Source organism: Artemia franciscana, chromosome 19 (genome assembly GCF_032884065.1).
Source record: "Artemia franciscana chromosome 19, ASM3288406v1, whole genome shotgun sequence".
NCBI classification, from domain to species: Eukaryota; Metazoa; Arthropoda; class Branchiopoda; order Anostraca; family Artemiidae; genus Artemia; species Artemia franciscana.
This window is the reverse complement of record NC_088881.1, coordinates 15822230-15943303: the sequence shown is the minus strand read 5'-3', so window position 1 is coordinate 15943303 and position 121074 is coordinate 15822230. Positions and strand designations below refer to the sequence as shown.

General features: G+C 35.3%; 3 protein-coding genes and 1 non-coding gene across 5 annotated transcripts; 2 read left to right on the top strand and 2 right to left on the bottom strand.

Annotated features, from left to right (window-relative positions):
- Window positions 1-1425: 1425 nt before the first annotated feature.
- On the bottom strand, window positions 1426-52616 carry LOC136039339 (ATP-dependent RNA helicase me31b-like). Of its 2 annotated transcripts, none has more exons than XM_065722966.1 (8): window positions 52439-52616; window positions 36532-36641; window positions 26081-26394; window positions 23724-23962; window positions 19519-19770; window positions 14856-15036; window positions 10854-11065; window positions 1426-5505 (listed from the first exon to the last, which is right to left on the bottom strand). In XM_065722966.1, exons 2-8 carry the CDS (start codon window positions 36585-36587, stop codon window positions 5425-5427), a joined length of 1335 nt encoding a protein of 444 aa, XP_065579038.1. In that variant the 5' UTR covers window positions 36588-36641; window positions 52439-52616; the 3' UTR covers window positions 1426-5424. The 2 variants fall into 2 exon arrangements, with proteins under 2 accessions (XP_065579038.1, XP_065579039.1); XM_065722967.1 differs by having other exon boundaries at window positions 3098-5505; window positions 36532-36651; window positions 52439-52556.
- On the bottom strand, window positions 24028-24101 carry LOC136039678 (small nucleolar RNA R38). The gene has a single exon (XR_010620509.1). It is a non-coding gene; the product is annotated as a small nucleolar RNA R38 (small nucleolar RNA).
- Window positions 52617-57538: 4922 nt separating the features above from the next.
- On the top strand, window positions 57539-81615 carry LOC136039336 (dr1-associated corepressor-like). Its single transcript, XM_065722962.1, has 6 exons — window positions 57539-57693; window positions 60678-60750; window positions 65803-65896; window positions 69272-69472; window positions 71803-71955; window positions 80765-81615. The coding sequence occupies exons 1-6, from the start codon at window positions 57643-57645 to the stop codon at window positions 81183-81185; spliced, it is 993 nt and encodes a 330-aa protein (XP_065579034.1). The 5' UTR covers window positions 57539-57642; the 3' UTR covers window positions 81186-81615.
- Window positions 81616-89161: 7546 nt separating this feature from the next.
- Window positions 89162-114392, top strand: LOC136039335 (heme-binding protein 1-like). The gene is made up of 5 exons (XM_065722961.1): window positions 89162-89370; window positions 89945-90071; window positions 95455-95632; window positions 97076-97136; window positions 114195-114392. Exons 1-5 carry the CDS (start codon window positions 89236-89238, stop codon window positions 114309-114311), a joined length of 618 nt encoding a protein of 205 aa, XP_065579033.1. The 5' UTR covers window positions 89162-89235; the 3' UTR covers window positions 114312-114392.
- The last annotated feature ends 6682 nt before the right edge of the window (window positions 114393-121074 follow it).

Genomic DNA, 121074 nt, shown 5'->3' with positions numbered 1-121074 from the left:
TTATTGTTGTTATGTGTTCTCTTTTCTTTTTGAATAAATTGAATTGAAAACTTTAGCGTACAGAGCAAGGCGTCAAGAGGAACAACAGCCCCCTTCATATAGAGGGTAACGACTGTTCGTCTCAAGTTCTGACGTTGCTGTTTATTGTGATAAAAAGAAGGAAAATACCGATAATGAGGCTGGACACGCAGTTTTGAGTCTCTTGAAATAAAATACAGCATATAAATTAAACGTTTCCCAATAAACTTCTATTTTTCCCTAGTTTGTAGTGAAGCATCTTTGAGCCAATTGAATATAAAACAGAGGCTAAAACCGAAATATAAATGTCAAAAGCCAACATTGAGTATTTATAATATTTTAAAATTTTGACTGCTGGGGAGTCGTATGGTCGTCCGTTAAATTATGAAAATTGCGATGTATCCTTTGGCCTTGCACGACAATATACAAACCTAAGAGCTTAAGTTTAAATGATAACGTTAGTAGGTCATGTAGATTGATGCATGAACAGGACTAGTTTCTTCCTCAATCTCCTTTCAAACTAGTACCTTGTTCCCATTTGCAGCCTTAGCTACTGAAAGCTTTCAGCCATTATTCGCATTATTAACGATGCATAGTTGCAACGCTTTGTCAGAGTATAATATATATATATATATATATATATATATATATATATATATATATATATATATATATATATATGTATATATATGTAGTTTATTAATAAACATAACGAAATGAAAATGAACTGATTGAATGAGAAACAATTTTAGATGTAAGGGTTTTTTTTGTCAAGTTGATTATATTCAAGTGTATAGGGCCATATATCATACTTTTGACAATGAGGAAAGTCTGTCCCCCAGCAGCCCAGATTGTGAATGGGAAACAGACGTCCATGTAGCGGTCCAATCCCCACCACAGGAAGGATTACCAATTTAAAAAATGTGCCTAAAATTTTCAGCCATAATTTCTTAAAATTACTTGACTAAGAGTTAAGAAAACCTCGCTGAAATCAAAACCATCTTCCCCATTTTAGAGTATTTTTCAATCATCTAAAAACTGCCCTTAAAATCAGATAAGATACAAAAAAAAACTCCATATTTTATCCTTTCTAAGATAAAACAGGATTTCATATTAAAAAAAAAAATGTTTAAGATATATATCGTTGCCATTTACCTAAGGGACGTATAGCATACTTTTTTTTAAGGTTCTTGGCACAATTCTACTCCTTCAGTTACTAAGAGTAGGCATTTTTTTGCCTCCAAAACTTCCAGTTTTTCTAAATATTTTTTTTTCTTCTGCACAAAACGAAAAAACTTTTCACTATCTATTTTTATCTTTTGCATAGCTCTTACTTTTCTGCTTAAAGAAAAAAAAACTTCAGCTAAGCGAAAACAACCTAAGAAGTTTCAAATAAGAGAGAAATGGTTTGAGCTGCCAAATTGGTACTTTATTTCGTTCAGTTGCACTAGAATACATACGAAAAAGAAAAAGATTACGATAGTACAATCTAGACGTTGAGTCAACAGCTCAAAAAAAAAAAAAAAAATGAATTTCATTATAAAATATCAAATAGCCATAATTTGTGCTCAATTATGCTCACACCCAAAAGAGCAGGATATTTGAAAGCTGCCAGACCCTCTCTCCTCGTAATAATTTTCCACATTTTAGCCCTTGATCCTATGTGGCCAAGAGTAAAGAAAAACTTGTTTTCTCACTTGACTGACTGAAGGCGCTGTAACATACTTACGGAATGGTTTTCTAGGTTTGAATCACATCAGAAATTATACACTTTCACAAAGTACGAGGGGAGAACACCATCATCTTTCTTTGTGTTCTTGAACAATGGTATTTAGCCCAATCTAAAAATACTTGAATTTCCAGCTTGAAAAAATAGAAACGATCAGCCACCCTTCCAACCTCCTTGGGTAGACACATTAATGCGAGCACAAGATATGGCTATAAATGTCGAGCCAACTTTTAATCCCTAAAAGTGAAGACATCCGCTTTGGAATCGTCACGGGACATTAAAATAATATTAATAATAATAAAATAAAACACTCGACATCCACTACAAAATCAAGATAGCCATGTTAGTGCTGAACTAATGCATAAGGAAAGATACACTAGTAAATCAAGATCAAACGATAAGTTGAAAAACTTCCAATTGAATGAATCATATCGACGAAGCTTGGCGTAGCCGCCCCCTTCCCCCCTCACCCCGATAGGGTACGTCTGAAATCTTACCAAAACCTTTAATAGGCTGAAGGCTAGTGATCTAAAAAGGTTTCAAGGGTCTATGGGAAGAAAATAGATTATGACAAAATCTCCTCAATTAGGAATAAGAGAACTCATGAGGAATGACATAAACTAAGCACATGTCTTAAGATCTTTACCAAAGGCTACCAAAAAAGATGACTAGAAATTTAGGTTGCTCTCCAAGAGAAAAACCGTTAACGCCATCTAATGTCTCAGAAAAAGGTTACAATGCGGTCACAAGCTTTTTAAAAGCACCACTACAAAGCTGGTGGTTTTAACACTACAGAGCTATGTTAAAGCACCAGAGATTTTATTAACTTCGGTTTGCTATGTCCTTGGATTTACATACCAAAAACGAATCCTTAGATGTAAATTTAGTTTTCGAGGGGGGGGGGTAAGAAGAATGGATAAGAGAAATTAAAAAATTAAGAGAAGTAAATAATTAAGAGAAAGAAATGAAAATAAGGTAATTTCCAGACCCCATCTGCTTCAGATCCCCCTAGACATCTTAATTAAGTTATGAGAACATGATTTACATTTAGGTCAAACATAATGTAATGAGAAAAATATTATGAGAATCAGCTTAACATGTCATATTACGGTCACCTAGCTGCTTCCACCCCCTCCTCCTCCCACAGGAAAAAATAAAGCTCATGTGAATGGGGAAGACATTAAAGATAAACCGACAAATTGAAATCACAGGGTATCCCAATAAATGATGTCATGTTGTCAAAGACTGCTATTGGTGAGAAAGGGAATTAGAGAAAAGCGTGTAGAAGGGGGAGGTACACCAAGTGGATAAAATACAAAATGCTCTAAATTTCCAACTGATTTAAAAAAAAAAAAACCATTATCTCGTTCTTTTAATAGCAAGTTTATATTTCAATTTTTTCTTTTTTTTTGGGGGGGGGGGGTTCCAATCAACATATCGAAAAAAAGGAAATAGAATTAACGAAGACGAATTTGCTAATTTTACCCATTCAGTTAATCATTAATCAATCAAATGAAGAGTCGAATGATAAACAAAATCAAAGCACAAAATAGATAAACTCGCATTAGAAAAGATTAACTCCTAAATAGTCAATCACGTCTACTGTTGGCATTATGATTGAATTTAAAATAAAAATTCAAACTTGCAATCAATATTTACGAAGAGCCAATTTCTACATAGACAGTATTGTCAAGAGTCTTCCACCAAGCACAAGACAAACGGGTATGTATCGCTTTTTGGGTAAGAAAATTTGGGCTCCCTATCTTCCTACAATGTGTCTCTCAATAAAAACACCTGTAATAGAAGAAACACACTACAAGTAGTTTTTCTTTCAGTTATCAAACAAACAAATTATCTCTCTTAGATACTTTCTGTTAGCAAAAAAAACTATTAAATGCCCTCAGCCAAACACCATTAAAACTGAACTATTACAAAAGAAATTTTGAGACAACATTCAAATCCAAATCTGTAACATTAGTCTGTATCCTCAAATTAAAGATATCCAATTTAAGTGTCGCTTGTTCCCCCTAAAAACATCCATGATCCCCTTTTTTTACTAGAGCAATAGACTCAAAATCAAAGGTTCATCAAATAACAGAAAAGCTCAACGTCCAGTCCTAAATTGACTGTCACCTTTTGTTCAAAATACAAGGTAAGACTCTTTCTACTATTAGTAATCAATCTTTTTAAGTAAACAGAGAAGCCCAAATTGGAATGTTTTGGAAATTATGTTAAGCCGCTTTTTACAGCCAAACAAATACCTATAGAAATAGAAAGATCACAGAAAGCAAGATCACAAACAACTAAAAATTAGTTTGAAATTTTTACACTCTAAGAGGAGACTGAATTATGGTTCTGAAAATCTGGTTAAAATCCCTATGTCATTAATTATTACCTTAGAATGCAATGTTTCATCAAAATAGATATATATTTTTCCAAAGTCTTTAGGTAAACTGGATTCAAAAGTCTTTCAGCTTCCTAGCAAAAAAAGGCAATGAAAACTGCACTCCAAACGAGAAGCCAATACTATATTCGGGCATCAGATGGAGGGACTCTGCTTTCAGATTTGATAAATTCGGCTCTATGATCTTTCTTTTTAGTTTAGCCACCTCACCTTCTTTAAAAAAAACTCTTTGACACCAGTCACCTCCCCCAGGAGTGCCAAGAATCAGTGTAGCTATGGCCGTGATCATTCTGAAAAGGATATTGCAAAACAGAAAAAAATCGACTATTTCAATAAAGAAACTCAACATTTTAAAGAATTAGTAATGGCTATCTTGATTTTCATATTTAAGTCTCGCTTCAATAAATTCAATCATAATCAGGCTGGATCTGTAAGCTCACTCCAGGAGAGACTTACCAAAAATGTGACCATGTCGGTTACTTCATAGGGAAGTGTGGACTTATTAAGTCCAGAATAAAGCTTTGACTAGGCTTAATCCTATCTATCACAAATCACACTGCTTTTGAAAAGGCAGCATTAAAGTCTTGTCAATATCAATGGGAGAGGCCTTCCCATCTCACTATGTAGCTCGTTCTGAGACCAGCTCCTTAACATCTTCATTCACAGGACAGAATAGCATACTGCGAGACTTAACAGAAGTTGCTACTCTGTCATCAGCAATCAGCAAGCACTTTATTTCATTCCAATACCAACTCACTACTTAACCATACCAACCTCTCCTTTGTACCACTAGAAAAAAAAACAACGAAATAACGTCATTGTCGCCACTAAAACGTGGACGAGTTTCCAAGAATGGGCGTAATCTTTATTCCTGTTTCACTCGCAATACGCATTGCTTTTTTTATAATGACGTCCGTGTTGCGACAGTTTCACGAAAATTAGAAGACGAAAAATAGCACTAAATGGATATACTTGTAGACCAGGTCCAATCTCCAAAACGTCTAAAAATCCATGCCACAAGAAAGCGTTTCTGTCATTATTTTCAAAAGAATGATTCAGGCGAAAAGCGCATTTCCAAAAAAAAGAATTTCTTTTTATCCACATCATATTTATCCCTTATTCCAAGTACGCGAAAGCAATATTTTTCTAGTCGACGACGTAGTAGAATCAATTCCTAGTGGATGGTAAAGAAAACGTTTTGTAGAGTATGTCCTTTCTTGTTTTTTCCCGTTAAACACTAAACTAATAAATGGCAGGAAATGTAGGCAATCCCTTATTTGGTCCTTTTCTCTCCTTCCCCCTCCTCTGCATTCTCCATGCACGCCTCGGGTACATACAGGCTTGGATCAATGGTCTGAAAAGAAACAATGATTTATTAGCCAAAGGAAATGTCTAGACAGTTCAGGGGAAAATTTACGCGTTTTTTAGCGACGTTACTTAGAGTATTGTCAAGCCATATTTTACCATTTTGAAAGAAGGGCCACTATCTATTCTGAATCTAATTTTAGCAAAGAAAAAACAATCATCTCAAAAATGATTTTTCGATACAAATACAATTTTTATTAAGACTCAACTAAGTACATAAAACTATTAAATAGCAGTATTGACAACTCGGTTTTTCAGGAAAAAATTGGTCAAACCTACAACGTCATGACATGTCATGACAGAAGGATAATCCCCAACAAAAATGTATCATATATATTTTTACTATCAAAATAGTGAAATTTCTTTCGAAAAAAAAAGTTTTGCCTTTGTGACGGAAGACTACGCGGGGACGAGTTTTTTTTTAACCTTTTGACATTTTAAGGGTTGTTGTATGAAAATCAATTTGGCTAAAATTCATTTCGAGGAATCCAGAACTTAAAGCCTCCTCTTGCCTTGATTCCTCCCAACTTAGCCTTAGACCATGGCTTAGCTGAACTGCAAATTACGACTCGCCCAATATCCACCGAAATATGTATGCTTAAAAGCATGTCCATTATTAAATATTAGCTATTTTTCATCTTTGTTATACCATTCAGTCCTTTTTTACCTGAATACAGGCTTTGTTCTGAAAAGTTTGCCTATCTGCGTCTTATATTTCATGTATTCCGCTTCAAATATCTGTTGTAAAAAAATAGGTTAATTATCTATGCGAGTTCAAAAATAAAAAAGTAACCTTTTTTTTCTATAATTAATTTAAAACGATTCCAAAATCAAATTTGGCAGATATTTCTTAGAACCTTTTTCACAATGGTTCGATATTTTAAAACCTAATGTTTCCCATTAAAAAATACCGTTTTTGGCACAAGGAGAGGGCCGTCAAATACCCCCCCCCCCCTCTTAGCACCCATAGCTAAAACCTACTATTTCAGATGTGGCAAGATCAGCCAGTCATACCAGATTTGGCGTTTCGTCTTTCCTCTTCTCCTTTTTTTTTGGGGGGGGGGGGGTCAGGTTGTTAAACTAACTAATTTTCGAATTCAAAATACAACGCATTATGTTTTTGACCGATTTCAACACAATGAGAAAACAAGCTATAAGATGATGAGTGCAACAGATACCTGGGTTGATCTTAAACAAAGACGCCAATGTTAAGACGATGCATAAAGTACTTGCAGAGTGGGGGATACAATCAACCCTGTGATCCTTCTCCCTGCATCCGCTTGCAAGGCCAAGCGGGTTAAATCCCCCTCAATACTTATCTGAAAGACATCCCATGGAAAATTTAGAGCTTTGGGCCTAAAAGTACTCTTCTTGAGGCTTCGGGTAACCCCTCCCTAGTAAAAAGATCCAATAAGTCTAACTTAATAGCTCGTGTGCAATAATATATAACCACTGATATTACTGATTATGTTATAATCATACATTTTATATGGAATACATGAAACACTAAACATGTCAACTATGATCATCGATATTTTTATAGTACTTAGTCTTTCATAAAAAAAAAAAAAAAAAAAAAAAAAAAAAAAAAAAAAAAAAAAAAAAAAAAAACTCTCTGAAAAGTAAGCTACAATATCAGTGGGTACTAAATTAATCTAGATCACGAGAGTCTTTTTCAGGCTATAAAGGATTTCTGGGAGTATGTTAAAGAGTGAATGTAGATTAATGTTTAAGTAAATTCAAGTAAATTATAATAAGTTTTTCAATAAGTGTTAATAGATAATAATTGGTGTTTAAATAAACTCCATATTCTCCAGACACACAATACGGTGGCCCGGTTCCTATTTTGAAGGAAATCAAGTAAGCCTGTCTTTGATAATCAAGGGTATATATATGAATGAGGGACGGGAGAGCATTCCTTTCAAAGGCCCACGTTCCCTTCAAATTAACCACTCTCCTAAAATATGTTCCAATTTTTTCCAATTTGATAGAAAGAATATAATATTTAAAAAACAAATAGCTTTATTTGTTTGTTTTCTCATTCATCTTTTATCTCCGATTCCTTTAAAAAAAAAGTAATCTGAAAAATACAAAAAAAAATCTGAAGGAGTATCGATTATCATCTTTTCGATGCTAGAAAACTAAAGGTATTGAATGGCTTTACAGACAAACTCTCTATTATATCTTAAATAAAGTAGCAGAGGTACATAAGAGCAAATATCGGGTATTATTGTAACTATCAAGAATCGATATTTGATTAAAAAAAAAGAAAGAAAAAGTAATTGCTGCCCCGAAGCAATAAAAAAAAAAAAAAATGGAATAGTTGTGAGAAAAGTCAAAATCATGGCCAATTGTAGAAAAAAGCCAAGACAGATTATCCAATTCAGTGGGCATCCCAGTCAAGGTTAATTTGACCCCTTTGATTGCTGTTGTTACCACCACAATGGTATGCATACCTTAACTAGCGACCAAATAATAAACTTCGCTTAATTCAATACTTACGGCTTTTGAATCAAATTGTGTCTGCGATGTATTGAACGATGTATGGATATTATAATTAATCAAATTAATTACCGGTTAGTTGAATTAGGTTAATTAATTTAAAATTAATTAACTATCGTTTAAAGCATTTAATAAAGCAAAACGGTTAATTATCATTTAAATTAGATACCGTGGGAACTCTCAGTGCTTTCTTAAAAGAGCTTTCTTAAATTTGGTTGTAACTGTTCCACTTTTTAATTAGCAGATAATTTTTCTAGTGTAACACATGAGTTTTGTTGGTTGTATGCTATCCGAGGCACTATCACAATGTAGGGGTCTTTAGGCCTGCACCTCTTAAAGTCGAGACATTTTTACAGTATTTTCAATGGTTTCTAATCATTCCCACGGAATTAGATGATTTTAACCGTTCTAATGAAATGCAATAAACAATTCTAATGCTCCCCCCTGAAATTACTTCATAAGCACACCCATATATTGAACCCTTCGTTCACGGACTTGTTTTTCCTCTCGCATGGGTTTCTAATGCGTTGGTTTGGTATACTTTTTTTTCGCATGCTACTGATTTTTCTATTAAATTTTAATTCTATCAATTCACAATCATTTGGAAAACATCAGATGTTTTTGAAAAAAAATGGTCTTTTTCATAGGTCTGTAAATTCTAACGGTCAATCTCTCTCCCCCTAATGGTCTAACAGTTAGTCTTCCACACATCTGGTCCCAATTTATATATAGCATATTGGCATATATATAAATATGGCATATTTGGATAATTTTGCTTGGCTAGAAATTTTAAGATTGTGATACGAAAATTGAATTCAAAATTTATCCGTGAAAGTACCTTAGTCTTGTGTATTTCATTAACATAACTAAAGCCATGACCCCGGTTACTCGTCAAAGACGGTTATATCAAATACCGTCCGATTTCACACTCATTTACATCGGTAGAGCTAATCAAAAGGGATTGAAATTTTTTTAAGCTTAAGCTTAGAAAAATGCATAATACTGGTCACCCATTGATGCAATAGATCAAATCTAATAAGAATGTATCACAAACTTCTGGTATAATCCGCCAAGGTTATGCAAGAACTCAGTTATATTTTCGGGGAAATTTCCTACATATTTTCCTGAAATACAGCTGCAACTCGTGTTTAAAAATTAGCCACAATTTTGCCACAAAATTGAAAAGCCATGTTTGAAACTGAGAACGTCACTTTCAAACAATTTCTAGAAAGTGCAATCGTATTCGATTCCATCACACCACACGTAACACTGGACTCCATGTCATTTAAATTACATTAAAAAATAAACAAATAAATACCTTTTTTAAAGGTACTTAAGACGGAAAGACTTCTGATGTACGCCTACTGGACACGTTCCTGATCGCAAGGGGTAAGCTGGCATCATATACTATAGTTGTCTGTGCCAGACAAAGTTCACAGCAAGTGTTTACTTGTACTTCTTAGTGTACTCTGTATACATTAATCATAGGGCAACCGATCTACAGTTGCCCCTAATTTTACATTTTCAAATTATTTTCCTTAACCTTTATCTTACCCTGCTATGTTAATTCAGCCATAAAAAAAAAAAAAAAAAATTAAAAGAGACAAAATATAGAAATATACACTATAAGATATTCTACACCATACGTTTCGCCTATATTTTAGAATATTGGTAGGATATTCAAAACTTCTTCTTTTCTTCATTATTTTTGTTTGTCATACTTTCCCTTAGGCTGTTCAATTTGCATGTCGGGGAAATTTCCCAAGGGGGGAGGGATTTTCCGGGTGGTATACCCCTAGCACTATTACTTAGACGGTCTTTAGTAAAAACTACTCATGTTTAATTTTTTAGTTTGATACCCCTTAGTACCAAAAATTGTACAACTGCGTATGGAGGTCTTCCTCATTAAAAATTAAGTTTTCGATTTTTACTGATTTTTTAAATACACATATGATTATATAAATCACCGCTTGACCTATTCTAACAATCAGATTACATTTTCACTGCTCTTGGTACTCCAAGGCGGTGAAGTCTTCTCCACAATTTCCTAATAGATGTAATTTATGATACAAACTAAAAAGTCAAAAAATAGTTCTTCGACAATTGAATCAAATAAATGTTTGATTGTTTTTCTATTAATGTCACTTGTTTCCTTGTAAAACAACAGAAAACAACAAATAAATGCTGATGCTAACATAGAAAACTAATTCATTTTTTTGGTGACAGTCATTCTTATTATCCGATATTGTATTTACATAAATTCCTAATACAAATGTTAGACGAAAGTATCACTTCAAACAGGAAATAAAATATCTCACTGTTTTTCAAAGAAAAAAAAAAGAAAAGTCAATGAAACTGAACTGGATTAAAAAAACACAATTGAAAACACAAATTAAAAATTAAAATGATAAAAATATATTCAAATTTAGTTCAAATATAAAACATTTATGGTACCAAATAAGATACTCTTATTGTTTATAGTAAAAAACATTAAATTCCCGAAATTTTAAATTTTATTCCTGAAATCATTTCAAATTTTAAATTCCTGAAATTTATCTTTTTAGCATCTTGAGCAATAAAAAAAAAAATTCACGGACTTAAAAATATATATTATAGTGATGAATAGGATTAAGATCAAAAGATATTATGACACGAATAGCATATGAAACAACCTGTTTTTACCCCTTTCAATAAGAAATGACGGGCCTTACAAAATGACTATTTCTTATTCAAATAATTACGACATTACCCAAATTGCACCACGAAACCGAATAGTATTAGGTAGAAGCGATGATAGAAAGAAAAACAACTAATTCAATAGAAATATAAATATACCTTAGGGATGGGCTTAATTTCTGTCCCAAGTTCTTGTTCAATTCTATGCAAGTTGAACCGATCTTCGTAGGTGATAAGATTGATTGCAATACCAAGGTGGCCAAAACGACCAGACCGACCAATGCGATGAAGATATGTTTCCGCCATTTTCGGAAAGTCAAAATTAATGACAACATTGACAGCTTGAATGTCAATACCACGAGTGAATAAATCTTTAAAGAAAAGGATCGGTTAAATGAAGCCATACACTTGGCAAGGATTATAGATAAAATGACAATTCCTGATTCAGTTTACAATTTTTTAATCATAGAAAAGATATGACAGGGATAACTAGTGCTCATCATGACTATTGTCATTAATTCAAATATTATTCATCTTTTTCGCCAAATATATATTACATTATTTACATATATATAGCAATTAAAAAAATCTCCCAAAACAAAAGCTTTTCAAAGAAATGTAAAGAGCTATATTTAACTTCAGATCAGCAGAAATTAATTTCTATAATAATTAAACATAAAACGACCAGAAATTACTATCAAAGAATAAATGAAACTCACAAAAAACAGGCATAAAATAAACAATTATATCAAATATAGATAAAAGGTACTAAATAAATGAATAAAAATTCAAAATAAATAAAAACTAATTCGAATATTCAAGTCAAATTCAAACGAACAAAAATCACTACAAACAGAAGTTTGGCTACTACCCCTTGCCCTAAGCCTATTGCGTTTTTCTGAAAACTTTATGCATCTTTGAACAGCCCTTAGAAAGAAGTAAAATATATAAACTGAATATTCGCTATATAATGATTTTAATAGCTAAAAACTCAGTAACTCAAGAGTTTAATCCATTGTAATTATTATTTTTCAATGTTGTAAACACAAAAGAAAACATTTGTAATATAATTCGTTTTCAATAAAACACAAATGACGCAATAGTCTCAAAATTGTTATACAAATTTTGAAACTTTATGAACGAAAACCCCCTTGCTAATTGAAGCAAGTCAATTTCTCTTTACCTTTTCCCAACAAATGAGTATTTACGAAGAAATTTTATTTTTGGTTCTTATAAACAAATATGTTTCCCTTTACAAGTATATAACATATTTACAAGGATTAATTTGAACGTTTTTCTTTTTTTCTAATTTAGCTCGGAGTTTTCATTTTTTGAGTTTCCATGTTCAATAAAATAGTTAAATAGGAGTAGCGCAAAGCACACCGAGGGATAGTGAAAGCACGTTATAGGGATGTTCTGTTGCAAAATTTCGATTTTTATACTCAATTTTTTGATTCTTTTACAATGATAAAATACAATAATAAACCAAATCCAGCCCGAAATACTGAAATTGAAAAGGCTTTGCCACTTTGTGTCAACTCAGACTTTTTTTCCTCTCTCTTTTTAAATTGAAAGTTAGAAAAACGGTTCCGTTTCGTAAAAACAACATATCTAATTCATTGTTAAGTGTTTCTTGTCCTATTTTAAACTTTTAACATTACATATACTAGCCAAAATTCCTATACAGGATACTGAAAGCGATATTAAAAACACATTGCATGATAGGTTTTCCAGTTAACCTTTAAAATAGAAGGACATAGGTCACTTCTATTTAACCTCCTTGAAATCAACTGACTTGAAAAAAGAAGATGAGTGACAATTATAATGGTAGATTCTTGCTGCCCCAACAATATTTCCTTTGGACGAAAATAGTAAAAAAAAAAAAAACAACTTCTAAATGATATCTTTGGGGGGGGGGGTAAATTCTATTTCCAGAGAAAGCCTTTTAAAATTTGGCAAAATCACAACTTCGGATGGTTCATCATTTTTGTTTTTGAGTTAAAATCAAGTTACCATCAAGCCAAGAGTAATTGGAGAAAAAGCTAACACAGATAGACTGAGTGGGCAAAGCTGGCATAAGCCTTTTTCAGAATTGTAAAAAATGATGTCAGGTCGCTTGTTGATAGATAGTCTATCATCAATTCATCTTAGGGCAGAACTAGGGAGGAATTTCTATGAGCCATCTAAAGGCAATTGAAGACCCCAAATACAAACTTTTAAAGGATTTATGACTGACTATGTCAACAGGACTATGAAGACAGTTGGGCAACTGAGATTCTTCTCATTATATGAGCTTTGTCGACTGGAATAGCAATGGGGATGATCAATATTTTTGGATTGACTCGTGACGGACGATGACCACTGGACTTGTATGCAAAACGGGGAACTGAATTTGCTTGAATTCACAGGCTAACAAGTGACCTAAACCTAATAGGCTCGCCCGCTTAGAGTCTCAGGTGGACTACCGTGTTTCAGGATTGACAGTCTCCTTGAACTGTCTCAGTTGGGAGCTGGCAAGTCCCCTGGACTCGCAGGCGAACGGGGAGACCTATAGTTTTCCAAGTGTTTGGGTAAAAGGCACTGGTAAACGACGGGATTAATTACAAGTCTCTTATTTGACAAATCCCTGTGCGTTAGCTTTAGGAGAGAAACGCCCGCCTAGAGTCTCAGGCAGGTCGACCAAGTTTTAGCATTGACACACGACCGTTAAGTCCCCTGGGATATACGGCCCAATATTAGGCCAAAGCCTAATACGGCCCGCACGCCTAGAGTGTCAGGCGAGTGACCAAATTCGTAAGCTCAGACAGTTACACTAACAAAAATTAATTAAATATTGGTTCACCGACAAGTCGCCCAAATTCGTAAGCAAACAAGTGATTTAAGTCTAATAGGGCAGCCCGCCCGCCTAGAGTCTCAGATGGGCGACTCAATTTATAAGATAAGACACTTGCGGTAACAACAAATTAAATAAATTCGTAGGTTTGTTTGGAAGAGGAAAAAGGGATTGTAATGTTTGAGTATTGGCAATATTTCAGTACCTCTGACTTGAATACGAAATCAAATTGGTTCGAAAAAATATATTCTCTATTATTCAATGGCCTTAATAACTTCTTCAGTTTTCGCAATATTGAAGCAACGATCCTTATAAGTCCTTATAATACATCTTTATCATGAATATAAACGAGTAAGAGACAATCAAGTATTTTAATACTTAAATAGAAACCAAAGAATAGATTAAACCAACTTGCCTCATGAACAGCTCAAACGCTCAGATACAATCTGGCAAATTTTAAGTCAGTTCGTAGGTGCCCGGCACCCAAAGAGGACTGACAAAGAATTTAACCTGATGTGGGGGAGGGGGCTTTGAAATCCGAACAAATAGATTTTGTGGCCATAATATTTCAAATCTGAATTATTCTGTCTCCCTGAGAACAATCTTAACATCAACCACTCCATGTATTCAGGGAGTAGACCAGTTCGTATTCTGAACTAAATATTATGCTTTGAAATGCAGTGGACAAGAGAGAGAGAAAAAAACAGTAATTGTTGTGTAAACTCTAGAATCAATAGAGGCAAACTTCTTCTTTGACAGAAAGTGATTTCCACTGATCGATAAGCTAGAATAGTATCGATAGCCAAAATCTTCAAGCGTCGGAAATGACAATATTAATAGTCACCAAACCTTTTCGACTGGCTTCGAGTCTCGTTTGTCACCAAATTATATTCTACCCATCTGTTGAAGTTACAAAAGATATGTGGTAAAATAATTCTTGTCTGCAATTTCAAACAATGATATTTTTTTTCCAAAAACTTAACAACAGTTTTTCAACAATCTTCAATTAGAGGTGTGGAAATGATAAATCATGAATACATTTTAACTTTGACTCTCCTAAAATCCAACAAAATAGACTAAAATTTTGGGCATCAAATTTGGCTACGTTTTTTTATTAGGCTATAATACTTTGAAGCACTACCAAGTAACAAATCGAAAACAAAAAATACCAAACAATTGATAACCCCAAAGAACTAAATAAAAAGGCTTGAGATGTTACTGGAGTATGATTAAGAGTTCGTTCAACCTCGACTTAATTTTGAAGAACACCGGTCCTGGTTACTCCGTCCCAATCAAATTTCACACAAAGACAACATTGGTAAAAATACCTGAGCAGACAAGGTTTCTGCAATTTCCATTTCTGAAATCATGGAAGACACGATTGCGATGGGCTTGTTGCATACGAGCATGAATATAGTAGCAGGAATATCCCAATTCAGTTATTTTCTTGGCAAGCAGCTCCACACGTTGAGTCGAATTGCAAAAAATAATTGACTGATTTATTTGAAGCTAAAAAAAAAGAAGAAAGAAAATTGAAAGACATGACAATTAACGCACTTTTTCAAAATAAGTTGGAAAGCTAGATATCCATCTACTGAAGTTTTGGTCCACTAATCGCGTTTGTAGCGACTAATCGGCTTGCCCTAATCAGGACAGGAAATATTTCGGTACCTCAAGCTTAAAGACTAGCCAACCAATTTTTCAGTAGATTATGCTAAATTAAAGCCAAATTACACATTTTCATACTTCAATCTTTTTAGGTACTCGAATAAAAATGATTTCCAAAAAAAAAAAATCTCGCTTTCTCACTTTTTTGTAAAATAATGACTAAGTGAAATGTATACATCTAATTAAGCACAGTGACATAGTTCATTCTATATTCAAGCCATTTTTCACAAAAAAAAGTAATAATGCAGAATTACTGTAGTCATTATATTATAAACGGCAACAGACCCAGAAACGACCCTGAGAAAGTTCCCAGCAGTACCTTAACAGCAAAAATTGATTATTGGCACATTAAACATAGGTCAAAACAATCAGTAATGTTGTTTGATAACATAACAAAAATGCAAATGACAATGAAGCTGAAATTTCATATATTTTAAACAAAATTCAATATTCCCAGCGCCCTCAATAGTGTCAATACATAAACAAACCAGACAAAAAGGCACAGACCTCTTTCAATAACAAGTCTAGTCTATTCCAATAACAAGCTTTAATTGCGTTAACATTCTTTTATCATCCATGGAAAATCTGAATTATTTAAGTAAGTGATCATACAAGGTGTGTATATTAAATAAAGAGACTAATTGTATAGGATTCTATCTGGAAACAACAATTTGGAATGGTTACTTTAAAATCATCTAATATGCCTTCAGCCTGACTTTGTACTCACTAACACCGTGTTAATCCTCAAAAAAGCTTACGCCAGCTTTGCCTCTCACCAAAACTATCTGTATTGGCTTTTTTCTATAATTTCCAGTGGCTTGATAGCAACATGATTTTAATTCAACCTAATTTTTCTCAAATTAGCCATGGCAACCTGACTTTAATTCAAAATAAATGACAACATTCCCAAGTAATGATTAAAAACATTATTCAATTTTTCTTCAGACAGGCATTGTTGGTTTTATAACATAAAAGATGAAAAGGTCGTCAGATTTCAAGATCTCGTCCTATCAGATCGTTGTTTACCGGCCAGAATTATCAGAATATACTTTGGATTAACTCAGCACCGTTCACCAAAATTTCAAGATTCGAATAGGAGGAACTCCTTTGCTATGATGATCCCAAAAAATACCGTTGAAAGATTCAACAGATTTTAATAAATGACTTGAACAGTAAGAATTTCTTCGCTAGGATGATTCCAAAAATTCTGCCGGAATATCAAAAGGACATAATGAAGTTCAGGCGCCTCAATTTTTCGCAGTGCTGGAAAATAGCCTTCTTTCTTGGAACGAGTCATTACTGGTAAAATCTTTGATTATCGAATACGACACAAGACCTCCTTTTCTGAGCGACAAAGGACGCTCCGGGATAATGATGCTTGGGCGTTCCGGGCGACCTAGCAACGGCAATATTACGTCAGGTTTACTTAGTCAGGTTTACTTAATTAATTAGTCAGGTTTAATTTATTAATATTAAGTCAGGTTTACTTGCCCGACTTGAACCCTAATGTTTTATCTCTTTCCATAATTAAAAATCATCTTAAAAGAACAAAGAGATATGCTATAAACAGACTCGCTATTATGTAGCCAGGGTATACATATTGTCTTTTAATTTACCTTGCTAATTCATTGTGAAAATAATGCCAGCAGAAACTCGTAGCACAAAAACTTAAATCAATTAGCGACGACATTTTGCCTCCCCCTCCCCCATCTCTTCCATAAGCACAAAATTTCACGTCCTCTTATCCAAGCCTAGGAGTCCATGAAAGTTTTATTTCAGTCCCCAAGTAATACCCGAGACGTTGCATATACAAACTGAGTTCACATATTATCTTTCTATTTACCAGGTGCCTATCTTACATATATCTGAAGTTCCACAGGGGATCATGGCGCAAAACACTTTTGAGTATCGATAACGAAAAAATTTAGCCCCGTCCCTTCCCTCCAAACCAAAGATTTAAGGTCCTTTGGCCTAATTATGAAAGAAAAAGTTTTTGTAAACAAGGATGCGCATAACATATTTTGATCTATTCAATAACGCGTGCCATTTCTAGAGTAAACCCTTGGGAAATTCTGGCCTAGCGAACGATTTCTAAGAGTTACAAGCTGATCCGACAGCCAAGACGAAAAATGTACGTCTTTTTTCTACTAAAACCTACCTATGAACAATGGGTAACTTACAAAACTAAATACCTTCGTCCCTGATACTGTGGGAGTCATGTCGAACCTCGGGGTATACTTAATAAACCTTTCGACACTACTGAACAAAATGCCTTTCTCAGAATCTTTACCCGATACCATTGTGGTTTACGGTGTTGCCCAGAAACAAAAAGGACATAGGAAAGGGACTGGTTCCCATCAAATACCCTCGATCTTTACCAACAGCACTAAAACATTTAATTTTAAGATGAATGAGCTCCTTTCTAAGATTCTACGAGACGAAGCGGTCGAGAGAAAATAATAATAATACATTTAAGGCTGAGGGCTGCTTACTATAACATCACTAATCCAGCGCCACAAATCGATCTAGAATAAGGGCTCCTTTTTCTAAATTTAGCTCTTTGTTTGGGGTTCCTCCTTCTTACCACCTATTGATTTATCAACCAAACATTCAAAAATGACTTGAAAATGAGAAACGAGGATTCCGTAGAGCTCTTGGCTTTTAGGTTGGATAGTTAGCTTTGTTTAATTAAAATATATCTTAAACGTCTAACCCTACTATCTTTTTCGTCCAGATTGCTTCCTCAACTTTAGAGCATTTAGCATTTGAACAACTAGTTTAACAAGTTAACAATTCCCCTTTTTTATATTCAACCCTACATTATACTCAACCCCTTTGGGAGCCATGCCTCAACAACGTCAAAAGACGTAAACCCTTGGAGTTAAAAACTTTTAAAACTCCTATTGAATACAATCCAATTTTTTGCAGAGAAAAACTCTAAACTCTCACATGTAAATCTACCTTCCCTGAAATTCCACTAGAAGCAGATAGCTTTCAAAAAATTTCTTTTTTCCTTCATATTTCCCAGATGGGACCGCTACTGTACGCTACTGGCTTAAGTTATAAATTATGAAAGCACGTGTTTCAACAGCATTTTGAAGAATAAGGCAGTATTCATTCATAAAAATAAAACAGAAAATTCCTCATGGAGTGGAATTTCAAGTGGGAATTTCAAGTGGGAATTTCAGGGAAGACAACGTCAAAAGAGTGTCAAAAGAGCTTTGACAAAAAAAAAGGTTTTCTGCCCTAGGATGCCATTATAAGACTATTTATCAACAACTGACATGACATCATTTTTATACAATTCTGAAAAAGGGTTATGCCAGCTTTATCTCTCATTGAGACTATCTGTCTTGACTCCAATTAGTCATGGCTCTCGGGACTTTCATCACTTCCAAAAAGTTAGTTCTAATTCAAAAGATATCACGTCATATATCTGAAATTGAGTGTCAAAAAGGTATTTGCCAATTATTCTTCCTTCTTCCTCTACTATTTACACCGATGGCCTAAAATTATCTTGTTGCATTCCTCCCTACCAGTAACATCTCAATTAGGAGAATCCAAAAAAGGGCTTTAAACATTAATCCAGTACTTATAAGGATGGTATAAAATACCAGCTTAATCCTAATCAGATATCTGAAATTGAAAGTCAAACTAATTCTCTTGGAATTGGGACAACATAAAACTGACAGAGGACTTTTGACTGAAACGAAATCAACGCAACTTACACTATCATTATTTCCCATCAATTCAAGAAAACTTAAAAACTAAATCAAATTCTAAATGACGAAGCGAGCCAAATTGAAAAAAAAACGTGGGGGGAAATTCGTACAAAAGCTAAAAACATACGACGCCTTACAGCTTAAGAAGGCGTAGCTTTCCTTTTAAGGTGCAGTTGTCCTTGGGAATCACAACATTGCCAAATTTCAAAATTTTACGGGCGAAAAGTATTGTCAAATTTAAATAGCAAGTTTTTTTTATCTATTTTTACGGTTGAACTTGGCAACACTGACAAAAATGTGGCACCGCCCTAAAAACTTCATAACTGTAAAACAACGTAAAGAAAAATCCGAGGAAATTGCCGTTTTAGATACGATCAGATCTAAGTGCGTCAAAGCAGCAAAAACTATTTTGAAGTTCTTTGTGCTTGAACATCTTCACAATTCTGGGGGTGATGTACTATAGCCTCCTTACCCTCAATATACTTAAGCACAACTATTATTTTTAAGCGCTCCAGTAGGTACCTCTCCCCACCCCCCAAGAGGATCAATCTTAACTGCTCAGTAAAGTGACGAAGATTACGATTTAGTAAACATTTCTTACCTTGGAAAAGAGGGTGTTTAAGCAATGAACTTTTTGTCTTTCTTGAACAAAGGCATAATATTGTGTCACACCTTTCAGTGTTAGTTCATCCATCAGATTGATTTCATAGGGATTTTTCAAGTGTTTTTTCATAAAGCTTTCAACAGTCAACGGAAACGTGGCTGAGTATAAAAGTATCTGTCTGTCCTCCGGCAGAAATGATATCAGACGATCAAGCATTCCTTTGAAGTCTTGCGATAACAATTTGTCAGCCTAAAAAGAGTTGGATAAATTTGCTTAACCTCTGACAAACATTGCTAAACTTACAAATGCAATGTTTACACCTCATGTATTCTTCAGCGTTCTATTTTATTAGATAATAACAAATAAGGAGTATCCATGTACATTTTTCTTCAGCTTTGTAAATAATCTTTCCGAATCCGTTAATTCTGAAAAAGGCACATTACCAAAAATATGGGATATCTGACATAACTTCGAAAATTAGTCACCAATAAATTTCTGAGATGATCAACAGATAATAGAGTAGATCTTCCTCCTAAGTGTTTCGTTTGATGCATAAATAGTGCTATCGCCATGGATTAGTGAAACGTATAGATGAGTAACACCAAGGCCGTATCCTGGGAGAGATTAGGGGGGTTGACCCCCCCCCCCCGAAATGTTTGTCCAACTCGTAAAAACGTAACAAAAATGAATACAAATTGTCAGGCATTTTTTGTAAGCCCCTCCCAGAAAAAATACTTGTGAACACCAGCCTTCCCCTAAAAAAAAAAAAAAAAAAAAAAAAAAAAAAAAAAAAAAAAAAAAAAAAAAAAAAAATCCCGGATACGGTCCTGAGTATTGTGACCATCGTTCTCCATAAAAGTGTTGTTTTGTTAGTTTTGAATACTTATGTAAATAGATTCATATATGCATACATATATGTATGAATACACATAAATTTATAAATATATATATATATATATATATATATATATATATATATATATATATATATATATATATATATATATATATATATATATATATGAATAATTGTACACATATGAACTCTTTATATATGAATAAATTCATATATATATATATATATATATATATATATATATATATATATATATATATATATATATATATATATATATATATATATATATATATATATATATATATATGTATATATATATATATGAATTTATTCATATATAAAGAGTTCATATGTGTACAATTAGATAATATTTTTATTCAGTTTTGCGGCGATATTTTTTTTTTGCTGAATTGATTTTTCTGATATATCTTGATCGCACTTTGGGATTGTCTTGATAAAAGTAACTGAGAGAGTTTCATCTAATCTGTTTTAAAAAAGAATACTAATAGACTCCAGCACCTTATCTTATCCTCAAACAATATTCTAACTGTTTTTTCGTATCAAGATAAACAACAAATGATGTGGTTTTCCACACTTCGTCATTCTCAGAAAATAAAACTCTTATCATAAGTAGTTTGTTTTTCTGCATTCTCAAAAACGGGAAGACAAAAAAACAAAAACAAAAATATTTACCGCTTAATACCATATAGATCTAACGTTTAGGAAAAAGGAAGAAGAAAATTTCGTTCATTGGGTTTTAATCGTGGGGGCACATGATTTAACCAACATTTTTTGAAGAGTATAATTAGTTTTTTAGGAGTGTAGTTAGCTCTTTCCTTTTAAAGCTCTATGTCAAGCTCAAAGAAATTATTATCAAATAACATCTTTCAATACTGGGTGTAAACAAAAACGAAAAAAAAAACTTTGTGTGTGTGTATGCCTCAACCTTACCATTTTTTAAATTTTTACTAGTACTTTTGTATATAATGCTCATATGATTAGACTGTTTTCTTTGTTGAAACGAATATACCCACCCCTCCAGTTCCACTAAAACATGCTTATGCCAAGCTGATATAAATTGCTCAGTATTTCTTTGTCATAAGTAATAAGGAAGGTACAAGAGAGGTTGAAGAACCAAGAATCCAGATAGGGTGGGAATTCTGGATCGTTCAGGGTCGTTAAAATTGTATAGACAGATAAAGGGTAGTTGGAAGGAGGAGGTATTTTGGAAGGTTGGTTTAAGTAGAGAGGATTTGAAGGCTTATTTGGATTGGAGGGGAAATTGATTTTTGATTGGTGAGAAAAGAAAGTATCAAGGGAGAAAAGGGGAGAAGGTAGAATCTATTGCTTGTCCTGTGTGGATCTCAGGATGAAAGTTTAAGACATTTTTTGTGTGAATGAGTCGAATTGAATGAATGGAGGCGAGAGATGTATGGTAAAGAAAAATTGAATGAGATATGGATGGTAGATAGAATGAAAGAGACAAATTTCCCGAGTATTAAAAGGATAGCAAGATTTGCCAGGATTGCAGCGGCACATCGGGAGCATTTTCTTTAAATAGTATTAATTTATTTTAGCTAATTTGTTGTTTGTTTTTTGTTATGTAAATTTCCTATGGCCCACGGGCTTTTTCTGGAATAAATTATTATTATTATTATTATTATGAAGGTAAACACTAACTTTCGCCAGTGGCGATTCGTCTACCTCAAAATTTTCGGCCCAAAATTTAACAAAATTTTCATTTATTAACACAACTATTTTGAATAATTAATCAATAATATATATTTACTTTCATCCCTTTGTCCACACACTTTTTAAGGCTACTAAATTTAGGAGATCGGGCCTGCATTTGCTTTGCTGAAAATCTCTCTTAAAAAAGTACTAAGTATATAAAACTATGTTAATATTCTTCTTACTGATCAGTATAATTGTTTTTAAAGTTCCTTTTGTTTTAAAAGATTTTTAGAAAGTCTAAGTTATACCTTCATTTATTAACTGCACACTCTACTTCATTTTAATAAAAAATGAAAATTCAAACATGTAAAATGATTATAACCGTTAGATTATTTATTTGAAATTCTGCGCCGGTGGCAAGTGCCCCTTTGTCCCTACCCTAACCACATCTAACTTTTGCTACACTAAAATTTATATCCCAGACTCTCTTTGAATTTCATGTCTGTGAACCTAGGTTATATATTTAGCACTTATATAAAACTCAACAGAAGACTCAACTTGTCGTACCGAAAATGAAGAATTTCTGTACTAGATCTTCTGATCTAGTATTTTCCAATATATGATCATTTGGTAGCGCTTTCAGCAGCGCAATTGATTCACAAAAATAAAACTGAACAGTTGTGATTAAGACTGCTCGAAGAATACCAAACATAATTTTATCCAATCACTCAATGATGATAAGTTTATCTGATAAATACATTTATTTTTTTTTAGTGATTTTTTTTTTTTACTGATTTTCGTCATGATTTTAGTAATGAACGATGAGGCAACCTAGCATAAATTGACCAACCATCGAGGAACGCGATCAGTAAGCTCACGGCTGTTGTGAATTTACCTGAGATCAAGAATTAAAAAAAATGATGAATCTTTACAAATTTCAAATATATAGCAATGGTTCTAATCATATTACATAATTTCTGTAACATAGTGGTCAACTCCTTTCAAATTAATGTCAATTCTTGTTTTTGTACGGAAATAAGCAATAACCTGTCAGGCATTAACAGCATGTTGAAAAAAAAGTGACTATAATTGTGTTATATATATATATATATATATATATATATATATATATATATATGGAGAGAGAGAGGGAGAGTCGATAGTAGATATTCTACTATCTGAGCAAGCCGGCTTTTTATTTGGTTCAACAAACTGTCTGTTCTAATACTTACAAACAAACCAACTTCCTTTAACCTGTTTTCTCTAGGGTTACTGGCAGTCGTCAATGGTATTAAGCAATACTAAGACCTCTGCAAGAGCCATGTCTCGCGACGTAATTATTAAAAATTTCTTTTGGCGATATTCTATTGAACAAGTATAATACGGCTATAAATAACTGGTTAACGGCCAAAACACGGTGGTGAAAATGACCCTTAGAGAAGGTAGAAAACTTTTTCAGTCAAATTTATAGCTAAAACTAAGGGAGATTAAAAGGGAATAAAATTCATCTTCCCAACAGAGTTTGAACAAGAAGAAGAAGAAGAGAAAACGACTTATTTCAAAAAATTTGAAGCTCCATTTCATTCCATTTTTTCGCTTGATGAGCTATGGCTATTGCAGATACACAAATGTAGAAGCCAAACTCCTGTCAGATAAAATGAAAAATTACCTCATCAAGGACCAAAATTTTGCATTTGTCAACATTGGCCACTCTCTTTTCCATTAGGTCTAAGATACGACCAGGTGTGGCAATAACCATATGGACATTTTCATAAATTCTCATAATATCATCCTTGAGATTCGTACCTCCGGTAGTAACCATCACCTTAATGCCTCTGTATTTTGATAGTTCAATACAAATACCACTTGTTTGTAAAGCAAGTTCTCGAGTAGGTACGATAACCATGGCTGGAAAATTAAAAATTATACTTTACTTTTTGTTTCCCTGACAACATCCATGTAAATATTTGATTTTTCTGTTCAGATTTTATTTCTCATCAGTAGTTTTTTTATGACAGGGATAACTAAATAATCATCATGACAATCAAAAGGGAATCCTCCAGTCTATAAATAATCAAGTCAACCCATTCATATTATAAAGCAAAAATTAACTGAAATTTAGTAGTATTTTTACCCATTCATTAAATAAGTTATAACTCGTACATTTTGATCAGGATATTCTGGAAAGTTCTTGAAGGAATTCATGATAGCTAGGTGTCATATCAGATTCGTTACACGTGTCGTAGCAAATTTGTCTTACTGGTTAGAGCTAGATTTTTGCACAATTACGACCGAAAGCAAGTAAATCAAATCAAGTTACTCAGCTTAAACCGAATTGGAAAATCACGTCCTATAAGAAAAACCCGAAATTTTAAAATATGGACAATTTAGAAAAACAGATGGCAAATACTTCAGGCCGATAGGTGCAATAGCATATTGCTGTTAAAAGTTTTTAACAATTTTAACTAAACGTCAGCAATTAATTTTGGCAAATATTTCGAGCGGGTAATCAGTCCCGTCTCCAGTGAAGAAAATTGAAACTTCGCCTTCAACCGAAAAAAAAAATAAACAAGGGTAAAAACCGAGAAAATATACCATTAATTAACTTCATACTTCAGGCTATGTATAACTAAACGTGAGCAATTCATTTTTAGTCACTTAACTTGGATCGAATCGAACGGGTATTCAGTGCCATCTAAAACCGAGAAAAAAACGCTAAAAAAAGAGCAATTGTCGAATATTTTGACTATAATACCAATCTGTCGGTCTAATATCAAGAGATGATGAAAGGAAACCTAACAAGAGCTAAGAGCTCATATGGCACTTGTGACGAGGCGAGAAGAGCTAAGAGCCAAGAGATCATATGGTATGAGCTCTAACAAAATTCTATGAATCAAAAGATTGATTTAAAAAGGAAAAGAAGAGGCTTAATGCCGGTCAGGATTTAAAATAAGAGCTCTGAGTCACAAAGTCCTTCTAAATATCAAAATTCATTAAGATCCGATCACCCACTCGTAAGTTATAAATCCCTAATTTTTTCTAATTTTTCCTCTCCCTTTTGCCCCCCAGATGGTCGAATCTGGGAAAACGACTTTATCAAGTCAAATTGTGCAGCTCCCTGACACGCCTACCAATTTTCATCGCCCTAGCACGTCCAGAAGCACCGAACTCGCCAAATCACTGAACCCCTCCCCCCAACTCCCCCAAAGAGAGTGAATCCAGTACGATTCTGTCAATCACGTATCAAGGACATTTTTTTATTTATTCTATCCACCAAACTTCATCCCGATTCCTCCACTCCAAGTGTTTTTCCAAAAATTTCCCCTCCAACACCCCCCCCCCCCCCAATGTCAAAAGATCTGGTCGGGATTTGAAATAAGAGCTCTGAGACATGAATTCCTTCTAAAATCAAATTTCATTACGATTGGATCATCTATTCGTAAGATAAAAATACCCTAATGTTCATGTTTTCCGAGAATTCCGGTTTCCCCCTCCAACTCCCCGAATGTCACAGGATATGGTCGGAATTTGAAATTACAACTTTAAAGCACAAGATCCTTCTAAATATTAAATTTCATTAAGATCTGGTCACCCTTTCGTAAGTTACAAATACCTCAATTTTCAAAATAACCCCCCCCCCCCGAATTCCATAAAAATTAAAGTTCGAAACCGATGACAGAGCAAAAAAGTAAAACGGAAAACGAAAGATTAAAAGACAGTAAATAAAGGACACTCACAAAACAACGAATACTTAATTAGCACTATAGACTAAATAAAAAGTAGAAGAGAATAAGAGAAAAACGTTTCTCCAATGAAAAAAAGAAAGTGCTAAAAAACAAAGAAAAAGTAAAAGAGAATGAAGAACTTTACCCCCGTGAAAAAAGAAAGAAAACGAGAAAAGTTTACTAATTTTCTTTTTTGAAGCAGCTGAAATTGCTACAATAGATTGTTTTAAATAACCTAAATTTACAAACAATGCCAACAACCAGTAATTTTAGTTAAAAGAATTGAAAGTAGCTTTTATACCTTGAATATAATGCTTTGAAGGGTCAATCATCTCCAATACTGGGATTGAATATGCACCAGTTTTACCAGTCCCATTCTTTGCACGAGCTAAAATATCCCTTCCTGTCAAGGCAGTTGGAATACTTGCCTCCTGAATTGGTGAAGGATATTCCCAACCTTTTTCGAAGATCCCCATAAGTAGCTCTCGCTTAAGGCAAAAATCTTCAAATTCGTTTCCTTTTCGGTCAGTGACGTCAGTTGTTTTCTTCCGGCAATCTTTAGGCGGGACTTTTAATTGCGCTTTCCAACCGTTATCAGTTATTATTCTCCTGTCCCTGATAAAAGGAAAAAAATAAATTTGTATTTGATCTAAATTAAATTTCAGGTCAGCTAATTCCCACAAAACGCCAGATTGTAGGAGGACAAGGACACAGTGCAGTAAAATAAGGTTATAATAAAAGTTATAGATAAAAATGTCCAGTGAAAAACGTTTTAACAACAGATTTAACTTAACAGCAATGCGTGAAAGCTTCGATCTAAAAGAGTTTGGAACTAATTAAATAGACAAAATTGGACTCCGCTGAATCCACACTATCAAAAACCACACTATCAAAAACCACACCGGAGGTTAACAAACCCCCTCCAACTTGAGCAACACGGCCAATGCTTGCATGGGTAGCAATGACGCATCGTCATTTCTCCTAATTTTTTTCTGACCCACTGGGAATTTGACCACCCCTCTTTCGGAAAGGAATGACGCACAAGAGAGTTTAAGTGTTTGCTTCTTCTTTTTTGCATAGGAAATGACATCAGTTCCATTTTAGAACCCACTAGGACAAACAGACTCGAAATAAATTACAAACAATTGTAGACTTCTGTTCCATCCATTGAATGACGTGAGCTTGTACAACGGGTACCTACAGTCAATATTTATCAGAGATACTTTACATTTAGAGAGTGAGGCATAAAAATAGAGACTGATCATCCGAATCAGCTGATCACCCTTTTTAAAAGGATCTTAAGAAAAAAAGAAGCCACGAAAAAAACTGAAATGTTTTCTTTATTATTATAAATTGTCTCTCTATATTTTAAATTTAGATAATTTACTAGATTTAAGGGTTTAATTGCCTTGATAAGTACAATGAGCTAGTGCGAAATTACACAAGAGAGTTTATTAAGCCTCGTAAAGATCAGATTTTATTTTTCATTTCATTAAAATTTGAGAGGATAAAGGGACTGACGACTTTACTATCAAGCAATGCCATCATCCTGAAGGGCGGTATGCTTGTCCCCTTTGTAAAGAGGATGATGGAGATTTGGACCAGTTTCTCTGGAAGTCTCTGGTGCTCTTTGATTTAAAGGGGAAATATTTACATGGGGTATATTTCCTGTTTCCTGGTTTTCTACAAACCAGGAACCCAACCACAGTAATTCGAGTTGTTGTGTTATAGATAAATGTTAAAAAAAAGTTAAATGATTGTTTCTGGTCTGCAAAAGTTTGAAGATATTTGGTTTGCAGGTTAAATATTTTTCATTTCGTAGTTTGTTAGGGGTCTCCCTCCTTGTTTTGTATGAATTTTTTTGTTGTGTACAAGACCCTTGAGCTTTTGAAATACAACTGAGCAGAAATTAAGTTCTAGTGTCCTTTTTAAGTGACCAAAAGTGGAGAACAAGTAGCTTCCTACTCCCTTTTTCCCCAGTCATCGGATCAAAATTTTGAGATAGCCATTTTATTCAACAGAGCTAAAAAGTCCAATAGCTATGCCGTTGGAGATGACTTGACTCCCCCAGCACCCTGAAAAAAGAGCAATTGAACCTGAATTGAAGCAAAAAGAATTGATTATGTAAAAGAAGAGGGCTGCCCCCTACTCAATACCCACACTTTACGCTAAAGTTTCATCTTTTGTTCCAATTCTATAAGAACCACTCATGAAACACAAGGGCCGTTTAATTAGAATTATGTTTTTTTTAAGCGCTAGAACACGTTTGCGTGCGGCAGTGAGATCGAGACAGTCGCACTCTTATATGAAATAATTTCTGTTCGTTTTAAGTTTTAATGTTGCACCTTAGTTGTCTAAACTTTCTAAAGCAAAATATACCAAGATGGTGATAAAAATAAGACATACGAACTTAAATATTCAACAGACAGCACAGCTACAGGCCTTTTTGACCAGCCTACAAAGAAATGTAACAGTCACGTTCCGTCAATCACGTATCAAGGACATTTGCTTATTCTATCCACCAAGCTTCATCCCGATTCCTCCACTCCAAGCGTTTTCCAATATTTCCCCTCCAACCCCCCCCCAATGTCAAAAGATCTGGTCGGGATTTGAAATAAGAGCTCTGAAACATGAATTCCTTATAAATATCAAATTTCATTCAGATCCGATCACCTATTCGTAAAATAAAACACCCCAATTTTCACGTTTTCCAAGAATTCCGGTTTCCCCCTCTAACTCCCCCCAATATCAAAGGGTCTGGTCGGAATTTAAAATTAGAGCTTTAAAGCGCAAGACCCTTCTAAATATCAAATTTCATTTAGATCTGGTCACCCTTTCGTAAGTTAAAAATACCTTAATTTTCAAAATTACCCCCCCAACTCCACCAAAGAGAGCAGATACGGTCCGATTATGTCAGCCACGTGTCTTAGAGAGGTTCTTATTCTTCCCATCCAGTTTCATCCTGATCTCACCGCTTTAAGTATTTTCTAAGATTTCCGGTTCCCCTCAACTGCCCCCCCCCCCCCAATTCCGATGGATTCGCTTGAAATTTAAAATAAGAGATCTGAGTCACGAGGTCCTTCTAAATATGAAGTTTCACGAAGATCCGATCACTCCTTCGTAAGTTAAAAATACGTCATTTTTTCTAATTTTTCAGAATTACCCCCCCCCCCCAATAGAGCGGATCCGTTCCAATTATGTAAATCACGTATCTAAGACTTCTGCTTATTTTTCCCACCAAGGTTCATCCCGATCCCTCCAATCTAAGCGTTTTCCATGATTTTAGGTTCCCCCACCCCAAACTCCCCCCAATGTCACCAGATCCGGTCGGGACTTGAAATAAGAGCTTTGAGACACGATATCCTTCTAAATATCAAATTTCATTGAGATCCGATCACCCGTTCGTAAGTTAAAATACCTCATTTTTTCTAATTTTTCAGAATTAGCCCCCCCTCCAAATCCCCCACATAGAGCGGATCCGTTCCAATTATGTCAATCACGTATCTGAGACTTCTGCTTATTTTCCCACCAAGTTTCATCCCGAGCCCTCCACTCTAAGTGTTTTCCATTATTTTAGGTCCCCCTCCAAACTCCCCCCAATGTCACCAGATCCGATCAGGATTTAAAATAAGAGCTTTGAGACACGATATCCTTCTAAATATCAAATTTCATTGAGATTCAATCACCCGCTAAAAATACCTCATTTTTTCTAATTTTTCATAATTAACCCTCCTCCCCCCCCCCCCAACTACACCAAAGAGAGCAGATCCGTTCCGGTTATTTCAATCACGTATTTAAGAATTAAGCTTATTTTCCCACCAAGTTTCATCCCGATCCCTCCACTCTAAGTGTTTTCCAAGATTTTATGTTTCCCCCTCCCAACTCCTCGCCCCAATGTCTCCAGATCCGGTCAGGATTTAAAATAAGAGCTCTGAGGCACGATATCCTTCCAAACATCAAATTTCATTAAGATCTGATCAACCGTTCTATTTTTTCCGAATTAGCCGGCCCCCACTCCCCCGATGGTCAAATCGAGAAAACAACTATTTTTTATTTAATCTGGTTCGGTCTCTGATACGCCTGCCAAATTTCATTGTCCTAGCTTACCTGGAAGTGACTAAAGTAGCAAAACCGGGACCGACAGAATTTGCGATATGTCACTTGGTTAATACCAAGTGCCATAAAAACACGAATTGTTGCGTGTTTGAAATTTGACTGGTCAAAATTTTGAAATTTCCCATTTTTTCAGATGGGAGCTCAAACCAGTAAAGTAGGCTTCTTTGATACGCTGAATCTGATGTTATGATTTTCATTTAGATCCCGTGATCTTTAAAGGTGCCCACTTTTCTGAAAATCAGGCAAATTTTCTCAGGCTCGTTGCTTTTGATGGGTAACATGAAAGGTTATTAATTTTATATACTTAAAGAGTCATAATAAAAGACCATTTTTTTGGAATTTCGATAAAAATTTCCCCATCAGTCATGAAGCTTGCTCTGGGACGCTTGTTAATATTAAATATAATAAAAACGAGTTTTTCGACTAAAAGTAAGGAGCAAAATAAAAAATTTAAAACGTAAAGAAATCATTACGTATATGAGAGGGATTGCCCACTCTTCAACACCTCGCTCTTCACGTTATAGTTGTTCAGTACTTCTAAATAAGCTTCTTAGTGTCCTAAGTAAACGACCCTGGTGTTTCACGAGTCGTTCTTAAAAAATTGGGACAAAATTCAACCTTTATTGTAAAGAGCGAGGTGTCGAAGAGGGGACAACTCTCTCATATACGTAATAATTTCTTCGTTTTAATATTCGTTTAACGTTAATGTTAATTTTTAATGTTGCTTCTTATTTTCACTGGAAATTACCTTTTATTTCTGCTCAATTTTAAATAATGCCAGGAAATCTGGCTCCAACTTCATGGAAAACCCCCCTTCCCCAAGGAAAGATCGTCTAGACAGTTCAATCTCAGTGAAAATCTACCCCGGACAATTAACCTCAACATTTCCACACGTAGAATTGAGTCGGCAAAGAGAAAGTGAGACAAATAAAAATATTTACGCACAAATAAAGGAATTCTGGCAACTTTTCCCAGGTAGAAGTTCCCCTGAAATGTTCACCCCCATAAACTTCCCTCCCCATGGCAAATTCTCATCGCGGAAACTTCACCCCCTTCCCCACCAAGAAAATGTATGCATACTTCCCAATAACAATTAATATACTTAAACAATGGGCACATTTTATTTCGTTAAGACCCCTCCCCAGAGGCTCTGGGGAGGGGGGTATGTTATTTCAAAAGGCATAGTTATTGGGCCTTTCAACTATGCTGAACAAGATACTTAACTCATAATCTTTATCGAAAGCTTTTGAAAAAAGGGCATGGGCGGGGCCTTGCTGCCCTCCAATATTTTAGGTCACTCAAAAAGGGAACTAGCACTTTCAATTTCAGTTAGAATGGGACCTCTCCCGATGTTCTAGCACCATTGCTTCGGTACGATAACCCCTGGAAAAAAACAAATAAACACGCGTTTGTGATATTTATTCTGGCAAAATATACATAAAATCCTACATTTTCCTGGATAGGAGCTTTAAACTTGTACATAAGGTTTCTCGGATCCTTTGAATCTGAGGGTGTGATTTCCATTAACATTCCTTGACATTTAGGGGAGGTTTTTACATTTTCTGAATGTTTTCCCCATTCTTTGACTTTTAAGGTGGGTTTCCCTTTTCGAAAATCAGAAAAAATTTCTCGGACTCGTAGTCTTTGATGGGTACACTAAACTTGATGTTTCTTATATATTTGGAATCAGCGCAATTAGATAATTTTTTTGACATGCCTATTGGTACCAAAATATTGTTTTTTTTTATAATTTCGGTTACTATTGAGCCCCATCGCTCCTTACTTACAAATCGTTTCCACGAACTGATTGATTCAAAGCACCCACAGACCTCTTGCTCCTCAAACTCATTGGTACCGCTGGTACAAGTCTTGTACTTCAGCTTGATTTAGCCATCACACTTAACATTTCGAGTAGTGATGAATCGTGTAAGCACTTCGAACCGAGAAACAATTTCACTCCGCACTTTTGGGCTTCCACGAGATAGATAAAACCATAAAATCCAGATTTTAGTCAAACAGGGTATCTCAACATCACATTCTAGATTCAAGGGAAAACAACTTAGTCGATAAGAACAGCAAACCTTAAAAATGAAATTGCTCAACACAAAGGCAGGCTTGATTCAGATCTGCATAAAGTGACCAGAGTTGCCACTTGTAGCACAAAGGTGCTGTTTTAGCACTATTTGATCATGTGTAGCACTATAGCACCTGGTATATTGAATGACCTAATAGCAGCTCTTTCGTGCTACGTTTTTTTGTCTTGCACGAAATAATGTGGATTATGAAATAAGGCAGAGGAATTAACAAAAAGCACGGACCGCCTTCCTCCCGTATTTGTTTTGAAATACTGGCGCAAAGTTTGATATAGCCAGGACAGGCTTTTTTGCCATGTTCGTTACAAAAGAAGGGCGCTATGTTTGAAATGGCCAGACATGAGAAGATTTAAAGAAATTACCTAAAACTAATCCGCAACACGCGCACTTTTTTTTTAGTGTAGCACCGAAAATCACTATGTACACGCCAATTAGGGCAATTTCAGCACTTTAAGAACTGAAAGTGGTGGCAACCTTGACAATAACAGGTATTGATAGTTAGTCCACCCTTCAGACGGACATTCAATTTAAACTGACTTACAGATAACAGATAATTCTTAGATAAAAAATTATTAGCAAAATTCAGTTCAACAAAGTATAACTGAAAACCACAAGTCAAAGGTTGGCACCTAAACTACCAAGATTTGGAGTCGTAAGTTGCCGACCCCACAGCCCCGTCCAAGACCCAGAAATTTTTGACAAACATTAGGCGAAAACTGCAACTTTAGGGATTTTTAAATCTTAAGTGATTTTGAGGAGAAATCTATGAAAAACATCTTCTAAATAGTAAACTATATACGCAATTGACTCTTCAAGAAGGCTTCGTTAAGTCTTACTTTAGTATAGATACAGGTACTTGTCGGTTATTGGTAAAACAACAAAACAGTGAAGTTAGGTTATTCCTAATGAGAAATGACAAACATGATCATAAAACAATACTTTAGAAACAAAATTATGGAACCCTACCCTATCCCAACCCAAAAAAAAACTATCCAAACGCAACTCAACGTAATCTAACCTCCACCTTCTCCTAATGTGCAAATATATATACCAAATTATATAAGTCCAATGCATAGTATCATCCATCACTTGTTTTTTTAGCTATGAAATCGGTTTTCTGAGATGTAACTTAGGCGTGATTCCTGAATGTGTTTCCAATAACCGAAAAATACATCGATACATCTCAGATACTTTAGGCTCAAACTTAATACACCCCCCCTCCCTCAAATTCGTCATGTACCATTTATAACACAACTGCAACTGAAAAGTTCCTAATTAAATTGAAGACAAAAATGATTGTTGAAATGGCTGACTAGGCCTGGAGTCTAATAACCAAAGCTGAACTTAAAAAAAAGCCGTCTTTTTTAATTTCAAGTTTGCTTGAAATCAAGTAATAAAAACTAAGACGACTTAGAAGCGGATCTTAATCTAAGAAATCCCATTATTCTGACTTACTCATAGAACGTATCCATAAGTGCACAGAAGAAAGACAAAAAGGAAAATTCCTTACAGGATTGTCCAAAGATCTATCTCTCTCAACCCCCCCCCCCTGCGGGTCAAAATGCACTTATTTCGCATTTGTACCTTACTAAGACAAATCTTGGTAACCCCCCCCAGCAAATCAGACATGGGTACATTTACAAGATAACCTTTTTTAACAGAGAAGTAGTAGGAGGGGAGAGTTCCCGAAAATTCTCAGAAAAAAAAACACCAAGGAAAGAAATTACTTCACAAATATTATCAAGCTCCAGTAAAATACTAAATAAATGGGAAACACTAAAAAAACGTTCTAATGGATTGCCATATGAATGAGTAATTGGAAAAAGGAAAAGAACAGAAAACGACGCCTCCCAAAGACAAAAATAAATAATTTTGCCATTGTGCTATTGGATGAATGAATCATCTTTTTCTGCTCTACGATATGGAGTCAGTCGAACCATCAAAAATAAAATCAGTCAGAGTTAGGGTCGAATATTGAAATTCCGTTTTCAGGCTGCATTTATTCAAATATTTCCGTTGGGGGGGATACTTATGACCGGTCTGAGAGGGACCCCAACCCGTGTGCAGGTATGGTTAAATATATGTGTCAACTTCATATTAATATATAACATTTAAGTAAATAAAAAACATGGAGGAATAAAAAAATAAAGTTTTAAAGAATTATTACTTTCCTTTAACTCAGCTTATTTAATCACAAACTAAACAAGTTTGAATTTGCTTTCGGATAAATCGTTATAAACAATATTAATTTGGTAAAACTCGAACTTACCCAATCCTTTTCCAATACATTTATATTAAATTATATACTTGCCAATCCAGGGGTAACATTGGTCAAACATACTTATCCTACCTAGGGAAAATTGAAAAATGCTTGGTATTATACTTCTTTCTGATTTCGAACACCACCCCCGGGAAGATTTTTTACACCTCATCTGAAAAAGTATCCCTTGTCCACCTAAGCTAATATAATTATCATTGATTGCCATAAAATAAACAAAGACACTATATAAGCAAGCAATATCGTGCATAAAGGTCAAATACGGTGACGGGGCCAAAACCACGAAAACAGTATTTTAGAGCTAAGCAATCAAATCTACAAAATTGGATTTCTTTTCAAAGTTAACCATCAAAAATGTAATTCATTCGACATAGATGGTTCTTAACATATATTTTTCCCAGATGTACTTCATATGGAAGGGTTGATTCTATAACGCTCACAGGGGCCTCATTTAATTGCAAATTAAAAGTTCTAGTATCCTTTTTAAGAGTCTAAAGAGACTGAAAGGCACCTAGTCATCACCCAAACCTTTTTTCCCCAAATGCATCTGATCAAAAATTTCGAGATAGCCATTTTGTTCAAAAATAGTCCAAAGGTCAAATAACCATACCTTCGGATTTGACAACCCCCCTTCCAGCCCCGAGGACAAGGGCTGTAAGCCATTCAAGTTGCTTTATTAAGATATAAGGTTTTTATGGGAAGGGTGGTCGTGGGCCCATTCGAGTTTAAATCAAAATTTATAGTCCCTTTTTTTAAGTTTAAAAGTAATCGGAGGACAACCACCTACCTCTCAAACCCCTTTTCACTGTTGTTAGGGAGGGGGCAAATGCCTCAAAGGGTGAATTTCAATGCCAAAACATCCTAGCTCTCATTGAGCCTTCAGTTAAATAAAGAATTGGTTCTAGGGAAGGAGGTGAGATTAGAAATTGATATTTAAGCCCTCTTGATTTCTAGGGATATTTATGGTCTACACTGTTATTATGAATGTAAAGAGCAATGTTAAACCCCAAAATTAACATAATCTATTCCATATAGGAGGGGGGCTACACCTTCCCCATCCCTGATCATTTCCTTGTGATCGTAGAAACTTCGGAGGATGCTTTTTCGATCATAAATGGAGACTTCTAGTCCTTTTTTACAGTAAAAAGCGATTGGAGACCAACCAGCCCCTGTCCCTAAAACCAGCCCTTGTCCTAAAGCTGTTTTTGATATCTGGTACTTTTGTTAGCCCTTAGGACATCTGATCAATATTTTGAGGTATCTATTTTGTACTTTCTCTGTGGCTGCTGAATTTTGCACGTGGGAAATTTTCCGAGGAGGGAGGGGGGACACTGGCTCCCGCACCAGGGTACGTATGTTACGATTTATATCAGAGGGGTTGGGGTGAAAACTCGAAATAATTTAACAAAAATAAGGGTAAAATATGACAAAGAAAGTACATATCTATTTAGGAGAGGGCAAAACATCCCTCCATACAAATCTACCTGGTGTGCTACTATAGCCATCAATAAAAATACTCAAGGACAGCACAACGCACCCGACATGGGACATGTCGCCCCGATTAGGCAGGGAACCTCAATGTCGAGTAACTACAACGCTGAGGAAATTTGCCTTAAAACTTGGGTAGTTTTCAAATACAATCATTTTAAACAACAATCCTCTTCCTTTTCTGAAATATAACTTTTTTTTACTTTCAGGCTATTTCCACTCTCGGTACTTGTATGATATACGCCTTACCTAATATTCTTCAAATGTTTCTCTGACACTCAATCCTAATGAAATATACCAAAGTAAGATAAAAATATAATATTTTAGAAACAAATTTTGGCTATATGTTTGCATATTAGGGGGGTGAGGGAAAAGTATAGCGAGTCTGCATGTCCAATGTGATAGCTACAATTATTCTGAATATTATGTAGTAAGAATTATTTTCTAATTGCACACTGTCCAAATACTTTACCCCCCCCCCCCCAATGTGTAATTGTACAGCACAAATTATATAGTTTCCATCTATTCTGTCAGTTCTCTCTTTCTTGTCTCACGCTAAGCTGAAAGAAACAAGCGAAAAAAAAAACAGTCCTATAATGCATCAATAAATGAACAACTTGAGCGGTAGGGCGTTTATCAAACAAGTACCCCCCTCTTCATATATATATATATATATATATATATATATATATATATATATATATATATATATATATATATATACTAGAACATATTTAAGCACAGAGTAAACGATATTAATCATAGGATAAAACTCACATTGTTAGAGGCGAATCATCTTTAGTTGATATAACCGCAGTTCCGTTTTCTCCCATTTCTGAATGGAGTTTCGCTTAATAATCCTGAACAGATCCGTTCACTTGGATGCTCTGAAAAGAACTAAATCCATTCATTCAAAGTAGAAAAATAATCCCAGCGAATGCCATTGCACATATAAAGTCATTTGAGACTAAAAAAAAGGCATGACTTTTGTATTGCACAATAGATTAAACAGACAAAAATTCGATATCTATTATGAATTAAGAAATAGCTTTATAAATTAATTTTTGCAATTGAGATTGAATAGAATGAGATGTAGATAAGGTAAAATTAAAACACCCTGGGTGAAAACATCCAACAAAGCTCCTTAAAAAAGCTTGAAAAATAAATTTGGGAAAAGTGACCCCTATTGAAAACCAACTTATTAGAAGGTAAGTTCACGATCATTGCTTTACTTAGTTGAATTAAGGATTTTTTTTTTTATCCTGGAATTCACGCATGCCATTTTTCTTTCTTGGTTATAACAAAAAAAAAAGTAAACCCACAAATTTCGAAACTATTGATACTCATTAATTTCAACAGGAGGCTCCCGAGCTGAATCAATTTTTGACTGAAAATAGATACAACCCTCCTTGTTATACGTACTTTTTCTGTTACGTGAAATTTTTTATCAACTTCACCTTTATAGCCTGAAAACCTGTACCAGAAAATGGAGGATAAAGGAGAAGTCCCACCCCACTGTCTAGAAAATTTAGAAAATAATGAAAAAAATGTACTTTTTCCGATTTTGATCTCAACCTCTCTGGGGGAGGGGAGTGTTCTGATACTCCCGCTTCCCCACCTTAAGATTTACATATGTGCACATATGTGGTCAAAAATCTTTGGAGCTTTGGTGCAGAGGCTGGACATGTAAAAAGGAGGGGCTATATCTCCTTAAGTCAAGAAGCTGAACGTCTGTTTAAAAGATTTTTGAGGTACAACATTATGATCGAATCTTTGCTGCAAATTTATTGTGGCGAAAAATTTTAAGACTCACTATTTATATTTGAAGGAGCATTTTTTCTTTCATTTTTTTTTAAATTTAATTTACAGCCAAATAAACAGACAAGTTTACAAATAGAATTATAAATAAAATATGGCACCTCGCCATAATTCAAGGGCTAAATAGTGGCACATAAAATTGTCTTACACATAACAAATATAAAAATCGAGCGTTAATTATTAGATAATTAAAAATTGCCACGTGAATGCCATCAATTACCGCAATCATTTTCTTTCTCAAAAAAGTTTGTGGAACATGGGTATTTTTAATAAATGACTCATTGCACAATTTTCAAACAGTTCGTGGTAACGAACTGTAGTAAGGAGCGACCCGGCTCAATAGTAACCAAAACTCTAAAAAATGGAATTTCGATACCAATACCTAAATCAAAAGAATCGCATTTTAATGCTGATTTTAAATATATAAGTTTCATCAAGTTTAGTCTTACCCATCAAAAGTTACGAGCCTGAGAAAATTTGCGTTATTTTAGAAAATAGGGGGAAACGCCCTCTAAAAGTCATAGAATCTTGACGAAAATCACACCATCAGATTCAGCGTATCAGAGAACCCTACTGTAGAAGTTTCAAGCTCCTATCTACAAAAATGTGGAATTTTGTATTTTTTGCCAGAAGGCAGATCACGGATGCGTGTTTATTTGTTTTTTTGTTGTTTTTTTTTTTTCTTTTTCCCAGGGGTGATCGTATCGACCCAGTTGTCCTAGAATGTTGCAAGAGGGCTCATTTTAACAGAAATGAAAAGTTCTAGTGCCCTTTCTAAGTGACCAAAAAAATTGGAGGGCGCCTAGGCCCCCTCCCACGCTAATTATTTTACCAAAGTCAACGGATCAAAATTCTGAGATAGCCATTTTATTCAGCGTAGTCGAAAAACCTTATAACTATGTCTTTGGGGACGACTTACTCCCCCACAGTCCCCGTGGGAGGGGCAACAAGTTACAAACTTTGACCAGTGCTTACACATAGTAATGGTTATTGGGAAGTGTACAGGCGTTTTCAGGAGGATTTTTTTTTGGTTGGGGGAGGGGTTGAGAAGAGGGGGATATTCTGGGGGAACTTTCCATCGATAATTTGTCATGGGGGAAGAAAATCTCCATGAAGGGAGCGCAGGATTTACTAGCATTATTAAAAAAAAAACAATGAAAAAATAAATATGAAAAAGTTCTTTCAGCTGGAAGTAAGGAGCAGCATTAAAACTTAAAACAAACAGAAATTATTACCCATTTGAGGGGCTCACCTCCTCCTAATACCTCGCTCTTTATGCTAAAGTATTTTTAGTAATTTCAACTATTTATTCTACGGCTTTTGTGATTCTGGGGTCATTCTTAATGAATTGGGACAAATTTAAGCTTTAGTGTAAAGAGCGAGGATCTGACAAGGGGGCGAACCCCCTCATATATGTAATAAAAATATGAGAATACAAAAGTTCTTTACGTAAGCTAATTTATAAGTTACGTAGATCTTTTAATAATAAAAATATTCGTAAAAAATTAAAAATTCTAGTTGCCTTTTTAATTAACCAAAAAATTGGAGGGCAACTAGGCTTCCTCCCCCGCTCTTTTTTTCTCAAAATCATTCGATCAAAATTATGAGAAAGCCATTTAGCCAAAAAAAAAATGCAAATTTTGTTTTAATTATTCCTCTGCGGAGAGCCAAAATCAAAACATGCATTGATTCAAAAACGTTCAGAAATTAAATAAAAAAAAAACAAGTTTTTTTAACTGAAAGTAAGGAGCGACATTAAAACTTAAAACGACCAGAAATTACTTCGTATATGAAAGAGGCTGCTTCTTCATCAACGCCCCGCTCTTTACGCTAAAGTGTTTTACTGTTTTAAAAAGAAGAATTGAGAGACAGAGTCAAACTTTAGCGTAAAGAGCGGGGCGTTGATGAAGAAGCAGCCCCTTTCATATACGAAGTAATTTCTGTTCGTTTTAAGTTTTAATGTCGCTCCTTACTTTCAGTTAAAAAAACTTGTTTTTTTTTTATTTTCTAGAACAAACTCTTCCATACAATGTCCCCTTGGTGAAAAATAAGAGGACAGTCAGTCATAACTTGTGTTAAAATACAATTTATTGACAACTGTTTCAGGTGAGGTCTGTTTTCCAAGACACTTTCCACTCCAGACATGTTTTCACGACGAAAAATACAAAGTGAAAGTTTTTATACAGACTTTACTCCCCCTCTTTGGAGTTTCTTCTTCCCCTTCTCAAATATGAAAATTGTGTTTCTACAATAAAAAAAAATTAACATTATACTGCCTATAACCTATTTTTCTTATTTTTTCACTATTAGAAACGCACAGATAATTTTGCTCCCTACACACTTTGTTCCAAATCAGAATAATATTCCATATAATAGACCTCACATGCCCTCTTGCTAGGCTAAATCTACTACTACACCAGAAAAGGGCTCACATATCCTATTCTAGTACATTCCTGGTCATTAATAAATCTTCACAAACCTCATAGCTAAAAAGGTAATAAAAACAACTTGCCCTACACGTAACCAGTGGAAGATGCCTCCTGTTTCAAATACTCTCCATCTCTCAACAGCCCACCTAGATGGACCGCCTCCCAAGCTGTCTAAGATAATGCAGATATGCTCCGTGTCTTTAAATCCGCTTCTACCCCTTCCCCGAGTCAAAATTTGAGGACAATTCGACCCCATAATACCTTCAGAAAGTTTAACTTTACATTCTAAGCCATTCTTTGGATATTCTAAATATCCCATTGTCTTAGCCTGGGTAAATATTGTGCCTTTTGGTTTACAATATTACCTCAATTTGAGGCAGATTTAAAAGAAATATGCTTAGCACTTCTCAGCACTCTCCACCAAGTTAAAATTCAGAGTTCACATGGTTCGCCACCAAAAAATTACTGGAAGTTTTAACTTGATACCCCAAGCTATACCCCAGGACATTGCAGATATGCTATTTTGATACCCTGTCAACAAATCTGATAATCTTGCTACTTGACCGTGAATACGTTCAAAATTTCATAGCATCTTATACCAATTTTTTTTTCCTTTTAAGCTTGATTTTCATAATCAATTTAAGTTTTACTTGTCAAGATTTATTTATTCATTTATATTACTAACTTGTATGTTTGTTTGCTACGATTATTTATCTAATTTCTGTTCGTTTCGGGCTTTATTTATTCTTTAATAATGATTTCATTATTATTTCTTTAATAGAAGTATCAAAACTAGTATCTGAATAACAATGTCAAAGTGAAGAAAGTATCGATTATAAAGTAAAAAAAAAAAGCATCAAAGCAGACAAAGTAATCAAGTAACATTAAGCAACTTGCATAACTCATAGCCCTTGCCCCAAGGACTCGGGAGATTCAACCCTGGAAGGAAAATGATTTGGTTTTTGGACTATTCTGAACAAAAAGATATCAAAATTTTGACCAGATGCCATTGGGGAAAGGGGTGGGGCGGGCGATGACTGGTTGCCCTTTGATCACTTTTGAATCTTAAACAGAGAACTAGACGTTTCAATTTCCATCGAAATTTCTTGTGCCCTTTTAAGAGTCAAAAATGATCAAAGGATAACCAGCCCCCTGCCCTCACACCTTTTTTTCTCTAAATACATACGATCAAAATTTTGAAATGGTCATATTATTCAAAATAATCTAAAATTTAAACTAAATATAATTTAGAAACTGAAAGATCTCCCAAAGCATCCCAGGCAAGGGCTGTAACTTTTACAAGTTGCCCATTGTTAACATGTAAGATTTTTAAGGAATAGGTGGTCGTATTAACTTTAGAGGGGGTTCATTCGACAATCGAATGAGCCTGTTATAAGATATCTACGACCACCCCTTCCACAAAAATATACTTGGTAGACCTTTGGAGGCTTCTGAATAAACTCAGAAATTTAATTCAACATCATGAAGGTTATAGGGGGCAGAAAGCAGTGAAGGGCATAGGAGGAAGGCTGGTGGCCCCCAAGTCCTATTGGAATGCAAGAGAGCACTAAAACTTTCTGATTTCACATTGAACCCCCTCACAGTTTTCTACAGCCAGCCCTTCCATACAAATTGGTTAGGGAATTTTTTTCCACTGTTTTGGAGGAACCAATATTTTTTTTTTCTATTTTGCCTTTTGCACAGGGTTTCCTTTAGCCCAAGGACTGAAGGATATCAGTTTCAAACTGACTTGAAAAAAAAGCTGCTGGCCCTTTCCTTGATCCCTTTTTTGGGAGGGGGGTCAAGGGACCATACCACACGACAATTTTTTGTACATAAGTTCCTTTTGACCCAAGAGCTTGTAGCTGTATATTTCAAACTGATCGTTGACATATGTCCCAGATAATGTCCATTTTCGACCCAGAAAACAATTCCAACAAGTTTTGGGCCGATTTTACACCAATTAAAAGTCCTTTTTCATTTAAAATATTGGGTAAACAATTGGTATTTGCTTCATTTATGGCCCTCGTCCCAAGGGCTATGAGGGTCATGGCATCCCTTAAGGAATATTTTTTATTATTATTTTAAACAAAATAGCAATATCAATATTCTGATAGGATGTCTTGGGGGGGCAAGTGACAAAAGGGTGAGAAACAAGGCTAGTTCCCCTTTAATCATTTTTTTATTCTTAAAATTTCACTTGAAATTTTAATTTCCAGTCAAACCAGACCACTCAAAAGTAAAAAAGAAGAAGAACAAAACAAAAAAGATCAAAGAATTACACACATTGCGTAAACGATTCATATACTAAGCCACAAATGTATGACTGCTTCTATGTACAATACTATGCTGACTTCTTCCTTTTTTCATTTTTCTAAATATTTCTTTTAACCAGCTCCAAAAATAGAATTAACATAAATGTGCCAAGAATTATGACTAAAATTAGTTGAATTTCACACAACACCAGCACTACTTCTAGGATACTTATCTCTGCATCAGCATGCTTTACGAAATTTCTGCTGGGAATAGAATAAAGTGAACTTTATTGAAACTAAATATGTATATTTTTCTCACAATTTAGAAATTTTGTAAGCACATATAAGTGGTATCAACCTATTTTCTTTTTCTATTATAATCAGTTTTATCATGCAACACTAGGAGACTTAGCTTTGCTTGTGAAGAGAATTATAGACAAAAAAAACGATATTCAGTGTAACCCCTCCAGAGACGTGCACCCATCATACCCCGATTTACAAAAGAAAAACTATTGCGTAATTTTTATAGAATCTTTTTTAAGCAATGGAATGAGGGGTGAGGTAATTTTCTAACTCTAGAAGTCAATGTCCCCTTCCAATTGGAATTCCTGGCAATTTTTAACCATTTAAATTTTCTCCTGCAATGATGACAAGGGTTGTTCAGATTTTCTGGATATTCTTTGTCAAACAATGCCCAGCGGATAAGTTAATAATCCTAGTTTTGAATTTGGCTTTTTCAAATGCTATCAAATTTGAAATACAGTTGCTACTTAAGGGTGGGAAATATGTCACTAAATAATGTTACACAATCAGTGGTAATACTTCGAATTATCCTGTATCTTCACTTGGACAGCCCTATTGTGCAGTGTTGAATAGGGAATCAAATGTTAATACTTTTTGTTTTTATAACTTTTAGACCTGAAGAGGGCTTTAAACTTTTACCATTAGTCCTTTTTTCATGAACTGGAGAGCAGAGCTAGCTTAGCTTTTACATGGTTTATTTCCATTATTTGTGACTAGTGGACAGCTGCCAGGTAATATTCACAAGAATTGGCTAGACTTGAAAAACAAATCCAGCATGCTAGTGGAAAGCGTTTCTGGCTGGTAGTATTTGATGCTAAATTAGAATTATTAAAAATAATATCACTTAAAAACAATTTAGATGATTAAAAATTGCCAGGAATGCTAATTGGAAGGGGAAATTGACTTCTAGAGTATGAAAATTACCTTACCCTTCATATCTTTGTTCAAAACACAGATTCCATAAAAATTACACAAGAGTTTTTCAAGTGTAAATTGGGGTATGGGAGGTGTATATCTCTAGAAGGGGTTATACTGAATATCGTTTTTATGTCCATAATTCTCTTCACAAGCAAAGCTAAGTCTCCTAGTGATGCATGATAAAGCTGATTACAATAGAAAAAGAAAATGGGTTGGTACCACTTATATGTGCTTACAAAATTTCTAAATTGTGAGAAAAATATACATATTTTGTTTAAGTTCACTTTATTCTATTCTCAGCAGACATTTCGTAAAGCATGCTGATGCAGAGATAAGTATCCTAGAAGTAGTGCTGGTGTTGTGTGAAATGGAACTAATTTTAGTCATAATTTTTGGCACACTTATGTCATGTCTATTTTTGGAGCTGGTTAAAAGAAATATTTAGAAAAACAAAAATAGCAAGAAGTCAGCATAGTATTGTACATAGAGGCAGTCCTACATTTGTGGGTTAGTATATGAATCATAAACGTAAGGAATAAGAAGTTATCAGCATTTTTTTTTCTTATTTTTCAATGACAAATAAGAGAATTGGAGTTCTAATCAAATACAGGATTTTACCTGATGATAAGGTTTCAAAGGCAATATATTTGGAAAAATATTAATGCAGAACATATTATGAAGTGTAATGGATGCCTATTTTTCTTGTTTTGCTTATGTTAAAAACAAGCATTGACTAATAAAAAAAATATCTGCTCAAAGTAAAGAACAAATTTTACACTTGAAAAAATTAACAGTTTTAAAGCTACTTAATAAATTATAGTTTTTTCTAAACTATTGGCGAGCAACTCCCCCCCCCCTCAATGACGCCACTAAACATTACAAATCAATTGTTTATTTTAGAAAATGTATTCACAAGTATTTTGACCCTCTTTAGACAAAAAATTGAGTTTTGTGGCAGAAAACACTACTTTAATATGGCATAATCTCTTTTGCTAAATTAAGAGTCATCTGGAGACGATTGTCAACAGCTTTGGAAATCACTGCACCCTTAGTGTCCTTATCAGCTGACAACTAATGAACAAAGAACCTGCAGTAGCATTCACATCATACAGTATGGCTTTATCCAAATACTGAAGAGCTTTTTTTCAAGATAAAGCTGGGGGCTCAATACCTCAAGATTAGAGTTTTAGACCATACTAAATCAATTACCCTACCCATCTTATAATTTCTACTTCATAGAGTTTTGACCATCCTTGACCAAAAATCCAAATTGAAAGAAAAAACCACTTTGCTGTGGCAAAATGTCTTTTATTGCTTAATAATAGCAGTATATATTCTGATTTGCCTATAAATGGACCCTCTCCCAATATTTTACAACCACTGTAGAAAAACGGGGACATCAGTGCTTCCCATGCAAAGAAGTGGTTTTCCATGTTGTTCAACAATGAGGAAAGTAATCCACCTGTTGAGTTTTTTTACCAAAACAATTTCAGGGTTTCTATACTCATTTTCAAAATTTCTATAATTTTTCTTTGCTACAAACTTTTACTATTAAGATTAATCAAAATATCAGAGACCATGCCTGAATCAGCTTCAAAGGGAATTTTTTTCCTCACTAGTCAGTCCCTTCAAAATATATTTTTGGGACTTTTGTTTGATATGTATTGCTGCTTACTCTTTACTAGGTGTGATATAATATTCAAAATAGGCTTTAACATCAAATATTGACATAATACTTGCTCCAGCAATTAAAATTGCATCCTGGTTCTCACCCTTCAAAGCACAGACATAATTCTAGCCTATGTATAAAAGTTATGCATAAAAGTGTGTAGTTATGTATATTTTTTTTTTTAGTTGGAATCATTTTAAACTATAAATTCAATTATCATGTGTGATGAGAAATAAGTACAAATAATATGTAATTTTGCACCTAGATTTATTTCTTAAGGAAACATTTTTTATAACAAAAATACAAGGCTATTATATTCTCTATTCAATAATCTTTCTAAATGTAATGATTGAGGCCCAACTGATATATTGACTGATAAGGGGGTCACTGCCATTATCAGCTATCACAAAAAAAAGTTGGCTGATTTTTTTTATACACAAATTATCTAGAAGACGGTGTCAGGTTTCCTCAGGTAATTTTGCTTGTCTAGTCCTTTTGGGTGCAGCCACCAGCTCAGTCTGACCATTTGGGCAGGGCAGCAGAGGTTAGTCAGATAATGTCAAAGTATATTTCTCCTCAAAACTAGGCCTAACTGTGAACCAATGACAGAGGATACCCTCATATCCTTAAAAGAGGTAGCTTTTGGACTGAGCAAAGCAGACTCCCTTGCCTCCAGCATTCTTCCCTCAATAGGAATTTTAAAGTATTTTGCAAGCAGAGGAACCACATACAGATGGCATTCAGACAGCCAGAAATGCTATGCTCCATAGCCTTGAAGATTGGTTTTGCAAGTTAAATTAGACCCAAGAAGCTATTCATGCTTGTCTCCTGGATCCTGAACAAAAGCAACAACCCCTAAATTAAGAACCACACAGTGATGCTAAAAGGTAGCTACAAGAAGAAACACCAAGTCAGACATTTGAAGAAACAGAACTTGCCCCTGCAACCAAAGAGGGGGAGAATAAAAGTTGCAGAGTCTGAGGAGAATAGGCACAGCAAATTTTGATTTGACTCCCCTGTTTGATAACATGCTTGCAACTTCAACAAGTGGAGAAGATGAATCAGCACACAATATTCATCAGGAATTGGAAAGGTACATGACGGAGGCTGTCATTAACAGAAAAAAGGCTGTCCATTAGAGTGGTGGTGAAATAAAAGCAGTTGTTTTGACTCATACAACTTGCTTGGAAGTATCTCTGTTGTCTTTTCTCTCCTGTCCCTAGCAAGAAGGATTCAGCAAAATTGGGAGCATTTATGACAACAAATAAAGGTCACTAAGACCTTTAGGAGAAAATAATGAAAAGTTGTGCTTTCTGCATTACAACGTGCCTTGCCCCAGTTGGACTGGTGTTACTAAGCACTGTGCAGACTAAAAGTTTGTTGGGCTAAATTTTGCTTTTGTAAAAGTAATTACGAAACCCTCTACAAGTGGGTGTATGATGAAACATACTTAAGGGCTCTGGTTAATGTGTGTTTTAATTCAGATTGTTCTAATAAACTTTTTTGTTCTTATGAATGTTTCCTATGTGCAATTATTTTCAGTCTTGGATGAGTGTGTTTACTAAGTGAACTTAAACAAAATGTTATTGTAACAAAGCACAAGTACTACAATGTTTTAAATACAATATTTGATTTATTTTTTTGTGTTCTTCTCAAGTTGTAATTTACAAACATTTGTGAAAACCATAGTTTGCAAGAAAAAAATCAGTACTCATGTGTTATACAATCCACACTCAAGAGCTTGTATTATGAACATGTGACAATACCTGGGTTTCACAGTGTCTATGCCAGACAATTAGCTTTGACTTTGTGGGAAACTACATTTTAGCTATATTTTAATTAAATATTTAGTTGGTATTTTGGTTAGATTATGTATTCAATGTAATGTGCTCAGAATGGCCCCCTTTCCATAATTTTTGTTGTAGTTTTCATAATTTTGTTACTAGAGTATTGTATTTATCACATTTTGTTTTATTTCATTAGCAATCTCCAAACTTAACTTCTTGAATGTGTATTATATAATACATAAGCACCAAAAAATCTAATGTTAGATTGATGCTCAGGTGGTTTCAGTGGTCTCTGTTTTTCCAAACCATTGTTGCATTATTTAGAATCAACAGTTAATATTGAAGCTGTTCTTTAGTGTGTAATAGATTAGGGAGAAGCATGTCAGTATGAATATGGGCAGAGAAGGCAGGGTTTAAACTTCAGGTAAAGTCAATTTTTCTAGAGGGGAATTTATTGGCAATTATATTGGCTATCAAGCTTTGCTATTGTTTTACATTGATATTGGCATCAGGCCCAAAAAATTCATATTAGTCATGTCCTATTAATGATAGCTATCTTGAAAATTGTTTTCCTGACCCATCCCACTACTCCTCTCTTGCTCCAACAGACAGATATAGTCTTAAGACTACATATTATACTTTAGAAATTATGTTGGTTTTTAGGGGGTAAGTGGTATATGCAGGGATGGGGTATAATGGGGTCATCTATCATTCTTTAAAAAATCCAATAAAACCACCTAGTCTGGTCCATTCATTGGCAGACATGATAGTTCTATCATTTTGGTAAGTTGTTATTTTTGTTTTTCTTAAATTGACTTCAAAGTTTTGGCTATACACCAAAAAAACATTTAGGCAATAGTTTTTGTGTTTTAATTTGTATGGTTTGCAGGAATTGTGTGTGTAAGATAGCAAATGAAAGCTAAAGCATCAGGCCATGTGCAACCAATTGGTGGAAAAATATGCAGCAGTAAAAAAAAAAAATCAGGCACAATTTGCAAGTAGAGGTCACATGGTACATACTGGGACAAGGACAAGTGGTATGTAGTGGGACATGTCCCAGTATATACCACATGAAGTTTTACAGTTCAGTCCATACATGCGTCTTTTCTTTTCTGTTCTTACTTGTATCCTAATGATAAAAATAGCTTATACATCTTTTTTTCATATTTGACATCAGAATAGAACAAAATGCCACAATTTCCAAGTGCTAAGTGGGAAAAATATTTTAAATTGGTTGCTGAAAAGAAATTTGACCAGCATTTCATGATTAAAGGAGCTATTGTAGACCTGTAGACCTAGAGGCTAGCTTACCAATTAGGGCAGTGGCAGAGAAACTCAGCCCTTCAAAGACACTACCAAAAGTATTCAAAACTCAGTGATGACAAAAAAAGTGAGTTACAGTGTTGCCTTGAAGTTTGGATTTGCTTCTATTTTTATGCATGAAGAAGAAAATTGTTCTCTCAATACCTGCTGCAAGTAAGCAGAATGTATCATGGTTTGACCAGTTCAGACACCTGAACCCTTGCTTACAACAATGCCATTGTAAACAACAAGACTGTCCTAGACAGATGGACAGACTCCAAAGAAGCCAGCATAGACTGGTCAGCTGGATTTTAGGCTCAAAACCCAGAGATTTTGCTTCGAAAACCAGAAGTAAGAAGTTTGGAGCATACCACAAGCTTTAACAAGCACAACATACAGGGGTTATTCTCCAGCTTGCAGTCTTTGAAGAAAACTCTATTTACAGCAAACAACATATATTCAACTGTAATGAAATCTCAGTCACCACCGTTCATGTTCCTCCAAAGGTTTTTGCTGAGAAGGGTAAGAAAATAGTGGGCAAAGTAACCTTAGCTGAGTATGATGTGCTTTTGACTATGGTTGGAAACATCTCTGCCTATGGGCAGTACCTTCCCCCCTACCTTAGATTTCCATACAAGAAATTTCAATTCACATGCTGACTGGTGCTCCTGCTAACTCTACTGGAGGAGCTTTGCCTTCCAGATGGTAAACCAAGAACTGTTTCTGGAATATCTCAAACAAACACTGACTGACTGAAGCTAATGACAAAGGACAGGGATATGGCCCTACAACCAGACATCTTTACAGAAAATGATTTTCTAGCCTTTGCTGTAACTGACAGACCTGCACCTGATGCTTTGGATCCAGTTGAACCTGGAAACACCCTGGCTGAAACCTCAAGTACAAGTGGGCCTGAACAATCATCTATACCCATTTCAGTTTCTGTGATGTCAGAACAAGTTCAGCCATACCCTAAGCCAAGCCGCATGTATTGAGCAACAGAGGCAGGAAGAAAGGCTCAGCAAAGATTCTTACTGTCACTCCTGTGAAGACAGATTGAAGAACAAGAAGCCAAAAGAAAAGATAAGAAAGCAAAGGGTGGCAGGGCTGGAGGAAAAGTTGGGACTGTTGGAAGAGCTGGAATAGCAAAAAAAAAGACCAGACAACAAAAAAGCTATTTGTGGATTCAGAAGGAAGAGATGAGGAAAAAATGATTCTTCATGATGACTCAATGAAACTAGGTGAATTGGACAACAAAAGAGGGAAAGAAAAACAGATCTTTAACAGTGTCTCTACAGGAGATTTTTTTAAAGTTGTTTACAAAGGAGAGTATTTTCCTGGATATGTCCAAGAGAAAAAAAAAAATCAATGTCCCACTGTTTACCTGTGCCATTTAACCAAACACTTGGAAAACTATAGGTTCTATGACTATCTTAGCTCTATGACTATCTATCTTAGTTCTACTGCCCTAGGAATGACACATGGATGGATAATAGATAGACCTATCTATTTACAAATGAACTAACATCATTTTTAAACAATCCTAATAAGGGGGGGGGGGTAATGCTAGAATTGCCTCTCACTCAATTGGACTATCTCTCTTGGCTTTTTCTACAATTAGCCATGATTTGATGTCCATTTGCAATGTTGCTATGTGCATGGCCAGTCTATGAAAGTGCAATATTTGAATGTGTGTGAAAGTGCAATATTTGCAATGTGCATGGCCAGTCTATCAAAGTGGGGTAAATATATGACTATTCATATTATTGACTTACCAACAAAGTGAATATACCACTTGATGCCTTTTTTATGCTCTTTATGAATATAACAATCCCTTCTAATACCTTCTATAGCAAGTACTTAAATTTAAGCACTTTTTAACCTAACTTTGCTTAACCTTATTATAAATAATTTTGGTACTGAAAAAGTGTAGTATTATTTTGTTGAAAACAACCAAGAAAACAGCACTAAGAAACTGTATCATTATTTTGTCAGAAAACAAATGATAACTTATACTTTAATTGAAAATTTGTCATTTTTAAGAGCTCAAAAGTGCTTAAATTTGTGATAGAAGGAATTATTATATTCATAAGGAGCATAAAAAAGGCCTCAAGTGGTATGTTCACTTTATTGGTAAGTCATTAATATGAACAGTCATATATTTACCAACAGTGGAGGTGGCTGGACCAAGAAAATTCAATTGGAAGACATTTATCCAAGGGAAGATGTTTTGAAAAAGTTGTCAACTCCCATTCCAGTATCCAGTACAGCATCATACTTTGTGTTTGCTGACTGGTAGCCAAGTCTTGTGTCTAAGATTTTTTACTTTTGAAGTTGAATTTTTAATGTTGTTTTCAAAAGCCTAGTCAAAGTTTTCTACCAATACATGAATCTTTTTGCTATATCCCAGAATATACCACCTTGTGTGCCAAGATATACCACACCCAGTACTTAGTGGGACAAATGGTATAAGCAGGGGCACTTCTCTTTCCTTTTCTACCTATACAAGAAAAATTGGAAGAATTGCAGTTTATGCAGCAATTCTGGGTCTTTTATTTGAGTCATAAACCATTTTACTACTTTAATGAAAACCAAGCATTTTGAAGGTTTTCCAAAAGCTGTCTCACCATATACCAGGCTACTCTCCCCTATTATTTGTAGTGCTCAGATGTTTATTATCAAGTGAGTCTCATTTGGATACTTTGTTTAAAGTTAGTCTAAGCTTGGGCAGTACTTCCCAAGATTAGACTCAAGATAAAGCCATAAATTTGTGTTTCAGCTTTATTATTAACCATTGAATGTTTAAAATAGTTGTGCAAATTGCTAAAACAGCCTACTAAAATTAATGGCATAGCAAATTCTTGATAATGAATGATAATCTTAGTTAATAACTGAAATCATGAGAAACAAAATTGGTAAAATTCTAGTTAATTGACTTCTTGCTATCTCAGAAAGGATTTAGGTTAGGAAAATGAAACTTTCAGGGATAAACCTACAGACTAAAGTATGTCCCTGGAAGGTATTTTGAAGCAACTACATCCACTCCTTCTCCCTCTAGAGGGCCCTGACCTTTGATGACCTTTGATGACCTTTGAAAATATGTGTTATAAAAGTGAAACCTTGCAAAATAGGTCTTCTGTTTAATTGAAGTACAACAAAATTGTTTTCAGTTTCATAACTTTGCTCAATTCCATTTTATAAGGTTTTAAAGATATGCAAATACATTTCCTAAATTCTGAAAAAAAAACATTGATATGGCTCAAATTTTCTACTCAAATAACAGGAATTGCATTTTCAGAACTAAAGGCAGAGAAAAAGCAACTGGTAACTGAAAATTAAGGCAAAATGTTGTTTTGTCAAAATTTCAATAGGTATAGGGACCTGTCATTTAGGCAAATTTCAGGGCCCTCTAGAGGGAGAAGGAGTGGAAGTGGGTACTTTAAAATACCTTCCTGGGACATACTTTAGCCTGTAGACCCATCCCTGAAAATTTCATTTTCCTAACTTAAACCCTTTCTGAGATAGCAAGAAGTCAATTAACTAGAATTTTACCACGAAATCTACTACCTAAATAAGGCACAAGGGAAGTGCTTGGAGCCCTATAGCTTTTCTTGATTGTGATATATAAGGTTTCAATTAGGCTAGGTCTATTCCTTCAAATTAGGATAAAGTCTTGGTATAGGTTCAATCTAGCTAAAATAGCAGGGATTGCAATAACACAGAAATACAATGAAGGAGACCTAAAACCTATGATTATGGTAAAAAAAAATTGTCAAATTTCAGATAGGATAGTCTATGTATACTTAGTCTGGACCTAGCCTGTCATTAATGCAATTTTCAGAAACTCAAGGGATAAGGAATAGGTAGATATAGAAGTTTAACAATGCCTTCAAATGATATAGTTTATACCCTAGATTCATTCCTGGAATTTCCCATTTCAGGTGAGTTTCATTTTTCTACTTTTTTAAGTTTCAAATGTTGAAGAAACAAAAAATTAGGATGGGTTGTGGAACAAAGGCTGATATGCAAAGCAATATGACTCGAAACTTTTACTCAATACAAGGATTGAAAAGGATAAACACGATCCTTTTACAACTGTTTATTAGTAAGACTAGGCCTAGCCAACCATTGATACTACATATGTAAACAATTAGTTGATAAATCATAGGTAGTCACTGCACGAAGTAATTTGTGTAAGTTTACCTCGTATACAGATTATCAAATGACAAATAACAGTTCGTTCTTATTTTCTTAATGGATTTCTTTGTAAACCAACGTATAAGTTTTTCTTCTGCTGTATTTCAGATTGAATGAAATATTCTGCGTAAGTAATTTCAAAGATAGCGCTGATAAATAAAAAAGAATTCCCACGGAAAATCGCTGATTACTATTTAAAATAAATGTCCACAACCAATAAACTTTTAGAGAAAGGTTAGTAATCTTGTTTTTAGAAGAAGAAGCATAAATACCGCTAAATTTCAAATAAAGATCAAATCCTCTCAGAAACCACAGTGCTGTAAATTATTAGTCTGATGTGTGAATGTCTAGAGACAAAAGGGCCGTTCCAATATATTCCAAATAAAATAAAACATTTTCGACTGTAAGCAAGGAGCAACATTAAAACTTAAAAACGAACAGAATTTATTCAATATATGATAGAGGCCCCCTCCTCAGTGCCTCGTTCTTTACACTTAAGTTTTTTGAAACTTTTAAAAAAGCTTCTTATTCTAATTAAATGGTTCTTGTACTTCAAATGTTACCTTGAAGAATTGGGACAAAAGTCAAACTTTAGCTTAAAGAGTGATATGTTGAGAAGGGAGCAATTTCCCTCATGCAAGAAATAGTGTCTGTTTGTCTGTTTGTTTTAAGCTTTAATATTGCCCCTTACTTATACTTGAAAAAAAATATTTAATTTCCGATCATTTTTCAAATAAAACCAAAAAGTATGGTTACTCTCCATGGTAGATTCCTCCGCGCAAGTTTCCTCTCATATAAAATTCTCAATTAAGGCTGTTTGAATAAATTTTTCCGTAGTATGTTTTTCCAACATATTTGTTGCTTTGCCTACTATTTTCAAAGCAAGTTCTTTCCGAAAAATTGAAACTTTCCTTTCCGCTCCTAAATATGAATGTAGCAATAACACCTTTGTTTCTGATAGGATAGAGATGATAGAGCAGTAAAATTTGCCAAATTTCATCTTAACTTTTTACATACTTTGCTTAGTAGGTTATTTGAAGGAAACTCCCTTTTTTGACCTTGGCGATCAGGCACCAAATTTGAAAATTTTTATAAGGTCTACTCCCTCCCTTTCAATAAAACAGGCTTGAAATACCGCTGATCATGGTTGCGTTTGCCTTTTTTCAAATATTAGATTATATTATTAAAGTGAAATCCATTTCTTTATGCTATGTAAGTAATATAAGTTAAAGGAAGAGGTGCATTTCACCACATTTGTCCAAGGCACCCGAAAGGCTGGTTTAATAATGAAACAATTTTTGACATTGAATAAGCTCAAATTCATTACTGTTGAAGCAGGTCAATTGCTATAAGGCCAGGCCGTGGTATTCCCTCACAGACCTGAATTACCCCAATTCCATCCTAACACTTGTAAGCATTAAACAAGAGTATGAAAGGAAGAAAAGTATATTGAGTATAAAGAAGAAAAATTACAAGAGAATTTTCATGCTATAATAGAAAACTTTCTTTACCACCAGCAGCAAGTGCCAAACATAACTATGAGGCTTCTGATGTGACATTTTTTGCTATAGCTTCCAGCTGAGGTTAATTGAAGAGTTACTTTTATTCTCTAGCAATTTTAGTCCTTGTCTTGCAGCATTTAGAAGTATTGTTATCGAAATTCTATCTGGCTGAGGAATACTTATAAGCCGTCTTTGCAGTTGTTGTTGGTGTAATTGAATGGAGCTTCCAGAGTTTCTTCTCTATGCTCCGGGATCTTTTTTCTGTTTTATGATCAACATAGAAAAAAAAAATCTTCACAGTCATGCTTTGTCGTACTGATTAATCTACTACAAACAAACTAACAATTAGTCTAATACCCTGTCAAAAATCATAAAATATCAAGTAGTTCAATTATAAATACAATAATTAGTCAAAAATTCAGAAAGTGCACAAATCCAAAAATTTTACAACTAACAAAATCATTGCACTTCCTACATAAAAAGGGATGTCCTACCGTCCTTAGGAAATCCCTCATTGTAGTGGCGTCAAAAATTACCAACAAATAATTTAAAAAAAACAACTACCATTACACTTTCATCATATATATAACAAAACAAAAATTTACCAAATTTGAAATATAATTTGATTCAACAGACTGACAACTTGCTTTCATTAACAAACATATATAAAAACAAGTGGTAAATCCAATACCAACAAAGAAATAAAAATAAAACTTAAATATATACCCCCCAGCAAATAAAAAGTAAACTAGATTATATATATTTTGACTATTCAACCATAAAAAAATAAAATAATACAAAAGCCAGTAAATCATTCATACTTACACATTTTATATTTACAATTTTAATTTACAATTATTTAACAGGGGAGGAAGAACCGGACATTTTTTACAATACAATTCACGCGTTGCCATACACCCACATATACTACACTATTCATCATTTTACAAAACATCAATTAGGCCAGTATCCTTTACATGTTGTCCTAAATACTTAACTGTCTCCCTTTGTTTATTCTTTGCAACCTTTCCTAACAGTTCTTTTATTCTGAACTGAATACCACTCTTTACTACTTGTTCCTTTAGTCGTGACCTAGCAGTCTCATACTTTTTGCATTCCATAATTATATGTTGTAAATTTTCCTCCACTCCACAGACATTGCAGTCAGATGAGCCTGTCATATTCCATCTTTTCAGCATCTTTTTCGTCTTTGCATGCCCAGTCCTCATTCTGAATATTATGTCTGCAACTCTTTTTTCTGGATGCTTCATTTCATGATTAATGTATCTGTATTCAGTGATTTCTAGGTACATGTTCAGTGATCTTTTCCTGAATTCTTCCAGTTCAACTTTTTTTAGCTTCTCAGCAATCTTTATTGCGGTTTGGATATGAGGTAAAGGTGGATTTTCCATTGTTTCTTTCTTAGTAGCATCCTTGGCCATTTGGTCTGCTCTTTCATTTCCTGATACACCTACATGGGCTGGGATCCATATCAATGAGACACAGCTTCCTGTCTCCTCAATCATTCTTATATTTTGGACAATATCCCTTGCCATTGTTGGGGCTTACTCGTGGGCTACTTTGAGGTACTTTAGGCAAGATAAGGAGTCTGTACATACTAGGTATTTTCCTTCTTTTCCCTCTCTGACTATTTCTTTTTTGGCTGTATCAATAGCAAATAGCTGGGCCATATAAATACTTGTGTGGTCTGACAGCCTATGCTGGGTTCCTAGTTTTTTATAATCATCCCATATACCACAGCCAGTGCGACTTCCTATTTTGGACCCATCTGTAAAAAATTTCCTGTAGTCTCTGTAGTTTTCCAGTTCACTCAGTGCAAATTGCAGAGGGGCTGCTCAGACATTCCTGATTTTTGTCTTATTTCTTCGTGGATTTTCCATGAGAAATTTCTTTCTAGTCCTTCATTTTTTTTTTGTCTTGTCAGTTGGAATTGTGAGAGGTGACATGTTTGTTGGAAAGTCCTTCAGAAGTTTGACTAGAGATGGTGTGTTGTGAATTTCAAATCTGTAATCCATGAGGTATGGGTCCATTATGATCTCATTTTTGATAATGTCTTCTTGTTCAGTTCCCCTCTTCTTTAATAAATATTTTGCCATAAGTATTTTTCTTCTTGTGGGTAGTGAAGTCGTTGATGTTTCAATATGTAAAGCTGGGATTGGTGTTGATTTTAATGCATTTATTGTCCTTCTTAGTGTCTCATTCCATTTTGCATTTAATTTTGCAAGGATTGTTTTCTTAGCAGATGCATATACCAGAGATGCATAATCAATTTTTCCAAGGATTATTGCTTTAGAAAACTGCATTAGAACATCCCTTGGGACTTCATACTTTTTGTTACATATTGCATTAATAAGCATTTGTCGTCTGTCTACAGCTGTCATGAGTTCTTCTATATGTTTTTCCCAGGTCAACTGACTATCAAGGAGAACTCCAAGGTAGCGGACACTCTCTGTGCATCTATTTTTCAATCCATTCAGGAATATATCTGGGTCTGGTGCTTGTCTTTTTTCACTGGTGAACATCATCATTGTTGTTTTCTCTTCTGAAAGGATAATTTCTTTCTCAGCTGCCCACTGTTCTATGAAATTTGCTGCTTTTTGAGCATATGTCTGAATTTCTTCTCTTTGTTGGCCTTCAACTGTAACAGCTAAGTCATCTGCATATAGGTATATTTTGGATCACTTATTTATATTGCAAATAACAAGGCACTGAGGACTCCTCCTTGGGGGACCCCACTTTCCAGATTACTTATAGCTGACAATGTCCATTTTATCCTTACTGATAAGTTCTACTGGTTATCCATTCCTGAAGCCACATACTGTACCTTCTATCTACTTTTAGTTCTTGAATTTTTTCCTTAAGTTTTTCAATATTTACTTTATCAAATGCTGCTGTAGCATCAACAAAATTCCACAAGAAGTCTTTTCTTCAAGAAGCCTTTTTTTTACATGATGCTCAAGCCTTATTAGGGTGTCAGTGATACTCCGGCCTTCATAGAATCCACACTGTTCAATTTGAATATTGCCTTTCAGAGCCTTTATAATCTTTGCTTTTATTGGCCTTTCAAGTAATTTAGCAAGGCATGATAGTAAAGAGACTGGACTGTAAGAAGCAGGGTCTTTAGGATCTTTTCCAGGTTTTAGGATTGGATGGATAATAGCATGTTTCCATATTTGTGGCACAGCTCCTTCATTTAAGGATTTGTTAAATAGTTCTAAGATTATTTGCATGGTCTCAATGGGAAGAGCTTTTAACATATTATTGTGGAGTCTGTCATTTCCTGTTGCACCTGACCTTAGCTCATACTGCTCTTTGGATATCCCTTAATTTAAGCAAAGGTTATTTTTCATTGTTATTCCAGTGCTTGTAATTGTCTGGAGTAGCTTTATTGAGGTCCATCTTTGCAGTGTAGAATGACCTTTGTATAACAGCAAAGTAAAACAAAATATAAGAGTAACCGAGTAAAACCGAGAAAATCTTAGTCAAAATAAAAATGACGGATGGCGAAAACGAGCTCAGCTAATGTGTAAAAAATTGTCTTCTGTCATAGCATGAGGTCTTAAAACTCGTTTGCAGATGGCATGCATTTGCCGTCAGCTTCACAGAAAAGAAAGGAAGAAACCTGATATGTTCTGTTGGATGCTTAGGGAGACAGTTTCAAGAGTGTATAGTCAAAATTAACGAAATATGAGTCTTCAAGCTGCTAAAAAGAAGCGGCATAATGCCAGATTTCCTCCGGTAAGTTTTTAAAATTTCCTTCCAAGCAGGTATATTTACCCTTGGCCTGCTTTAAAATATAGGCTACAGTAATGTATCTGATAGTGGTTTTGAACTTCGAAGTAAAAATGATTTGATTTTTCTGCAAATTGAAAATATCCTATGACTTCAATTAAAAAATGCACAAGCTACAGATTCTGAAATTTTACAATATGCCTAGCCTAAGTAATGGACCTTTTGCAAAGCAGTTAATAGGCTACCATACTGGGCACTCTAATCAGTATTCCACATGAAGCTTTGTTGGTAAATTTATAGTAAACCATATAACTGGCTTTTGTATAAAATGAATAGGCCTATACCACTTGATGCTTTTTTTATGCTGTTTATGAATAGGCCTATAATAATTGCTTCTACCTTAAATTCAGATTTAAGCACTTTTTTAGCTCTTAGAAATGAAGAATTTTCAAAAAATTATGACAGTTCATATAACTGACTATATATATATATATATATATATATGTACATGTACATATACATATATTCAGGAAAAGCTGAGGGGGTGTAAAACTAAACCAACTGTATTGTGTTTGTCTAGAATGTCAAAAGGGCATATTTGCAATATCCCAGTAACAGACAGGGATGCTACAATGGAATTTTCAGTTCATGCTATTGAAATTGTGGAACTAAATCAAAGGACACTATGCCCATCTAATTTTGTCAGAAGGATGTATTTGCAATATGTTTGAAAATGATAAAAGTATTAAATTGAAGCTTTCAGGGAATCTTGAGAGTGATGTTTGATTAAAAATGGGGTTAAAAGGGCTCATCTGCAATATATCTGGAATGATTAAGGGCATTAATTTGACGCTTTCAAAGGATGTTGGCATGTACGTTGAACAAAATCAAAACACCATTTGCATACAGGTTGTCAAAGGGGTGTATCAGCAATATCTTAGGAATAGCAGAGGGTCATTAAATTGGACCCTTCAGGGCAAGTATAACTACTGCTTATGCTACAACAAATACTTCTACTACTGCTACTGTGATGGCTTGCATTTTTGACTACTTACAACTGTGAAAACTTGTGTAAATTGTTTGAATTTTGTCCAACTTATAAATAGCAAGCCACAATCTGCATTCTTGTAGAAAAAAATATTTAAAATATTATCTTTATAACTAATGAAAAAGGCTATGTCAATTAAAAACAAGCATAAATAAATTTCTCTGAACTTTTTACAAAAAGTAAGTTTTTCAAAGAAAAGTAAAAAGCTACATTAAACTAAATGTGAACAGAAATAATGCCAAATAATTTCTCCAGGGTAAAACTACCACAGATCACCATCAATGAATAAATGGAACCTAAAATAGACAGAAATTAGAATAAATAGCCAAGTCAGACTCAAAACGAGTAGAAACTACCACGAAGAAAGTGCTTTCCAAAGACAAGTAGGTTATTGGCATTTTAGTGAAAACAAAATACATTTTAAACGTTTTCTCTTTTTAACTTAAATAAATCCAAAATTATTGAGATGTTCAGGAATGAACGTTAGTATATATACTAAACTGTTAGTTTAGTATATATACTAAACTGTTAAGTAATCTTAGTTATGATAGTGATTATCTTTTTTTTTATGTTATGAGAAATGAAAAAACATAGTTTGAAATAAAGGTTGTTTTCAGTTTTGTGCAAATTATGCTCTTTTCTTTCAAAATCACAATGGGCGTTAGTCCTACTCCTCTTTGTGGTAATTTCTGCTTGTTTTCAGTTTGACTTAATTATTTATTGTAGTTTTACATTATTTGACTTTATTTCTATTCGTCTTTGGTCTAATCTAGCTTTTTACTTGCTTTTACTTTTTACCATCCAGTGATGGATCCAAAAAATAAATTGTCTCTCCTTTCCACTAACACCTTGATAAGACAATTTTTATTGGTGTGTCATTTGAGCAACATGATGAAGCTTGTCAAGTACAATTGAAACTATTGTAGAGGTCAGTTTAGTTAAAGTTTTTTTTCATTTACTCATGTGTTGACTTTGAAACAGAGATCTTAGGGCATGATGCTGTTTGTACCCATGCACTTATGCAGGATGTATTTTTTTTTTTTGGGGGGGGGGTAATAAAAATTTCTTAATTATTTGAATAAATAGTGAACAAAAATTGAAGAGATTCTGTTGGGCCAAAGGCCCTTCTCCCCTGCATATGTTCGTGCCTGTACCTACACATGGGGCAAACACTTAGAACCGCCTTGTTAATTCAATTTTGAAATGATCATTTGATTCAAATCAGTTACAACTTTTCACTTAGCTTGGGTGCTGACCCTTTCCTTGGGATTCTCATCGTGTTGGGCCTTAGCACCTTTTGGAAGAGCTTGTGTTCAATGTAATGCTATTAATTTTTCTCTTATGAGCAATGTTGTCCATTATTGCTATTATGCTGCATTAGTTTGCTTTTTGTTTATAATATATTTGTTTCTTTTTAAATGTGTACTTATCTTCATATCCTCTAATGTTTTTTTTTTATTTTATTGTTTAACAGAATCAAAGGTGTTAAACTTTCTGACCTCCTTGGCCGTATTCCTGCTTGTTTGGTCCGGACACAATTTGGTAAACAGGACAGATGATGGGAAACAGAGACTTAAAGCATTCAACAATGTAGCAATACCCAGGGTGGAATTGAAGGGTTTGAACCTCCTCCCACCCAAATGTGAAAGACCCTAGAAAGTACACATTTTTAACTTTTCTAATGGAAATAATTAGTATTTTTCGCAGGTATCCCCCCCCCCCTCCATCCTTGAGTCAGCATCTTATGTATAGTGTTTAAGGATGTGTTAAGAATTGAGTTGAGCATTGAGTAAGGAATTGAGTTGAGCTTTGTATTTGCTTTGACTATTACAGAATATGGGAACAATCAGTCTTTAAAAATTAGCTTATATTATATAGTTTTAACTTTCAGCAAAAAATTATTTTGAATGAGAGCAATTTTATAACTTGGCTTTTATTTCAGGCAAGGATAAAGAAAATCATGCAGTTAGATGAAGATGTTGGAAAAGTTGCTGCTGCTGTTCCTGTTTTAGTCTATATCCTTTTTTACCTTTGAACACTTTACTCAGAATTATGCATTCTGTTGGATTGAAGTCAAAGTTCTGCATTTTGTGGCTGTAAAAAAAGAACTTATTTGAATATTCTCGGTATTACCATTTGAGAGGGATTCTAATTTAAAACTAAAACTTGAAGGGTGCTTTAAGTATTACATTAGCAAAGTGGCCAGGGTTTATATTGGCAGAAAAAATCTATTAACTACTAAACAAGAGAAAATATTACTAAAGAACGTGAAATGGCAAAGTTCCATCATTGTTTGGCTCTTCTTCAAGATTATCAAACTAATCTCCACCTTCCTGAAATTGTTACCATGGATTTTTTTTCTTAATTGATTTAAACGTAATTTTCTTTTACTTCAGTGTCTGAAATGTTTGTGTAATGACTGACAATTCAAAAATAAGTTCGACTAAAATGTACGATTTTTTCTTAAACAGGTTGATTATTTTATCTTGCTAATTGTCTAAAAAGCAAAATATTTCGTTGGAGATTTTTTGGGGCAGATGGAACCCTTGGGACAATCAAAGAACATACCCTAGGGATGGATTCTTTATGGGCATGCATAGAATGCCTTCTAAATTCCTAATTACAACCTTTATAAAATACTTCTATGGAATGGACTAGAAGAGGACATAAACCTGGTCTGAGAAATATAAAAGAAAAATAAGCCCTTAATAAAATATAAAAAATAAGGATAAAATAGTTAAGACAGGGCAATCCAGTATTTGTCTCTTAAATACATGTAACTTTTACTGTAGGGTATTTTAACACAGTCTTATATGGGGTTAGTGAAATCAATTCATGTAATTAAGGGGGGATGTATTTTTCAAATTGGCAGAGCTTTTTTTTTTAATTTTTCCAATGAAAGTACCAAAAAGAGCCATCTTTCAATGAATATACTAAAAAAGTATTTTTCAAAATCCATAAAAGGCCAACAAAGTTTTGGAGTCAATGCTAGTTAGTACTGTAGAAGCTAGAAATTAAGTTTCTATCTGGACTGCTGTTTGAGATTCGTCAGGCTCCCCTTTGATCCCATGATGGCAGTGTTGTTGCCTTTTCTAGAACATGTTTTTAATTGTCTGCTGAAGCCTTGTGAGCACATACTAATAGAAATTCCCAACAAGATTATTTACTTTTGAGGTGCTAAGTATTATTGTATATAAAAGTATACTGTAAATAAAATAAATAGAAACAATTTGGGAGAAAATGAATTACTTGAAAGGGTGGTGGATCACTAGGGCGGCAAGCCTGAGTGTGGCCACGGAAGGATGGTATGAAGAAAAAAAGAGGTCCAGATCCTTCATAGAAATGAAGGTGGAGTTGGTTTACGAATTGTTAAACCAAAAACTGGTCATTTTTAAATTTGTCTTTATCATAAAAACGAACAAATACCCTATGTAACAAATTGTGGTTGGTAACATTGATTATTCTTGCTTATAACCTATCCAATATTTCTTTTACTTTCTTTTCACTTTTCAGTTCACTATTTTATTTTTCTATGGGAGAGACAATTTTTTCTTAGCGTCTGTTTTCACCTTTATTTTTATCTGTTGGCATTGTTTTTTTTTCATCCTGTCTCGTCATTTTTTATTGTATAGGAACTAATTATTGTTTACTTAACTAAGGATTGCCACTCGAATTATATCTCATTATGGCTATTGTGGGTTTCTTGACTTTCTAAATAATTCTGCTTTATTCTGTTTATTTATGTTTCATTTTCACCAACAAGACAAAAATATTGGATCTGTATTCAAAATGTTTCACGTTTGTCATTCAAGTCCAGCTATTAATAAGGTATTGTACATGGCTAATATTCAAAAAGCAGGCCTAAATTTACTCATGAGGCATTTCTTTGTCCCTCAAATGACAGTTTGAATTCACCTCTATAGAACTTCTTTGAATCATATATTCACCTCTATCGAACTTCTTTGAATCATATAAATATATGGATTTTGGACTAAATTGCGTAGAGTCTGGCTTCTACTACCATATCCTTTGTCTTTACCAAGATAGCTCGGAGAGTACGTAGCATGAGAACATCAGTAGATTTTTTTGCTGATAAAAAGGGAAAGTCAACTTGACTATGAAAAAATTATGAAATCTAATACTTACCAAAAACGAACGACGTTCGAAAAAAAAAACGAAAAAATAGAAAGAAAAAAGAATGTATGAATAAACAAGAAACGAAAAGGAGGGCAACTTTCTTCCTGTGGGAAGGAAACCCGTTTCTTGTTCGTTTTTTATTCTATTTTTCATCGTTTTGTTGTTTGTTTCTGTCGAACGATACTGCAATTATTTTGTGAGTTTTTTCTTTGTCATTTTAATCAGTGTTTTTTTTTTCCGACAATCTGTTTTGATTAATTGTGTTTATCTCAAAGTATTAATTGCTACTTTGGAATTACAGGCACCCTTCCAGGCATTTTTGGGGAGGTTGCGCAGAAAATCTATTTTGCACATCAAGAAAATTATTTTGCTGTTTTGCATTTATCCCATAATTTTTTTTAAGCTGGGTGGTAATATGGACCCAGACCCCCTCCTCCCGCACCTGCTTTTCCAGTTTCTTTGTGTATTATACCCCTCAAAATAAGTGTCAGATATTGCGTCCAGTATAAGTATTCTCTTCCATCATAAAATGAATATTATATCCCTTTTTCCTCCTCCAGCTAGGCCAATCGCTAATAATTGGAAATTAACGATTAGAATTTAATTTTGAAATGTACCAAATTCTATTGAAAGAGAATACCATGGTTTTTAGAGGGAGGAATTGCGTTTCCCAGCATATGTTTAATCTTAACAAATATGATAGTTTCATTTATTGCTCCATACATTTTAGATTATCATATTTTTGTATGTGTAATCCTTCTCTTGGTAGCTTTATATTTTTTTCCATATAAATATTTCCCTATCATCTTTCTAATCTTGTCGTATAAATATCTCTATGTCTGTCATCAACCATTATACATCTGACCGAATTATGGCTTGCAATTTATAAAGTTTCATCCACCTTTGGTTTCTATGCCTCTTTGCTTTCTTAATATGGATTTACTTCTTGCATAAAGGCTGTTATTTTTTGCATGCCGATTAAGAGTAATGGTGGCGCAATAGTCAACATGTTGGCTAGTTTTTCACTCGTCACATACGGTTGAATGTTCTTTATTTGGGTACCGTAAACAGTTTTTAAATGTCGCCAAGTCACTTTAACAAAATGCCACGTTGTATTATTGATTTGCTAATTAAAGGCCCACAATGAATTAGCAGTTCTGCGTGATGGCTTGCAGTAAGCTCTTTTCTTCTTTGTTCAAACAGTTCGTGGTAACGAACTGTAGTAAGGAGTGACCCGGCTCAATAGTAACCGAAACACTGAAAAATGGAATTTTGACACCAATAGCTACATCAAGAGAATCGCATTTTAATGCTGATTTTAAATATATAAGTTTCATCAAGCTTAGTCTTACCTTTCAAAGTTACGAGCCTGAGAAAATTTGCCTTATTTTAGAAAATAGGGGGATACAACCCCCTAAAAGTCATAGAATCTTAACAAAAATCACACCATCGCATTCAGCGTATCAGAGAACTACACTGTACAAGTTTCAAGCTCCTATCTACAAAAATATGGATATTCGTATTTTTTGCCAGAAAACCATCACGGGTGCGTTTTTTTTTTTTTTTTTTTTTTTTTTTTTTTTTTTTTTTTTTTTTTACTGCTTTAAAAAGTAGAGTTAAGAGAAAGAGTCAAGCTTTAGCATAAAGAGTGGGACTTTGAGGAGGAAAAACCCCTTTCATATACAGAGTAATTTCTGTTCATTTTAAGCTTTAATGTCGCTCCTTACTTTCAGTTAAAAAAAACTTGTTTTTTTTTAATTGCGTATAAGGGTGTATAAAAAACACCTTTTTTGAGAAGTTATGCTCTTCAGGTGGTGGAGCAACTGTTTGTTCATACAGCTTTACTCATTACTGCACCGAAAGGTCTGAGGCCAGCACAGCTACGCACGCTCCTTTTCTGTCGTTATCTGTTCAAGCTTCACTTCTTATTTCTTCCCGCGAAATTTCGAATCGAATTAATACAGAAATAGCTGAATCGGAATTCTTTAGTTTTAATAAAATATCTTCTATGATAATTACTTTTAAATTATAAGTTTTGACTCAACGGGTTTTTCTCAGAATTTATTTTTATGCTTTTAGTGGAAAAAGGATCTTTTTTTTAATCTTGGAATTCGGATTCGCTACAAAGTATAAGTTGTAAAGAATAAGTTGCATATTTTTTCTTTGATGCTTCTCTGGCTTGCTTAGTTCTTACTGCCTAGTTAACCATATATGTGAATCACTATAAATCCCAGTAAAAGAAAAGCACAATCAACCCAGCTAACAACATCGTATATTACAATGTATTTGTAAAAGAGTCTGCGCCCTTTCAGGTTTAAAAGAGCACAGTTCTGAATAAATTGTATAATATGAATTATTACATTTGTAAAGAGGGGAGGGAGGGAATTTACCCCTGAGATGAGTTTAAAGGCTTTACTCCCCGTAGAAATTGAAAAGTGTTAACCAAAAATATTATTTTATTCTTGTTTTGCCTCCGCTCCCCATGATGAATCTCTCTCTATTGAGGGTTAGACCTTTGTGTGCCAATGTGATCAACTCACCGGCTAAGTCGGTTGACTACAAAAAAAGAAAAAATAGGAGAGAACGAACTTGATTACACCATATCTATCGTGTAGTAGAAATGTATTTTTCATTCTGTTGCCTGTGTACCTGATACTAATAATGTTTATTAATGCATCAAGTTGGCTAGATCAACTTCTTTAAAAAAAATGACTGTTATGGTAATCCTTATTATTTGGAGACTCATTAGTCTCCAAATTAAAGTGCTTTAGCACTAAATGCACGAAAGAAACACAAATAAGTGGAGTTAGCTGATCCGCCTTTTCAATAGTTCACGTAATTAAGCAATTAATTTTATCTGAAGTTTTAATCTTGTATGTTTTTACCTTAAAAACTTTTATTAGTGCAAATTTCCTTAACTCTATGTTTACCTCGCGCATTAGAAAATTTTATTGAATCGTTTTTGAAAAAAACGGCTGAAGTCACTACCCTCCAGCAGTCAAAGACGTTGACACCTCTTCATATGTAAGTATTTTCTTTCTTTTGTTCCTTTGTATTTTGAAGCATATTATGTAAGGCAAGTTAATGTCAGTCATTTCTGATTTTAGTTTAGCTAAACTTAAATTTAAGTATCATCAGACTCAAAACGAAAGGGCATACCCTGTTCTGATTTTGACAATTATAAAGATTCTTGTTGTAGGTCTTTATTCACTTGTTGTATATACAGGGGAATACTTCATCAGCCATTGGGGAGGTTAGCTATGATTGGGGCAAAGGAAATACTTTAATGCCTCTAGTTTAAAGCTGATCTGATATTAATTTTCGTACTATATATTAAAACGAACCTATATTATTCAGTTACATATAACTGAATTTTTTCATATTTTTGTAACTACATTCTCAAAAGAAAGAAGCTGTCACTTCGAAAGTTATTTCGATTCATTGCAAAATTTGTATTGTAATAAGAAATTTAAAACAGTTTGAAATTAAGAAGAAAAAAAACAAAGTTTTCATATGAAAATAAAGAGCAACTTTAAAACAAAACAAAAACTGACATTATGAATGAAGGAAATACTTTATTACCCTTCAACACAAAAAGTGAAAACGATACAATGCATTAAAGATAAAAACAAGAAGTATAAGTAAATAATATGCACAAAATTACAAAACACTGATTACAAACAGTTAAAAAAAAGAATACCCATCCAGGGGTGGTCCATTTTTTACTACACTGGTTAGAGGCCAGGTGGTCAACACTAAAAATAGGGTCAACAACCAAATATTTTTTTCATAAGGAAACAATTACAAGACCAACTAAGGAGTTGAAGAAGAAACATGACAAATTAAAAAAGAAACAGATTTCTAATCTCTTTCTTGATGCGTGGCTGTCAGAAGATCCCAAAATGATGCTAGGAACAGTACATGAGGCAAAGCCACAGCATTATACAGCTTAGCCAAGAGCACTTTTGCAATGCTTACCTGTGACAAAACAAGTGATGCGTATGCGTCGCGTTAATTTCTTCTCTGTACGGGCAATAGTCAGCTTACGGGTTGCAGTTACTGAGGGACCAATTGGAAGGCCTAGGTAAATCAGTTTCGTTATAGGTTTTATAACTGTACCACTAAGATCTACCATATGAGGGGCAAGATCCGGCGGACAAAGCAAAACTCGTGAATTCATAGCATGCAGAGACAAGCCAATAGGCTCATAATTATAATCTATGCCAGGAAAACTATTTTCAAGACTAGTAATCGACCGATTTAAATTCAGCAGGTTATCTGCTTAACACAAAATGGATACATCAGTACCCTTTACAATACACGAAGTCGCAGCTCCGGATTGAGCACTTAGTGAGCAGATCGGAGCAGTGGTAGCTCCTTGCTTAATTCCAAGACTAGCATTAATCTTACGAGGACTCAGTGAATAACCAATCTTTAACCAAACTTTTAAGATTTTTATACATATGCAGCAATGGCGCAATTACATCACCGGGAACCCCTCGATTAAGCAACTCCAACATTGCATGAGAATGAATTAACGACACGGAAGCGTCGTCTTGGTAATGGGAGCTTTCATCTCCTCAGCTCCCATGTCTTTACGTTGCACTTTAATTTGCGCTTGACTAAAATTTATGCTCACTTTCAATCGTGTTGTTTTTCCTCTATTTGACAACAAAGGTATAATTTTTGACACCAATGGTATAATTTTTAATTCCTATATAACACCATGAAAATTAATATGCAAACGTGTGATGATGTGATAACTGCAAACGAGGCTGAAATAAATGCTGGAAAACGAAGTGGAACAATTTACCCTGCATTGACACCAATGGTATAATTTTTAATTCCTATATAACACCATGAAAGTTAATATGCAAAGGTGTGATGATGTGATGACTGCAGACGAGGCTGAAATAAATGGTGGGAAACGAAGAGGAACAATTGATCCAGCATAAAAAGGGTAAGACGGTGGGGTGGAAGTCTCATTTTGACAAAAAGCCTAACGACTTCCCAATTACCGCAGCCGTGGTACATTGTTTTCATGTGATATTGAGAGAGATCCAGTATTACCCGTGCCAGGCATTTTTCTCAGTGGAAAGCTATCGTTGTTTTTGCTTCACCAAATTTCAAGAAAACTTCAAAATATAAAAATTGCTCACCCAAGCTATCCTGAAAAGTGTATTTTTCACGTGGATGAAAGCTTACATCTAACAAACGACCTGAAACTGGTTTAGTTTTGCTCCTCACTGACAGTTACGGTTGCTTTGACACATTAGTTTATCCGCGTTCAAAAAAAAAAAAAAATGATTAAATTCTAATATAACCATTTTCAGCTGATACACGCCCTAGAATTTATTTCGACGAAAGGTGCAAGTCCCTTAAAAAGCCTAAAAAGAGAAATATATGGAAATTTGGCAAAAATATTCAGTAAAAAGACCAACCAAAGCCTCCTCCCCCTCCTTGTGCACGTGGCCTGATGTTCAGACGTACTTGCAATAAGAAATCTTCACCTCCCCTAATGTTTTGGCACATTTGCACGATGTTTTACTCTCCTCTACTTGATCTTGCAAATAACAATAACATCACCACGCTAACCTTACAGATGTGTTTTGTTTTTTTTTCATCCGACATTCACTTTATCTTACTATGTCAAATATTGATGAGCAAGGCTTGTTCTTCAGCCAGACCCTAAACTGTATGACCTGAACTTGATTTTTATATTTTAATTATTTCAAATTGAAGTTTAAAATTCTACCCATGTTTCTTTTCTTTGAGGCATGTTTCCACTTTCGAATAGAAAGATCCATTCTGACAGACACGCATTTCAAATTGAAGTTGGACTTAGATCTTAAAGTTATTAAGTCGCGTGTGGGCTCTTTGTCCCCATCGTTAAAAGAAGAATAAGAAGCAAAAAAGAAGAAGAAGAAAAAAAAAGAGCGTTTTCCGAGGGGTCTGAAACTGCTAAGACTGCCAGCCTTGAGTTTAGGCATGGAATTTATTGCTTTTGAGACAGAGGGCAAGTAGTGATATCACATGTACATCCTAAACTTTAATAGCCATCTCATTGCTAAGGAAATCGGCCCTTACCCTTTTCTTCTTTCGTAGTGGTGGCATTCGAAAGTTAGTTCTTGGCAAGAAAATCACGTTTCTAGCCAAGGTAAGTAAGTTTGTGCACCTATTACTTGTTTTCGATTTCTTTGGGTATCTGAAAAAATGTCTTTCAATGTTTGTCATGGAATGGAACGTGCAAGTAAGAATATGTTGTTTGAGCATAGTCAGCTTTTGAGGCAAGGATTTTAAAAAGTGTTCAAATTACTTTACCTTGTCTAAATAATTTAGGAGATTTTAATCAAATAACTGGATTCTGTTTTTTTTTTTTTATAAGAACCTTTTTTTTAGAAAACAATGCATAAACTCAGATCTGAGGTTTAGTTTCCTGAAGGAGCTTGTAGCAAATGTCAGCGATATTCAAACAGATGAAGAAGTTGGCCCCTCTCAACCTTCTACGCCAGTTACTCCTCATGGAGGGAAGGTCCCTTCCTTTTTTAGAGGAAATTCATCAGAAGCTCCAAATCTACTGAAGTCCAAAGGATCAAGGAGGTTTGTTTTAGCTTGGAATTAGGTTGGGTTTTTGAAAAAATGAGTTGGTATACTTATGCAGAATATCCCTTGTTTTATTGAGTTATGTTGAGGTTGCCAAATCTGGTCTACCAAATGAACTCTTGATACCATTTGAAGCCAGAGGAGGTGAAAAAGCGGCCAACAAACTGGAAATCGATTATTCGGTCTTTGGTTTTCAGAAAATGGGTAGTAAAGGTAATTTCCATTCGTATTTGGTGATTATATGTTTGAATAACGACAGAAAACGTATGGGGTGATGTGCGTTTTGCGGAGCTTTGACGGAGAAATTTGTGCTCCTTCCGAATTTTCCAATTTTTTTTTGTCAAAAATTCGGAAAAAAATTAATTTTTTGCTGAACTAGAAAACTGGCAATAATAAAGGCCTTTAATATTGCAGTGAATTTGATTTTTTTAATTTTTTGCAGGGAATTCGATTTTTTCTGACCTATACTTATCAAAATCTACTTTAGTGCAAGTTTTTTTATTCGGTGATGTCTTATTTTCGGTCATTTTTTTTAGAGTTGCGTTATGACAGGCTGTTATATTCATAGTATTGCAACTCAGCCTTGAAAAAGCATGCAACAGAGAGAATATTTAAAAATTTTAACCATAGATTGTGCTGAGAAATTAATTTCAGATGAAATTAATTTTAAATCAATTTTAACTTAACATGCAAGTTTAAAATACTTAATTCTCTTGCAAAATATTAAATGTAAGCAGTTTTCATGCTAAACAGCATAATGTTATCACGCTTTTTATTGCAATAATATTTTTAACATAATAATTTGTTGAAATGTTTGTAAAATAATTAGTGTTTCAGTCAGAAAAAATTCAAAACTTTTGTCTGAAAAGCATTAAGTGCTGAAAAAACATTTTTGTGTTTTTGAATTCGTCATAAAAGACTTGTAATTGAACAACTTCCTTAACATTTTTGAAGCTGAAATACCCAACTTTTGCATATACAAAAATAATCTTGCAGTGATTTTCATGTACCTTTATGTAGTATAATTCGGAGATTTAATTAAGAATTAAGGGGGGGGGGTCAGAGTTCCACCCCCCTCTAAAAAGACTAAATTTTCTGAATTTTGGGCACTTCTTATTAAAACTATCAATTGATTTCTTTGGCTCCCTCCCCTCCCCCCCTTTTGCGTACATGCCGGGCGTGATCATCTTCATAATATTGGATTTCAAGGAATTTAAAGTATGCTGGAATTCTCGAAAATTTAAACAATTAGTGTTTCTTAGAGTTAAAATTTAACTCTTTTCATTTCTCTTTCAAAAACTAATTACAAAAATGCTTACATTTTTTTTGCTGAGCAATCAGTAGAATGTATTAATACACTCCCTAAAGAGGATAACACCCACTCTGATTCATCTCAACATTTCACTGGCAAAAAAAAGGAAAAAAAAATATTGATACAGAACGAATAAATAAGGATAAACACTAAGATATTGGATCTTATTATATCATTCTATCCGCAACCCGTCCATATATACATGTTTTTAAAGCAATTTTCGTCTATGTTTTTTAGTTGCTAATTGTACCATCATTAGCTCTGCAATTAATAACGTTGCATCCTTATTTTAGCTGAACCAAAATTATCAATAGAGAGGATTAATATTTGAAGAGAAGTTCTGCCTTCTGGTCTCAGTGTCACGTGACTCTGAGACTTGTCACGTGACTTCTGGTCACGTGACCGGTCTCAGTTGTGGGGAAGTTCCTTAGTCAAGCTGTAATAGCTTTCAAAAATTCAAGAATGTTTAATGAGCATTTACTGCAGTCCTTTAGATTTTAAATTCTTTACGAGAGTCTTGAATAAATGGTACATAATGTCTAGGTAAATGTTTGAACCTTCAGGGGGACCTTACAATCTGCATCTACGCTTTGTCTTCGTTTGATATTTTGTTGGTTGATAATACTTTCAACCAGCTTGAGAGCTGGAAGTGGTATTTTAAAGTGTCGTAACTCATTTCTACTAAATTGTTTGAAGTTACTTTGTAAACTATTTTTGAACTTTTAGACACCCTTCAATCGTTTCACCTTATTAGATTGAACTACAGATACTAAATTTGAATCGCTACTATCTGAATTCTTTTTTTGTATCATCTAAAACATTTGACTTATGTCATTTGTAAGGTAAAAAGATATTGAACCAGCGTCTTTTTTTGTGCATATATATGTTAAAAAAAAATCTTAACAGGATTTACCCGGAGCTTTTCTGGGGTTTCTGTCGTTTTGTGTAATAAAAAGATCGCTTCATAATTAAATGAACGGTGCTGTTCAAATGTTGATCATTCCCTCCTTTTTAGGGGCTTAGGCGCCAAGTCGAAGTCAGTGCCAACACCTAGAAAAGGATTGAAATCAGCAACTGATTCTGAAGATGACCTTACCCCTGGAATGGAGTCGGAAGAAGATGAAGATACGGATACAGATAGTAGTCAAGGTAGCAGAAAAAGACCAAAGTAAGACTATTAGAGAAATTCTTAACCTTCTTTTTTGGTTTCAAAGACACTACTTTCACGTGTCACATGAAGGCGAATGGCCTTTATGGGGAAGAAAGTTAGAACCGCAGCTCGGAACACTAGTGAAAAAACTATATAAAAGGCCTAAATATATATATATATATATATATATATATTTGCTGAAGAACCCTCCTCTCTCGCTCTGGAAAAGGTTAATGCTAAGTATATTTGCAATGTTACTGCCTGACATTAGTGAGGGTAGAGATGAATAATATGATTTACCTGTGAGAAATCCCTCAATGTCACTGTTTGACAAAATATACTGGTTTCATTTCATAATCTTGTCCCTCCCTAGTACCTAACTATTATTGCCCATCCTAAATTATTCACTGTTGTCCAGTATGAATGAGGAGGGCTTGTCTATACCATTTCTAATAAGAGAATAAAGCTAAAGTCACAAGCCACTTGGTTCAATTATTTATTTTTTCCTTTTTTTTTCTAATTATCCTCCCACCCCCTTCATTCGTGCTTAGTTTATACGAGTGAAAGACTGAAAACTTTTTCTTGTACATGTAAAAGAAATTCAAGTCTTTAAGACACTGGTTTAGAATATTTAATGACTCACAGAATCTTTTATCTGTGAAACCAAACACTATTTACCCGCGAAGTGTACTTGAATTTTTTTTGAAAATCATTCATTTTGCAATGTAATTTCTCTTAGTTCTTTGCTATTTGTTTTTTATCTTCCTGTTTTTTTCTTTTCTACTGTTTATAAAATTACACTTTTATTGTGTTTATGTATACTGCGTGTGCAAGGACGCCAATAGTGGGGGGCAAAATACCCCTAAAACGTCTTGAAAAGTGTAATGCTATTTTGTAAAGAAAATTTTTGGATAAAATTCTCCTACAAGAAAATTGAAGTTTCCTCTCGTTTCTTTGCTACTCTAATCTGAAAAATCGATTAATTTACTTTTGTAATGTAACAAAAGAAAATCGTCCCCGGTATTTTCTAAGGTAGCCGGCAATGCATCCAAAAACAGTTTCCCCAGAAAAATCGTTGGAGTGCAATATATTGTTGCTGTTCAACGTTTTCTATTCATGGTACCATTCCAGAGAAAACAATTTCCCTGTTGAAAGTTCATGTGTTCAGTAGAAAACTGCATAATTAAATGTACTATTAATCCCATGCATACATTTTCGTTTCTTCCTTTAAAGGAGATAACCCCATAAACATCTTATTTTAAAAATAATGTTTTTTTCTGTATACTCGATATCCCTTCAACTTCCAAGCATTTGTTTAATTATTGTGTTTGCTTTATATCATGCACAATAATAAAGGAATGGGTTACGCCTTATGTTAGCTATACAGATAAATTTTTAACTCGGATTTTTTCGAGAAAAATATCCAGGATAAGTATGGGGCTCTATTTTATAAAATCGGGGGGGGGGGGAAGACCCCTCTTCCTTGTGCAAGTATGTTCCGAATGCAAAATATTTTGATATTTTATAGCAGATCTACAGGCTAGTATAAAATAATAGTACAGTGAAAAATTATCTGTTGTGCATAATGAAGAAAGACGCCAATAAGAGCTAAAGAAAGTATGTTTTTCGTTAAGATATTCCATATTGAACACCTTTCCTTTAAATTTGCCAAAGAATTTTTGAATTTTCCCTTTAAAACTTAAAATAGGCGACTTTAAAATAAACTATAATTAATGAACATCCCACATTGTCTCCCTGTTAGTGAAGCAAAAACAACTGGAGTTCTCCTTGAAGAAATGTTCAAAGGATATGTATATGGCTAACATCTAAAGAAGCCTCTAACTAAGAAGAATCTAACAAGCCTCTCCGTCTAAAGAAGTGACTTAATCACAATACTGCAGGAGACGGAAACCTGTTTTTTTTTATTACTACTACTAACAAATCACCGCAGCTTCAAGCCCCCTGAGGCCAACACAGCTACGCACGCTCCTACCACATCCCAATATCTTCATAGCCTCCCTATTTACATCCTCCCAGGAAGTTACCATTTCGTTCAAATCTTTCTTTATGACATCCTCTCACCCCAACCGCGGACAACCTGCTTTCTGTTTAGCACTAGATGGCTCGCCAGAAAGGACAATCTTCAGCAATCTATAATACTTTATCCGCAGGACGTGCCCTGGCCATCTCAATCTTTCTATCATTATAGCCTTAGAAACCGGGATTGGACCACACTTTTCATACAGCCTACTGTTTGAAATACGGTCATCCAACCGGGTACCCAGGAAAATTTGTAGGCAGTTTCTCTGAAAAACATCTAGCGAATCTTTATCTGCTTTTTGGAGCGCCCATGCTTCAGAGCCATACTTGACAACTGTCATCACAGTAGCTTCCAATATTCTAATTTTGGTTTGTACACTTTTCTTCCTATTCTTCCAAATTTTTTTTTAACTGTGAGAAACAGCATGAGCCTTGGCTATTCTACTTTTAACATCTTCACTGCTCCCGCCGTCTTTACTAATAATACTACCAAGGTAAGTGAAGCTTCCACCTGATCAATCATTTCGTTGCCTATCGTCACCTTTTCATCTTCACCTATTCCTAGCCCTGGTGGCTTAGTCTTCTTCACATTAATTTTCAATTATATTCTAGCACCCTGAAGTCAGCATAATCGTCAGCATAATCTAAGTCCAGGAGAGTTTTCCCTTTCCATTTGATTCTCCCATTTCCATCCATGTGCTGCTTAAGACAAAATTCATCAAAATGATCCATATAAAGGGCAATAAAACACAATCCTGCTTAACTTCTTATTTAATACGAAACCAGCTGCTCACCTCATTTCCTACCTTGACCGCAACAATGTTATTCTCGTACATAGCGCAAATCACTTTAATGTATTAAAGTGATACTTTAATGTACTTTAATGTACTGATAACTAAGAGTACTAATAACTAATTTTAGAGTACTGATAACTTTAATGTACTTGTCAGGTGTACCATACAAGGATTAAACGTCTGCTAAAGCTCTTCTATCAACGGAATCAAGCGCTTTCTTATAATCTATAAAACTGAGGACCAAAGGTGTTCGGTAATTCAGGCACTTCTCAATTATTAACCTAAGAGTGAACCTTTGTTCGATACATCCTCTACCTTTCTAAAACCGTACTGTTCTTCTCTTAAAACTTTGTCTACAGCATCTCTTAGTCTAAAAAGTATGATATTACTAAGTAATTCCCTACCTACATAGACCAGACTAATGCCTCGATAATTACTACGACCACTCTTATCACCTTTCATATTTAGTGGTTTGATTAAGGTTTTTCTAAAATCGCTGGGAACTTCCCGTTTTTCAAAAATCATATTCATAGTCTTCAGTAACTTAGTGCCACATTCAGACATCTTCAGTGCCGCCTCAGAGGTGGCATAGTTAAGAAACTGATTTACCACACTATCAGCACTTGGAGCCTTATTGTTTTTTAATCCTTTTAGTACTGTGGCTAATTCTTACTCACAAAACAAATCTTCCTACACATCCAAGGTATCACAAACTTTTCATTTTCCTCTATATCTTTTCCTGCAACTCTATCTCGGTTTAACAAACTCTCAAAGTATTCTGGCCATCCCTATTTAACCATTTCCTTGCCACTAATTGTGGCCCCGTTCCTGTCTTCACCTGGTCAAGTCCAGGTTGACTATTTCCTCTCAATTTCTTAACATACCAGTATTATGCCGTCTAGTTGTATCTTCTAGATTCTCGCCAATTTTATTCATGGCCTCCACTTCACATCTCCGTAATCCATATTTTAAGGCTTTCTACACTTTCTTTACATTCCTTTTGTTTTCGTATGATCTATCAATCAGATAGTATCACAAGATAGTTCTTGTACAAGCCCCTTCTCCTCTCAGTTAAACATAAAGTTTTTTCCACTGATATTTCTAGCTGTGGTCCTAACTTTCTTCACCAAGACACTATCAGCAACTTCGCAAAATGTTTTCCTAAAGATATTCCATCCATCTTCCGCGTTGTCAAATTTTAAACTCTCCAGTTCAGTATTCAGCTGTTCCTGGAAAGTTTCTCGCAAATCCTCATCCTGCAGCCTACCAACATCATAACTTCTTGGGAGGTTGTTACCCTTCCGAAATTTCAGCTTTAGATTTATCCTAGATACAACCAAATGGTGGTCTTTACTTTTAACATCAATAACAGTACTCCTATATACTCTAGTATCTTGTATTGGTCCTGCCAGTATTCGGTTTACAATAACATAATCAATAAGGTTTGCTGTTTTACCATCACGTAAATACCATGTTAACTCTTGGGCCATTTTATGACCAAATACCGTATTGGTTATAATTAGATTGTTATGCCTACAAAACTGCAACAGTATGTAACCATTGCTGTTTCCTTTTCTTACACCAAATTTACCTAGGTTAGAATAACATCTATCCCTATATCTACCGACCTGGGCGTTAAAATCTCCCAGTAAAAAAACCATATTTCGACCTGGGACCCTATCTATTTGCTCCTTCAACTGTAAGTAAAGTTCTTCTGAGTCAATAGTATCTCCATCAGTTGGCTCTGCAGACGCATGTCCTACTATAACTAATACCCTGAAGTTTTAGTCATAAATTGAGCAATTATTATTATATTGTTAATGCCCTTATAGCCTAAACTGGACCTAGCAGCCCCATCCTTCCTGCCTAAGTAGGTAAATTTTATATCACCTAATTTCGTGTTACCTACTCCTGGGATATGAGTTTCTAAAATAACTAATAACTCCAGTTCGAATCGTCTGAATTCGTCAGTCAAAATGTTGATATGATAATCATTTTTTGACGTTGTAACATTCCAAGTTCCAATTTTCAAATTCTTGTAAATCATTGAAATTATTTTGGCCTCAGGAAAAGCAATAGTCTCGTATACCAGTGCAGGATGGGGACCGACATATCTTCCCAAGTCTAAACTGAAGCGCTTAAGCAGGCTTAGAACCGGACAGCAAAAAGTCCCTGGGACCTCCAGTAGAATAGAGGCTTTGTACAATCTTGGGCTCATCTTGGTCACAACGTGGTTTTCAGCACTTGGCGATGCTCTTCTATCAACAAGAGTCGAAATCTTGCACAGACAGTCTCAAGCTTATTACCTCCGACTTATTATATATTCATGCCTACAAATTTTATGCTACTACGGGGAGAAAACCCATGGTAGGTAAATCAGCTAGAAAGAGGTTGTTCAGCCTGAAAACACCCACCGGAACAGACCAAACCCAGAATAAATATCCATTAATCAAAATCATGTGCGAATGTTGTGTCGTTTACTAGGCTATAATCTCGTGGACCCCAAGGGGTCCACGGGAGACTGGAAAGGGGTTTACGTTGGCGTGACAGAAAAATAGAGGTCTACAATTTGTAAACAGGGGTCCACGAAAAATTATCTGGTTTAGATTGTGAAGAACTAAATTGCTGACTTCACCTATCAATTTACGCAGATAATATTTTTAGAAGTTCAGCGACTGTTACTTAAAAACGATAACCTTAATTCACTGTCCATCAATAACACCTAGTAGCGAAACATTTCAGTGATAAATTGCACCAATCGCTTCAATTTGTGTTAATGCAGTTAACAGAAAATGAAACAATGCATTGAATGCGAGTTTGTTTGCATAAGGTTGCGATGAAAATATTGAAGACTTCCAATGATTACCCTCATTTACAGAAGTACGCTGGTTGTCAAAAGGTGCATGTTTAAAAAAGTTTTACTCAATTTTTTATTCGCTTTTAGATTTTCTGGAAAGTTTGGATTGAAATTTCAAAGAAAACTTGAAGAATTTGAAAGCAGACATTGCGTGTTCAACAAATTTGTTAGTGAAACTAACTAACTTAGGGGCCTTCTTACTCCTCCACCTGTATTTGCTGCCCGAGTTTCCATTATGGACCAATTTCTATTTCCTCAATGGCAACAAATACAGGTGGAGGAGTAAGAAGGTTCAAGGTTCAATTAAACCCGATTGAACCTTGGAACTTCTTACTCCTCCACCTGTATTTGCTGCCCGAGTTTCCATTATGGAACAATTTCTATTTCCTCAAAAGGAAACTCAAAAGTTCCGCAAAGGGAACTAACATTGCTTAGGATTTCAGATGCATTTTGACCATATGCATCCTTGTTTCTCAAAACTAAAAGCTAAGCTCCTCAAAATGATATAACATTGCTAAGGATACCCAGTGCATTTTGACAATACATCCTTGTTTTTCAAAACTAAAAGCTAAGTTTCTCAAAATGATCTAACACTGCTAAGGATATCAGATGCATTTTGACCGTATGCATCCTTGTTTCTCAAAACTAAAAGCTAAGTTTCTCAAAATGATATAATATCAGCTGCCAATCTGATATTTGCGCGGAAGGGGGGGGGGCCTTCAATTTTTGTCGAAGTTCATCGCTAAGATAGACCATCCTTATAAGTGAGCAATAATTTTGTATGTATGTATTTATGCATTTTTTCCCGAAATGGCTCCATATTTTTTGGGGAAGATTGTTATCCTGGGATATTCTCGCATAAAAAAAAACGATTGAGATAGCTCAGAAGTTAGAGAAAATTCGTTAAGAGCCTTAATTTTGGTTTTTGCAAATGATGTCATGTACTTTGTTAGTACATCTCATAGTCATTTCTTATGACATCATATAAGCATTTTCTTATATGATGTCATGCATAGCATAACTAAGATTGCTGAGTTTCGAACGCATCAATTGTTCATGTAAAATAATGTCTGTTGGAAGGCCCAAAAAAAGAAAATTTTCAGTTGCAGTTACTATAAATGGTGATTCTTTGGAACCAACCCCTGAACTATGAAACGTGATAAGATGTGAAAATCGACACCTGGACCAACAATTGTGACAACACCAATACGGGCAGCTGAAGCAAAAACCAATGCTAAATTGTCTGAAGTAATCAAAATCCAAAACGTGCCAAAAATGAAAATAAAGAGATAAGATACGGACGGTTAGAACATATGCAAAAACGACAATTAGAGCGTTTCAAAAATGAAAGCAAAGACACACGTGGTTAGAAGACAAGTGACACCGAGCAAGTGAGCGAGTCCAAAATGAAAATGAAGAGCAAAGACACGGGCAATTAGAAGACATGCGATACCGAGCATGTGAGCGAGTCAAAAAATGAAAATGAAGTTTCATTGCTGTTTGGTAGGAATATACTTTAGCTCGATGAAAGATCTACAAATTTAATTGAGTTTCTCAAAAAATATAAGGTAACTAAATGCTGTTTAATTTGGAGGAATGCGAGATGGTTCAGTTGCAACTGAACCAGTGTAACTGAACCCCCATGCAACTGAACCTCGATGTAACTGAATGAACCCCCGGACTCACTTTTCAGTATTCTACAAATATGAGGTAATATCATGGGGTAAAACACATTTTAGAACCTTTACACGTTCAAACTTGCTGGAATTGTTTGTTTTTTAAAGTCGTAATATAAATACCTGTCAAGATGTTTCATAAAAAAAAAACTGTTTTGTCGTCGATGCCGATAGACTCCAAGATAAGAATCGGAGAGAAACTTTCCAGGAACAGTTAAACACCAAACCGAGAGTTTAAGATTTGATAATGTTGAAGGTGTATGGAATAATTCTAGGAAAATAGTTTGTGAAGTTGCTGACGGTGTCTTAGGGAAGAAAGTTATAAAAGCAGCCTGGAATATTAGTGAATAAGCTTTATGTTTTATAGAGAGGAGGGGCCAATACGAGAATTATTTGAGGGATAGATCGTATGAAAATAAGACGAATGCAAAGAAAGTAGTGAAAACATTAAATTGTGAATTAAGGATGCGTGAAGTCGAGACCATGAATGTCAAATTGCCAAAGATGTGGAAGATGCACCCAGACGCCCATGATAGTAACATCTTGTACTGGTATGCAAATAAATTAAGAGGGAATAATCAATCTGGACTTGTCCTGTTAAAGATAGGAAAAGGCAACCAAAAAGGCCAGTCCTCATAGTAGTAGTAGTTGTTGTTGTAGTATTAGCAGTATTTACATAGTGCCTTTTAGTTATTTCAACATACCCTGAAAGTTCCAATATAATGCTCAAAGTCGTTCATAAGGTAATGCTGATATGCCCTTTTGCAACTGCATGCTCATAGTGTTTTGATTTAGTTAAACTTCTCCATCAGCATTCTCTGAAATTTTCATCTTGTATCCCTAACTTTAGTAGTAACTGTAGTAGTAGTAGTCATTAGTAGTAGTTAGTATGTAGTAGCAGTAGTATAGTGGTAGAAGCATGCACATTTTCCTTTTTGGTCGGCTGAACATTCCATTCATCGTATCCTGTGGAAATTGAGGAAAAAGAATAAGGAGAAAAAAGAAGAAAAAGAGAGAGAAAAAAAAGACTAGTCCCTGACAAGGGACATGCTCTCACCCTGTATCTCGACCAAGTAGGAACTCTTTGACCTGTAATTTAAGTGAAGAAATTGATTCAGAGCCCTTAATGCTGTCCAGGAGGCTATTCGAGAGGGTTACACTTACATGACGAAACATATGAGCTGATCTCACTGTGTCTCTCTTCTCATATACTAGCTTATCTGCATTTCTAGTATGATAAGAATGATAATCAAAATTAGTAGAAAAAATATCCACAAAAAAAGCTGGCAAAATACCATTATTTCTTCTCAAGTTTTTATCAGAAATTATTTTGGTAAATAATTGTTTATCAATTGAATACCTTTACGTTTGGAACTGAGAAAAACACTGATATGAGTATTAAGTTCATTTCTTTTTATATATTAAGTACATTTATTAATCTCATTTTTGTTCATTTTCAGACTTAGTTTTTCGGTGAGTTTAGATTCAGCTCAACGGCATGGTATGAGCCATTCAGTAGTGTCTCCAAGTTATTGCAGTGTCATTAAAGGACCAATGACTCCACTTCCCCATCCTTATTCATTTATGGAGTCGCAGGATGGTGTCAGAGCTCAAAATCACATGCCTATGCCTGCCCACCTCCAACCCCGACTACCACCGTTGTCGTTACTGAACTTGAAATCGCCATTACCAGCACATTTGGGAGATCGTCAGCAAAGTTTTATTGAGAGAACAGTGTTGCCACATACACCAGTGAAGTTAAGTGTGGAAGGTGTTCAACCGTTTCACATAGAGGTGACTTTGCCGGGTGAGAAAGTTAATGGTGTAAACAATGGAGCAATAAAGAAGACTAATTGTGATGATGATAATTACAATGCCTAAATTATAATTTGTTAATTGCTCGCGGCTGTGTGATATTTGCCTGCAGAAAATGAGTGTTTTGGCTTATCGATAAAGTTCACCACATGTTTTGGGAAGGTCAAACTTTTTTAACCGTTCTGTTTATATTTTTTTAGTCATGTGGCAGAATTATGTTTGGACCCCTTGAAGAACGATCAAAAACCGGTGGATAAAAGTACCTGAGAATTTTCAATACTTGAAATAATATACTAAATACCCTTAAGTGTTTGCGCTCTTCAATACAAGATTTGTGTATATTCCTCTGCTGATATTATAATAAATTGCACGGCCTTCCCAAGATCTTTATGAACTAGAATACTGAGCTGGAGTTTTCTTCTGTACTTGGCTATTTTGATACAACAAAAATTCCTTTTGTTTATTAAATTAAATCTCTATTAAATTTATTCATATACTTTTCCCTCTTTTTCAATTGCATATCAGGGCAAAATTTGTATCTTGAAAGGACCCACACTTTCTTTCTTTTTTAAAAGTATGTTAATGAACACTGATCTAAAGTTTATGCAAACAAGCCAAATAAAATGTTTTACAGCCAAAATAAAAATTCATTATAATAATTTTTCTTCTCGTGTTGGCTACTGGCTCGTAACAGAATTGAATGTCACAAAAAAATAGTTTTAGTTTTGTAATGTTCTATGCTGTCGTCTACTTTACCCTTTAATCAGTATAAAGAACCTACTGAATGCGAACACTTTATGCATTTGGAAGATTAGGGCTTATTCAAGGTACCAGAGACGGAAGGACTTTGTTTCCAATTTGTTTCGTAGAAAATAATTTTTGTTTGAAAGACATGAACACAGATCTAGAAAGGAGAAATTGAAGATTCTATTTTGAGGACGTAGCCAGTCAAAACCATGTGGCCTATGGACCATACTCAACTCCTGTATTAAGTTTTAGTGGACTTCAAGACAGAGCCAGAGCCGTGAAAGAGGGAAGGTGTAACTGGTTCAGTGGGGGGGGGGTCTAGGAACGGCTCTTATGTGAACAGCAAGTCATTTAAGTCTTTATGTCATATATTTTACTTTTCTAAATGAGATCTGCGACTTGATGTTAAAGATTTAATATGATCCATAATACCCAGCAGATTTTTTTTTTTTTTTTTTTTTTTTTTTTTTTTTTTTTTTTTTTTTTTTTTTTTTTTTTTTTTTTTTTTTTTTTTTTGACTAGCATACACTCAGCATAAGAAATGCTTCGGACATTGCGTCTTCTCATCTGGTTTTCAAATCCATGCCTGGGTTTTTTTAAACTCAGATCTGGGTTTTTCGGAGGTTTACAAGTCTTCAACAATGAGGTATTCAGTTCTTTTTCTTTTTTTTTCTTTTTTTTGTGCTAAGGTCATGAAAGTGGAAGGAAGCACATGTCTGGATTTATTTGAGCACTAATCTGGGATTCTTTTATGACCAAATATACAATTTTTGAACTTGATTGAAGTTCAAATGAAACTAGATGGAAAAATAAAAACCAATCGAAGGTAAAATGACATCAATAATAAAGGGGAGTAGGGGATTTTTTAAAGCTATTCCATAGAGTAAGAATAGCATAGGGCTGGTCCTGATTTGGCTACTAGCGGCTATCTTAAGGGCAAGAATATGTTTTTGTAGTTGTAATTTTGTATACATTGTTTGTAAGAATCCAGTTAGTAAAATATAGTGTCTCTACTCGGTCAAAATCTAAATTTTTCTTTCATTATTCGAAATTTTAAATGTATAACTTCACTTATTAAAGAGATTTGAGATTAATTAGATATGCTTATTTGAAAGTTCAAACAATCTAGTTTAGAGTTATCAAAGAAAGAAACATTTTCGAACTCAGACCATTCTTTAAAATATAAATCGCCCAATCAGATTCTGTTGATGAATGTAGCGATTTGGGATGTCATTTGGGATATCGGCATGTCAGCTAATTTGTTACCGCCAACTGTCTATGTTAGTTAATCCAATTAATGTTGAGCCGTAGGGGTCCTCAGGAGGGTTAATGCCCCCTAAGAATGTGGGGCCGTAAAGTAATTAGGATGAAACCAATGGAAAGATAGCAGGATTGGAAAAACCATGGACAAAATGTGTTTGACCTATGATTAGCTGCCTAGTAAGAATCTGACTATTGATAACGTTAAATAAAGGAATCTGCTTTTTATGGTTATTCCATATATGTATTTATTTCTAGTTCAAAGTTAAGCATTTCAAATTATTAATAAATAAGAAAGTTCGCATAATTATACAGAAAAAGAAACAACTTTAAAAAAGGGAAATCGAGATAGAATTCGTCGTTAAATTTAGCATACATCAGTAACCATCAGCCGATGTCTGAAGCCACTATAATAAAAAAAATGTTGGATTTTGTAGTCCTCCTAGAACGGATTCGTGTTATTTGTGTTTTATTGTCATTTATTGATTTTCTTTTCAGAAGTGATTGTATTGTTCTAGTTGTTTAGTTTAAACAGCTGTAATTTTTGTTGTTATGACGCATAAAGCTGTCACATATATTGGTTTTTGGTATTCAAAATTGAATTGAAAATATTATTAATGCTCAGTAACGTTCAATGCTTACAGCCTTTCTCAACAACACTCAGCACTAATAACTTTTATTTGATTTTCTTAATCTTAGTTTTAAACCTTTACTTAAAAAACTACTTTGAAAAGGTTTTTTTTTTATAATCACTAAGTCTTAAGGCATGAAACATCGGTGTTTGATAACTAAGCTCAAAAATATTGATATTGCTCAATAATGTCAGTTCGACACTTCGGCATTGATCAGTAGAATCGAAGGCTTAGAGTTCCTATCTTATTTTTTATAAGTAGGCTTTTTTCATAAGTAGTATTTTCTTTAATTACTTATTTTTTTCGTTTTTTATACTTTTTCATTACCTTTCTTTTTGTCTCTAGGCTTTGCTACTCCTCAATAACCAGACAGAGATATGGAATATTGACTATTTTTTCTCCGTTAGCGAAAGTTTCGTGTTCATAAAACTAAACCTTTTCATGAAATGTAGCTAAACCAATAAAAATAAATTTCAACTAAACGTAAGGAGTAGCTTTAGAACTGAAAACGAATGGAAGTTATTTGGTATAGAAGGGAGACTGCCCTTCCCCGACACCTTGCTCATTATTCTGAAGTCTTTTAGTGCTTTGAAAAATCTTCTTTTTCCAATTCAACTACCCTTGTCTTTCAGTAAATGTTCAACTTCATAATAAAGAGAAAGGATGGGACAGTCCCCTTCATAATGTACATGCCAGTCATTGTAAATTTATTAGTACCTCCCTATGTTTTCAGTTTTTCTGCTTAAGAACTAGAACGTTGATTTGTAATTTAAATTTTGGAAAAATTTGAACATGCTTAAAAAAAACTGTGATGAATAGTATGTTGGTTCATTATGTTCTTATTAATATTTTGCGCTTGGATGAAGAGGGTTAGATTGTTCACATGGTAGAAAATTATGTTAGATTTTCGTTTTTCTACGTGGCTGAAGCCATCACAACCTCTAAAGTAGGATTCTCCGATCGATAAATACATTACGCATATGTTTAAATGCATTGATATATTTTATATAAATAAAAAAGGAAAATATTACCGTTTAAAACAGCTAAAAACTAAGTTCCTAGTAGCATTTGTCATACCCAAAGGAATTTCCTGGCGGGGCTCAAAATGGCCCACCTCGCCATTTTTACCTCTCTGGTGTTATACATGGGAATGTACTCGTTGCATTTTATGCTGCACACAGAAATATTTAATTAATTCTTTCTCCCCCTCCACCTCTTTCTACATTTACCTGAAGGTTCAGGGAGAGTAAGAAGTTTGTGCATCAAAATGCACAAACTTCATTTTAGGTATCTAAAATGATATCTTTATTATTTTTAGATATCTAATATCTGACCCCGCTTTTTTAGATATCTGACCCCACCCCAGCCTATACAATGACTCCTCCCCTTCATTATAGCTGATATAGTTGAACTAAATCAAAGCATGTTATACGGGTTGTCAAATATTGTCAAAATACGGGTTATCAAAAGGGCGTGACTCAGTAATGACTGAGCATATGAATTTGGAACTTTCAGGAAACGATAAGGGAAATGATCAATTGACCGAACCCGCTACTTCTACTAGTACGACTACCACAACTATTACTACTACTACCGCTAAAACTACTGCTTCTGTAGCGAGGGCTACCAAGGTTGGTTATATTGAAATAAACGTGTGGAGAAATGTTTAGAGGAATGCTACTAATTCTGATGCTATTAGTTCTACTGTTCCTACTACTGCCACTACTACAATGATTCTAGCGCAACTACTAGATAATTTATTAGAAAAACAATTACGGATGCTAAACTAAATCAAAACGAACAATGATCATGTAGATTGTCAAGAGAGTGACAAAGCAACATCTCAAAAATGGTGGTATACTTATTATTAGATTAGACCTTCCAGGGTAAGTTGTGGTTGATGACATTCTAGGGCCACTAGGTCGATACGGTCAACCCTAGAAAAAAAAACACAAAAAACAAATTAACAGGCATCCGTGATGGGTCTTCTGGCAAGAAATGCATAATTCCACATTTTTGCATATAGGAGCTTGAAACTTTTATAGTAGGGTTCTCTGATACGCTGAACCTGGTGGTGTGATTTTCGTTAAGATTCTGTGATTTCTAAGGGGTGTTTTCCCGTATTTTCTAAAATAAGGCAAATTTTCTCAGGCTCGTAACTTTTGACGGGTAATATTAAACTTGAAACTATATATATATATATATATATATATATATATATATATATATATATATATATATATATATATATATATATATATATATATATATAAAATCAGCATTAAAGTGCGATTCTTTTGATGTAACTATTGGTATCAAAATTCCGCTTTTTAGAGTTTTGGTTACTATTGAGCCGTGTTACTTCTTACTACAGTTCTTTCCCACGAACTATTTGATCAGCTAATTACTACGCTATTCTTGATGAAGAGACAAAATATATTTCTAGAAAAGAACAATTAGCGATCCTACCCAGATACATACCAAATGGAAAAGTTGGGGAGTGACTAATTGGCTGATATCACTTGCAGACATTAGACGCCGATAGCTTATCCACCTGGATCTGTGAAACTATAAAGATATTTTTTTGTAGATTTGATGTTGTATGCTGTCTAATGATATGACAGTATATCTGTAATGAGTGGGAAATCTAACGGAGTCCATGCAAAGCTTAGGGAGAAGGTTTTTTTTTTTTTACACTGTCACGATCAAAGATTACACTTGGTTTTTAACGGAATGTCTGAAAAACATCAGCGAACTTCCGGAATTTTTCTCTGTGGTGGAGAAACTTAACATATTTATATTTTGCAGCAGCGCTTGAAATGAACTATTTCATGTCAAAATGAAGTAATACCGTCGAAACGTGTTTATCTTTTTTCTTTGGGGTGATCGTATCAAACCAAAAGGTCCTAGAAAATTAGAAGAGAACTCATTCGAAAGTAAGATTTAAAGTTCCTTATTAACCGACTTTAAAGATTGTGCTACGGAAAGTGCTTTTTTCTGCTATTTTTGGGAACCAAAGTACGACTTTGTCCCGGATAGAATCAATTAGCAATTCGTTTAAATCTGAGATGGTAGTTGATTTAAAAGTATCGATGGACTATATTTTAGGCTTCCTAGTTGCAGAGGAAGTAATACCACACGGTGGCGGTACTGGATTAAACTAAGTTGATTCACTTTATTTTTAATGAAATTACATTTGGTTATGTGTAATTGTGTATCAGCTATAACGAATGAGGAAGGTATTGTGTCGACTAAGGTGCAGACAGGTACACAAAAGATTACAAGTACATTCCCATGTCAACTAGCACAGAGGTAGAAAAGGTGAGACGGGCCACCATGAGCCCGCCAGGAAATTTCTTTGGGGGGAGGTGACAAACACTACTAGGAATTTGTATACGGTTTTAGGTGGTAATAAATCTTTTTTTTGCATTTATATAGCATATTTCAACGTAATTAAATATAGGTCTGTAATGTATATATCGATCAAAGAACCCCTATCGTAGAGGTTCTTTGATGGCCTCAGCCACAAAAAAGATCAAAGGATAATGTGTTTCAGCAGTTTTTAATGGTAATATTTCTCTTTTTCTATTTATATAAAATGTTTCAACGCATAAGCTGTAAATGATGAACATCACTGAGAATATTTATGTTTTAAATTTATTTTTGAATAGCAAAAACCAATATTTTTGACCTTTTTATGGTTCATAATTATACAAAATTACTTTTTTTCAAAAGTAACAACGAGGTTAATACAATCACTCCTGGTAAATAAAAATAAATCAGTAATAATAATAAAACAAAAAGAATACGCTTTCGTTCCATGGAAAATATCAAATCAAGCGTTTTTTATTGTAGTGGCTACGAACATTTTGCCTTTGTAACGGGTCATTGCATAGGCCCGAAGTGTAACTTAAGTTTTGGTGAAAACAAAACACGTTTTTAAGAGTCTAATATTTTGTCAGATTTTTAGATTAATATGCTTAATTACGTGTTACTAGTGTAATAGGTAAATAATTGTCTCCCATCGAATGCAGGTAAGAGAGCCTTGATTGTACTTTCACCCTATTTGTACTAAAATTTCAGTTTTACGGGGAACAGATTGATTTTTTTTTGCGATCACTCCCGTTTGTCAAAAAGGGTCTTAAGCTCAAATTTCCCATTTTAATGGGCCCTTTTCAATTTGTCTCTTTTCAACTTGAGGAAAAGCTGGACCAACGGAAAAAATTGATGATAATTTTTATAGGGAGACAACCAGTGGCGTAAATTTTCAAAAATTCAGGGGCTAATTTCTTATGTAAAAGGAGGGGGGTCAAATCTGTCTTTTTTCAATTTTCCGGTAAAAATAATTGAATATTTAATTGCAATGAATATTTTCAATGCAAATGAGAATACCCCCCAAATATTTATTTTCAAAGACTTGGGGACGGAGGGGGGGGGGTGAAATATAGGGCTGCTTGAACATGCTCTCCTCCCTCCCAATGGACACCACTGGAAACAGTTTCTTCATTAACATTGCAAGTCTAATATTTTGAAAGATATAATAGATAATATCATGGCTCTGGGTGTATGTGATGAAGAGGGATTAGCATGTAATTCTAGCATGATTGACAGTGATTGTTGCCATACTATCAATCAGCTGAGAAGATTCGTCAGATTAGGTATAATTCTTACGGAAAATTAAGGGGTATTACAGGTAAGGGAGTATCCAAGATTATTTTTCGGGGAAAGGGGTTAAAGAAAAGTCTTTATAAAACGCATCATAAAATAGTTTAAATATATTTTTTCTACTTTTCTACGGGTGGTACAAGAATTTCTGAGGGGTTCAAAAAGATTACCACCCTTCCCGTTGGTACGGTCTTGATTTTAGGATTGGTTTTCCTTTATAATTTGTTTATGCTATTGAAATATTCATTTCCTTGTAATAGTTGTTGTTTTATTTGTCGCTATGACCCTGTGGCTTTCGTTACAAAAATATCGTATAAGATTTTACAGTCGTATTTTTTTCCCAATCTTTTTCAGTCTCCGGTAACTCCTATGGATTAACTTTCCTCCTACAAAATTAATTTCTGAGATAAATTTTCATTTGCCTCTGTAGATGTGACCAATTCTGTATACGTCTGTTTTGTTGATGCGCAACAATCATTTTCTTGGAAATGAGCTCTAAAAGAGGTCTTGTTTTGAATATAAAAGCAAGATGGATGGGCGTAGAAGCTGTCATAATTTAATAAAAACAAAGAACCATGTATAAAATCTGTGGCACATATATTCTGATTGCCAAGTATATCTAAATCTTTTCTTTTATTTTCTATTTTTTACGGGTGTTAACATACGCACTAAAATTGCATAATTCTTTTTCGGTGCATGATCAGTTAACACGTGTTTAACACATGTTGATAAAAATTAACATTTTTCTAAGCGGATACAGAGCTCTCAGTCATGTATGAGATTCTACAGTAAAAGCATTTATTAAAAGAACGATGTCAAAATCGATTATTTGCTTCATTATCACGGTGTTCGGCAGTGTGTATGGTCAATTGGAATTTTTTAGCAGAGCTGGATCAGCTTTTGCAGGTGTGGAGATGGCAAATTACACACTTCTAGCAGAATATGGTGTAAGTCCAACAACTTATGTACTTTTAGTAAGCTTACTTATTTCTATTTCATATTGAAAAGACAAGTGTAGACGTTGTAAATATAAATCGTGCTGATTGTAATGGAAATGAAATATGTTTATTAAGTTTTCTTTGCTATGATTTTTCTTCCTGAGTGATTTTTTTTCACAATTTTGTTTCGGCTATTTTGGTATCTTTCTGGATACTCTGGTCTTTGAAATGCCCTTAAATTACACATAATAATCTTGGACCTAGATTATTAGTTAAGAAACGTGTTGATTCATAAAAGCTTGTTTAAAAGAATTTAGCTAATGGAGGAAAATTTTGGGCGCCACTGTGACGTCTTAAGAGTAAAAAGAGGCACTTAAAAGCTTTCCAAAGTATAGGGGTCTAAATTTAATGTTTCTGAAGGAGCCTTTCAGAAGTTTTATTTTATCAAAAACAAAGCTGTTACAGGAAGTTTCCCTTTTAGATTTTATCTTTTTAGTTGTGGGATTTTTTGATGATTTTTGTTGAGGTTATTTTCTTAGACTTTTGGCAACTACATCTACAACATACTAAATTTTCCTTTCAGGATGGATTGGAACTAAGGTTATATCCGGCGAGAAATGTCGTGTGCACCACATATCGTGCATTTCAAGTGCCGTCTCGTGACATGTTCATGAAACTATTTCGATATATTGACGGGGACAACGAAAAAAGTAAGCTTTTTTCTCTCTCTCAAAAACTTCTTTCATTGCATTAATGATCAGGTCTGAGAATCGCTCAGGTTCAAAATAAACCGCATAACAATAGAATTTTCCTAAAACAATGTATGATTTTTATGTTCAGAGGTCTTATGTACGAAAAATGATTGCCCCCAGTGCAGGAACATATTCAGGGAGACTAGATTTAGTTCCCTCCCTTCAAAAAGTCATATATTTGAGGGTTTCCCCATATTTTTCCATATCGTTCCAAAAGTGTGAGGTGTTTTGCCGAAGCTATACCTAGCTCAATGTTTTATGTCTTTCCCGCCCTATGAAATGAAGTTCACCTGTATGCCTGCATCACCAGAAAATGACCGGTTTGCTATCTCTTGGGAGGTTTCATTTCCAACTGGAGGCTGTTTTTGGGTTAGCATAGGTTTTGTTAGTTTCCCAAACAACTGTCAATGAAAAATATTATGCCTTCTAGTCTTTCTCTGCCCTATCTTTATGACAGCAGCATTGCAAAAGACTTTGCTGGATTTATTGACCTTCACGGAACAACCCATAAGGGTATAACTGAACATGAAACATGTGAGATTTAAGGCAAGTCTGTGCTCCAGTTAATGGAAGACATCGGATTAATCGTTGACATTTGTGTTGGCATAAGCTGCGCTGGATGCAGCGTCAACATTTTGAAATGCAAGGGGTTGCAACCTTTTACCTTTTTTGCAAAAAGTTGCCAAAAGAAGCAGTCTCTGTGGATGCAAAAACCATTCTCTTAACCAATCGATTTTGAAGTGCAATGAAAGCCAAAATATCACGAATGCTGTAGGTAATATTAACGATGTTGCAAATATGTTTAGCGCATCGGTACAACTAAATTTTGTCCTTAAAAATGTTTTAGGTCATCATGTACAAGGTTGCTCATTGGATACGTCACAAAAGTATATTGCGATTCTTAGATGATAATTTTAACCTGCGACTTTATTATTACTGTATACTGTTTGAGTGATATAACTGACAAAACTCTTGAAATAAGCAGATTACTTCAGACTGAAACATTAGACGTATTCTCAGCAACAGAAAAGTATCCAAAACCCTAAAGCTTTCAAAAAACAAGGAGGAAGTATAATAAGGTTTTCCAGATTATATTTGAAAGCGCAGAGAAAGCTATGAGCTGTGGACGTGACTGTTTGTATTCCAAGAACGGCAAAAAAAAAAATATCGCTCAAAGTACCCCACTGTCTCACAAGAAGACCAACGTAATGTCCTCCTTTATTGGGAAAGAGTTATTTATATTCCAGTACTAGATTACATTATTTCTGACATGATCGACAGATTTTCCGATGCGTCAATGACATGTTATTCACTTATTGTGTTCCTACCTAAAAATTTAGATTCCGCACCTGATCTTAAACTTTGAAATCTAAGACTGAGCCAATATGTCGCAAATTCTCATTTTATTTTGGACAAAGCAGTGAACCTTTAGTGCTGAAAATATTAAATGAGATACTTGCATTGAAGCATACGAGTTGTATCTTAACCATCATTTCCTACTTTTTATTACCATAGTAATTACTAAGCAAATTGCAGGAAAACGGATGAAGGTTTGCCAGATGTTTTCCAAAGAAACTGCCTACGGAATTGTTCTGGGTAGCTGACTGACTGAAGGTATTTCAAATTGTAGGCTGTACGAAAAGTGTGGTTCAATCGTGCTTTTTAAGGCTATAATGAGAGAAAGGTTGAGATGGTTAGGGCACGTTCTGCAGATGAAGGATGATAGATTGCCCTTTTCGGCCAACCGTCTAAGGTTAAATGGAAAACAGGTTGTCCGCGTTTGGGGTTGGAGGATGTCATAAAGAAGGATTTAAAGGAAATGGGAACTTCCTGGTAGGGTGTAAAAAGGAGGCTTTGAGTAGATTGGGATGGAGGAAGAGTGTGCATAGCTGTTTGGCCTCAGGTGGCTCAGTGCTGCGGTTAGTTATTAGTAGTAGTAGCATTATTTCCACTACCTACCTACGGCGTATCATTGTTGATGTTCCCTTTAAATTACAGCTATTTCTTTGTTTGCAAGTTTATTGCAGCAACGGTTATGCGCCCCCCGCTAAAAAAAATCCTGGATCCGCTCCTGGTCTAAGATATCCTTAAGATGTGCCATTGCCAATCACCTCAATATCATTTTACGACAATAAGAGGAAAAATTTTGACATTTGAAAAAGTAGTATTTTCCACGGGTCTAAAAATCCTTCCATCTACCATTACAAACAATTTCGGTCCAGTTTTGCCCCGCTAAATCTTTAGTAGTTTTCTTATTACTGAAGTAAATGGAGCTTACCTTTTGCTCTTTTCTTAGAAGTAATATTAGAAAGTTGTCTCAGGGCAAGAAAATTGATTTTATAATTTAGTAGATATTTTTTTAGACACTGTTCAACAAATAATTGAAGAGCAGATAAAAGTATATGACGCTAGTTTTGTAGGAAAATTTGTTCATGGGGATGCACCGTTTTGAAAGTGCTGAGGGACTGACAACTTTATTGATGTGGTACACATCGGAAAAAACTTGATAATGACTCGGTGCAAGAATGAGCTTAATCCTGATTTGGTTCAAAATAATCTGAAAAGTATTTCCGTGACTTCTCCTTAATCCCCTCTCCCCCAGTCTACTTTGTAGTAGATAAGTTGACATATTGTGTGCTGTTTAACCCAGAATCATGTGAGAGTTTTTAAGGCATATAACTGGAGGACCGAAATGGGTCTGCTGTCTCTTTAATAGATCCGCCCCCATACCCTCTCCCTAGGCCAAGATTTTAGCCTAACGATAGGTATGCTGTATATTCCTTGAGTAAGAATTACGTAGGATTTTTCAATCTGTGTGATTTCAGATTTACAGTGTGTCTGTGGCCACTCCAATACCATTTCAAAATCCAACATTTCAGTAGATGTGTAGCAATTGTGACTTGTCGGATTGAAAATTTACAAAGATATACATTCCGGCTGACTTCATCTAGAAAGTGGGCCTGCTATCCCCTCGGCACTCTCTCTCCCCGCAAACTTCAAGAAGAAAGGTTGGCATATTGCACCTTTTTAAAGCGGAACCATAGAATAACTTTCACTCTGCACGATAAAAAGAGCACGGTGAGCCCGTAGCCCCTCCAACACCGCCTGCAACAGCAAAAAGTGTTCGAAAGGAAGGTATGCTTTTCTCACTGATTAGCTTGAACTTTACAGGACAAGCACTTAGGGCTAATAGAACAAGAGAATAATGATTTTCAGAGGCATACTCCATTCTCTGACCTTTGCATAAAAGTGCTCAGATAATAATAGACACTTGAGACTTATGGGACACATGATTTGGAATAAGAGACAGATAGTACAGATATTCAAAAGTGTACGCAACTTCTGATCCCTGGAAAAATAACAACAAAACTTCTTTTTCTTCACTAATAACAATAAAAGTCCAAATATCTTGGGTTCGCTACTGGAACCCTTTATAAAAGAAAAGAAGAAAATCTAACCTAAATAAACAAAAATGCACTATCTCATTTTGATAGATTCTATTATCAGGAATATATCCTGATCTGTCCTGCCTTGTTCGCCTTGTGCTTTGTGCTGCATAAAAAGCCGAATATTGAACTTTATTAACATCTGAGGTTCTTTTTACCTTTCTTTTTGTTTTTGTGTAGCGTTTGTGTTTTTGTCTTTTCCCTACTCTTTATGTATTTTTTTTTATTCTACCTTAGTTTTTTTTTCTCTTTTTACTGTTGATAAAGGCTGCTAGAAGTGGAGCTAAAATATTGAAAATATCGAAGAGATGTGGAGACTTCTGTTGTTACTTAAAAAAAGTTATTTTGTTATCTTATTGAAAATTACACCCTTTTTTCTATATTCTGTTATGTTTTAATTGTAGATGGAAAGACAGTGCGGTCTAAGATACTTTTTAATGCCGGCCTATTTTCCAGACACAGTGTTTGGATCCACTTGAATTCAATAGGCAGATAGCTACAGAGATGGAGACTTTAATAAAGACATTTTATACCTTTGAGTCAAGTTTCTTTCTTCAGACTTTCTATTAATGGGGTACAAGTTTGACAGAAACCAACCGTTTCTGCCTAAGAGACATTAAATCCCCCCCCTGTCCTAATATTGAAAGATTTGGCACTTTTTGGCTATCTTTGGTTATACAGTGTGGTGGATCCGATTTTTTTTCCCTAAAATCAAAATCAGCTCGGATATGATTTTTTTTTTTTTCATTTAACGATTAGCTACAATGAGCCCAATAATTGTATCTAGTCCCAAATAAAATTTATTACTGAAACATTTTCTTTTATTTTTTTGTAGCCTATAAAATAATACAAAGTGGCAACGCTTTGTTAACCTCTTTTGTCACCCTTCTTTTGATGATGCGTAAGTATAAGTGATCATAGGCCTGAATTGGATTACTTATTGGACTGATCCAGCTCAACCCTCTTAGATGGAACCATGATATTAGATAATTGGATAAGTCGGATGGCCAAGTCTCTGGCTTAAGGAATTTCACCTATATTATGTCCAAAGTTGTCACTAAAAAATTGTTGAATGAAAAAGAAGAATAACTTGCTAAAGGTGTTGCAAGTGAAGACCGTCCCATTATCATAGATATAACAGGCTAGGCCACCGACGAGCGTGTCAATCAGTTTCCATTCCTTTTTATTTGTATTTAAATATGCCTTTAATGAAGAGCTGAATCAAATATTGCCCGAGAGGAAGTTATGTATTCAACAGTTTTCAAATTTAGCAAAGGCTGCAATTTTACCAAAATCTATTAAAAGTCAAGATAAAACAACAAACAAAAGTATTATCTATTTATCCTATATTTCCTGCAAAGCGTTAACACTTTTTGATGATAAATTTTTCAACCAAATCGTCTTGTTTCTTTTTGTCTGAATAAACTTTATAATGGCTAATGATGCTTCCAAAGATAACAAAACAATCCTAATTATCATAAAGGTCCTGGGACACTAATGTCCCATCATCTACCATTCTGTTATCATATACCATTCTGGAACAAATCGACTTATGGAGCATACCCCCAATTCCGAATATTCAGCAAGCAGCGAGCTCTCTATTCTATATGACTTATTTATCAAGATTACTTATTGGGAGAAAAAGATGGCGTTAAATTCTAACTGCAATTGCACCTGAAGCTTTTGTTACGATTCCACTCAGGTTTCATTTCAGTTGGAGTCTGATGAACGCTTAACTTTATTGGTAATTCTAGGTTTTATGGAGAGCACTTGCAAAAAAGTTCTGAATCAGTTACGCTTATGAATTTGAAGGGTGTGCAATTCATTACGTTTGTCGTGTTTTATTATTATGTTGATTTAGAATTCGTATGATTTTTCAATTCTGTTTTTGGCAGGTGCTAAAGTAGACATGACTGCGCCTGTGTCAACCAAGGTTAGTCCCACTTCGGGTGGAGACCTTAGGTCATATGAAATGTGCTTTTATCTACCAGAGGCTATTCAAATGGATGCTCCAAAACCCAGAAATCTAGATGTTTACATCAAAAATCGCCCAGAAATGAAAATCTACACAAGGTAGTTTCAAAAACTTCATATTTTTTTCAAAATTTCTTTTTTCTTCGAAAATTACTTAACACTATACTATGGACAGCGCTAACTTGCAATATTGTATTTGAGTAAACAGCATTGAAAGTCAGAGTCATATTTGTAATCTAGAACCAACCACGGATAAAAGAAGAAATCAAGACATTTCAATGAGATTTCTCCCAACACCAGTAGTAACCGCTAAAATCTTTGCAAGACCAAGAAGAAAGTATATAATCATTCTTGCCCATTATTTCCATTAAAAAAAAAAAAAAAAAAAAAAAAAAAAAAAAAAAAAAAAAAAAAAAAAAAAAAAAAAAAAAAAAAAACGACTCCCACCACATTGTAGTGATCCAAAATGGCAAGAAATAAAATATTTAGAAGACGAAGAAGATGAATTGGTCTAGTGTGGCTAATTCCTAAATGAAAAACATATCTATGATATTAATGAGAAATAACAAAAACATATTAAGGTTTGAATTGCCACTAGAAGAAAACGCTCTAATTTGGATCAAATTTAAAAAATATGCGAAGAGAAACTTTATAACAATTGTAAAATAAGACCAAAAATATGAAATGACTGAGGTCTATAATTAATATAATTACTGGATATATTTTCAGCACTGAATACAGTTAAAGTCTTATAGTTTAAACTTTATGTTTGAAATTATGTTCTTACGGAAAAAAAAATTTTGGGTCAAAATATAAATGAAAAAATATAAAAAGAAAAAAGAACCGCTTGTCTAGTAAGCTTTTTGTAGGTTTTTGGTGTTTCAAAAAGTTTCTTTTTCTCAAAATTGCTGTTAGGTTTCTATTTTTACTTCAAAAAAACAAAATAGTGAAGACTGCTCTGAAATGTTTCGAACATGGAGAAAACTAACCACTTAGATTGAGGAGCAAATAAAGATCACTGGTCGGGTCAATTCAGAATCAACCAGAGTAATGATTAGGGATCTTGGCCCGCATGTCATCTTTAGAGCACTGAACACTGTGGTGAGTTTGTAGCAATATAAGTAAAAGAGAAAACCTATTCAGCTTTTGTAATAGCAACATTTTTCTGATATGTTTATTTGCTCTAGAATACAAATGAGTGACGGAGGAGACTCTTTCACAGTTCAGATGCTGTTTATTCAACAATTTGGTGTTCAGAGTTTATTTAAGTGTTTTTTTTTTTAATTTTAAACATTACTCTTGTCTAAGATTCAAATTTTCAAATTATAAGAATTAGACTCGGCACTACTAACATTTACAAGAATGTTCGTGTTAATCGATTAATATCGACTTTAATTAATCGCTTTTTAGTTTTTTTTTAGTTTTTGCTTTTGCTTTTTTTAGTCTTATCTTTTAGTTTGAGATTTTACTTAATTGTGTTAATAGCTATTTTAATTTGTATAGTTTAGAAGGGCATCAGTTCTCAATTGCTTTAAATTTTAGGAAAGTTGGTGGATATATGAGGTCTGATCCAGTTTGGGACCAGGAAGCTTCAGATCTCCAGGTAATATGCTTTTCCTTATAATCACGCTCGTTTATATTTGGTATCCATTTTACTTTCAGGATCCGTCTAGTTACTATTGGGATCCATCTAGGAATTCGTTTCCTATGGGATCCAAGTATCAAAGTAAATGTTTTTTTTAATGTCAACTAATCGGTAAAAGAACGAAGAGTACTTCAAAATTCTTATTCTCACAAACTCAAATTCAAATTTGATTCAATTCTTAAATTCAAATTCTCACAAACTAAATGTTTGAAGGCCTTACTTTTTGCAAGATAAATTTATGGTTAAATCTTCCCCCTCGCTCAAAAGCAAAGAGTTTTGTAGGCTCGCTCATCCTGGAAAAATATTTAGGACCCATATTTATTAGTGAGACTATCTTAAGGATTTATAACTCATAAGCTGTGCTTTGCCGACACAAAAGTGCCAGTCGCGAAAAACCAATGGAAAGGAAGCTGGCTTATAAGACAGGCTGGTGAAAATTATACCGGCTAGTGGCAAATAACAACTTAAAAACTAGTTAGTCAAAAATTGACCTTGCCTCTATTTTCATATCAACATTTATTTATGAGCCAACGTAAAAAATAGCTCTCGGTCGTTATTTTGCAAGATTTTCGAAAATGCTTGACAACAAAATGTATATGTCAACAAATTTGTCAACAAAATGAAAATAAATCCAAAATTGGAAGTTTTATTAAAATAATGAGTAAATAATTTGAATTTAACGCCAAAAACTACTAGCTGCCTTCACTTTCCAGCTCGCAAAAAATCCTTTTATTGTATTAAATAAAAAAAACTATGTTTTTTTAAATGAAAGTAAGGAGCAACATTAAAACTTAAAACGAACAGAAATTAATCCGTGTATGAAAGGGGCTGTTCCCTTCTCAGCACCCAGCTCTTTACGCTAAAGTTTGACTCTTTCTCTAAATTATTCTTGATAAAGCAGTAAACAACTTACTGTTGAACTGTAAAAAAGAGTGACTCATAAAGAGTGACACATGTTTATAGCAATCGATGTTCTAAAACTAAAGAGAATTTTGACGCTAATATATACATAAAAAGAATAGATTTTTCATGGTAATTTCAAATATATAGCACTTGTTAAGTTCAAAATGATTTATCAAAACTTACGAGCGTTAAAAAATTAGTTGTACTATAGAGTGGGAAAATCAGTGGCGTCAATTTGAGGGGTGTAGGTGAGAAAATTGACCCTCTAAGATTCCCCCTTCCCTTAATAGTTTCCGTGGATCCCAGGCAGAAATTTGGCATTTTTATTAAGAGACTTTGATGCTCTCGGCTTGGTACAAACAGTACAGATGGTATTAAGTTTGATCTAGGAAAGGAAAATAGAAATGATAATAGATTGTTGCAATTTTGTTGGCACAATCATGGTTTTTTGTGTAATCAAAAACCAATATGGTTTTTTGGTCATACATACAGTGTCCTGTAATTTGACATGGTACTTACAATACGTTAAGACGCCAACCGGATTGATTATGTTATTGTAAATCAGACTGTACAGATTGATAAAAAAGAAACTAGGATATATAGGAGCACTTTTATTGATGGTAAAAGTAATGGCCACCATCTAATAGCGTCTAGAGCAGCAGTTCCCAGCCTATTTTAGGCCATTCCCCACCTAGGTGTTTCTAAATCCTGGTGCCCCCTTGTGATACTTAAAAAAAAAAATTCAAAATATTCAGTGTATTCACGTGAAATAAGTTTAAAAGGCATTAAATCGGTATCTGTTTTGGGTGTGAAGATGAACAATATTGTCTGAATACAATACCTTTTCTATAATGTGTCTCGTCATTGCAATTATTATGTATCTTTTTTGTTTTTCAAAAGCATGTGAATTTTCTCCATTTTGAAGATGCGGCAACAAGGTGCATCCTGGAACCGTTCCCTGTCTAATGGTAATGGCAATAGATGCATAGTACTTGTCGGGCTAACCAACCGGCAAAGCTTCTTCTACCTGGTTATGATTGACAAAAATAAAAGCCTCGGACAAATAGACCTTTTGTAGACTACCTTTAGCGCGTCTACAGACCAACCAAATGGACCTGTTTGCGGTTGCCATTTAGATCGAAGTTTGAACAGCTCCTATAATTAGTGAACTTGGTCAAACCGTCTATCATTTCCATCGCTGAGACCAATCTCAACCATGAACGTAGTGACGGTGGTAAATACGGAGGAGGAGGTGTTGCTGTTTTTCTACAGAGCGATATACCATAATCATGCCTAAATAAACCAGTTTCAGCACAAGAAGCTCTATGGGTTAGGGTGACCCTCCCAAGTAAGTCCATGAAGTTAGTACTGTGTATAACTCTCAACCTTCCAGATTACCAGCTACGTTGAAGCCTTCCTCAAATACGTTCGAGCCAAGTGCGCTAAGTCTGCCGTATCATCGATGAAGACTTCAACGCTCATCATAGCGTGTAGCTTCGCAGCAAGAAGTTGACAAGGAGTGGTTGGGCTTATATGATCTATCTGTGTCATACGAGCTGTAACAACTTGTCGATTTTGACACTCGTCACGGCTCAAACGGATCATTTCGTCTTGACCGCTTTCTTGCAGATCAACCTTACTCCTTTAAGGTAGATGCTCATGCTTTCACAAGTGACCAATTCGCCGTCATTGCACGTGGAAACTTTCGTATTCCGCCTCCAATAAAGTATTAGCCGACAATATAAAAAAGAGGTGATTGGGACGGTTTGAGAAACACTCTTTGTTCTCAGCAGTGGAAACCATTTCTCCTTGAAGGCCCAGAGACAGCTGCAGAAAATTACCAGCAGGCCATAGTTGACTCTGTTGAAAAACATATCCCCATAAAGCGGATCTAGGTGTCCAGTAAGGACAAACCTTGATTCAGTGCCTAGTGTAAGAAGGCAATTGAGTAAAGCAAAAGGCACACAAGCGATGGCTACTTTCGAATAGCAAAGAGGACAGAATTGCATTCATCAACACGCGCAAGGATGCAGTTCCTGCGATTCGGCATTTCCAGATTCGGTATAAGGAGAAATTTACCACCAAGGTTGAGCTTGCTTCAGCAATAATTGTCAAGGCCCATTGTAAGAAGTCTATCCGAGTAAAGCAAAAGGCACACAAGCGATGGCTACTTTCAAAGAGCAAAGATGACAGGATTGCATTCATCAGGACGCGCAAGGATGCAGTTCGTGTGATTTGGCATTTCCGGATTCGGTATAGGGAAAAATTTACCACCAAGGTTCAGCATGCATCAGCAATAATTTGGTGGAGAATTTTCAAGGAGGCTCTACCGTCGTCCAAGGGAACTTCAATTCCCTCTCTACAGAATAACCGGACTGTGGTACAAGATCCACATGAAAAGGCTGAAGCTCTTGCTTCTGCGAATTTTCCAATCTGGATAAAGACAGTAAAAAATTGCCAAATTTCGTCAACCAACCCTGTACTGTCCTGGATCGTGTGAATTTTTCTGCTCCTAAGATCCTTCACATTTTGCGGCATCTAGATGTGCCGCACAAGCACCCTAGTTTTATTTTTAAAAATTAAACTGTAAGGAGAGTCGACGAGCTTCATCTACTGAGGGCTGATTTCTCCACTAATCTCTCTTGGAATAACCACCTTGATGGGATGACAACCTTCAGCGCAAGAAAGCTCGGAGTTACTCTTCGCCGCCAAAATCTTCTCTCATCTAGCTCGATTGTCCCTCTTTACAAGTCCTGTACCAGATTCACAACTGATTATGGATGCCTGCTATATACTGGTACCCCAGAACGCTATGAGCACTACTCCAGATGATTCAGAATAGGGCAAACAGGGTGGGTTAGACCTCTACAAATGACTCACTCTGGTTGTTTTCTACAAGTATACAAATTTGCCTCCTTCAAATGAGCTCTCTCGCATTATTCCCCCCCCCCCTTGGTCATTCGACAAGGCAGACGCTAAGGCTTATAGCTCGTTCCAATTATCTAAAAGAGTACATGCCAAGAACCGAATGCTTGAGGAACAATTTCATCCATCGTTGTACTTCTATCTGGAACGATCTTCCTGGAGATTTTGTTCCTGTAAATCCCTCTGTTGATTCCTTCAACCGAAGGTTCAACAGACATTTAAAACCTCGATGTTTCAAAAGGAGGTGATTGAATAGCGGCATATCGGATACCTTTAAGTATCTTGCACCGTGAATATAGGAATAAAAACAAAGTTTTTTTTTTCTGAATTAAAGTTCCAAAATACAGTCAGTTAAAGGGTGCATGTCCTGCCTCTGATCTGCCTGAATATTGTCATGCCCCACTGGATGGGTTTGAGTCATAAGTTAGGAATTCCGAGTCTAGAGTCAATATGAAGCTGAAATTTAGGAAGGGTAGCTATCTTCCAGATAGTTATGACGTTGATAGACTCAAGGACGAGAAATTGAAAAGCTTACCATGAAGCTTGAGACCTTAGAATTAACAACGTAAAAGATGCATAGAATAACTCTGGGAAATAGAATAGCTCTGCAAATAAGTAGAACATATCTTAAGGAGGAAAGTTAGAAATGGAGCTAGGGACATTATTAAAAACACTTTTTCATTCTCTATAGATGAATGATAGATTATACGAGAATAGAATAAAAGAAAAGAAAGAGAAATAAGAAGGCACTAAAGAATTAATTAAGGAGGTGGGAAAATAGAGGCCGTGGATAAAATTGCAAAGGATCTTGATTATGCAGCCCGACGTCATAGTGGTAAGATGTTCATGTTACCAATTGGCATGTTCAAAAATTAAGATTAAGTAGCAAAACTGGATTGTTCCACTTAAAGATGGGAATGGCGTCTCAGTTAATGACTGGGAAGTATTAGAGGGAGGCAGAGCGTTTTGAGAATGTGTTAAACCATGGTAAAGTTGATGACAAATTGGAAGTAAGAGACTTATTTTACAAGTAGGGGGTTAGATACAGTGGTAAAAGGATTAAAAAATATTAAGGCTTCAGATGCTGCTTGTGTGGTACATGAATTTTCAAAACATGGTGGTTGCGATATTAGAAATGAAATTCTTGAAGATTTTGACTATGGTATTTGAAATAGGGAAAATACCTAGCTATTTTAAGAAAACTTTAATTGAACCTCTTTATTATAAGGGTGACCCCGCTATCAGAAGGATGATAAGAGGGAGTGTGATGGTAGGAAGCAAGTTATTTCGTATGGTGGTGCATATCATAGGCAGTGTAATAGCGCTACCTAAGTAAAGAACGATGTTGGCATAATGTATTATTTATTTTTGTCTGGTTTGCTTTAGATCAGGGCACTTCATATTGAAGGAGTTGTCGTAGAAACTTCGAAAGGTGCTCATTCGATTGGAAATTGAAAGTCATAGTGTCCTTTTTAATAGTCAGAAATGATTGGGGAGGGCATTCAGCCCCCCTTCCTACGCCCATCATTTCCCCGAACATACCCAATCAAAATTTTGATATAGATATTTTGCTCACTATATTTGAAAAACCCAGTAATTATGTTGTGGAGGATGACAACCCCGCCCCGACCAAGGGCTATAAGTATCAGTTGCCCATTTAAAATTTAAGGTTTTTATGGATAGGGATGGTCGTATAAATTTTGGACGTGGCTCATTCTATTGAAAATCAGAAGTTCTAGAATTCTTTTTAGGAATCAAAGTGACCGGAGGGCAATTAGCTCCCCCCACCATGTCCTCTTTTTCCCAAATACATCTGATAGAAATTTTGAGACAGCCAATTTGGTTCAAAACAGTCAAAAGATCATTCAACAAGGCCTTTGGGGTTGAAACAACCCCTCAGGACGTAGGGACAAGAATTGTAAGTTATGTCCTGAAGACATATAAGATTTTAAGGAAGGGGTGGCCGTGTGAAACTTTAGAGAAGGCTTATTTAATTGGAAATTGAAATGTCTAGTTCCCTTTATACAACACTTGAGAAAACGTTTTGGGGAAAATTCAACAAATCAAAACATAATATGTGTACACAGATTGCTTGTAAGAGCATATTAGCAAATTTTGGCCCAGCTTACCGTTTCAAGACGAAACTTCTGGGGCGTCATGAGTTGGATGCTCAATTGTCCGAAAGGAAACATGCACCTGCTACTACTGCTATTAATACTGCTGCTACTACTGTTCCTACGACTACAACTAGTGCTATGATTCTAGCACAATTAAGGCTATGGGTATTAAGGTGAAAATTTGACAGCATATTTAGGGCTAATTTGAACTTAATCAAAACATACTATGTGCATGCAGATTGTCAAATGGGTATATCTCAAAAATGGATTTTGGTGTTAAGTTGGAACTTTCAGAGAATACTTGAAGGTGAAGATGAATTGAAAAAAAGATAACATGTGTATGCCCTTACTAGTACTAATACCAATACTGTTTGTACTGTTATTGCTACCATTGCAATTAAACTACTCCAACTACTACCCCAATTGCAACGAAATGGTGCTAAAAGGTCACATATATTTGGACCAGCTTACCGTATCAAGAGGAAACTTCTGGGGCATCATGAGTGGGATGTTCAACTTTTCGAAAGGAAACGTATGCGTGCTACTACTTCTATTGATACTGCTAAACATAGTTAATCAAAACATACTAAGTGCATGCAGATCGTCAAAAGGGTGTATCTCATGAACGGATTTTGGTATTAAGTTGTAAGTTTCAGAGTTAAAGATGAAGATGAATTGTCAGAAAGTTAATATGTGCATGCCGCCACTAACATTACTGTCGCTCCTACTTTTACTAATGCTAGTTCCAGAATCGTATACAGGGTTTCTTTTGGAGGGGGAGGGGGCTTACAAAATAAACTTAAAAACGTACAAAAAGTTTGTTCATATTCAATTTTTTACATTTTAAAGAGTTGGACAAACAATATTTTTGGAATAGCTTACCGTATCATCCTCCAGGAAATCATGAGGAGGATGTTCAAATGATCCAAAGGCGACATGTACATGTTAATACTGTTGTTAATACTGCTGCTATTACAACAACTATTACGACACTAGTTCTGCTACTACTTCCCCCACTACCACCTCAACTACTGTGATGCTAGTACTATTAATCCAAGTCTATGAAGGTGAAAATTTGAGAGAATGTTGTGGGCAAATTTGAACCAAATCAAAGGACACTATGTGCATTCAGATTGTCAAAAGAGCCTCAAGAATTGATTTGGGTATTAATTTGCAACTTTCAGGAAAAGCTAAAAGGGGAAGATGAACAGTCGAAAAGATACGCTGGCGAAAATATATACATGCTTTTACTAGTACTACTACCACTGTTACATTTACTAGTCCGACAGCTACTATTACTGTTACTCCAATTACTACTACTACTATTGAGACTACTTGTAAGGCTAAGAGCCTCAACATCAAAATCTAGAAAAATAAATGAATATATAGTTATCAAAGGAACATATTTGATAACTATATACGGCAGTGTATGGCCGTAGGGCTCAAATAAACTTTTGGTTTTTTCTTTTTTTTCTATTGTCCATGTCCCAGCAACGGTTAATTATATTAAGTTGAAAATTGCAGGGCTTGATGAGGTGAGGCTTAACTGACCAAAAAACAATATGTTAGTACTATTGCTGCTGCTAGTACTAATACTAGCACTATTAATGCTACTAATACTACTGTTGATAATAACACGACTACTGTGACTACTATTACAACTATGTCTAAGGGTATAGAGGTGAAATTTTAGGGAAGAAGATGAACTGAATAACAATACCAAGTCTGTACACAGGTTGTCAAAAAGGCAAATCAGAAACCTTAGGAACAGTTTTATGTGTGAAGTTGAAACTTACAGAGCTTGTTGTAGGGGATGGAGAACTAACCAGACGATAATGTTTGCATCCTAATGCTACTGCCTCTACTCGCATTACTACAACTACTACATCTGCTACTATTATTACTACTGCTACTACTAGTACTACTTAGCTTAAACTACTACTACTTCTGTTACTACTATTAATACCGGTGCTTCTACTAATGCTGCTAAACCTAAGAGCATTAGGGCGACAATTTTGGGCAATATTGAAACTGTATTGAACTAAATCGAAACACAGTATACTCACACAGGTTGTTAGAGGACGTATCAGCAGAGCTTCAGGTTAGGTTGATGGTAATAAGCTTTAATTTGAATCTTAATCAATTGAGGTGAAGCCTTCAAGGAACATTTAGGTGGATGTTAAATTAAATCAGAACAAACTATGCGTATGATTGTCAAAGGGGGGACAAAGCAACCTCTCAGGAATGGTATACATTATTAAATTAGACCTTTCAGGGTAATTTGTGGCGGATTTTTGACTAGCCAGAAGACACTACATGTATACTTTTAATACTATTCTAATGACATGTAGGGTATTAAGGTGAAACTTATAGGGAACATTTTGGGAGTTTCAATTAAACGAAAAAATTATATTCATGCAGGTATTAAAAGTGCATATACACAATATCATAGGCAGTGTAGCATTTGACTATTTATACTTTATTATAAACCCAAGCACCTAGAACAAATACAAAATATAAGCACAAGCAAGCAATGTTATAAATATAAGCACAAGCAAGCAATGTATAAGCACAAGCAATATAAGCATAAACAAGCGGGTTAGTCCATAATGCTGCATCTCCCTTCTTTTCATGAAAGGCGGTCTGCCTACAAATCCGGCCTTTTAGGTGGCCTAACCACTCTGCTGCTGCGGGTGTGCGGCATCACCTTTGATGTAGTGGTAGGGGATTTAGTCCCTGTGGCTGGGCAGTCGGGAGCGGCATTTTCAGGCGTAGGAACGATGGTTGGTGCGACAAGGGGTGGGTCAGAAGGTTCACCTTCTTCTCTTGGTAACGGAACATTTCTTGGCGAGGTTTCGATGTCTTTGCGGATTGGCTGGGGTGATTCGGTTAAGATGGGATGGGATATATCATTGCTTTTGTCCTGTGTGGTGGGCTGGATTCGGATCTCTTCCTTGGCTACGGGAAAGGAATGGCGGGAGATATGGACTCTATTTCGTCGCAGCCTGGAACCGTCTTCTGTCTCCACTACGTTTGATCTGGGGTTCTCATGGCATGATATGATTTTCGCTTTGGTCCAGGGGCCGTTTGTTTTCTTCTGGATAAAAACTTGGTCTTCCAGTTGAGGTTCACGTAGCGGTTTCGCAGTCTTATCGTGATAGCGTTTCTGTCTTACCTGTTCCTTCGATCTGTGTTGTAGGAAGGTCTGAAGGGGGGTGACTCTTGGTTTTAGCTGGTTGTATGTTGATGGTAGGACTGACCGAAGCTGGCGGCTCATGAGGAGATGAGCAGGTGAGGCATGGCCGTCAACTGGGCTGTTTCTATATTCTAGAAGTGCAATATGTGGGTCGTTTCCACTTTCTTTCGCTTTGGTTAGTATCCGTTTGCAGGTTTGTACTGATTTCTCCACCAGACCGTTTGATCTCGGATAGATGGGGCTGGAGGTTTTCAGACTAATTCCCCACTCTTGCGCAAAATCTCGGAACTCTTGTGAGAAAAGTTGTGAGCCGTTGTCTGAAGTTATCAGCCGAGGGATTCCGAAGCGTGCGAAGTTGGCTTTCAGTTTGTCGATGATTGCGGTTGATGTCTGACTTGACAATTTGTCTATTTCAAAGTATCTGCTATAATAGTCGGCAGTGATGAGACAGCAGGTCTTGTTCCAGTCGGAAAGGTCAATGCCAATGTGCTGCCATGGGAGTGAGGGCGGCTGGTTGCTAATCAACGGTTCCTTTTGATTATTTGCTGCAAATTTAGCACATGTTTCACATTTTTGGACGAAGGACTCAATGTCAGCGTTCATCCCTGGCCAGTACACAATCATCCGGGCGCGCTGTTTGGTTTTGTCGATCCCAAGGTGTGCTGAGTGTAGCTGATGAATTATGTTGGTTCTGAGAGGATGGGGTACGATGATTCGTTGACCTTTCAAAACTAACCCATCATGGATTGCTAGTTCGTCTTTGATATTCCAGAATCGAATGGCATCTGTTTGGCACGACTGGCGTGTACCGGGCCATCCTTTGAGTATGAGTTCTTTGACTGCCTTGAGTTGAGTGTCTTTTTCTGTCTCGCGGCGTATTTCGTCTAGTTTGGAGTCGCTCACTGGCAAGGATTTCATCACTGTATGCACAAAAACTTCGATGTCATTCTGCATTTTGGTATCAACGTCTGGCAGGTGTAGTCGAGAGAGTGCATCTGGGACTGGGATATCTGACCCCGGGCTATAGTGTACTTCGATGTCGTATGGCTGGATCTGAATCATCATTCGCTGTAGTCGTGCTGGTGCCGTATGGAGTGGTCTTGATAAGATGGTCTCTAATGGGCGATGATCTGTTGTCACGATGGTTTTTCTTCCATAGATGTAGTGATGGAAGGGTTTGCACTCAAACACGATCGCATACAGTTCCTTCTCTAGTTGAGAATAGTTCTGTTCAGTCGTGCTAAGGGCCCTAGATGCAAATCCTACGATCTTCCCATTTGAGGAGAGCTCAGCTCCAAGTCCATGCTTTGAAGCGTCAACCTTGAGTTCGACTACTTTGCATTTATGGTCGAAGAAAACTAGATTTTCTGAAATGCAGCTCTTGATCTCTTTCATACTTGCTTCGTGATCGGTTTCCCATCTGAAATCGGTGGCTTTAGTAAGATCTCTCAGTGGCTTATTTTTCGAGGATAGGTCGGGTATGTATTTCGATAGGAAGTTGAGCATTCCTAATAGTGTCTGTAGCTCTTCTTTAGACTGTGGGCTTGGCATGTCTTGTATAGCCCTAATCTTTTCTGGGTCTGGTTTTATCCCGTCTCTGCTAATGATATATCCAAAGTACTTGACTTTGTCTTTGGAAAATTCGCATTTTTCACTGTTGAAGCGGATTCCTTTTTTTCTGGCTCTTCTAAGAACGGCGGATAGTCTCTGGTCGTGCTCCTCGCGGTTCTTTCCATATACCAGAATATCATCTACAAGTATTCTGATACCTTCCAATCCTTCAAACGCCTCTTCCATTTTTCTCTGGAACTCGTCTTGCGCAGACACTAGGCCGAAGGGGTATCTCTTCCATCTGTATCGGCCGTAGATAGTGCTGAAGGTTGTATAGTAGGAGGATCGCGTGGAAAGTGGGAGCATCCAGTAGCCTGAGCGTGCATCAAGCCTGCTGAATACTGCCGCTCCATCCAGTTCAGCAACGGCATCGTCGAAAGATGGGACCGGATAGTAGGGGCGTTTTATCGCCTTGTTCAGGTCAACAGGATCGATGCATAGTCTCACACCACCATCTTTTTTCTCCACCATGACCATGGCATTAACCCAGTCTGTTGGCTCACTGACCTTTTTGATGATATCGAGACTTTCTAGGCGCTCCAACTCGGTCTTCAGCTTCTGCTTTAAGGCTAGCGGTATTTTCCTAGCTGGATGTACTGTGGGTGTTGCATTGTCTTTTAAGTATATTTCACACTCTGTTTCGAGTTTGCCTATACCCTTGAAAACATCACTATATTCGCTGACTGGTGATTTTTCAATGTTCAGAACAAGCTTCATCAGGTTCATGTCTTTGCTTGCTTTAAACCCAATTATAGGGGTGTTGTTTGACTCAACCACATAAAAGGTGAGTTGCTGTGTAGGCCCATTTTTGTAGTGACAAGGAATGTTGCAAACTCCTACATAGGGTATTGTCGATCCACAGTAGCTGGTGAGGCGTTGCGTGGCTTTCAGCAGCTTTGGCTTTGGCGACAGCTTGTCCAGGTACTGTGAAGGTAGGATGTTGACCTGAGCACCCGTATCGATCTTGAAATCAATGTGGATCTGCCCACAAACAGAAATCTCAGCAAAGATTTCATCCTTGCTGGAGTCCTTGTTAATGGCATACAGGAACACCTCTGTTTCTTCCTGGTTGTACAGGTCACTGGTGAATGCTGGAGTGTTTGTGGCCTCATTTCCAACGATATTCACCGTCTTAATTTTGCAGACTTTTGCAAAATGGTTTTGTTTTTTACACTTGGCACATGTTTTCCCTTTTGAGGACACACATGCTGGGGTGAGTAATTTCCGCCACAAAAGTAGCACTCTGTCTTTTTAAGTGAGAAGCTGGAGCGACTCTTTGCAACAGCATCCACTTCTTGTTTTATTTCCTTTTGTTCGAATGTCTTTAGTTGTGCTTGGGTTGACTCGTGAGCTCGACATATTGTGACAGCTTGGGCCAGAGTAAGGCTGTCACCGACGGCTAATAGTTTTTCACGTAGTTTAGGATTTCCTACTCCACTAAGTATTTTGTCTCTTACCATCTCACTTTCACTTAAGTATCCGCATGGTTTAACTAGAATCTTGAGCTCTGTTATGTATTTGTCAGTACTTTCTGTGTTGTTCTGGTCTCTTTTCTGAAAAACATAGCGGGAGAACACTTGATTCTTTTTGGGGGCAGGATAGTCTCTAAACTTCTTGAAGTAGATCTCGATTTTGTCCTCCTCTTCATCCGCAAGCTCAAAAGTGCTGAAGATTTCTCTGCCTTGTGCACCAACCCAGATTAAGAGGTAGGCACATGCTACTTTCTCAGACTTGTCAGTAAGGGGGCCTTGGCACATAAGCTTTGCGTGGTTTTGGAATGCTGTCCATTCTGAGTCAAGGTTGTCTGCATTCCAGTTTATTGACGGGTGGGTGATCTCCATGACGTCTGACACCATGTAGCATTTGACTATTTATACTTTATTATAAACCCAAGCACCTAGAACGAATACAAAATATAAGCACAAGCAAGCAATGTTATAAATATAAGCACAAGCAAGCAATGTATAAGCACAAGCAATATAAGCATAAACAAGCGGGTTAGTCCATAATGCTGCAGGCAGCGCTGCTCTATCATTACTATTAGTATCACTGATATTTTAAAGGAGCTAATTTGATTGGAAATTAAAAATTTTAGTGCCCTTTTTAAAAGTCAATAGTGATTGGAGGGCAAGCATCCCTTCTCCTTAACCAATAATTTTCCAAACACATTCGATCAAATTCCTAAGACAGGCAATCTGTTCAGCATAGGTAAAGAGACCAGTAACTATATCTCTAGGGATATTGGGTATGTCGACCCTGTACAGTTTTACAATTTGCCCATTATGCTTCAAAACCAAATGTTACTTTTAAAACTAAATCAGAAGGGACGGTGTGTATGCTGGTTACCAATAATGCTGGCTGCTCAGCAACATCTCAAGAACAACTGAAAGAACTCAAGTCAAAAGAGTTTAAGTGTATCTTGGTCGACAAAGAGCATAGATATAATTTTTTGGGAAAGGTTTTAAATTTCACTTTTCAGGTCAACTAGAAAAGTAATGAAACTAGATTTAACAATACTGTTTTTGTCAAGATTTTCAAGAGGGTATATGTTGTTAAAGATTGTTGAAAAAAAATTCTCCAATCTACAAGTAGCAACCCGAACTATGGATTCTTACAGAAAAAACCGAAAAGGTATAAAATATTTTTTCATTTTACATGAAAAAGACTATATCAGTAAAAAACGACCGAAAATTGATTTTAAAAACTTTTTATACAAAATAAGTTTTCGAAGAAAAGTAAAGAACTCTACTAAACTGAAAATGAGCTTAAATAAAACCAAATAATCTAGCAATCGTAGAACTATCATAAATCACCATAAATAAATAAATGAAACCTAAAGCGACCAGAATTTATAATAAATAACCGACTCAAACTCAAAATCAGCAGAAATTAACATGAGTAGGGCTGACAACCCCCATACTTGCACTTTACTGTGTACCGTAATTTGAACTTTACTAAAAAAAATAGAACTTAGTATTTTTTAAGAAATAAAAATTATCAAGACTTTAGGGAATAAATGTCAGTGTATAAATATTAAGCTGACAATGCACATTTATCTGTTTTTTCTTTCCATTCAAATGCAAATTAAGCTCTGGTCTTGAGAAGGCATGGGGGTTGTCAGCCCTGTTCATGTTAATTTCTGTTTGTTTTGAGTTTGACACAGTTATTTATTGTAATTTCAGTTCGTTTTGGGTTTCATTTATTTATTGATGGTAATTTGTGGTAGTTTTCTGATGCACATGTTATTCTATTGTATTTCGGCTCAGTTTTGGCTTAATGGGGTTCATTACTTTCTTTGAAAAACTTATGTTGTCGAAAAGTTTTTACATTAATTAGACTAAGAGACGGTTTAGATACAGGAGCAAAATCGTCCCCCTCCGTAGAAGTAAAAAATTTAGCAGCAGTTATAAGATTGAACGGGTGGCTAACACCAACGATAGAAGTTTTGTTTGTATACACCCCCTTCCCTAAAGATTCATAATTGAAATGTGTCTGAATCACGGGATTCAGACACTTCTGGATCCGGTGATTCAAAAGCGAAAATCCCTTTCGTTCTTGGTTTTGTCGATTATAAACAGGCACTTAATCGAGCTGATGGAAAAGATTTAATGAATGTCCTTCCATTTTCTGCCATTCCGGATGGCTGCAATAAAGTGATTAGTGCTTTATGTGAGAATATCGCTGCGGTTAAGGTAGCAAATATGGTTAGTAGTTGGCTTAATGTGGAGCACAGTATAACTATATATGAACTGGATCAAAAAATTTCCCTAGAAATGATATATATTAAAACGCTCAAAGGGGATTTCAAGAGGAAATCCCTTTGAGTCGCAGCACCTCTTTCTTCAGAAAGAGGAGGAAGACCTATTAAATGTTTTCCAGAGGAAAGAGCAAAATGGCTTCAATGTATCCTATTGTTATTTCTCAGGTCACTTCATACGGAAGGAGTGATCGTAGAAACTTTGAAGGGGGGTCATCCGTTAAAAAATTGAATTTTTTGTGCTCTTTTAAAAACAGGAAGTGATTGGAGAGTAATAAGACCACTTCCATACACTTTGTTCCCCTCCCATTATCAACCTCATTGATTTTTTGTAAAATTTTGAAATAGAATTTCGTTTATAATTCTCAAAAGGTCCAATAACTAAGCCTGTATGGGTGACATGACCCAACAATCTCTGAGTAACGGCTCTAAACAATGCAAGTCTCCATTGTTTATATAGAAGTTTTGTTTAGAGCGGGGGTCAGTGGCGGGACTGTAAGCTCAGCTTAAAGTCCACCCAGTTGTAAACGGGTACTGGGATAGATTGGTGAGGATGAACCGGAAGTGTCTGCAAAAGCATAGGATGGCTGGCTCCCAGGCCCCCATTACACTTTCTCGCCATAAAACAGAAATCAACACCGTCTGTAAGGACTGCGAGAACCAGTGTGAAGTTATTCATATTTATTTTACCTATTTTAATCAGTTCTCATGAATAATCTTGTTACTATGATGATTTTTTCTTCTTTCTTTGTTATTTCTGCTGAATTTTTGACAAAAAAAACATCTTTGGCTTAATGAAGCTCTTTACTTGTGTTTAAAAAACTAATTTTAAAAAATTCCTTTTTTAATAATTTCAGAAAACACAGCTCTTACTTACTTACTCGCACTTGGAGCAGGACCAGGCGTTTCTGCCTCACCTGGCATCCGAACAAATTAACCGAATGTGGGTGTTCAGTAATCGTTTATCTCGTGACAATTCTTCTTTGGTTTTTGGTCAGTGTTTGTCCCATTTGTGGTCAAATATGTGAAAACCACCAGCAGGCTCCAGATCTTGCCTAATGAGTGACAACCACTTTTTAATTGTCCTCCTATTCTTCTATACCATGTTGATGAGAGTTCAACGGGAAGTATCTGCTTAATGAGGTGATCGTCGGGGTGACGCAGAGCGTGTCCAAGCCGGCAGAACTTGGTGATGCTTGACATTTTTTTTTCGTATTGAAGTAATGTCGGTATACATTGTCGTTTCAAGTCTGATCTGATATCCGAAAGCTTAAATTTGAATATGGATAACGGTGGTCAAAATCCAATAGAGCACGTCCCTAAGTTGCTTTGATGAACCACGATTCAGTATCATAGAGCAGAACTGCCCTCTCTGTCAACTTAAACATTCTTATCTTCGTTTGCAGGCTAATTTCTTGGCAGACCCAGAGATGTTTACGAAGCTAAGCGAAAACTGCGTAAGCTCTAGATATTCTTCTTTTGACATCTTGACTACATCTTCCCTTTGAATCCACCTTGGATCCCAGTCAAACGAAAATGTCAACCTCTTCAAGTGGTAGACCATTAAGATTTAGTTGGTAATCCGTTGTGATGTTCAAATGCAGAGCTTTTATTTTCTTTGGGTTTATTGGGTAGATTGAGAAATATGTCAGTTCGTCAAGCATTTTCTGGGCTGCGTTTGGGCCCGGCACAATAAGGATTACGTCACCTGCGTCTCTAAGGTCAGTGTAGTTAAAATTTCTACCAGCTACTATTACTTAAAATCTCCATAGGGTATGGTTGAGTACCCAATCAATAAAATAATTAAAGGAGATTGGCTAGAGTATTCAGCCTTTTTTTGAACCCTACTCTAAAATCAAACACTGACGAGTCTTCCTCATATACTCTAACTAGGGATACACATCCTTCGTAATAAGCTTTCAAGATGTAAACGAGTTTTTGCGGCATGCCATTTCCAAGTAGAATCTTCCACAAGTTTTGTGGTTCGACTAAACCTGAATTCTTCGACATCTTGTATATCAGTGGGTATGGTATCGTATCTTTTTTAGAGCTGAAGGCAAAACTCATGTTCCACGTGATTGGAATCAGTTTTGCAATGTTCAGTCTTCTCTTTGGTCCCTGCTTCTTCCTCCCTAGGGGGGGGGGGGAAGGTCCCCGCTAAGGCGGGGAGTTCCTATTCTGTATATAATGGGGGACTCTTTCCACTTTCATAGGAAAGCTGTTCACATGTTTTAGAAGGCAATTTGTAAATGAAAAGCTTTAAACTACCTAACTGGTTGTATTTGTTACATTCTAGGTTTGAAAATTGGAAATTTGTATGTCAAGAGGACGTCAACCACCTTATATACAGGAAAATTTAGACTTGATAGAAATTTCCGGTGCTTTCAATAGAAAAATAGCTGTTGTATTTAATTTCAATGCAACTCAATGTCTGGCTTGACTAAAATTTGTAAATACGGTATTTTTACTAGCTAAATTTAAAAAACGTAAATCTGCGTCTTTTTTAGGCAATACTAGATTCTAAAGGATTTGATGTCGACAAAACATTTTGTTATCGAAACGGTTACGATGCCCCATTCAAGTTTTGGAATAGAAGAAACGAAGTTTGGTATTTGAAAATATAATGTTGCTAATTGGAAAATTTCTATTTTAAGGTTGTGTTGCAGAAGTCACTATTACATTTATAATAAATTTAAATATTGTAAGCTTATCTTCCACACTAGGTATCCAAAGAATCCTCGCAAACAATGTTCTCCTGCTTCTTTCGAGAATAATACTCAGAGTAGCGACTTCTTTTGAGGACAACATGAGAATAATATAGGCTATTCATATTAGTTTTGTCTTTTTCCAGTTTTTTTTTTTCTAAATCTCATTGAAGCTAAGGTCAAGACAGATGTAGAGTTTTGTCTCTGTGTTTTAAGAACGTAAACACGCGAATAAACCAGCTTTTCCAAAGAAAACAACGTTTTCTTGTCAAATTATTTATGTTTCTGGAACATGGAAAAAATGAAGAGGATTTGTTTGGCCAAGCATTGTATGAAGTGAAGTGAGGTAGTAAGTATCTCCGAAATCTTATATTGAAAATATTCCAACATACTAAGAAAATCTTTCAAACTTAAAGTTCAGCCTAAATAAAGTCTCAAAATGACGATAACCCAGAAAGACATTCTCTTTAGAAGCTGGTATGTAGTGCGCTCCTATTGAAAATAAAAAACAGTTTTAGCTTGAAAAACGCCACGTTTGTCCAGTCTTTAGGTACCCAAATAGAACAAAGCTGATAACAATGTGACGTTCCCGTTGCCGTAAATGAAAAACTTACTTTCATTTCATTAGTTATATGCACATTATAAACATGGGAAACTCCTCTTCCGTATAGAAAATTTCTCAAAATAAAGTTCGTCCCACATAAGATATACCCCTCCCCTCGGCGGAAAATTTTCCCTGATAATTTCATCCTCGCTGAAAATTCCTCAAGAAAATTTCTTTAGGACGATTCCACAAGAAAAATTATCCTTAGTATTCTTTCATTTGGAAAATACTTTAATTTTTCATCTTTTTTTAAATCTTGTCGGAAATCCACCCTCCGTGGAAAATATTTCCTGAAAATCACTCTACCAATAGTGGAATGTCGTTTCCACGGAAAATTCCCCCATGGAGAGATTCTCTCGTGGATAATACCCAACTATGAAAAAATACCCACCACATGTTAAATTTAGTCGGCAAAGACAAAATTAATTTAAATATATTGATAAAAAGTACTCAAGGCCTAAAAACAACTAAAATTGGTGATTTTAAACTACCAAATCACGTTGTTTGTTGAAATCTCTCATTAGAATTTTAGTAATTGTGTTACTAATTTAGTAATTTTTTTCAAGAATCTAATCATTTTTTGCTGATTTAGTGATTATTTTTTCAAGAATCTAGTGATTTATTTTTTATCGGATGGTAACCCTGCATACAGGATAAATTTCTATCTTTTTGCGCTTCAAAAGGGAAGAAAAACATATCATCTGATAACTTACTCCAATATAGGCCGGATAACATTAGTAAAATACTAATATATATACACACACACACACACACACACACACACACACACACACACACACACACACACACATATATATATATATATATATATATATATATATATATATATATATATATATATATATATATATATATATATATATATATATATATATATATATATATGAAGCATGGCTGAAAATCAGCAAAAAAAAAGCTAAAAACACATGACGCCAAAGAATTTAAGGAGGCTTAGCTTTCCTTTGAAGCCTCCCACAGGCCACTCAGCATGTCCCCAGATGGCGATAGCTGAACGCCCTACAGATATGTAGAGTACCTCCATAGGAGGCACGGACCATGGGGGGACCTTACCCCTGGAGGCTCATAATAGTAGCTGGGGCACCATCACCCAGGACCACAAGCACAGGCGGAGGAGGAAGAAGGCCCCTCGAATGTGCACTCAACAGGGCCCACCGACATGTCCACACGTCCGTTAGTTACAAACTTTCTCCCAGTAATAGGTTAAATTGCATGGTGACGCAGAACACCATCGTGGGAAGATCCTCTCTAGGAGAACAACTGTGACAGGGCGTAAGATCCAGATCTATGGACAGCAGTCTCTGCAAAGGGCTGCCTCGACCCTTTCGGGGTACCTGTAAGACTGGGGAACTTGCGGTCAATTCCATTCCCACTTGAGGAGTGGTGCCCCTCGAGGAAATTAAAGCCAAGTAAACGACACAGCATTCGCACAGGATTCTGACTAATGGATGGTTCTTCTGGGCTTGGTCTGTTTTGACGGGAGTTTTTGGGCTGAAAAACCTCTTCCTAGCTAATTTATCTATTATAAGCTGCCTCCTCGTAGTAGCATAATATTTGTAGGCATGAATATATAATGAGTTGGAGGTAATAGTCTTGAGACTGTCTGTGCTGGATTTCGAATCTTGTTGATAGAAGAATATCGCCAAGTGCTGAAAACCATCTTGTGAACAAGATGGGCCCACGATGCACAAGGCCTCCATTCATACTGGAGGTCCCAGGGACTTCTTGCTCTCTGGTTCTAAGCCGGCTTAAGCGCTTTGGTGTAGACTTGAGAAGATATATTGATCGCCTTCCAGCACTGTTATTCGGGATCATTGCTTTTCCTGAAGCCAGACAATTTCAATGGTTTAAAGAACATGAAAATTACAACTTGGAATGTTACAACGTTGAAAAATGACTATTGTATCGTAATTTTTACTGACGAATTCAGACGATTCGAACTGGACTTATTAGGAGTTTCAGAAACTCTTATCCCAGGTCTAGGAAATATGAAATTAGGTGATATAAAATTTGTTTACTCGGGCAGGAAGGATGGGGTACAAAGACTGGGGGTAGGATGAATAAGGAAACTGATAAGTCTTGTTTAGGCTGGGAAGTTATTAATAATAGAATACTAATTGCTCATTTTATGACTAAAAAGTTCAGGGTAGCAGTTCTGGTAGTATATGCCCCAGTAGAACCGACTGACGGAGATACTAGTGACTCAGATGAATTTTACCTACTGTTACATGAGCAAATAGACAGGTTCCCAGGCAGAAATATAATGTTTTTTCAAGTAGACTCCAGCGCCCAGGCTGGTAGAAATAGGGATGGATGGTATCCTAGCCTAGGTAAATTTAGTGTAGTATTTATTTAGGTATAACAATATACATATAAGTAATACGGTGTATGACCGTAAAATGGCCCATAGGTTAACATAGTATTCAAGTGATGGTAAGATAACAAACCTTATTGAGTATTTTATAGTAAACCAAAGACGGACAGGATCAATACAAGATACTAGGGTGTATAGGAGTGCTGTTATTGATGTTAATCAATAACATTATCTAGTAGTGTCTAGGGGTTAATTTAAGCTGAAGTTTCGGAAGGGTAACTACCTCCTGGGAAGCTATGATCTTGGTAGACTCCAGGATTAGAATTTGAGAGAAACTTTCCAAGAACAGTTGAATACTAAGTGTGAGAGTTTAAAATTAATGTGGAAGATGGTTGGAATAATTTTAGAAAAACAATTTGTGAAGTTGCTGATGGTGTTTTAGGGAAGAAAGTTAGGACTGCAGCTAGGAATATTAATGAAAAAGCTTTAAGTTTAATAGAGAGCAGAAGGGGCTTGTACAAGAATTATATCAGCGATAGATCATATGAATACAAAATGAATGTTAAGAAAGTGGAGAAAGCACTAAAATATGAACTAAGAAGGTATGAAATATGAAGTGGAGGTCATGGATTAAATTGCCTAGGATCTGGAAGATGCAGCTAGACAGCACAATAGTAAAATATTGTACAGGCGTATTAGTAAATTGAGAAGGAATAGCCAATCCGGACTTGTCACAGTTAAAGATAAGAATGGGGCCACAATTAAAGATGAGGAAAGATTTAAAGAGAGATGAGCAGAACATTTTGAGAATTTACCAAACCGAGATAGAGTTCCAGGCGTAAAATGGAAAAGTTTGTGATATCTTGGATGTAAAGGAAGATTTGTTTTGTTAAGAAGAATTAGTGATAGTACTAAAAGGATTAAAAAATAATAAGGCTCCAGGGGCTGATAGTGTCGTAAATAAGTTTCTTAAATATGGTGGCTCTGAAGCTATAAATAAGCTTCTGAAGATTATGAATATGATTTTTAAAAAGGGAAAAGTACCTAACGATTTTAGGAAAACCTTAATTAAACCACTGTACAAGAAAGGTGATAAGAGTGAGTGCGGTAATTATTGAGGGGTTAGTCTGGTCTCTGTAGGTAGCAAATTACTTTGTAATATGATACTTCTTAGATTGAAAGATGCTGTAGACAAAGTTTTAAGAAAAGAACAGTGTGGTCATAGAAAATGTAGAGGATGTGTCGACCAAATCACTCTTAGGTTAATAATTGAGAAGTGCTTGAGTTGTCAAACACCTTTGGTCCTCAGTTTTATGGATTATGAGCAAGTGTTCGATTCTGTTAATAGAAGAGCGTTAACAAAGGTCTTATCGTTATATGGTATACCAGAAAAATACATTAAAGTGATTTGTGCTATGTACGAGAATAATACTGCTGCGGTTAAGGTAGGAAATGAGGTTAGCAACTGGTTTTGTATTAAATCAGGAGTTAAGCAGGGTTGTGTTCTATCCCCCTTGATGTGGATCACTTTAATGGACTTTGTCTTAAGGAGCACAGGAAAGGCAATGGGAGACCACGGAATCAAATGGGGAGGAACAGCTATCCTCGACTTAGATTACGCTGACGATTTAAGTATCATATATGAAGGTTTGAGCAAAATGAACAAATTTTCAGAGGTTTTGCGAGTTCAGGGTGCTAGAATAGGTTTGAAAATTAATGTTAAGGAAACTAAGTCACTATGGCTACGAATAAGTGAAGATGAAAAAGTGACGTTGGGTAACGAAAAGATTGATCAGCTGGGCAGCTTCACTTACCTTGGTAGCATTATTAGCAAAGACGGTGGGAGCAACGATGATGTTTAAAGTAGGATAGCCAAGGCTCAGGTGTTTTTTTACAGTTAAAAAAGGTTGGAAGAATAGGAAGATAAGTCTGCAAATCAAGATTAGAATATTGGAAGGTACAGTGATGACAGGGGTGAAATGTGGCTGTGAAGCATGGTCGCTCCGAAAAGTTAACTGTTTTTTCACAGTTAAAAAAAAGGTTGGAAGAATAGGAAGATAAGTCTGCAAATCAAGATTAGAATATTGGAAGGTACAGTGATGACAGGTACAGTGATATGTAGCAAATCAAGATTTGCTAGATATTTTCCTGAGAAATTGCCTACGGATTGTTCTAGACCCGGCTGACTGACCGTATTTCAAACTGTAGGCTCTACGAAAAATGTGTTTCAATCCCGCTTTCTAGGGCTATAATGAAAGAAAGGTTGAGATGGCTAGGGTATGTTCTGTGGATGAAGGATGACAGATTGCCTAAGATTGTCCTTTTTGGCCAACCGTCTAGGGCTAAACGGAAAGCAGGTCACCCTCGTCTGGGGTGAGAGGATGTCATAAAGAAAGATTTAAAGGAAATGGAAACTTCCTGGGAGGGTGTAAAGAGGGAGGCTTTGAATAGATTGGGATGGAGGAGGAGCGTGTGTAGCTCTGCTGGCCTACGGTGGCTTGGTGCTGCGATGAGTTGTTAGTAGCAGTAGTAAAGACCTAGTAAGACAAATAAAAAGAATTTCCTTAGAAATTATGACAAAGTCCCCCCCCCCCGTGTAAGATTTCCTCTGGAAAGCTCACCCCTGGAAACTTTCCTCCCCACGGAAAATTATCACTACGGAACATCCTCCCAAGCAGAAGATCCCCCCCCAAAAAAGTTCTGTAAAACTCCCTATTAACAAATATTATTCTTTAAAAATGGGTAAATTTCGTAAATTACAGCCATTTCGCCAAGGGCTGAGGGTGTACGTTATCGCCAAAGGTAAAGTTTTTGGGCATTGTAACTATGTTGAATAAAAGGGTTATCTCAAAACTTCGATCGGCCGACTTTGGGAAAAAAGGGGACTCGGGATGGGGGCCAGCTAACCTCCAGTCTTTTTGGTCACTTAAAAAGGACATTATAACTTTTATTTTTGATCAAATGAGCCCTCTCCCGACCTTCTAAGATTACTGGTTCGACGCGATCACCTCTGGGAAATAGAACTAAATTAAGACGCATTCGTGATCTTTTTTGGGAAAAAATACAAAATTTCACATTTGTGGCCAGGACGGATTAATTAGTTTACCGTTAATGAATATAGAATGTGAAGAAATACAAGGAATCAATTAGGACAAGATAAATAATAGTTTTAAAGAGGCTAAAGTAAGAAAATTCAGATTTAAATAAAAGGAAAATGTTGTTGATATATGAAAATTTTGTCAAAATTTGGCCTGAAAATTTTGGGAGACAGGGAGGACGCTAATCAAGATTTTGCCCTGAGCGTAAGAGAGGCCGGAGTCACCACTGGAGATAGAGGGGTTACACTTGTATATAGGAATGAAATCGTACTATTACCGTCAATGCATCAGTATTAACAAGACTAATGTTTTCGAATATAACTTTTTTTTTATTATTAGCGTGAGTCAAATACCACAAGTATCCGGATTTTTAAGATAACGTATTATCTAAATTTTTGATTCATCATTTGAGAATAATGAATGTTCTTTGATAGTGTAGAGTTTTTTTTTGAAAGTCCTAGTTTTCAATTGGTTGTATATTTCAAAGTGGGAATTTTTCAGTACACTCACTGCCAAAATAGCGTCACGTCTAGAATTTCTTTAGGCAACTCAATCCAGAACATCCTGTTGATGACGGTGACTCCTCAAAACTGGTTTCATCAAAGCTTTGAACAATTAATCTAAAAG

Bases quoted from the DNA above. Each gene is read 5' to 3' on its own strand.
- LOC136039335 (XM_065722961.1), top strand. From the start codon at position 89,236: ATGTCAAAATCGATTATTTGCTTCATTATCACGGTGTTCGGCAGTGTG. The intron at 89,371-89,944 runs GTAAGTCCAACA...TTTTCCTTTCAG, and splicing joins CACTTCTAGCAGAATATGGT to GATGGATTGGAACTAAGGTT. The intron at 97,137-114,194 runs GTAATATGCTTT...CGTCTTTTTTAG, and splicing joins AGGAAGCTTCAGATCTCCAG to GCAATACTAGATTCTAAAGG.
- LOC136039336 (XM_065722962.1), top strand. From the start codon at position 57,643: ATGAGTCTTCAAGCTGCTAAAAAGAAGCGGCATAATGCCAGATTTCCT. The intron at 57,694-60,677 runs GTAAGTTTTTAA...CTTTTATTTCAG, and splicing joins ATAATGCCAGATTTCCTCCG to GCAAGGATAAAGAAAATCAT. The intron at 69,473-71,802 runs GTTTGTTTTAGC...CCTCCTTTTTAG, and splicing joins AAGTCCAAAGGATCAAGGAG to GGGCTTAGGCGCCAAGTCGA.
- LOC136039339 (XM_065722966.1), bottom strand. From the start codon at position 36,587: ATGGGAGAAAACGGAACTGCGGTTATATCAACTAAAGATGATTCGCCT. The intron at 19,771-23,723 runs GTAATTTTTCAT...AACTCTTTTTAG, and splicing joins AAATTTTGGTCCTTGATGAG to GCTGACAAATTGTTATCGCA. The intron at 11,066-14,855 runs GTATTTTTACCA...TTTTCTTTAAAG, and splicing joins CAGAAACCTTGTCTGCTCAG to ATTTATTCACTCGTGGTATT.